Genomic DNA, 104,044 nt, shown 5'->3' on the forward strand with positions numbered 1-104,044 from the left:
AGGTTATATTTTTATATCAATTATTTTATGTATCCAGATTATCAATTATTGTGCTTTATATAATAATAATTAGGGATCATTTATTATTATTTTTTTAATTTGCCATGTTTCAGGTTCAGTGCTAAAATATTTTAGCGAAGTACATCAATATTGCCTCAAATGACTCTAATTCGATGGGCTTCGTTTGATGTATTTGATCTAGTCTTTTGTAGGAGTATATTTGATCTTAATATATATTGCTTTTTTACTGTTAATGTTAGTTAAATTATTTATCACTTAAATGACACAAGTATTTGAAATGTTAATTCTGGGATAATTAAATTGACGTAAGGGGTTACATACAGTTAGGAGTTGGTTACTTTTAACTATATTTTTGCGTATTCTATTTGTAAAAATAATAACTTTGAAAGTTGCTATAGTTTATCTCCTGAAGCTCTTCGTAAAAAAGGTTTATTGCGGTGACCACTATATTTGCGGACCGGATTATCTGAAATAAAAAAAAAACAAGGATTTTGTTAAATTATTACATTATCATTATTATTAATTAATCGAAGGAATAACCATTTTTTTTTAAAGAAAAGAAATCGATTTGTCACTAAAAAATTTTCCTTAATTTTTCTATCGTAAAAACCTTTGATCGATCTAAAAACATATTTAAAAGTGTTCATGTGTTATTATTTGAGACTGATCGGTTCAGCAGCTATCGAGCAAAGTTGGTCACCGACTTTGAAACCTGTTTTCCTGTTTTGAGAAAAACGCATTTAAAGTTATAAAAGCGTTTTAAATAGAGTAAATAAATTATATTTGCAACTTACATTGAGTCGTTTATTAAAGATCAATACTATACACCTTCCACACCTTCAGCAGATTCCATCTCGATTTGGTGTTGTCTATGGACCATTCTTCCCTTTCGCGTGCACACGTGCTCTATAGTCCGGAAATCTCGCGCTGTTCATCCTCTTTATTGTATTCATATTATATAATGATGCTATATAATGATTCTGTACCGTTTATATCAGCTAGTTAAAGCCCTCGCTATTGTTCTGGGTAAAATCAACCACGTCTCTATCTTGTAATTTCTTTTTACTGAGATCTGTATAAATCGAAAGGATAGCCTCAGTCACATGTTGTAGATGTGTCAATGATGGATAATCAGGTCTGAAGTTGGTCAATTCGTTTGCAGCTGCTGCCCACTGCCACTTTCACCGTGCTCTGGTCTGATCGTGCAATTTTCGTGTCGGGGTTTTTTAGTCCTTTGATTAATAATGTTGTATATGGATTAGATAATTTACACATAGAAAAATATATGTATATGTGTAAACGAGTTTTCAAGTTTATTCCTTTGCTTAACTGTCGGATATTAAAAAAAATGTATAGTAACATTGTGAGTTTGATCACATTTTAAGAGACCATTTACAACAGATAGGTAAAATAAACGGTTAAGCGTCTTAAGAAAATCAATAAAATATAAAATCGATTTTGAATTTTTTTTAACTGTATGTAACCTCTTAAATGTTTAGTTAACCAGCGTATGTTATCCTTGGCTTGCCTTATCCATTAAGATTTACAGGGCTATGACAGATCTTTTTCAGAGTTAAAAATCTAAAATATTTAAAAAAGAAACTTACGCCATATAAACTGTGTTAGATGACTAATAAGTAAAGATCGCATGGGTACCACTCTTGTAAAAAAATATAATCATTATGATGCATTGTTTGCTCCAAGTCCTCATGTAGTAAACAATTAATGCAATGTTGTCATAAAGGCTGCCATTTAAAATGAAAGCGTATAGGATAGATTCAAAATTAAGTATTAAATGGGAAAAATACGCATAGAAGTTTCTATATATGTGATAAATTATTAGCTATAAATAAATTCACGTATGTACAAATTTATGTAGCACTGATGTACTTGATGTTAAGGGTTCAGTATTTTTATGAAATTTCGTAGGATCTGCTTCACTTACATATTAGGTAATAAATCAGCCTCGTATTATTAGTTTTTTTTTTTGTTTTGTAATAATATTGCGTACCATTATAATAGTATAAATTAAAAAACTTTAAAATCTTAATTTTAAAATGTTTTCGTGATAGTTTACAAAGTCATTAAAACAGTCGTTTTAACTGCATTTATAAACTTTCAAAACGCCATTAACTTGACAACCACAGTGCACAAATTGTAAATTTTTTGAATCAGATCCTACGAAATTATTTTCAAATAAATGATTAACAATAATTATTACTTGCTTACCATTCCATTATTCTCCCCGATGATAATTCAATCATTGATACTACGATTCCGTCGAATGTTAAAAGTGTTAAAAAGTAGCTAAAATAGATAGTTACAATATAGTGCTACGCTTCTGCTCACCACAACGGAAATAACAGCTGTCGAGATATTTTATTGATAATAGTTTTTAATAGGTGTGTTTTGTGCAAACTGTCTTATTCTACAATTGGATGAAATATATTTTTGAAATAGTTAGGATAATAAATAATAGTTTGTATGTGATTGTATTTGTCACCTACGTGTGTGTGTTACGTCTAAATCAAGCACAATAAATGTCCGATTACATCGTAAGTGATTTGTGACATTTTTATTAATTTAAATTTTTGTATTTTATTATATTTATGTTTATATAAAATGTTTTTTTGACATTCCGTTATTGTATTGTACACAGTCTAATTTATTATATTCATTTAACAAAGAACTGCGTAATGTAATTGGTATTGCGTAAAATAATAATTTGGACATGTCGGTTTGATATTTAATGCAAAAGTCTGGCATTTTCTAGTGCTATGTTGCTGCTAAAACTGTTTATTCGGCCAATATGATAGCTCAATGAAAGCTATAAAGTGCGTTTAATTGCATTTTATAATGAAGAATTGAATTAAATTGAATTCATTGCATTTTTCCGCCTTTACTGATTGAAACATTATAAGATATGTATAATATCTTTCAATGAATATAATATATTAGACCGTAATATCGAATTTATCCAAAATATTGATGTTATTTTAGTGAGATTTTTAGCGATTTATTGTTAGTTTTCATATTGATCGATTTTGTTAACAATTTTTGTTTATATGTAGAGTTTTCTTAGATCTGCTTGCGGAAAACTCGCATGAGAACGCTAAGGCTGGTTCCTCGTAAGCTTCAGCAACGTATTGTAAACGTGTTTATTTATTAAATACATGGCAAATATAAGTTTGTTTTAATCAGCACATCAACCACTTTTTTAATTATAATAATAAACGTTAACAAAATTTAGCAATTTAGAACTGAAAAGAAACAATTCAAATCGCATCTAGTTTGTATTTAAAGATAATGGTATAAAAATTGAAAACAAGGTAATTTTTTAGATTTTGCTGATGATATATTGGACATTTTATAATAATAATAATATATAATTTTTGATGGAGAATTGTTTATTAAAAGCAATTCAGTTATTCTAGGTTTATCAGTAGCAAAAAGAATAAATTTGTATTAAATATATACATATAGTCTGTTGTAGTCTAGTTTGTATTATATATATATATACTGATCCGTGCCCACATCATTTTTTAAAACTCAAGAATATTGTTGCTTTTCTTCTGGTGAACCTACAAATAAACCCACACACTGTTTCTATACAACATAGAGTATTTAGGTGACCAAAATATTACTTACTCTATTATATAAAAATGAATCGCAAAATGTGTTGGTAAGCGCATAACTCAACAACGCCTGGATCAATTTTACCAATTTTTTTAAAATGTTTGTTGAAGTCCAAGGATGGTTTTTACGGCGAGAATAATTCGAATAATTTCCGGGAAAACTCTAAAAACACCCCTTTTCTTTTTTCCATACAAACGTTTTATAACTAAAATGTAGAGTCAATTTGAACTTTATTGCTATTCAATAAAGTTCATATTAAATTACAAGCACTCACTGTTGTCTACGCAGTCTGTCTATGTAGGTGTTCCTAACGTCAAACAGTCAATTTGCACTTTATTATCGCTGCACAAAGTTCAAATTCAATCATATCTATCAAAACAGTGTGCGTGTTCGCGTTGGAGGATCTAATGTCGCGTTCCGAAACTCAACAAAAGTGATAATATCGCGAACCCGACCAAATTGAATAGTCAAAAAATGTAAGAGCATTAGTACTGATTTTTATTTTGGTTGGCTTCGCGATATTATTATTATTTTTTTTTAGTTTCGGCACGCAACATAAAATGCATTAGTTTTCAAGTCATTACATCTGTCAAACAAATCGCGTTAAAAAAGGGTTTTATTATCTTTAATTATTAATTTAATATCACGTCACGATCGGGCCAAATTGGCGCGATCGGGCACGACGCGTCGCGCGTTCTGTGACGTAGACGCGCCACTTTTAAATACAATCACGTCGGTTAATAACCCGTCTATCTCGATGTTATGTCATTGAGGCACACAATTTTTAAATATTTGTCACCTTTAGGTTCCCACTATCTTTTTAGATTATTTTCCAATCAGGTTTGAACCCTAAGTTCGCCACTTAGTTTGAAGCTGATAACTAACGAGATAACTGAGGTAGGGCACAGCAGGAATTTCCTGCTCAAAATATGGAGCAGCCCGACTGGGGTAGTACCTCGACCTTACAGAAGATCACAGCAAAATAATACTGTTTTCAAGCAGTATTGTGTTCCTGTTGGTGAGTAAGGTGACCAGAGCTCCTGGGGAGATTGGGGATTTGGTCGGCAACGCGCTTGCGATGCTTTTGGTGTTGCAGGTGTCTATAAGCTACGGTAATCGCTTACCATCAGGTGAGCCGTACGCTTGTTTGCCGACCTAGTGACATAAAAAAAGCCCTCTAGCAGACATCCCAGTCGGGGGTTTTTAAGTGGGTCACAGAAGGGTGGCCAAAGTTCGTGGAAGCGAAGATACTTTGGTCACCCGAGCTGAACCTTACACACCACCCTATCATCAGGGTGACGGTTCTGTTCAGGAGAATTTTTTGCGCCGACTATAAAATAGGAACAAAAAACTGCTACATTCCAAATCATTTTGACAGAACGAAGTCTGTCGGGTCCGCTTGTATGGAATATATACATTCAACGCCTCATGCTGAATGGCCTTAATTAGAATTTTATACTCATGTGTCGGGGGCCTGAAAATACACATTATACACAACCACAAAATCCCAGACAACGGCAAATATCTGTATGGCCAATACAAATATATGTCATGTGGGGGAATTGAACTTGCAACCGTCAACCCAATAGTCATAAGGAAGTGTTATGACCGTTGCGCTAACGCGGCATCATAAATCTTAATTCAGGTTTATAGGTCTGTTTACATTACACAGCTTGTAGTATAAAAATAAAAAAAGATATTTCAAATTAAACAATGGATTATTGTAAAGTTCAGACGCTTTTAATATTTCGTAGGACTGAATTCGTTTCGTGTTTGCCAGCCAGTGTAATAGCTTATCGCTAACAAGAAGGAAGGACTTATCTCTCATCGGAATGACAACTGACCTTCGCTTTTCCAAAATCATTCGTCCATTGTGTACTTAGCCTTGTATTGTCCAAGCATTGTTTACGACTCGTATGTACAATTTTAACTTCGATGCTAACTTGATTATTATTAATAGGATGTGTTTAATATGCTTGAAATTTTGTATTGTTGTGTGCTAAAAGTACCGAAGCAACTGATACTTACTTGAGTTCGTACATTTGTATGATTTATTGTACTTTACTATGTAGAAAACTGGACCGTAGTTAATGTATATTATTTAATCTATTTAATTTACCTACTAGGTACAGTAATGTCATTCATTCATTTTCTCCGCCACCCGAATTTGACAACGCGACATATAGTTGGCCGTGTGAAAAGCAGTCTTGACGTAAATCGATTCCTACATATTTAAATGTTTGCCCCTGTGATTTATTAATTGTTACGGCAAAAGATAACTTAACGGGAAATCGGATTCTTTTAAAATTAAAAGGTAAATCATTTGGAATCATCGGGATGCGAGGTATAAACACTATTTGACCAACAGCTGGACCAGTGTAAACGATTGCTACGATCACGTTGCGCAAAAATTTGAATAGAAGTTGGGTCCCGTTACGGAATTTTGCAGTTTCAGATTTTAAAGTAAAATTGTTGGTTCACATATTTTTAGCTTGAGGGAATGTGTGGGAAGGCCACTCGGGCCACAAAGAATTAAGAAACTCCTGTGGCTAATGGACCGCATCTTCTTAATCCATTACATTATCAATAGATGTGTAGGTAATTATATCTCCTGCCTCCCCCTCGGCCGCCGACCAGCGCAGCGTCTCGTCTTGCGCATCATGCGCAAGTGTTAATTTTGTTGCGGAGTGATTTTAAAATTGTATTATTTTCTAAGATGTTAATTGAAATTAAGTAATGTCAGGGACAATTTTGTTTACAATTAAATACTCTTAGTCAACAATACATTTATCTTAATAATTGGCATTAATGCATTAATTTCGACCAAATTTGATTACCATAAAAAGGTTATAGTGAGTCAATCTTAAAAGATAGATATACTGTCGCGGACATATTTTTTAGATAATTTAAAGAGGAATAATGCTTTTATACATATTTTTTGGGTAACTTGAACCATTCATGCAGCGCACGGCAACGGAAGCCTTCAAATATGAATAATTTTCCCCTTTTTTGCAACATTTTCCACTGATTCTTCGCTCCTATTGATCGAAGCGTGATGTTATATAGTCTTTAGGCTATATAACATCACGCCATTATCATCTCTTTATCGAGGAAGGCTTTAGAATTTCTCGATAGACAGACTATCCAACACAAAATAATTTTTCAATTCGAACCAGTAGTTCCTGAGATTAGCGCGTTCAAACAAACAAACGAACAAACTCTTCAGCTTTATACTATTAGTTTAGATTAAATACTTGTGATGAATAACGTTTTTATTTAGATTAGGATTAATGTTATGTTTATAAAAACACATTTGCAAATAATGCAATGTTTTAGAACCAATTTAGTTAGTATAAAAAAAGGTTATAGTGAGCCAACCTTTAAAGATAGTCACGATGTCGCGGATTTTTTTTTAGAACTTTTAAAGGGGAACAATTCCGTCATACATAATTTTTGCGAAACTTTAACTGTTTCTGCAGCGCACGCAGCGGAAGCTCTCAAAAGGAAAAATGAAACCCAATTTTGAAACATTCTTCATTGGTGCTCCGCTCCTATAATCATATATCATCACGCTAAGCCTAATGGCTTAGCGTGATGATATATAGCCTATAACCTTCCTCAATAAATGAGCTATCTAACACTAAAATAATTTTTCAAATCAGACTAGTAGTTTCTGAGATTAGCGCGTTCAAACAAATAAACAAACAAAAATTATGTGGTGTCAGCCTCAGCAAATTGTGTGATGCCAGTTAGTGGGGAAATATTTCAACTGACGCGAAAAACTGATCAGTTTAACTGACGCCAAAAACTGATCAGTTAAATTGACGCGAAAAACTGATCGTCAATGGCCAGATTTAGATTATTGAAAATAGAGTATAAAATGCTGAAAGCAATTGTTTTTTAAATAATTGCTTTATATTTCTGCGAGTGAACGACCGCACGATTAGTGACACGCGTCAGGTGGTCAAGCCTAGCCTTTCCTGTGACGTTTTTAAATTCCATCACATTTAGTTCTACGTTGTCCGAGTGTAAAAGAGCATTTTCTTCAAAAACATGTAATAAATGAAAAGGTAATTTGAAGTCTATACTATATATATTAGTTACATTTCTTTAATAGCTTTCAAGTCATAGTTCTTTTAACTTAAACGGATATATAATTGAGATATTTTTGTTATTTGAAAGATAAATTTAGTAAGTACCTAGACTACGAATATTAAAAAAAGTATCAAAATATCTGATGAAAAATGTGTGAAACGCGTGAAAAAACGCGTGAAAAAATGAAAACGCGTGTGTAACCTTCTAACAAACGATCATTATTATCTATATTTTTCTAATTTTATTTATTAGAGGTAGAATTATTTGAAAAATAAATATTACATATACACAGTAGGCTTATAACAACCGCTCTGGTGTAGTGATGCGAGTAGTCGCCTAAAACACTGACGGTTTGCGGGTTTAATTCCCGCGCGGGATGGATATTTGTAACTGTACAAATGTTTCTTTTTTGTATTTTTTTTTTCATTAATTACAATAGCTTAGCACAGCCGCCATGATTGTTTTTTTTTAACATCACCTATCTAAGAAAACTTGGGCTGCTAAGACGAATCTAACGATACCTCAACTATGTATATAAATCCGTTCAGCGGTGCTAGAGATATGAGGTAATAAAGAATATTACATACATACGTACAAGATACGCGTGAAAAACATAACTCTTACTTTACAGTCGGGTAAATACTTTTGAGTCACCATAATTAACTATAAACTATAAAAATATAATAAATAATATAAACTATAAGTATATATGCATTTATATAATTATGTATGATGTGTAGTTGTATTTGTATGCTTAAATCTTTAAAACTACGCAACGGATTTTGATGCGGTTTTTTTAATAGGTAGAGTGATTGAAGAGGAAGGTTTATATGTATAATACATGCATAATATAATAGAGGAACACTGATAGTTTTTGCAAACGTGCGAAGCCGGTGCGGGTTGCTAGTTATACTATAAAAAAATAATGTTCCTAAAGACATAAGACTGATTGTTGTTTTTTTAGTAATTTTATTTTGTTATTTTGATGTTGATTAAGAGAGGTAAGGTATCATAAATGTGTATAATTTATTTTCCTAAATTAAAACTAAGACTGTTTTTTATAAAAATTAAAGCCATATGATTGATAAAAAAATAATAAGTATATATTTTTTTGCAGTAGTAGTTATAAAAAAAGTTGCTGTTTGCTATATAATTGTAGCTTTTATCTGTTTGTTTAATAAATACTGTTAACGATGATTATTTACTTTTATGAAAAATTTTACTAAACTCCCTTTAGGTATAAACAAAATAATAATAATAATACATAACAATGGATAATGATATAAAATTTGGGTATCTTTCGCCTGTAGCGAGCAAAAGTATTGCTTACAGGGTTGCGACGAACACCGAGTTAATATAATTAAGTATTTCAGCAATTCGTCTCTTATATTATAAGTAAAAACAAACATATTGATTATAAGATCGCCCGGAAGTCTATAAAAGCTTTGTCATTGAATAAAAAAAAGAGTTTAACGTTATCTAACACAATATAACGCGTGGTAAAATATAATAGAAGTAACATTACATTTTGTTTGTTATGGTCTGCTAACATGACCCAGTAGCATTTTGACCTATAGTTTGTGACCAAACTGCACGTACTTGCTAACTCTAGTATTGCACAACCGTGGGAAATAATTATTTGCATAAAACACATTTTAAATTAAAATTGTTTTGCGCTATCTAATTTCATAGAGAATTACATATTTTTATCTGTGTTCTTTTTGGATAAGAAGAAAAGTACGAATTAAAAAATAAGTTAATTTATCAACATAAAATTTAATAATGAAACTTTTTCTTGACTTGACAAATAATGGATTTAAAAATTTATCATCTTCTATCTTCTTCTATATATATAAAAACGAATGTTTCTATGTCCTTTATAGAACCATAAACTATGCGTTTGATTATGTCATGATCTTCAGCAAAGTGTTGTGCATGAGCCCACAAAGGTTTCTGAGTTGGGACGACTAAAAATAAAAAAAAGCGTAGCAACGCGCGCAGGGTGCAGCGAGTATAAAATATGAATAATATTAAAATTTTAAAAGTAAATTAAACATACGTAAATTTAATTAGTACACGTTAAAATTTATGCATAATTATGAAGTAAATTAGTTTGTTTTTAAATGATCACATTTTTTTTCAATATACTTTTTTAATAACACATTTAGGCCAAGTGACGACCTTCATACCACAAGGTTATGATTTTAATTACTATTATAAATGATATACTATTATTGTTTTTAAAAATATACTACGTATATTCAAGTGTTTCTTTCTTTAAACTTCACTAAATTTGAATTACAAGAATATTTCTTAGTGATTAAAGATAATTTGCTTGTCACGAAAAGAAGTAGCGTTATGTAAAAGGAAAAGAAATGTGGCTAATGTCATTAAACGAACCCATCAAATGCAACAATGAAGAGTGACGCTAATTCGAAGCAATTAATTCCTTGTGCATAATGGTCGCCGTCGTGCGTGTTTTCGTTTTATTCATATTTATGCTACAAACGGTTACCGCCTAGCGGTAAATCAAAACTTTTATACATTTCGGTATATTCGCTCGTTGTCACAACTCTGGTGTGTGGTGACCGTGAGAAATTTATGGTAAAGCTCTGGCAAAATTTTGTCAAGTATTTATGAGTAATCATGCGCTAGTTTTCCTTTACAGTTAATTTTATAGATATTTCTAGAAACACTCGAGAAAATTATTTCAAATAAATAAAAAAGGGTCGTTTTCTTATAATTTTAAAAGTTAATCAAGTCGACAAGCTGTTCCTAAATTCTAGAGGGTCGATTACCGTGTCAAACCTTTCAGTTGTAGCATACGGTCAAGTTATTTTTAACAAAGAATGTAATTACATGCCCTTTTTGATCGAAATAGTTGATTTGTTTGGTATTATCTGTGTCTGACAGATATTATTTTACAATGGTACGAAGAACTAAACCAAAAATCTATCAAATTGGTACGCAGAGTTAAAACAAAATCCTATTACATTTTTAATTAAACCTTTTTTTTTGTTAAATTATGATTTGTTTTTTTATCTGCTTTCCTAATTTTACTTATTGAAATATCAAATAACAAAAAAAAAAAATATTTGTCAAAAGTTGCGATTTAGGCGTGGAGAATGATCGTTATCGCATTTTCGAGTTATAAATTTCAAATTATTGTGTGATATAAATTTTATTAAATGGGTTAGCCCGAGTTTCAGCAGAGGAAGTATACGTAATTATTCTTAATAAAACGATCAGTTGAAAATATAACAAAATTGGAGGTAAGCTGCGGAGCTAATGCAAAACAATATTAATATTAAATTGTCATCTGTATCATTTTGTGTATGTTTTAAAACCATTGTGTGTATTAAGCGATTATAACTAAGAGGGTGGGTATTGAGTTGAGTTACTAGAGTAATTAAGATTGTGAAATAATTAGTTGAATGCAATGTAATAAATATCAAACCTCTTCGTAATATGTGCATTAGTAACTGCATATTTAATATTATAGTTAAAGTTTCATTAAGTTTCTCTAAATATGTATTAAATATCTTCTCGTATGTATAGAAATGGAGAGCGAGACATATCGTACGATTAGGCGGCACAAACAGGAAGAAGACAGCTGGCGGCGAAGATGCGGATGTCTCCGTACTAGCGAGAAATTGAAACAGATTCTTGATTCGTTCCCCTCCCCTCCTCCACCCACCCCAGATCATCAAGAACTTAAGCCTTTTACTCCTGTAATGTAGTATTATTTTTATTGTGTTCAACGTGTAAGATTTCTATGGGTCTGTTACACCAGGCTTACACACACACACACACATAAACACACACACACAAATAAGCTACGAATAGACTTAACAGCAGGAGGTAGAATAATCAATTAGAACCTATTTTACCTCAATTAATAAACTACAACTTTTAGATTTACATTTGCGAATAGAAATGTCTCGTAAATATAGTGGAATCCGATGGTAAAAAAGAATAATATACCATAAACTCTTAAACCGGTGTAACAGGCCCTATGTGTAATATGGATTGGCCTAAAAGCATTAAAGTAAGGAAGCTTAATTTGGCTCTCGCGCTTCAGCCTGTAATATCCCACTGCTGGACGTCCTCTTTCCCCATGTAGGAGAAGGATCAGAGCTTAATCCACCACTACCACACTGCTCCAATTCGGGTTGGCGGATATATTCCCTATTATGAGTAACGATCGCTATCAGGGGTAGATAATAACAACCGGGACCGACAGCTTAACGTGCTCTCTGAGGCACTGTGGGGCGACCCACAAGGACTAACAACCAGACCAGAAATAAATATTTGTATAAACACAAGTATTCATTCCGAGCGGGATTTTAACCCGCGACCGTCGGTGTTCAGGCACTGCCGACACGGCACACGCACCATTAAACCAGAGCAGTCGTCAATTTCGCCCTCATAAAAGGCTAATTAATGGTTCTACTATGTAGGATAATAAGCTACATTTTAATGTGGTTAAGATTGCAAAAATGAATACCTATGTTTATTAAACCGAAGCAATTTAAAAAATGTAATTGAGTATACAGACTCGAGTTTAGCTTTTAAGTACTAAAATGTTACGGATATTTTAGTTTCGTTTTGTAAAAGTTTAATAATGCCAATGAATAGATATAGTTAGTGATCAATGTTGCAACTATAGACACCTACCTATAATACAAGAGAAGTCCCGAGTGTTGTTAGACAGAAAATACCACTGTATTGTATTTGAATATATATTTCTAACCATACGAGTATGTCTGTCCTCATATAACTATACATATATACTTCACCTCAAATCTACTATCTACTCTACTACTACTACTACTAATCGACTATCGGGACGCCGGATGTAGTAATAATAGGACTCGATACAGTTTTTTTAGTAATTAAAAAAAAATGATTATGGTTTTTAGCTTGGGAATACGTGTATATCAGCGTATTGCACTCACGTCCGTCGATCAAACCCATCAAATAAAGTGACAAAAGTATGCAAGGAACCTACAGAATTATGCGACACAGAAAAATGTCAAAAAAAAGTAAGTCAAAGCTGTAAAACTTATATGATTTTTTTACTTATGGAGTTCGGTGGCGTACCTTTTACAATATTTTAATAATATTAGGTCAGGGAAAAAGTTTCTACGTATTCTATATAGAAATTCAGATTTTCCAAAATTTATTTAAATGAATTATAATATATATATGCACCATTTTGTTCGATATCTTGTTGCCATCTCGTAGGATTCCGTTGCAATAGAAATTTTGGCATTTTTTATTAAAAAACCGCGACAAGTGACAGTCATCTCTTGATGTTAACTTTACACTACCTAAAGAATTCTGAAAAGACCGAAACACATGGAAACCTGAAGGTGGGAAATTGGGGCTATAAGGTGGATGCATTAAGACTTCTCAGTCAAACTCTCTTAATTTTTGTTGAGTGGCTAAAGACGACGAAGACGGTCACAGCACAGCAGTTGCGGGTTCGATTCCCGCACATGAGAAACATTTATATTGGCCATACAGATGTTTGCGTGGTCTGGGTGTGTAGTCCTTGTGGGTCTCCCCACCGTGCCTCGGAGAGCAAGTTGAGCCGTCAAAACAAATGAATGTACCTACATTTATTTTAAATTTATAAAGTTCAACGTATTTCTGTATATTTTTAGGATCTTTGATTATTTTAAAAAACTTATCACAGTTGAGAGCTAGTAAGCTCGTATTAACATAATTTTGTACTTAGTTGTACTGTTCTGTCTCATGGTATATAACTAAGTACAAGAATTTGTAAGTGAAATAAGATAAAATCATATTTTTGTGGGCATCGTGACTTAGGTAGTTATCAGTTTGACTCCGCTGCGTATTCCAGGAAGTTATTAAAAATATCATCTAGGTAATGCTTTTGATAATCAAAATCACGTACATAATTTACAAAATTTGGCTAAGAGATTTTTTATTTTTTATCTATTATATAAAATTCTCGTTTCGCGGTGTTTGTACTCGTAGTTAAAACTCCTCCGAAACGGCTTGACCGATTCTCATGAATTTTTTTGTGCATATTGGGTAGGTCTGAGAATCGAACAACATCTATTTTTCATCCCCCTAAATGTTAAGGGTAGTCCACCCCTATTTTTTTAATTTTTAGATAAATTATTCATTTTTTATTTTATTATGATTTGGCGTTGAAAAATACATACAACCCTAAATTTTCACCCATCTACCACCAACCCCTATGTTTAAATAACGTTTAGCGGCAAGACAACGTTTGTCGAGTCCTCTAGTAAATTATAAGTACGCTATTCGGCAATAAATAATGCACATCGACCTTTTGAAAGAGACAATCGGCTAGTTTCGGCTGAATTATTTATGGCCGGGTACTGTATATATCTTATGTTTATTTACATATCACTACATATTTTCTAAATGTATATCTCATCATATGTATATCTTATGAAAATGGGTTTTTATCTTTAAATATTTTTAGTGCTACAAATTTTGAAATCATACTCATACAACGATTAGTGATTTTTGTTTAATTAAAACAAATTGAATATGCATTCAGTTTTACTTTACTGCAATTGAAATACATTTTAATTTAATTATCTTATTTCAAAACAATAGTGTTAAGAAAAAAATAATTCGGCTACCTTGTCCGGTGAACCCGACGAAGGCTGTCGTTTGTTTGTTTTACGTATAATTTACTCGCGATAGTAATCTCTCTAGGTTAAGACCAGCTAAGTGAGTTCCTTACTTACTGGATATTCTAAATTCTCTTAACAAGTGTAATCTTAATTGAAATCGAATATATTATTTTATAAGTTTTATGCCGATTTATACGTTTCTTTTCTTTGGTTGTTTTCTTATCATTAGTTGAGGTTAGAGATAGCGATGCTTTTGAACTGACATTCCTTTTCAAGCATGCGAGTAAGTTACATGATGTTAAGTTGTAATATAACATATATTTTACAAATGAAATTCTTTAAATAGATACACGATAAGTGAATATTTTAAAATGACGTTACGTGTAGCTCATCTGCTGGTCTTTATGAGAATTTATTTGTTACAATAGCAACATAAATTCCTGTAAACCCCCGAAGTTCCTTAAATGACTGACGCATTTATTAGTTTTATCTAAATTTTTCTTTAAAGTAAGTAACATCAATAATAAAAAAACGCCTCACAGTCATCGGGCCCTACTAGGATTTACTCGTGTCGGGGGTTCGGAAAAGCACATGATATACGAGCAGAAACGCCTAGACCACGAGAAAGATCTGTATTGCTAATACAAATGTATCCCATGTACGGGGATCCAAGTAAGCCAGGTAAAGGTAAGCCAGGGCTGTGACCGTTGCGCTAACGCGTCGTCGTCAAAATGTAACTGCGCAACTAATTAAAGAATATGACCCTAATTAAATTTGATGGTTTTACGTAAGATATGATGATAGTACAGCAATGGAACAGCATGTTAAATGAGATAATATGGCATTTAATAAGACCTACTAGTACTAAATCACTAGTACATATTTGTTTGAATATAGTATAGGTAACGGCACGGATATCGAGCCCTCGGTGACAGAGTCCCCCCAATTTGCGCTATCGCTTTGCACGACGTCCAGGGGTAGCAAACAAAATAGTTTTGTTAAGAACAAAAATAGAAATAATTAAAATGTAAAAGTATTTTGTACTCTTTAAATATCTATGTCTATCCTAAAAATGTCATAGTAAAATTGAACGTAAGTGCTCAATATCCGTGCCAATACCTATAACTTCATATACCTAAATTTTACTTGTGCAAGTAGCTACACAAAAAATGTGTCATCTATGAGTATTACAATTAGTTTAGTTAAAAGATCTCTTATAGGACGATGGTCGGTCGTGGCTAGTGGTGTCCGAGTTGGTGCAGCTTCTTCAAATGTCGGTGACGGCTACTGCGTTGGCGCTGTACTACCTCATATACTGCTATATGCAACTAATATATTACACGTTAAGGAGTGTTTTATATTTTCACAATGCCGATGGGTCAGTATATATTTAATAAGCATTAAATAAACATTAATTGTTGATATGTTAATTGAGGAGTGTTCACAAAAGGGGACATTTACATATTTGTATTTTTTTTAAACTGAGTATACTATCTTGTTTTTAATGCTAAATCACACAATTTCGTCACTTAAGTCTTAATAAAAACGCGATATACTCCAGGTAAAGTAACTTTAAAAACAAGTTTTAGTTTCTAGGTATTTCGACCCATAAAATATAGCTACGTTCAGACCGAATTGATTTCATAACAAAAAAGGATATTTACAAATTGCAATTATAATGGTTCCGATTAACATTGTTTTATGATTTATATTTTTTGTAAACGGAATGCAATATACGAATACGTATCGGTAGAACTAAAACAGCCATATCATACACATGCTGCAATACTACCTTTGACATGACTCCCCACTACACAGTAAAGACATAATGATATTTTTCTGGAGAAAGAAATAAAAAAGAAACGAGGTATCACTAACAAAAATAAACATTACAACATTTTTAAGCAATATGGTCATTTAAAAATACTGGACGAAGACTAGATTTTTAAAGATGGCATAGCAATATAAGAAGCTGAATAGTACAGTCAGTCTTTGAAAAAAATTTTCCTCTTTAAGAAAAGGTTTCGTGTTTCACTGTCGAAATGAAGATCTATGAAAATTATAGATTTTGAACTGTTAGAGAAGATTCTATGTTGTTATTAAATAATTGTGTTTGCTCGTAAACGAAAAAAAAAATCGACTTCAATTACATCGACAAATAGTACAAAAATAAATAAATAAGTAAATCCGCGTTATCAAAGATCACTCAAAAAGTACCCATTATATCTTGATCGAATTTGAACAGGACTACAAAACAAGCATCAGCTTTCGATTAAAACAAGAATCATAAATAAATAAATAAATAAACGGTTCACACTCACCGGCCCCAGTTGGATTTTCTCCTATATTGGGGGTCCGGAAACTCACACAATACACATGCACAAACGCCCAGACCATCACAAACATATATATGGCCAATACAAATATCTGTCGTGAGCGGTGATCGTACCCGCGACCGCCAGCGCAACAGTCAGTACTGTGACCGCTGCGCCAACGCGTCGTCAATCATCAAAATAATATACCCAGTGAAAAGTTACTTGGTAATACAATGTAGTTCGACGAAAAAATAGTCAAGCAAAATCGCATTATTAGATATAACTCAAAAAGCACTTCTTAGATCTCCATTAAATTGAAATGGGACTACATGATAAGCACCATCTTTCGATTAAAAAAAGAATCATCGAAATCGGTCAAACAATAAAAAAACAATACATAAAAAAATACAGTCGAATTGAGAACCTCCTTGTTTTCTAGAAGTCGGTTAAAAAGGGCAAGCGATCTCTTTTGTCGTTAGATAATTTGGATGTAGTATAACATCCGCTGAAAGATTGCAAGAAGAAAGATATCGCAAATTTGCTGTAAAAAACAGTTTGGTGAGGAATAGTACAATTTAGAGGAAATTAAGTGGCATAAGAACTAATAATTGAGAATACAAAATGCAGTCCTTAAGAAAAACGGAATAGTGAAATGTGTGATTGTCTAACAGATGATATCGGACAAGTCAGAATTACTCACGTCAAGTCAGACGACCGCTCTGGTGTAATGGTGCGTGTGCCGTATCGGCGGCGCCTACACCGACGGCCGCGGGTTCGATTCCCGCTTGGAGTGGATATTTGTGTTTATATTAATATTTAATTCCGGTCTGGTCGTAAGTACTTTTGGGTCTCTCCACCATGCCTCGGAAAGCACATAAAGCTGTCGGTCCCGATTGTTTTCATAAATACCTGATAGCGATCGTTACTCATAGTATGGAATATATCCGCCAACCCGCAGTGGAGCAGCGTGGTGGATTAAGCTCTGATCCTTCTCCTACATGGGGAAAGAGGCCTATACCCAGCAGTGGATGAGTTGGGTGGTATTACAGGATCAAGCGAAGTTAAAATTTAAGATGTTTATTTAAATTGTTTTAATGTACTACATTAGTACGTATATATAATATATATATATATATTTCGCCCATTGCACTATATGTGTCTAGAATTAAGGTTTGCTATGTATACTATCTTTAGTTGCAATAAAGTGGTTTATTATTATTATTATTATTATAATAATAAATTTATTTTGTTTTCATTGCAGGGCTATGAAAATAACTATAGGAGTTGTAACTATTACCTCTATGGTCGTCGCCTTTAATTTGATACTGAAAATCGAACGAGTTATTGGAATCAGCTTAAATTGAAATTAACATAACAGCAGCTTAGCGCTGAAAAATAAAATTGATAGTTTTTGTTAAAGAAATCGTTATAATTAGTTTTTTTTAAATAAAGCTTTTGTATTCCATTCTATTGTTCTTTATTTTAGGCTAATTGATTTACAAAAAAGACCTGCTAATATTGCGTTTTGACCTGTCATTTGTTCAAGCTCAGAATGTATGCCGGACTCTACAATTTTCATCGCACGGATTATAATTAAATCGAAATCGTAAAGTTAATTTTATACGGTGTAGTGAATTTATCTCACTACTTTTTTGATTTACTGCTTTATGATGGTAATGAGTTTGGTAGACTTGAAGTTAAATACATATTTTAGATACAAACAAGTGAATTTTAATATCCATAAATGTTAGTGTATGATTTATTCGCACAAAATTTTTACCTGCAATTTTTTTCCTTTAATTTCCATTAACGGGGGCAGTTTTAATAAGGTAATTTAGTTAATCACTTAATGTTACGATGAGAAAGAAAAAGATTTCATCAATCGCATGAATGAAACTTATGCATGACTTTATATATTCTTTATTGCACCTTAAAACATAAGTGTAAATCATTTTTACACAGAGATTTGGCAAGGGCGAAATTATCTCTATAAGAGATCTCTACCAATTTACGTGGGTAAATTGGTGGTGGTGAAAAACGATGTTAGCGCGCTTTACATACATATTCCTAAAATTATTTATAATGACATAGACTAATGTCTGCCTCACTATTAAAAGAAAAGTTAACAGAATGTTTATATTGTGTATAAATTCTACTAGTAGAATTTGTGTAGATTATAGGCAGTAGTCTTGTCTATTACGACATAGAGAGTAAAACTACTACAACTAACACTTAAAAACACTTATATACCTAAAATTAATATAAGTATATATAAATGTAGCAGAATATAAAAAGAGCTATTATGGTTCTGTCCCACTGAGGCGAAAACTCGTGAAACATTGCAGTAGTCTCTCGCTGAAGAGACCCGGAGGCTGCTCTGCCCACTTCACAGACAACCGCCGACCGAGACGCATGTAGTGTTTATACTAGCGACTTTTCACGCGGTCGTCATATAGTGCTCTATATTTTTCATTCACGGTATTCGTCTTTGTTTGAGTGGAGTGTAATTAAATGACACAAGGTAAAAAGTGTCGACCTCTAAGTGCATCGTTTGTGCGAAATGGTTCTAAATATGAGGTAAGTTGCGGAATTTATCGTTTATTTTAGTTACGAATTAATATTATTTTTAAATGATTCGTTATGAAAATTCATAATAATATTTTTATAGTCACACTTTTTTGAAAGATAATTTTCAATAACATACATCAATCAAATGGTAGGTATTTTGAATCATAAAAATAGATACATTAGATACAGATTTATTTTTCTTTAATTTAATTTATGTAATAATAAATATTTGATTAATATTTTCGATACATCAGAAAAGTTAGGAAACTTGTAAATGTTTTAAAATATATTTTAAAAATTTATGGTATTTAGTTTTATTTATTTCCACAAACTAAAAATCTTTTTGACTAATTAAGAAATATTATTTACTCAAGTTTAATTATAATACTTGAAAAGAACAGAAAGTTACAATATTTGAGTAGCAAATATTTCTTCAGGGATCGCTTACTACGCCACGCTAAAGTTTTAAAATATAAAATTGCATAAACTTTACGTACAGATTAATTATTGTTTTTTATTGCCTAAATAAACCCAGTGAGAAAACTTTAACTTTTGTTTAAGCTTAAAAATTGCCAATAAAAATCACAGGCTATTCGTCACAGTTTCTCGGATAAAGATAGACATATTTTATCTTTATATTCAGTGATAAAAAATTCTTGAGAGTACCGTCGGTTGGAATTTAAAAGGCATAAAGTTGCCGCGAAAAATTATGTTTGTACTAGTTCTGTGACCCCGCTACGCTTCAATGAAATAAACGACGCCGGTGATTTGCTTCCACAAATTCATAATATAATAATTTGAACGGCAAATAAAAGATGAACTTTATTCTCTCCGGTTTCGTTAAGAATATTTAACGTAATAGATATCTATCGTTTTGTCTTGTATTGTTTGATTGACTTGGTTTTATTCTTGTATACTATTTTAGGATTTTTCATGAGCAAGTTAATGATTTTTATTCTATTAATATTATTATTATTTAATTTTGTATAATTTTAGCAACAGTTGTACGTATTACAAAATTGCTTACAATTCGACTGTTGTGTTTTATACCGATTTTTATGACTCAATTACGTCACTTACATATAAAGTTAATCGACCTATTTAAATCATACAGTTAATACTGTATACGAATTTAGAATATGTGTCTGATCTCTGATCTACCATTTAAGAGCTTTTTACAAAATAATCACAAAAATTTACCTCATTACTCACTCTCTATTTTATTTAAGTCTGTCTTGTCTGCAAAAAAGCATTATTTTATCAAATATTTGAACGGACTAAGGTTGACTCCTTCGTCTTTTAAAAAGCTCGCTGGTGCAGTTTGCGGTAACTCTGTTTTCTGCTCCGGTAATTGTGGGTTTAAGTCCCGCCCTGACTATATATATATATATATATATATATATATATATATATATATATATACATATACATATATATTCAATTATATTATTCTTTCTTTATATTTATTACAAACAAACAAAAAATATAAGCCTGTATCATCCATCTGTTACTTACAAATATGCAACAATTTGTCAGTATAAAAAAAACATACGATCGTGTGCGTATGTTACTTATGTTTTCATTTAATATTTATCGCCATCACAAGATAATGATTTTTAAAGACAAATAATTGCACTTGAAAACTGACCGCTTTCCTTTTGTTTGATTTCGTATCATTTTTTAATTTTATAACATTCATAAAATAAATAAATCAGATCATGTATTCTATAAATTCGGCTATCTCTGGTAATTATAACTTTTTTACCAACTTAAAGTAGGTATACTGTTTCTTCAATATATTTTTAATAATAACAATTTAATTTTTACAAAATATTTATTAATGGATAGTTAAAATTATGAACGGTGAATAACAAAACAATGTAATGACTGGCGTGGAAACAAAGTGTGAAGCGTCAGATGTGACCCGACGCGTGCGTTAACGGTGCGTTCCGGCTTTGATCAAAATCATAGTCTTTACCTTTACGTAGATCATGCTTAACAGCTGTTGACGTTAACAATAATCCACGTAAAGTACTTTACAGACTCACTCACCGTGTACTCGTAATTTTCTTCGTTTAGTTTTCACGAAAATGACATCAAAATGCTCACAATTTCCGTCATTTATGGAACAGCCACACGATGCTGTCTTATAAGTAAGCTTTATTTGACTTTACGCATAAAAAATCCATAGTAAATATTGTTTTGTGTTTTAAGGAATGTAAATAATTTTATTGATTCAGCCTATAACATCCCACAGCTGGGCACGCCTCTTTCTCCATATAAAAAAGAGCCGGTGCTTAATCCACCATGCTCCTCCACCGCGGGTAGGTGGATATATTTCCTATGAGAAATTATTGCTATCAAGTGTCTATGGTAACAACAAGGACTGTCAGCTTAGCTTGCTCTTCGGGGCACGGTAGGGAGACCCACTGCTTAGCAAAAAATCAACGTATTCTGACAATTATGACGATTCAGTCTAGATCCTATTTTGTCTAACAGTTCTAATCATTAACCTTTAATTAGTAAGTTAAACGTAATTTGTCGAAATATCTACAAAAATAAAGATAAAATGATTGCATAAGCAACAATTAAAGCAATTAATAACCTTACATGTAATTTCAAGTCCGGAGAGGAAGCGGTAATGAGGCCGCGGAGATGTTGTAGGAAGCAGTGCGAGGTCGTTTCCTATCCTAACCGATTTCCACTAAATCATAATTTTTACATAATTTCCACTAAATTATATTTTTTAATATATGGACACCAAAATTTACTTGGTATGAAGCAATTTCAGTTTGGAATTAATTTGGAATATAATTTTAATTTCGCAATAGTTATGAAACATGTTTGTAAAACTACATAAAAAAAAATATATTTTAAAATATTTACAATTTAAATGAAACTCAAGTTTGCTCATGTATAAAAGGTCAACATTATTTAACAATAACATTAACTTGAAAGGAAAAGTTTTAATTTTTTTTTATTTATATTATTATATTTATTCATCAGGAGTTTTATTTAAATTAAAGTGGTTTCATGTGCTATTAAAAGTATATGTACGTTTTGAGCGCAGAAAATAAAATGAATGTAAACCACTTGTTTAAGTACTTACATGAATTATTTATACACCTTTTACTAAGTATTTGAGATACAAGATAGATAATGTATTATGATGAACTAAATAAGTGTTTTCTATCAGTAAATTGGTAACATCTAAATATTTATTTTATTTTATTCAGCAATAAAACTTTTATATAATTTATTATTATATGGAAATAATATTACTCTTGACTCATAATCTGTTATTAAAAATTTCATATACTCGAAATTGTAAATATTCATACGTTTAAAAAATACGTTTTTCAAAAAATAGTGTAAAAAGTTAATTCTAAATATGTCGACAAGTTCCGGTTAGAGCTTCATTGTCATCTTTGTGAGAGAAACTGAAAAAAATTGATGTACAACTTGAAGACAGAGTCAGTCAAAAGTGTTAAGCGTAAGCACGTAATAGTCGTTCGAACAAAAGACATAAACGGGCGCGTAACATCGCATGCACTAGCGCCGTTTTACAGAAAATCACCGTTATATTATGGCGTTTAAGTTAAACTATGCAAGGTTATGCTATTGAATTATTTTTAATGCTTCTTTTTTGTAATATTGCAATTATAAAATAAATTTACAGTCATATTTCATTATTTATTTATTAATTACTAGCTATGCCCGCGACTTCGTACGCGTGGAAATAAAAAAAATAGTGATTGTCCAGTTCACAGTTATAAAATAAAAAAATAATCTGAAATAAAAGTAGCCTAAGTTACACCTTATTACATCAGCTATCTGCCAGTGAAAGTCCCGTCAAAATCAGAGACAGACAGACAGACAAAAATTATAAAAATGCTATTTTGGTATGTGTACCATGTGGATGTATATCCATATCATCATCATCATCATCATTTCAGCCTATCACAGTCCGCTTGTGGACATAGGCCTCCATACGTTCATAACTCATGTCATCATCATCACATCACCACAGCAGCCTTTCACAGTCCACTACTGGACATAGGCCTCCACAAGTTCACGCCAAAAATGGCGTGAACTCATGTGTTTTGCCCATAGTCACCACGCTGGGTAGGCGGGTTGGTGACCGCAGGGCTGGCTTTGTCGCACCGAAGACGCTGCTGCTCGTCTTCGGCCTGTGTATTTTAAAGCCAGCAGCTGGATGGTTATCCCGCCATTGGTCGGCTTTTTAAGTTCAAAGGTAGTAGCCACACAAGGTACTAGTATGAATATAGCTACCGTGGGTGTCGTAAGAGGCGACTAAGGGATAACACAGTTCCACAACTCATGTGTATTTAATAAAAACCGGTTATTTTAATATTACAAACAGACACTCCAATTTTATTTATTTGTATAGAGTATGTTTAGATAAATGAACATGATTACTACATATTAATAACGTTTGCAATATTTTAAGGGAATCAAAGGATTTAACAGTTAGTTAAATTTTTATTATAATTTATGGTAATGTTATAATATATAGGTTATATTCAAATATTACGTTACTAAAATTCATGTAATAGCAGTCATCATCATATATATTAATACGCTAAGTTTATTAATGATGTTAGCCTTTCTTTTTAGAAAAAAACCTCACAATTATTTTACATAAATTATAGGTATATCATTTTATAGATAATTGCTTGCTCTACCAGCATCCATAACTGAAAAATTTAAACTATTTAAAAAGGTAGGTTAGGAATGCTATGTTGGCTAATCTTTTCCTGAAATCAAAGCGGGTGAAACCGCGGGGCCCAGCCAGTAAATTGTAATGTTATTAATTCTCTTTAGACACATCGCTTTATACTTTTTTGGGTTTAGTCATCGGTTTAACACAACGAAATTACGAAATTTTTATTTTTCACTCCTAACAAAATAGACTCTCCTAAAAATACCGTTCGTTAACGAAAACGAATACAATAGATCGAGCGTAAGCAAAACCATAAACAAATGGTTCTCGGATAGAAATTAAAAATTACACTACGCCGTTCCACCATCGATAACGGGTAAGAAAGATCGCGTTCACGAACAGCGCTATTATAACTGAGCCGTCCCGAAACTATAAAAGAACTTTTATTAATTGGCACGTCTGACATTTTGATGGACAGATGGATAATTTCTGCATGTAAAGTCCCACTGTTGAGCAAAGCCTTTTTATTCATGTATGAGAAGGGTGGAGCTATTACAGCAATGAAATTTTAAGTTAAGAAGTTGACCCAAACACATTTTTAGACGTCTCGCCAAAACTCGAATAGAAGTTTTGAAAGTCCCATAAACATCCCATAGACTAAATAGAGAGTAAATATGGGGTAAAATTATTTGCTAATATTTAAAGTATACAGTATAATAAATGCTATTTACATAAAGTACTATTTTATATAAATAAAGGTTTTATCTGATTTTTTTCTGTACCTATAAACAAAATTAGCCAGGTTTTTAGTATTGTCTGCGAAAGGGTTAAAGTATATAAAATATATTTTTATAAACTTGAAACAACGTAATTAAATGTAACCGTTACAAATCTGAGAGAAAAATTGTTTTTCACAGTTTAAGGGAAATTTTGTTCATTAACTTGACACAAAGTCATTTTTAAACTTAGTTAATGTGAACAAACTTTGTAATTGTTTTTTTTATTTAATTCATTAATTAAGACACAAAAACGTTTAAAGATATTACGAATTTACGATTAATATTTTATTTGCCTTCTTTAGATTATGTATTTTATTTACTACTTTGTATTATTTTTGTATTGTGTTTTTTAAAAATATATGTTCATATGTATTAAAATTTTAGTCGTAATAATGTGAATTCTGTTTGTATTTCAATGCTTGTTAATTATATTTTCTCAATGAGATAGGTACAGTTAAGGATACAAAGGTTATGCCTGAATAGTCATGATAGGTCACTGACTCCTCGTTAGGAAAATACTAAACAGTGGTGAGACTAACTAGTGCGACTAACCTAATGAGGTGTACGCAATCAAGTGGAAAATTGGTAAAAAAATATATTTTCAATTAAGTACTTAAACTAAATTTTAAGATGCAATTTATTAATTTATTATATAATCTACTTGCTTCATATCTATCTAATAGAATACAACACGTATCAATAAACGGAACGAAGTCTTCTTGATCTGTGCTAAAAATGGGCGTTCCACAGGGGTCGACTCTAGTTCCATTTCTTTTTTTAATATATATAAATGTTCTGCCATTTTGTTTTAAATGTATTTGTGATATAGTGCTATATGCAGATGACACTTCTGTAATATTAAAGTTGATAGGAAAAAAGTAAATTATGATGACGTGAACACGTCTTTGTTGCGAATTCAAGATTGGTTTAAAATAAACAACTTGGTTTTGAACGCCAAAAAAACCAAGTGCGTTGTGTTTTCGTTACCTAATGTTAAGCATCCAAATTATAATTTTATAATAAATAACGAAAGGCTTATTGTCAATAATACTACAGTTTTCTTAGGGATACATTTGGACTCAAAACTTCAGTGGAATTCCCATTTGTCATCCTTGAATGGTAGACTCAGCTCCGCAGTATTCGCAGTTAGAAAAGTACGACAACTAACCGACGTTGCAACTGCACGCTTAATATGTTTTAGCTATTTCCATAGTGTTATGTCTTACGGCCTGTTACTGTGGGGTAATGCTGCAGATATTGAGATATTTATCTTGCAAAAAAGGGCTATTCGCGGCATTTACGATCTTGGAGCCCGAGTCTCCCTACGGGATATTTTCCAGAAGGTAGACATATTAACAATTGCGTTGCAGTATATTTATAACAATATTATGAACATGTATTCATTGTTTTGAAATAAATAGTAATAATCAAATTTGTAACTCCAAGTTTCCGACTGCACAAAGTAAACGTTTCCTTTCCGGGTTATGGTATTCGCATGTATAATAAAATCTCACAAACAATTTTAGAATTGTCTCAACATAAATTTAAGGTTTTTATAAAAAAATAAATAATGGATAAAGTTTATTACTCGGTGCAGGATTACATAGTTGATAAAGATGTATGAACTTAGTGACGCTGTGTTTTATGCAACATGTTACTAATTGTACTAAAACACAGTTTATATATTATTTTTCAAAAGAGTAACCGCGGAGTTTCTTGCCGATTCTTCTCTGCAGAATCTACATTCCGAATCGGTGGTAGCTTTACTTCTACAAATATAATAATTTATTTTTAAAGTTTTAATTTGTAAAATGACGATTTAAAAGTGCTCTTGGAGCCTATTTGAATAAAGCTTTTTTTGATTTTGATTCTTAAAAGGCTCTGTTTACATTTAAACAACAACCAGAACTTATTTTTTACAACATCAATAGTTGCTTCTTTTAACCCGAACTTAAAATGAATATTTACCGTTTCAAATTACTTTTTCATTACATACTATACGTACTAAATGATATGCAAAGAAAAAAAAATCACTAAGTGGCTTATACGATTGAATTGCAAAAAAAGCTATTCTTATACGCTTAGGGTAATTCCCGATGCATAGACCTTTGCTATTCTAATAATGTGATTATATAAGGGCTTATTCTTTGTGTATTTTTGATTAGAGTAATGGAAATTCGATCAAAATTGAATCACAACGCTTACAGGAGCTACCGCACAGGCAAAACAATTTCATAGATCACAGTCCACGGTAATGACTGCGGTATTGATTCCTTCGGTTCAATCCGCAGCCCTGTCATTACCCTGCCGTGTCTTTTGACCCGTCATTACCGCTTGTATTATAGTCAAAATTATAATAATAGTATTATTACGATCATGGCACGAGTTTACTTATTTTTGTTAGTTATTTTGAAGTAAATGCTGCCGTTAAATTGAAATGATTTATATTTTGTATCTATTTTGAACTAGTTTTTGTATTTAATTACAAAATTATTTGTGATGTGATAATGTGGATTAAACGTTTTATTTGAACATTAAAATAAAATTTCTTTTTTTTGTTCTAGATTAATTATTATCTGCTGTTTATGTATGTTACAAGTAAGTAAAAAAATTACTAATTTATTAGTTTTTCTAAAATTATTCAAGTCTTAAATGTCCCAAAAACATTTGCCATCTTTATAACTGGATCTTGATTTATATTGAAGTAATAGCACAATACTCGATACATTCCTTTTTTGAGCTGTGTTTGAAGATTTTTTCTAAACTGGAATTTATTCTAATAATTCTTTATTTTAGCAAGCGCGTACAGTTGGGTCTCTCACACGGATAGACACTTCAGGCGAATCTGCAGAGCTATCGACGGAGACACTAAGTTCTCTGGAATCATCAGAAGTAGATGAGGGTTCTGGCGATGATGTACCTGTCCCCACTGCTATTAGTAAGGTAAGAGTTTTTATGTTCAATTGAAGAAAAGCGCTCAATAGTACGATACGTAGAGTATTGTAAAAGCCTATAAATGACTTACTACTGGACAAAGGTATTTTCACTATTAAAGGGGAAGTTTAGAACTTTATTCCTCTGTTTTTAGTGGTTTTATCATATGTTAAATTAGCTGTAGTCATATTTTAAAATTAAAAGCAAAGTCTCTCGATCTAAATGATTAAGATGTTATTTGTTTGATAGGGCCTGAACCATTGCCTTAAAAAGTGATGCAGGATATTATTCTACATTCACTATACATATATTGCATTCGTAATTTGTTTTAAGTGTGTGTGGTGACTTCAATGTGCTTTCTTATAGAATGATACGAGAGACGCGCTGAAATCCGATGGAAGCGAACAGGATCCAGTAAGTACTATTTTGCTTATTTTTTGTTGATTATAAAAATAAATCCCTATTTTACTCGGTCACGCCATTACGCGTGGACGGCTGGACCGATTTCGCTAATTCTTTTTTTTTGTGTTTGTTATTGTCAGGAGAAGGTTTTTATTAAAGAAAAAAATAAGAAAATTGCTTGGAAAATTAGAAAATTTAATAATACTTATACACCACATACAATTATTTCTAATATAACCTTAGCACTTTGGACAATATAATTTTTTTTTATTGTAACTTTATGTCGTTCGATATAGAATTGACAGAAGATTGGTCATAAAACTTTTTTTTAAATATTTTTTTTTAAAGTGAATTGTACCAATTCGAATGCAATATTGACAGTTAAGACAGGACAACATCTGACGGGTCAGCTAGTAGTATAATACAATAATAACTATAATTGTGTCTGAAATCATTAACTTGTCTTTTATGAGGCATTTTATGACGGAACTGAGGTAGGGCACAGCACGAGGCGAGGTGGCGAATGCTAGCGCGACCCCATCTCGCCCCACCCAGGCGGACGACTGCTCACACGTGGTGGTTTTTTAGTCAGTAGGAGCACCTCGACCTTACCAACCGACCGAGATCCGAGATCGCAACTAAATGATACTGCTGCAGTATTGTGTTCCTGTGGTGAGTAAGGTGACCAGAGGTCGGCAACGCGCGTGCGTTGCTTCTGTTGTTGCAGGCATCTATAAGCTACTGTAATCGCTTACTATCAGGTGAGCTGTACGCTTAACTGTCGACCTAATTGTATAAAAAAATGAAAATATATTACTGGGGAATTTTACAAAAAAAAAAAAAAAAAATGGGATAATATTATGACCAAACATAAAGTTAGTAAGTACAGAATTTTTTGTATTGTCACTTCTTCCATGAAAAGAGTTTGAATATAAGATCCCTACATACAATTGTGGATTATTGGTAATACATATTTTGAAATTTTTTCTGATAAGTATACTTTTGATTCATACTCACGATGTTTGTCTTCAAAGACGCAAACCAAATCAAAACATATAACAGTAAAAGGATTAAAGTATAATAATATAGCAAAGTTCGGTGATGTAAGCCTCCTTTTTATAAAAATCAAAATTTTATTTATTTAAATTAAAATTTTTCTTTTAAGTCAGTTAACTCTCGATTTTAATTGATACTTGCAATCGTAGAACTGTGGCATCTTCAAGCGATTCTCCACATTCACGAATGTCGTGATTAAGGTATTTAGTGTGATAAGTGCGAGGTGGAATGTGACAAATATCCATTCCGTAAATCCATAGCCAGCGCTTTTGACAGTCAAGATCACATTGCTTACATATATAATTTAAAAACCGACTTTAACAACAAATTATGAAAGAAAACTGAATACAACTTACGAGTAGATACTAGAGTAGTTATTGTTTTACTTGGCACCGACTTCAATATTATAAAATATTTATTTAATCATTTCTGACTAACTAAATCAAAATACGAATTACATTGTACTAAGTAAATTTATTTTTCACTTTTTAGTTTCCTGTTTGAAGTCGGTTTTTTTTTTGTTAAAAATTATTTTATTTTACAATTTTTAGTGATGGGTAGACCTAACAAGGATGCTTTTTCTCTTGTGTCGGGGGTCCGGAAACATACACAATACACAAGGACAAACACCCAGATCATGACAAACATCTATTTGGCCAATACAAATGTCTGTCGTGCGCGGAGACTGAACCCACTAACGCCAGCGCAACAGCCAGTGCTGTGACCGCTGCGCTAACGCGTCGACATACTATGAGTAAAGTTCGCTATCAGGTGTACGTAATAACAACCGGGACTGACAGCCTAGCGTGTTCTCTGAGGTTAGGTTTGGAGAACCACAAAGATTAACAACTAGACCGAAAATTAATATTTGTATAAACATAAATATCCACTCCGAGCGGGAATTGAACCTGCGACCGTCGGTGTTTAGGCGCCGCCGACACGGCACATGGACCATTATATCAAAGCGGTCGTCAAACAGCAAAAGGTAACTGCTGTAAATTGTTGAGAAATTCCTTCGAGTGTTTATGGGCTCCATCATCACACCTGGTCCTGTGACACAGATGACCACAGCAGGTAATTGCTATAAATCGTTGAAAAGTTCCCTCGACTATCTTTCGTCTCCATCATCAGACTGTAATGGCACTTGTAACTCATATAGGTGCAAAGTTCTCATCAATAGAAACGAATTAAATTCAAACAGCAGGTAATTGCTATAAATCGTTGAAGCCATTATCAGACTGAAATGGCACTTACAACAAATATATATGCAAAGTTCTCATCAGTAGAAACGAATTAAGTTCAAACAGCAGGTAATTGCTATAAATTGTTAAAGAGTTCCCTCGACTATCTTTTTTCTCCATCATCAGACTGTAATGGCACTTATAACTCATACAGGTGCAAAGTTCTCATCAATAGAAACGAATTAAGTTCAAAAAGCAGGTAATTGCTATAAATTGTTGAAGAGTTCCCTAGACTAAATAATGAATAATAATTAATGAAAACATGATTAAATTTACTAGCCACCTGTACGATTTTTGAAAGCTTCCCTCGATTTCTCTGGGATCCCATCATCAGATCCTGGTCTCCTTATCATGGTACCAAACTAGAGATATCTCCTTTCCAACAAAAAAAGAATTATCAAAATCGGTTCATAAACGAAGCAGTTATCTCCGAACATACATAAAAATATATATATATACGGTCGAATTGAATAACCTCCTCCTTTTTTTGAAGTCGGCTAAAAATACCTTTAAGATTAAGACTTTATCGTAACTCACCCAGTCGATTTAGGTAGTAATTTAGGCTGTAATGTATGTTGTGCGAACTATGTATATATAATACAAATCATCAATAACATAAAAATTGTCTCATAAATAATGACCTACATACGTATCCAAATGAATGATTTTTTGCGCGGTACTTTTTTACGAAGTTTTACGCTTAATATCTCCATACAATACAACCTTGAATGAATGTAAGAGATGTAATATATTTGTTAGAACAATGAGCTATCTCGCTAGATAAAGACATAGCAGCGCTCTTTTAATAACGTCTTACCAAATACTGGCTATTTGGCTCAATGTCAATGACTATCATTTTTATTGAAGAATGACTTTTACAGAGTACACTGACTCTCAAAGTTTTACCCTTTGTACTGTATAATATATACAAATAAGTTTTTTTTGATAAAGTGCGTATATTTTACTCTTGCTTTTTGACATTGTATCATTGTGCAAAATCTTTGGTACATAGTTAATGTAAAGATACACTAGATCATTTCATTACACGATTGAAATATTATAAAGTTAAATGGTTTTCTAAAAATTCAATCAGCGAAATATATTAAAACGTGAAATAGAAAGTAAATGTGGTAAAAGAATCAATCATCACACGACTTGACATAAATTTTAAGACAACACTTTTTTGATTCGTGTTTTATCGAGTAAAAATTATCTGCATTTTAAGGTTGAAAGAAAATTAAAAAAAAGTAAATGGTATGGAGTGCACTCTCACTTTTTAAATAAAAATATCACAGATTTAGCGGTTTGTTCTACAATGTCAGTGTAGCGCTTCTGCGGCGCGAATTGAGGGCTTCAATTTTGTTTTTCTGTTCTGCAAAGCACCACTGCTTCGACAAAACAAACAAAATATTACTATAGGGCATACCTGTGCGTATATTTAACGAAATTGATTATAGTTCAGCAGAAATTTTGCGCATTTGTGTGAAATCAACGGTGATTATTGTAATTGCATACTTATTCGGTATTTATTAAGTTATTTTATGTTATCGGGTACATTCAACTTATTACAAAATCCAACATTGAAATATTTATCAGATAACAATGGAATAAAATCAACAAAGGTTATAGTATATTTTATGCTTCAGAGACGGTGGTCCTCGAATCCATTGCCCAATCAAGGTATACATATAGCGAACAAGAGGCCACCGGTAGCTTGATGCAATGAGTACAATAACATTGCGAAGGGCCTATTTCATTTAGTTATGGTGTTATGTACCATATAGCTATTAAACGGGGCATTCATTGATTTTACTTTCAGTCCGTATGAAAATCTATAGGTATTACTTAGTTTTTTTTTTATAGAAATTGGTTTTAATATTCAAAGTATGATTAACTTATAAAAATATTAGGTACCTACATATTTTTTATTATTTATCCAAAGTTTTCTTTAAATTAAATATTCAGATTCTTTAAAAACCTTAAAAATATAAATTTGATTAAGGCAAAAGTATAATTAATATTTATTATATAAATTATACTTTAATTATGTAATTACTAGCTGTGCCCGCGGCTTCGCCCGCGTTGAAATCAGTCTGTCCCAATGTTTTTCCGGCAAACTTCTAGTGAAACTTTCATCAAGATCGGCTTAGCTATTCCGTAAACCTTCCTCTTGAAGCCCTCTCTCCATTGGTGAAACCGCATGAAAATCTGTTCAGTAGATTTTAAGGGAATCGATCACATACACTTTTGGGGACTTTGTTTTATAATACACTAATTGTTTAACGCAAATTATTTTTTTATTTAAGTGACTTGAAATGCTTATCATACTGATTAACTTTTTAAAAGGCACAATTTAGTATAATTTAATAAAAACTTTATAAAACCTCTCTATACACCACACTTTTAGTTTTATTTTTAGGCTGCACTATAAATAACCTATTAAGCGAACTTATAGGTGTTGTATATGTTTCGTACGAACTATAAGCCCCCATTACATCCTCTTAGCGGTGGAATATCGCAAAATCCATTCTTAGCGGACGTCTACTAACCATAATCTACCTCCCTACCAAATTTCATCTTTGTCCATCCATGTATAGATTACGATGCATTATTTGGACACCTCGTCACACATCCATATGTAGATTACGATGCCCCGTTTAACCCCAAAAAGGAGCTGATTTCTAAAGATACATTATTTGGACACCTTCTCACCATCTATAGAGTATACATTTTAAATTTCAACACTCTTACTTCAAAAACATAGGACTTTCTTACAAACTTCCAACCCCCGTTTACCCCCTTAGGGGTCGGGTTTCGTAAAATCAGTTCTTAGCGGATGTCTACGCCCTATAAGGAACCTACCTGTTAAATTTCAAGTTTGTAGCTGTTATAGTTCCAGAGATTTCGTGATGAGTGAATCAATCTACCATCCCCCGTTTTAACCCCAAAAGGGAGTTTCTTTCTAAAGATACATTATTCGGACACCTTCTCACCATCTAAAGAGCGAAAATTTTAAATTTCAAGTCTCTTACTTCAAAAACATAGGACATACAAACTTTTCATACAAACTTTCAACCCCCGTTTTACCCCTTTAGGGGCCGAATTTCGTAAAACCCGTTCTTAACGAATGCTTACGCCCTATAAGGAGCCTATCTACCAAATTTCAAGTTTGTAGGTGTTATAGTTTCGGAGATTTCGTGATGAGTGAGTCAACCTACCATCCCCCGTTTTAACTCCAAAAGGGAGTTTATTTCTAAAGATACATTATTTGGACACCTTTTCATCATCTATAGAGCATACATTTTAAATTTCAAGTCTCTTACTTCAAAAACATAGGACTTTCATACAAACTTGCAACCCCCGTTTTACCCCCTTAGGGGTCGAGTTTCGTAAAATCCGTTCTTAGCGGATGCCTACGTCTTATAAGGAGCCTACCTGTTAAATTTCAAGTTTGTAGGTGTTATAGTTTCGGAGATTTCGTGATGAGTGAGTGACCTTTCGCTTTTATATATATTATAGATTATAGATTATAGATTGTAAGGGAAATAACTTACATATTGTTAGTAATATCTGGTACGAGAATAGTTCGTAGATAATTTTAGATTTTGCGCGTCTGATTAGATTAACGCTATAGCATCGTGAGAAGAGTCTGTCATACTAAGTTGATCATTGCAAACATTGTTAAGATAGCCATCTTTGACCCGTCGGCGGTGTGTGATGACTTGTCAGTTACTCGGCTCACATTGCACGCCACCATAAACGTGGTCGCATTCGTTTGCCCTACATTGTTACCCTTCCCATGAAATTTTAATTACACAAATTGTTTATTCTTAATGTACTACCGAATAGTAATAAAATGGTAAATTAGTTTTAAATGCAACTCAACATATTTAATACAAATCATGGGAAAAGTACATTCAACGAAACATCAATCAATCTTAAAATATATCACTGTGAAATTCCTTACCATTATTCTTAACGATTAATGTATATGAATATTATAACTAGTCATTTTAAGATAAAGTACACAATGCACAAGAACAATAATAATGTACAACTAAACATCTGAAAAGATGAGAACAAAAAGATGAAAACTGTTCTTTAAATGTTAAAATACATATATTTTAAAATAATGCCAACTTATCCGACTATTTCCGATGAGAGAGCGTGCGTCGATCACCATTATTCAATTCCAATTAGTTTAATATGTACCTATGGATGAATAGATTTTTTTTACATTTAAATCAATTTGCTGGAGTAGTGCAGCAACAGATTGTAAGTACTGGCGCGTAGTCCATTGGCCCAATTGTCATAATGCGTGCAGTGGCTGCGGCGTGCGAACCGCCCTGGCACACTTTGTCTCACAATCTTCGATAATCATTTTTAGTGCAAACTTTCATGGGGTCGTGACTGTGAAATGGTGCATTACCGACGATAATTCAATACTTCGTTGCTATTTTTCGACGATAGAAAAAAACTAACTGATCTTAATAGTAAAATGTATATAACTTTTTTATGTTTAATGGTTTAACTTTCAAAAACATTTCAGGTCAATGTTATGCTACTAATTTATGTAACGATTCTCGTAGGAAGTATGTACACATGTATGATTATCAAAGGCAGGCGAAGTCGCGTTTGCCGGAAGGAGGTAGTTAGGCGCCAGTAGAATTATCTCAGGGCTATCAAACGTTCCGTAGCGTCAATAAAATTTGCTTTAGACCTGGTGAACATACGTTAGTGTACCTACGTGATAAAAATAATAAAAGGAAACACATTTTTTAAATATTAGAGAAAAACTAAACTAGATCAAAGATGAATATAAGGATTAAGTTGTTTGTAAGAAAATAGAATAAATTGGTTTTCTTCAATTGGAGGAAAATCATGACCTTTTTTATTTTTATTTTATGGTTACACTAAATGCTCAAAAATATATAAAAGAAATAACATGCATTAAGGCATGTTTCCATGTTTGTATGCTTGTACACATATTTTTACAAACCATTTTTTTAAATCTTTTTTCCTTTCTTTACGACGACATTATACATCACCACAAATTCCACGTATAAAAAGCGAGGCTCGATTTAAATAGTTATTTTTGTTTCTTAGGTAGTATTCCTGTCAGACAAGAACAGTTACATTCCGGTGAGCATCAAGCCTCGCTCTCCGGCTGTGGACGCGAGTTGGCGGGAACCTCCTGCTTGGGAAAGAGAGTACAGACGACATCGCACAAATGGAAGTAGAGTGCAGTGTATGTTTACTTATATTTTCATTACTTATTATACGCACATACTTCACTCTGTCCGTAAAGTCCTGTCATTATCTAAAATAAATCTAGCTTAAATTATGTCTTATAATGCCTTTATCTGCTAGTGAAAATCTCTTCAAAATCGGTTGTTACGGAAATTATTCGAAAGAAATAGACAGACAGGAATAATATTTTTCATTTTACTCTTGGTGCAAGTACCATGACACTATTCGAATACTTATTTTTAGGAATTAAATCCAACTAGACTTTTTAGGATAATTGTTATGTTTAAAAAATACATGTGATGTACTATAGTTAAACAAAACGACATATTAAAATTTAAGTGTTAATCCCATTAAAAATTAATACACAATTTACTAATTCTTTTGTTGTAAGTTGTCCTTGTATTCATTATTAAAGTGCAATAAAATAGTATTATGTGTGACCAATTTTAAAACAACGGATTTCCGATACACAAGAATATATATCGCCAGTTTTGCAAAACCGGACAAATTTTGATAATATCAATAGAAGTCCCAACTCGTAATCTTTTATGAAATAGGTTTAAGTCCGCGACTCTATCAATAAAAGTAATATTGTTTGGTCTAAAGTTATAAATAAAAATAGGTTATTTTTATGTTTAGACATTGAAGCAGAATGTCAAGACGATTTTATGAAGATAAGGGTTGGTTTCAACGGATCTTTTAACGGCTTGGTTTATTCAGCTGGTAAGTAAAATATAATAAATAAACAGTACCTTTGTAGATGACCGCATAGCTTTAAAATATTCGAGACCTGTTTTAGCAGTTGCTGTAAAATCAATCAGACTTATAACGGTATCCAATAGATAAGTATATGATAAATAAATATACCTATATTTCTTTTTCAAGATCAAATTCTTAGAGGTCTTTAGGACCTTATTTGCCATTGCTGATATATCCTATCAAAAAAAAATGAATCTAAATAACTTAATGACATCAAAATCATAGCACACTTTTCTTCATCGACAAAAGACACTTTTTAACTATATGCCCTTTAACACTTATAACACAGTACAGAAATACACATTTTAATGAACAAAATCAGCAGCAAATCAAATATTTTGATTATTTTTGCTTTTAGTATTTAAAAAAAAAGTTATGACTAAATTTGTAAAAAAAAGTTATTTAAAAAAAGTTATGATTATAAGCTTATTTAACCTGTATATGAACGGACTGCTTGGTGAGCTTAGAAATAGCAACTGGCTGTCATGTGGGGGGCGTCTGCGTAAATAACATCAGTTACGCTGACGATATGGTACTGTTAAGCCAATCTATAGGTACAGTGCGCAAATTAATGCGGATTTGTGAAAGGTATGCTGAGGCCCAGGGACTCAGATATACAACTCGAAAAAGAGTGAACTCCTAGTGTTTAAGGCCGGCAAGGAAGTCTATGCGAATGTGCCACCTTTATATCTTGGGAGGTGCTGCTTTAAATAGAGTAGAACGTTTTAAGTATCTGGGTCACTGGGTTTCGGACAACCTCAGCGATGACGAGTATTTGGAGCGAGAGCGCAGGGCGCTGGCCGTGCGCTGCAACATGCTGGTCCGAAGGTTTGGAAGTTTTATCAAGTGAAATAAGACAAGAAAAATTCCAAAAGATGTTGAAATCAATTTACTCATTTATACCCGTTATATTGACATTTTTATTACATACAAATTTTATAAGGTGTTAATACGCGTAAACAAAACAATTAAACAAATTGTTCACAGAATGGTACATTGCTTTGAAGAATTCGGCAACCTTGTTACCCACTAACTCAGTCTTAGTCTAGAAGAAGCGTAAAATTTTCACTTTTCATGGACTAGAAAAGTATATATAAAAGAATTTAAAATGTAAAAAAAAAAATATACATACACCTTTATTTCTTTATAGAATTATTATTGTTAACCTAATATTTTATAAATTCGTATAAGTACTCTTGAAGTCTACTAGTGTTTTATTCGTAGGAGAGATCTTGTATGATAATATCATCAATGTTTCTATTTACCTTAGAGATTTTTATTTATTCAAAAAAAAATTTTAATAAAGAAATATTTATTTCTTTTTTTTTAAACAAAGAAAAAAATAATACTTGCAGTAAAAATGTCGTATAGATGAGCAGCACTTTCTCATGTAAAAACTACTGCTATATTTTTTCAGACAGACTTAGAACATTAACATGGGTTGACTCTCAAGACTCAAAAATAAATATATATCTTTTACTTTTGGTTGTTAAGTGTCTTATCAATTATTTTGGCCACAGGCTATTCTTACGATCCAGATTGCATGTATATAAATGGATCTGGCCGTGACTACTACGAGTTCTATATACAACTGAACCGTTGCGGCACTCTCGGAAGAAATAGCCAGCACGATGACTCGAGGAAACATCCTACTGTGAGTTTATCATTAACACCCTTGACTCATTATCATCCTCAAGTCAAAATTTTAACGCGATATGCCGAATATTTTAAGCAAAACTAAGTTACGGTAATATAAAGTTTATAATATTTTAGTAATGTTAACAACATTTCTACAAGTAGTATGTCGCTAGCCCTATGTTTTTTTAACATTTTTCAAGTCAATCGTAATCTTGTTTGATAGAAACAAAAAAAGTGTGTGTGTACTTTTGTACGCACGCAGGAAATTAATTATACTTCATTGGCTAGCTAACTTCACGTTGCTAACTTCTTCGTTGTCTATCTAACTTCAGGGTGGCGGTTTTTTGTGACGAATTTCACGCTAATCGTAAAAATTTACTCTTATCATTTTTCCCTAACACGCCAAAAGAAGTATAACTTCGATTACTCTATTATTTTTTTATTCAAAGATAACGGTTTATTTTAAAAAAAATTCCTTTTTAGAAGAATTTGATGTGGAACACAATAACGGTCCAATACAATCCTTTGATTGAAGAAGAACTTGACGAACACTTCAAGGTGACCTGCGAGTATGGATATGATTTCTGGAAGACTGTTACATTTCCCTTTCTAGACGTCGAGTAAGTAACTTTGGCTACGTTATTAGTTAACATTTACCGGCTTATTAGGCTTAAACCCCACGAGCATGACGTATATATGATCAATAATCTTCCTTAATAAATATAACTAATTTAACGAATGGAAGTGAAAGTGTTTTTCATTTTGTTGATGCTTTAAATATGAACTTAACTCGAGAAGTCGTTGCTTAGTAATCAAACGTTTACTCGTACAGTCCAGATTCTTTTTTAACCCACTTCGAAAAAGGATTAGGTTCTAAATTCGATTGTATTTTTTTATGTATGTTATTTATGAACTTTTTACTGGGTGGGACCGATTTCCGAGATTTGCCAAGTACTTTTTGAGTTATCTTTAATATCATATGTATATGCCAATTTTTTTCTCTACCGAAATTTTAATATTACTGGTCGATGTAATTGAAGTCGGTTTTTTTTCGTTTACCAAATTTATAACCAAGTATCGACTTGGCTCTTACAATGTTATTGTTGGCTTGAATTTACATGTGACATAATCAATGCATACAACAGTTTAATCAATAACATATACTGACTGTCTCACGAATGTAGCCACATGAAAACTATTTTATTTTAGTGCCATAGTATTGTGTTTCTACCTGAACGCAGGTGAACTATGGGCATTAGGCAGTACAAACAACTGTAACAATTTTCATACTATGTCGGCCACCGTAAACGGTTTGTGATTGAAAACGACCATCGAAATTACTGTTTATATTAGTCAGTGACCGAAAAAGATTGCAGTCAAAAACGACGAAACCGATCTTAAGTAAACGTGCGCTGCTGAACTTTTATATTTTATTTGTTGAAGAGAAACTTCTTTACAATCGTTGTGATTTGAAACCCAATGAAACAAAAATGCGTCACGACGAAGAAACAAATACATAGATGAAAGAAAGAATGACACACAGAATACAATATATTACTGCTCAAAACACTTTTTGAATGGCGCTTACGACCTTTTTCACTACACCGTGATCATGACTTTTCAAAAGTTTCATTTCTGCCGTATGTGAATTACACAGACACATTTTTTTTTATTAATAGAAGGTTTTACTTACTTTAGCAATAAATTGTTAAAATATTTGCAAATTTTTGTTTGAAATTTCAGAAAAAAGAAACACGCGATTACAACAAATGCAGCCGTAAAAATTCGTTTCCGATAATTGTAAATATTATATACGTATCATTTTCGTAAAACGCAAAAATAGTTGGCTATAGAAAGTTGAAATTTTATGCTAAGAACTACGGTAACCTGATATAATATGATAGCGTTCACACTGAATTTTAAATATCTCTGTTGCCGTAGGCACGAACTAAAAATAAATAAAGCTTTTTAAACTTCCCTTTTTAAGTTTATCCTAATTTACAGGTAATCTGACAGTGTTAAATTGGAAAATGATGTCTGAATATCTCTTGTGATGGGACCTAGAGGCGGATTTATAGTCAATAGAGTCTTCGAAAAAAAAAACTCTACCAGATTCTGACTAGTTTTTCGCTGTTTTACTTCATCCTATAGTGCTTAGTAAACATATGATTATATTGTTCTTAAATAGTAGTATATTTAAAAAAAACATTCATCTATTATTAAAAACTAGAATGAAAAAATTGTTCATTTTATTTGGAAAACAATTTAATGGGCAGACTCCACTCCCTTGCTAACTAACCCAAGGCCTCCAGACCTCTAAATACGGCTCTGATGGGATCTCACTAGAAAGTCCAGTGAGTGTAAAATGTTTGTGGTTGTGTCCAGGGTGGCGACGGGCAACCCGGTGGTGTTCACGCTGCAGCCGCCGGAGTGCTACATGGAGATCCGCTCGGGGTACGGTGCGGGCGGTGCGCGTGTGTCCGGCCCCGTGCGCGTCGGCGACCCGCTCACCTTGCTTATATATATGAGAAGCGCGTATGGTAAGCTGTGTTTCCTATAATCTATACTAATATTCTAAAATAAAGCTAAAGAATTTGTGTTTGTTTGAACGCGCTAATCTCAGGAAGTACTGGTTTGAATTGAAAAAAAACTTTTAATAAAAGTAATATATTTTTAACTAGCTGACCCGCAAACGTTGTTTTGCCATATATTTTAACCTTCTCAACCCCCCCCCCCCATGCCTTATAACTTACGGAAGTGAAAAATAGATGTTGGCTGATTCTCAGACCTACCCGATATGCACACAAAATTTCATGAGGATCGGTAAGGCCGTTTCAGAGGATTTTCACTACGAACACCGCGACACGAGAATTTTATATATTAGAAGATTGTACAACAAAAATACAAATAAACAAGGTAACAAATGAAAAACAAAGATGTACAAAGGCGATCTTTGTCTTTTGTGTGACAGTCCGTTTAACGAGGAAGCCTATGTAATAATTTTAGTACGTTTCAAATTAACGCGGTTGAAACTGCGGGCACAGATAGTTTTTTTGATATTCCTGTTGAAAATAAAAAACTGCAAGGGTTTTGTAAGGTGTAGTCACAACTACTTAATTTATTTCTTAAAAAAATTAAATTATCTACTAATAATCATTTCAGTTATCACTACATAGTGTAAAACAAAGTCGCTTCTCGCTATCTGTATGCTTAGATCTTTAAAACTACGCAACGGATTTTGATGCGTTTTTTTTGAATAGATATAGTAATTCAAGAGGGAAGTTTATACATATGTATAATACGTGCATAATATGGTAGAGAAACATTGATAATTTTAGAGGTTTCTAACGTATCTTTTGTTGTAGATAGTGTTTAGTATGAGCATTGCACCCGTGTGAAGCCGGGGCGTGTCACTAGTTTCATAAAATTATATTTAAGAACCAGTGATCAGTACGAACGTGACATATTATGTGTGGCATATATTACGTGCATATATAACGTGGCATATATGATTTAAGATGAAATTTTTATGAACATGTAATAAAAAAATTGTTGTGTCGTAATTCAAATTCTAATATGTACGTACTACCATGCGAAATTGTATACCAAGAACCACTGGCAGACAAAAATCACATAACTTAATATTTTCTTATGAAACAACAGACACTTTAATTATTCAAAGTCATAACGAATTTTGATAAAATTTTAAGTTACGACTTTCTATACATTTAAATACCTACAATACACTAATACATTAAAACATATACGAAAGTAACTGTATAGCGTATGGCGCTATAACGACTCTATAACAAGCTTCAGTATTGTTAATTCATTTAACCGATCGATTCTGACATTTAGTGATTTAGCGTGACGAACAAGGGCAGAAAATTAACGGTGACCGCTCATCGCGTGCTTTATTCTAATTCACAAATATTCGCCTGAAGTTCAACGAACTTTTCATAGGAAGGAACTTTAAATTGTAGTGAATCTGTGTCAGTAATAACACGAACTTAAGTACTTATTTTCGAGAAGTTATATCACATGTGATAGAAGCAGCGGCAACTTTACGTGTATGTTATTTATTATGCTATAGTGTATCTATATATAAAGGTTTGTGGCTGACTTTTGGGGGAGGACGGCTCAGATACGCTTAGGCGCATCGACCGTCCATAACTCGCCGCAGCGCTCCGCATAGCGCCTCCTCCATCCCGACGACGTTCTAAGCCGAGGTGCGATCTCGCAAGGAGACACCCTTAGGACGAACGTCACCCCCGTGCCCGCCGAAAAGGGCCCACATCTTCCTTCGCGGCCGGTTGCCTAAGTGCCCGGCCCCTCTCACCGGTGACGCTGTAAAGGCCAGTAGGGCCAACAGCTACTGTCATTTCGAAAAAAAAAATGACTTTTGGGAGTCACGTTAATAATATTGTATCTTGGTGCTACATTGGCTAGAGCCGCCCCTCGATGTAAGTTCGAGAAAGTACATCTTAGACTACTCTATGTATTGTTTATGAAGTCTTGCGTAGTACTATTTAATAGCGGAATGAAAATATTGTTCATTTCTACGTTTTGAAATTGATTAGTTGATCCACTATATTTTTTTCGTGAATATATCGATTTTATTCTATTTTCTTTACCTTGTTCTTGAAGTTATGCCCGTACATACACTAAGGTATTCATTATTATTTATATAGATATGAAAAAAATGTAACAATTACATTATGTTTGATTTTATAGACGGCTTCGACATTGTAGTGAACGACTGCTTCGCACACAACGGAGCTGCAAAGAGAATTCAACTAATTGATGAATTTGGGTATGTAATGGACCTAAAAATTTTCTCGTAGTAAATTATCGTTCTATTAAAACACTAAAATAACATTTTTCTCTAAGTTACATATACAATTTTTTGCTTAAAAATTCATTCCTCAATACATGGCTATGCTTTTAACCGACTTCCAAAAAAGGAGGAGGTTCTCAATTCGACTGTATTTTTTTTTATGTATGTTACTTCAGAACTTTTGACTGGGTGGAGCGATTTCGACAAATTTTCTTTTGATTGAGATCGGGGTGTGTGTCATTTGGTCCCATATAAATTTATTTGAGATCTAACAACTAGTTTTCGAGTTATGTCTAATAATGCGTTTTTACTTGACGCTTTTTTCGTCGACCTACGTTGTATTATACGCATAACTTTCTACTGGATATACCGATTTGGATTATCCTTTTTCTGTTAGAAAGAGGATATCCCTAGTTTGGTAACATGATAAGGAAACCAGGATCTGATGATGGGATCTCAGAGGAATTGAGGGAAACTGTCGAAAATCCGCAATAAGTTTTTACTGGGTGTACCGATTTTAATAATTTTTAATTTAATCGAAAGCTGATGTTTATCATGTGGTCACATATAAATTTTATCGAGATCTGATAACTACTTTTTGAGTACTCTTTGATAACTCGTAGTTGATTGACTATTTTTTCTTCGATCTACGTTCTATTTATCGTCGATGTAATTGAAGTTGGTTTTTTTTCGTTTGCGAGCAAACATAATTATTTTACATAACTCTTTATGGTGGTGTCCAGTTAATACTAAGCAAATAATTGTATAAAGCAGCGTTGGGCACAGCATGTTCTATCCTGCTCAAAATCTGGAGCAGCATCTCAATCTTACAAAAGATTACAGTTGAATAATACTGCTCTCAAAAAGTATTTATGTTCCTGTGATGACCATCATGTGGGCTGCATGCCTTTTTGTCGATCTAGTCGTATGAACCCATTAAAGGTCCTAAGAAACTATACGTTTTTAAAAAAAAACTTTAAAAGATAGACGAATAACTAATATACTGAACTAAAACGGCCTGTAAATATCCTATTACTGGGCAAAGTCCTCGTCTTTTTAAGAGAAGGACAATAAGTAATAAAACTGTAAACGTCCTACTACTGACCAAACGCCTATTTTTTTATTGGACAATAAACTTTTCTTTTTAATTAGTTATTAAACTAATAATAGCATTTAATCCAGGTGTCCAGTGGACGATAAGCTGATCTCCCGATTCCGTGGGTCGTGGTCAGAATCCGGCGTTTTCGAGACTCAAGTGTATGCATATATGAAGACTTTCCGCTTCACCGGGTCTCCTGCGCTTTACATTGAATGCGATGTCAGGATGTGCCATGGAAGATGTCCGGTAAGTACTTTGTACTTTGAAAAACGCAATAGGTACTGTTGCATGTGTATTTTTTAAGGCTAAGAGTACAAGTACATCAACAAAAGTCTTAGTAGCTTATTGTTCCAACGTGTTATTCTTTGGATCAAGTGAAAATCTAAATTCGTTTTTAACCGACTTCCAAAAAAGAGGAGATTCTCAATTCGACTGTATTTTTTTTATGTATGTTACTTCAGAACTTTTGACAGGGTGGACCGATTTCGACAAAAAAAAATTTAATCGAAAGGTGAAGTGTGTCATTTGGTCCTATTTAAGTTTATTTGAGATCTAACAAATACTTTTTGAGTTATATCTAATAATGCATTTTACTTGACTATTTTTTCGTTGACCTACGTTGTATTATACCGAATAACTTTTTGGAATGTAAATTGTTCTTTTCGGTTTGCATTTGCATCATGTTTTGGAAAAATAAACCAAAACAATTTTTTCATTAAATTTAAGTTTGAAAAATAATGGTACGTAGTCTTTGTTCTACAAAAAATACCATGAATACATCTATACAAATAAATAAAATTGAAGTGTCTGTTTGTAATATTAAAATAACCACTTTTTACTAAATGCATATGGATTTTAGTCTGTCTGTCTGTTTGTTCCGGTTAATCTCTGAAACGGCTAGGCCGATTCTGACGGAACTTTCACTGGCAGATACCTGATGTAATAAGGAGTAACTTAGGCTACTTTTATTTTAGAAAATTATTTATTTTGTAACTCTGCGAACTGAACAATATATATTTTTTTAATTTCTCGCGGACGAAGTCGCGTGCACAGCTTTTTTTTATTTTATAACTCAGCGAACTGAAAATAACTTTTTTGTTAAATTCCACGCGAACGAAGTCGCGGGCATGGCTAGTTAATAAATAAATAGATTAGTTGATTATTATAATAATAGTGCTCTATTAGAATTAGAGTATCGTATTATACCTACATATATGAACCCCTAGTATGAATAGTTTTGAAAATGTAGAACGTTTCGTAGAAACATTTTGAATTATTAGTTTATTCAATTACTCTGTACTACAAATTCTGATTAAAATATTTCGTGGTAAGAGAAAGGTACTTGTATTAAATTGACCTCCAATTTAACGGTTGAAAGTAATATCATGCTCTATTGCACTGCTCGTAAACCTCTAAACGGTACACGAAAATTGTGAAGGTGATTAAGTGTATTTTCATAAACGTTGGAGTTGGATGTTTATATGACCTCTGGCTATGGGCCTCTTTCTCCACATAGAAGAAGGATTGGAGCTTAAACCACCACGCTGCTCCATTGCGGGTTGGCGGATATGTTCCTACTAGGAGTAACCATCGCTATCAGGTATTTATAATAACAACCGGGACCGACGGTTTAACGTCCTTTCCTGGGCACGGTGAAGATTTCCATGAGGACAGGCATCTAAACTGGAAAGAAATATTTGTACAAATACAAATATCTATCCCGAGCGGAAATCGAACTCGCAAACCGACGGTGTTTTAGACCACTACATGCACATGGTTATATTTTCTTAATGTAGATTGATATATGTAATTCCAGTCACAGCCATGTCACTGGCGGAATATGAAGAGCGTGCGTCGTCGGTCGGTGGAGGGGGAGACGGCGAGCGTGGCGCCGCGACTGTCCGAGAACATTTCGTTGTTCCAGTCGCTACGGGTGCTGCAGGAGGGGGAGGAGGACGACACCATCACTCGTGAGCGACTTTGTTTACTTACTATAACGATTAAAAAAATAATGTATGCCTGGTCAAAGCACTTTAAATGTTTTTTATTATTAATTTTTATGTTGTCACAATACACCTACAACAGTTTACGCCATTTAGTATTTGAGGGGTGTGAGGAACAGAGTGTGAAGGGGTGATTCGGATACCCCAAGGGGTGCCCTATCTCTGGAATTCCGCTTATCACTACTTTTTGGGACACCCTGTATATCCAATCGCTCGGATAACTTTAATATCGCGATGTAGGATACTTCAGTTTTAGTTCGTATGTTGCTTGATAGATGTCGCTACAAGTAAAGTGTATTACTTTCCGTTGGTGTTTCAAAATAAATAAATGTTCTTGATATGTTCATATTGGCCTATCGCGTATATTTTACCTTGAGCCAAAATAACGAAATTCGAGCTCATTCAATACCATGTAAGAACAAGTATTCTTAGCTTAACATAAGTACGCAATTGATATTATCTCTTTACAGTTCCATTGAATTTAAAATCATTCTATTATGATTTTTTTTTGTCTCAAACTAAATGTTTATCAATACTAAAGACACGAAATTGTAAAATCGAATTTTACTGAGTCATAAATTTATGTTTAATTTGAATATGTGTAATTTATATTTATCCTTTGTGGTATATAACAAAAGAAATATTCACATCAACCTACGATTGACGCGATTAGACCCGTAATATACCCAATATAAGACTACTTTTGCTTATTATTATAATGATACGATAAATGATAATGTCGGAAACACTGATGTCCGGTAAAACTTGACTGAGTTTAAGAAAATAAATAAATAATAACAACTATGTATTATATATTCTTTGATTAGTTTTATATTAAGAAACATTGTTTAATCTACCTCGCCATCTGTTGATAATTGGCATAGCAACGAGATTTTATTTATTTATATTTATTTATTTATTTATTTTTATTCGAAACGTGCACTTACAATATAATTAGTTCCTCTAATGCTGAATTTGAAGAATACTTGTATGTTATTGATCTTAGATCGAATTTTTACAAATCTTATTTGTAGACCACCTGGGTGGTATCCACTATATCGACACCAACAATTTATACTACGCCAATTCGACTTTTCGATAAGTTTGTTTTTCTAATGCGAACTTGATAAAATGTGTTTTTTATATGTAATAAAAAAAATATGAAATTGCAATGAATAAATTAACTATTAAAGATACCAAATTTCAGAAAGGTTTCTTATTTAATATAAAAGGTATCACGTTTTTCCCTTTTATACGCCTCTATTGTAAAGATCACTTTTAAGAGTTAGCTTAGTATAAATTGCTGGTGTCGATATGGGTCTAGATTAGATCCATCAAACTATTAATACTATAATATATTCTGTTACAGCTACTGAAGGCCAAACGTGTATGAAAACGTCCGCGCTGTCCGCGATGATAGTGTCGTGCGGCGTGCTCGTGGCGGCGCTGCTGGCGGCGCTGCTGGTGGCGGCGCGCGGCTGGCGGCGCAACCACGCCCGGACGCCCGCGCACGCCTACGTACCGCACAAGGGGCGGATTAAGTAGATTCGTTTCTCGTGAATAGATATTAGTTTAATTGGAGAGTGTATATTGCATTGGCGTAGCCTTTGTGTCTCGTATTTTATAAATTTTAATTCACATTCAAATGTATTGCAGTTATTTTGATCTCTATATCGACATATTATCGCATTTTAGTATTATTTTTTAATATAATATTATAATTACGTTAAAATATATTCTAGAACGATGGCTACGTCTCTGTATTTTGGTTAATTCCGATTCAATTTGTACGAAAAGAAAGTAGGAATTTTTTAGATAACTTTTATAAACTCAAGTAAAATTTAACAAATAGAGCGGAGAGTATTATAATGTTTGAATTATTTGCTTTGTACAATCAAGTTAGTTATTGTTTCAAATAAATAGTATATTGATAATTAAAATCTTAAGAACGTATTAAATGACAAATTGTGAGGACTTGTATTTTCATCGGAAAAAATGTATCTCCTCCTTTTTGCCAAATATTCTTGATATTGTGATAACTGATTGAACGTAACTATAAGTGTCCATCAAAATTTATTACTTATTTAATTTAATTTATTACATTTAAGATATTAGCACACTAGGTATATAAAGAACCATGAGAATTGTAAATAGTATATTAAGAATGAATAGAAATTAAGATTTTATAAGTAAAAACATTTTTTTTTTATTTCATTAAAAAATCTATTTTAGAAAACAATATATTATTTTTTATAATACACGCACACAGCAAAAGCAAAATCACGTTAAACAGATCAACAAACGTATGATTAAAAAATTCGTTGTAATTAAAATAAATAAATAATAAAGAAAAAGGTGTAAATATTTTAAAATATTGCAATACTGTCATGATTTGTTAGTAGTCAGTCGTAATCACAAAAAACTTGTACAAAATCAGCCTAATTTTGCTTAAAATAAGGTTCGTAATTGAAATACGACCAGAAATTTAACATTTCTCGGCGGTGGGAAGCTTTTCTAAAACATTCTTTAAGTACTCTATAGCTTTATCTAATATTTGTACTTCACATTCCTTCAAAAGTTTTATATTTTGCCTGTAAGAAATAAAAAAAAAAAAAAATTAGACATAACATATTACGGCAAGAAAAAAAAAGAATTACCTTAATATGTTATCTTATTAAATTGTAATGATTGAATATCGTTTGATAGAATAATTGAATTAGCACTTGTAATGAAAATTAATGTTTTTGATTGTATTCAACACAAGATACATCAATATTTCATCTAATAAATATTAAAAAAAAAATGTCAATAGTTGTAGAACTGGGATACTTTAGGATAAATTTCTGCATACTCTAAATTCTATTGGCATAAAAAAAATCTCAATACAACAAAAGACGAATACTTACCTATTTATGACCGTATAGTACAATTAAATGATAAAATAATTAGTAAAACTTACCTATGTAAGGACACGTCTTCACTTCCGCTATCCTTATAAGAAGCTCTAAGTAGTTCACATCGAGTGAGGAGATAGGAGTACGCCTTCCGGTCGATAGAATCTCCTACTGATTTCGAACAACTTTCGTCTGACGAAATTAGGTCACTTGGCATACTTTGGCTCGACCATTTCGATAATTCCTCTGTAAGCATATAATTAAACTTAAGAAGAATCTATTAATTAAATAAAATTTTGGAATAGTTATATAATGACACAGATAAAGGAAAATGTTTTATTAAACTTGACCATTTCTTTGGGTGATTTAAAATTTGAATTACTTTATTTTTATGTAGTTTTTAAATTGAATAATTCCTAAAGAGAAAATAAAGATAATTATTCTGTTGTAATTACATTCGTATTTAGATTTTCCCGTACTGACTCATTAAAAAAGTATGTAGAATAATGTACAAAAATCTGTTTTATCACTAATAGACCTTTTCGTAACTTTAAAGTAATCTATGAAAGTCAGTTTTGATTGCGACCATCGCGAACTTTACACAAACTTTGTTTGTAACAGTGTGGTGAAATGTTGTTTTAGTGTAATAAACCTTACCTCTTTACTTCATATTTCGGTATATTGTATCGAAATAAATACTAAATAATAATGTTTCAATTTATAAATGAAAGTTTTTTTTTTTTTTTATCAGAAAGTAGAGAAGTTCAAGAAATAAAGTTAGACATTTAATCACATAATATAAACATTTCCATTATTATAAGTATAATCTTGATTATTTGTATATCTGTATAGCTAAATATTTATGAACTGACCTTCATTCATATTAAATATTCTTATAAACGCTAGTAATTCAGCGCTGATCGGGTTTGAATTCTTATACAGGCTGTAGTGCGTGACTCCGGCTAGGCCGAGTTTTGCCAGGAGACCCAATTTAGCCTCTTTGAGCCGATCGCTAGAACTTACACCTAGAGTTAGAGATAGACTATCGTGTTGATTCTGCGGGTACACGAATCTGAAATGTTTAAAATATTTTTTCCATACTTAAAAATGACATCAAAACGTAGATAATAAAATAATAAAAATACAAAAAAAAAAACGATCGTCTGTTCCTATGGGTAACTAAATGTCTATCTTTTAGTAAGAGTAACAGTTGGCTGATATACATATTTTTTAATAAATTTCCATATAAACGTAATATATATATATATATATATATATATATATATATATATATATATATATATATATATATATATATAGACAGATATTATACCTAGATTCAGGGAGGAAATTCAACCCACAAGCCTAGAACAAAAGGCAGTGTCACTTCTAATTCTGCTGATTAGGAAGTAAAAATGATATTTTTTTCTAATGTTTACGCGAATTTTACTCATTTAATAAAACACTTTTTTCGGATTTTATCGCGGTTTATTGTTAACTTTTGATTCCCGACGTTTCGGATACTTTACAGCAACCATGGTCACGGGAGGACTGAGGTGTCAGACGTCCCAACGTTACAAAGTTATTCGAAACTACCCGACATACATCAATATCTTATATAGTCCTATCTACGCAGAATGTGCTAATTGAGTCTTTAATCTGTGGTGAATTATGCTTGGTTTTTGATTTAATTATATTAATAATGGGGTCCCAAGCAGGTGGTAATTGCCAGCCATCTTCTCTATTGAAATTTGGATGTTTTTTAATTTCAATAGCCTCACGGATCATCCTTGGTTGGAATCGGTGTTCTTTTGCGAGGATCTGTGGTTTATCGAATCTAATATAATGGCTAGCTGTGTCTAGACTGTGTTCACAGATTGCGGACTTAGTATAGCGACGATGTTTTAAGTCAGCTATATGTTCCTTAACGCGAGTTTTGATCGATCGTTAAGGAACATATAGCTGACTTAAAACATCGTCGCTATACTAAGTCCGCAATCTGTGAACACAGTCTAGACACAGCTAGCCATTATATTAGATTCGATAAACCACAGATCCTCGCAAAAGAACACCGATTCCAACCAAGGATGATCCGTGAGGCTATTGAAATTAAAAAACATCCAAATTTCAATAGAGAAGATGGCTGGCAATTACCACCTGCTTGGGACCCCATTATTAATATAATTAAATCAAAAACCAAGCATAATTCACCACAGATTAAAGACTCAATTAGCACATTCTGCGTAGATAGGACTATATAAGATATTGATGTATGTCGGGTAGTTTCGAATAACTTTGTAACGTTGGGACGTCTGACACCTCAGTCCTCCCGTGACCATGGTTGCTGTAAAGTATCCGAAACGTCGGGAATCAAAAGTTAACAATAAACCGCGATAAAATCCGAAAAAAGTGTTTTATTAAAAAAAATGATATTTTCTTAATAATATGTAATCACTGATGATTTATTTATATGTATTTATATGTATGTGGGTATGGTGTACACCATACGTTTTATTAAATAAGACTGATTAAAAGCAGTAGAAAAGTTCCATCTACACTTTATCCGAAAACTATAAAGCTAAATTGTTAAGTATTTAAAAAGTTAATAAATTTTTGAAGTGTCAAAATTTAAAATAAAGAAATTCACGCTATTAATTATAAAAACAATTATAATTCAAAATTTAAATTACAAAGTTTAAAAGCGCATTAAAACGCTAATAACACAAAAAAAATCTAGGTAATAACGACTCCATTATACACACTTCGTTAAGCCTAACTCATACACACAAATGGTCCTAATTTTTTTGCAGTCTATGTAACCGTACGTAACCGTTATATCACAAACATTATGTAAATAGCGTTGTTTACATTTGTTGATTGATGTACAATATTTACTCCTTTGTTTTATTCACTAAACAATTGAATGTTTTTGAAAACAAGTTCCTTTTATGACGGTCTAATATTTGAATTAAGAATATCAATCGAATTATATTTAGGTAAACGATAATAATGTGTGGGTTTAGTTATTTGGTTAATGTTAGAACACCTGACATTTAAATGCGTTAAGTTGATGCAATGCTTATTTTTAAAAGAGCAACGGTCAGATTTTTATGTTTTTAGTGTACGAATCTGTATGATCATTACGGTTTCAGTGTGTTCTCTTTTTTAGAATAATAGTATAATAGATTAAAAAATATATATGAATTGGTTGTTATGTTTCTAAATCAGTATGTAGACACAATGAGTACTTTATTAAATTATATTTCTTTAATTTCAATTGCTGTTAAAGAAAAAAAAAATTAAAAACAAAGATCTCCATTTTATTCATATTTCCAAATAGCCAAAATTTCGTTAGTCATTCATGATTTTCAAGCTATCCAATTCTTTCTTGGTCAACCTCCAAAAATCCGTTATCTAATATTAATGCAAGAAAAAATATTGTAGGATTATAGGTTTGTAGGGGATCCTATGTATCGGAAAACAAATGTGATGCTTTTGGTATTACAGGCATAGTCCAGGGTAACTCTTACCATCAGGTGGGCCGTAGATTTGTTTTCCACCCTAGCCATTCAAAAAAAAGTAACTTACAAACTACGTGTCTTGTCATACATGGCATGCTCCTCTCCTCGCAATAAGTTCAACTGTCCTTATCACAAATGCATACACACTGTTATTATTTCAAAACAGATTTACCCGTTATGTAGGAATAGGTCGGCGTTCGTTCTCGCTCCGTAGAATATGAATATCTGTTCGCCAGGCTGGAAGTCTCGCAATGCGTAACAATCGCCTCGGTTCAGTTCCTTGTTGTACTCAGTCGTTATCTGTAACGTTATACACCCTGCTGTTCATCAGTGCTACAATTATTGAACACGTCATAAGTAATTGACCGATTGATTGATTGATTGATACGAGTACAGTGTAACATCCCATTGCTGAGAAAAAGTCTCTTTATCGAAGGGTACCTATCGTAAGGGTAGGTACTTAATCGACAATGCTGCTACACTTCTAGTTGGCGTAAAATTCTCCTAACATGGTGTAACGATCGCTTCCAGGCTTTATTATAATAATCAGGACACTACAAGACATTTTCTCGGACGATTACTAAGTTTTACGTGCTTTCCGAGGCACGACGAGAAGACCCACAGGGCATGCATCTGGGTCAAAAACCAATATATGTACAAATTCTAATGTTTGCAACTACATGCAAAACTACACCATATTGTAATGTTATTTACTACTGAAATTTTATTTTTAAACTACTAATTTAATTATAATTCAAATAACATTATTAACTAGCTGTGCACGTGACTTCGTCCGCGTGGAATTAAAAAAAATATTGTTCAGTTCCCAGAGTTACAAAATAAATAATTTTCTAAAATAAAAGTAGCCTAAGATACTCCTTTTACATCAGCTATCTGCCAGTGAAAGACACGTCAAAATCGGTTCAGCCGTTTCATAAATTAGCCGGAACAAACAGACAGATAGACAGACAGACAGACAGAAAGACAAAAATTGTATAAAATGTTATTTTGTTATGTGATGTCGTCCATTATTACAATCAGACACTCCAATTTAATTTATTTGTATAGATAATTTTTAATAGATGATCTTTATAGTTGGAAGACGATAAAGAAGAGTTCGTGAATATTTTTTGCCAATATATCTCATTTTGTAAGTACACTGTCGAATCTAGAAATATATAAATGTTATTATGTTATTGACTAGCCCGTTGGCGCAGTTTGTAGTGCTTTCTGCTCCGGCGGTTGTGGGTTCAATTCCCACCCCAAGTCTGGGTGTAATATATATTTATTTATATATGTATTATTTATATGTATGTTTATTAAAAAAATGTAGCTATACCAGTTGGCTGTTACCTATAACACAAGCATTTAGTTGCTTACTTTAGGAACAGATGACCGTGTTGTATGTTGTAAATATTTGTTTATTTATTTATTATTTGTTTATTTACATTTATATTTATATTATTTTATATAATCGTAGAATATAATTACTACATATTATTTCATTTTCGTGATACTTTTTTTTAATTTTTGAAATTATCTTCTTCGATAGTATTGACAAAAATGGCGTCAAATTGTTAAAATAGGAGACAGACTTGACGTTATTAAGTATTTAAGTATACAATATAAATATATAAACGCATTTTATATTAATAAAATTATTTACCGCTCCAAGTTATACCTTGAAAATACTAATTATTTACAATTAACAACCGTTACATGTTTTGAGGCGTGAAAGCATGACAAAGAAAATTACTTTCTCATTTGCTATGTTAGTATAAATTAATAGCTATGCATTTTTGTACGCATTATCTCCGGTCACTTGACAATTTCGGGATACAAAAGCTTATGTGGGATTCAGGTGCTCAAGCTATAACAAGTTTTGCTTAAATCGACGATCTAGTTTTTTAGTTAAAAAATAATAAACGAAACAAATAACCCGCCAATCCACACAAAACACTTCGATAATTACGTATCATAACATTACTAGGAACTTGCTATGTATGAAAATTTTTGGGTAGTACAAAATAAAGGTTAATACTAAATTTCATTATTAACTTGAATAAATTCGAAAGATCGTAAATCGTCGGAACCTAATTTCTAATGGACTTTTTTTAATATAGCCTGTAAGAAACCAAGTATAACGAAATAATAAAATCTTTTGATTTTTTTTTCTTGCTTTTAGTCAATCAAACAGTTAGAAAATTTACGTACAAATAAGCAGGCACATAAGAATCGCTAGTAATACAATAAAAAAAGACAAATAATTCAATTTCAAAATTCATTCGACTTCATGATCTGAAAAATTAAAAAAAAACATATATCTACGGAGATGAATGGATATGGTTTAGTTAAAGAGTTATAACTTATATTAGTACCTATATATATAATATTTTAGTTACAGTTTCACTGATTGTTGATACAGACTATCATCAGCAGGAGGTAGAATAAGCACCTGTTTCTCCCCAATTAATAATCAACATTTTAGATTTGTACTTGCAAAAAGAAATCGCATAAATATAGGGAAAATTCAATAGGGAAAATTCAATGGGGAAAAAGATATATTTAAAACTTTTATTGGTTGGATATCGTCATCAGTCAAAGACCGTTATCCACAGCTGGTGAAATAAGCCCTTAGTTAATTAAGTTACAAACCAAACAAAGAGAGGCTTGAGATTATTTACATGTAAGCTGCTCATTAAAAATATTACGTACCTTCCCATGTTCATGATTGCACATATCCCATAGAGGTATAAAAGCGGTTGTAGTGGTGTCTTCAAGTTGAATATTATTTTGTCTAGTCATCACCGTGGACACAGCCCATCTGTCAAATAAATTTTAATGTAAACGATGGAGAGTATATGTGATCAATAAAGAAAAAAGTATATAATAATTAATTGTGCGTTTTTACCAGTGCTGATTTTAACGTTCAACGTTCAATTTGTAGGTGTCATAGCACAGACAGACAATTTTTTTTTAAATTGTAGATTATGGTCTTTAAGACAATATATATATTCAATAATATTTTTAAAAACGACTTCAAAAACGATATTACTACAATCGTTTAACTAGTACACTGATGTATTTGAGTTTATGTGACGACTCATATTTTTAGTAATCACTATATTACTATTAGTAATAATTGTAATCTATATTCTTTCATGTATCTTAATGAATGAAAATAAATAGTATGAATATTAAATCTATGCTTTATTTTAAACTGGACCTCTCCAACAATTCTGTGGTATCATGGGAAAAAAAGATAATAGAAAAAATTTGAAAAAAATCAGATTTTTGCACAAATTACTTCAAAATATTCAAAACTGAAAAGTTCAAAACTATGCACTTATCCTCTTTTTTCCTTAACACCACAGAATTGGTCCGCTTCTATGAGTCGTAACGAGCATTTGTTAACTTTACATAACATAGTTTCACAATAGTAATGGAATTCCTTTGTTATTGACATACAAATTGTTGTTTATAAATATATTTATAAACAACAATAAAATTTTTTCTTTAATATTTTTCTTATTTCTTTACACTCAGCGAATATTGTGTTATGCGAGCTTAAAGTTCATTTTTTTATTTTATTAGGAAACCCAAAAGCGTGAAGCGTCATACAATATTTAAGTATGAATAGGCCAAAATAGGATTACATTGATGTCAACAACTTGATTATTATGAACTACATAACAATAATTGTTGTTAGTGTGTGCATGTAACGGTGAATGTGTATTCGTGGGGTTCCCAAACTTATTTTCTACTGCCCACTTTGAGAATAAATTATTTTATAGTATTTTTTCACCAACTTAAAAACCACTATCACTTCAAAATAAATTAATTATTGCGAGCTATATTAGCGAAGATTAAACATTAATTTCAAACGAGTCTTTCACTATAACCCGCAAGAGTTAACTTGAGACCTGAGCATAGTAAGTAGTACACAGCGGCGCTCAGGTCTCAGGTTAAATCTTACGGGCTACACCTGCCAATGATAATGATTATTGAAACGCAACTTTATAGCATTTAGACAGAGTATCTTTTATTCAAAATAAAACAAACATAATCGATTCTAATACAAAAACTAATCTGAAGGATGATTTAAATCGCCCCCAAGCCTCTACACAACGCCACCATTTTTTCTGGGTCTCTAACCCTTTAGGCCTGCAGCGCCCACAAGGGGGCATTATCGCCAACTTTGGGAAAGGATGGTGTAGGCGTTTGCATAAAAGGTGAATACCTACTCCCGATTTTGAAACATTCTTCATTGCTGCTCCGCTCGTTTATGTCTTAGCGTGATGATATATAGCCTATAACCTTCCTCGATAAATGGGCTATCTAACACTAAAAGAATTTTTCAAATCAGACCAGTAGTTTCTGAGATTAGCGCGTTCAAACAAACAAACAAACAAAGAAACCCTTCAGCTTTATAATATTTGTATAGATTATTAGATTTATTAGATCACTGGTTAACGAGCTTAACAAACCGATTTATTGATAATATTTTAATTTGAAATAAAGAAAACTTGAACGACTGTATTAAACTTTTTACTAATTACTATTAGTGAGAACCTACGTTCTGCTATATGCTATTGCACTTGGACGGCACTCGATTTCATCTTGCTTTCTCTGTTTCTGACTTCAAGCGATCGATAAAAATATGGTGAATTTGCTGTCCACTTTCATGTGCCGCCCGGGGCCCTGCCCCCCTATGCTACGACACTGGACTAACATAAACTTTGACTCAATATTAACTGGCTAGGAGAATCTACATAAGAAATACTACGACGACGACGCAGGATGGTTTGTCTAATTTTTACGATTAATATATTTAAAGACAAGAGATAAACACAATAAAGATGACAGTTACGTACTATGACATCGTATAGTGAACATACACTATAATTAGATGTAAGGTCTTGACAAACATAACTTTCTATGGAGTTTAGAGATCTTTAAAGTTATAAACAAAAAGAAGAGCCTATTAGATAAACATGAAATGACTCAAAACAATGTACTATTGTGAATTTCATTGAACTTTTACTTTTCTCAGGGAAAATTTCTTACATATTGCTCTTTGTATTACATAAAACAGAGATAAAAGGGAGACGAAGTTACACTAAAAGAAACACACATCGACATATTAAATAGAACTTACATAATGTTTCATGTAATGTATTTCAAATGCTATGTATAGAATGTTGCTTCATATCTTATTTATATGTATTTTACATTCTTATTAACAATAATTATATAATACGCATTATGCAAGAGTAGGTACAGGTTACGTTTTTAAAGTGGACCGTTGAAAAATTGTTAAAAATGACTTAATTACATTACACCGTAGGAAATAACATCAAAAACGACTGCGTAACATGGTAATAGATTTATCTCGTAAAACATTAAATTGTGAAATTATAGTTACAAATAGCAGTTATTTTGCATGTTGATATATTTATTTTAATTTTAGTTAAGCTAAGTTTGATTATTAATATTATCTCAACTTTACACTTTATTAAATTATGAAATTTAAGTAAATAACAGAAATAGATAACTTATACATAGATAAACAAATAATAACTATATAAAAAATAATATATATATAAGGAAAAAAAAAAAAAAAAAAAAAAAAAAAAAAATCCTTACTAACAGTAACATAGGTTAAGTGTACATTGTAAGTAGAACATAAGTGTACATATATGGTAACTAGGAAATAAGTGTACATATATGATAACTAGGCAAATAAGTGTAAATATAGACATAGATAAGAAAAATAATAATGTTAGAAATTAGAAAGCAATTATGTGTATACTTCTGCATAAACAGCATTTAGTAAGGAAAAAAAAAAAAAAAAAAAAAAAAAAACCGTCAGCGTCGGACCACGTCCTAGTTTTACTAGGCAGTCACAGGACTGTCGATCTGTAGTATAATAAGTAGAAAAATCGCCTGTAGTATTATAATGCATGCATGATAAACAAAGGCACGGGCATTTTGAGCCCGTGGATCAATATAATAATAAAATCGTTAATAATAATAAAATCGAACCGATGAACCCAATCGCCATCTCTACGGAGGACGTCAGTGGTGCGGTCCGGCGGGCTCCGAACTGGAAAAGTCCGGGGGCCGACGGTCTGCATCACTACTGGCTGAAAGGGCTCTCGGTCTGCCATGCGACCTTGGCTCGACAATACCAAGAGGCAATAGATCGGAAGACACTCCCGAACCTTTTCACTACCGGGATCACTCACTTAGCTCCTAAGTCCACCAACACCGCAGATCCCACCAACTACCGCCCCATAACGTGTCTGACCTCCATCTACAAGACACTGACGTCCGTTCTGAGCTGTAAGATCTCACGACATATTGGTGAGTTTAATATCCTGTCTGCAGCTCAGAACGGATGTCGTGGAGGCGGTCGCGGTACAAAGGAGCTCCTTCTCATCGACTCTGTGGCGGGCCAGCTTGTCAGACGCAACCGTCGGAACTTTTCGGCCGCCTGGATCGACTACAAAAAGGCTTTCGACTCGGTGCCTCATTCATGGCTCCTGAGGGTCCTCGAGCTGTACAAGATTGACCAGGCAGTTCGAGACTTCCTCGGAGTATGTATGGGGCAATGGAGCACGATCCTATGTCTCCAGGGCGAGCGACTGACGGGTGCGGATGACCCAATCAGGATACGGAGGGGTATTTTCCAGGGTGATTGCCTGAGCCCACTATGGTTCTGCTTGTCCTTGAACCCTCTAAGCACCCTGCTGGAGCGTTCGGGGACAGGCTTTCAGTTTCGGAGAGGAGGTACTAAAGTCTCCCACCTTCTCTACATGGACGACCTTAAATTGCTGGCACCTAACGCTGCACGCCTGCAGGAACTGCTGAAAATCACTACGGAGTTCAGCAGTTCCATCAGGATGCAGCTTGGAGTGGATAAGTGTGCGGTCGTGCATGTGGACAGGGGTCGGGTGACTCAATCGTCGCAGCTTAGTCTCGAATTAACATCATTCAAGACCCTTTCCGAAGCTGAATCTTACCGGTATATGGGTATGTCACAATGCATAGGGGTGAAGGAAGTGGACATGAAACAGGCAGTTTGCGAAATCTTTTTTGGACGGCTAACAAAAGTTCTTCGGAGCTATTTGTCAGGAGCCAACAAGGTCCGAGCCTATAACGCCTGGGTCATGCCCACTCTCTTGTACACCTTTGGCATACTCAGATGGACTCAGACCGAACTTGACGCCCTGGACAGAAGAGTCCGCACAACTATGACGCACCATCGCATGCATCACCCTAAGTCGTCGGTCATGAGACTGTACATCCCGCGGAAGTGTGGTGGTCGAGGCATGTTAAGCGCTAAGACCATGCATAACCGCGAGGTGTGCAGCCTCAGGGCCTACTTTGAAACGAGACGGGACAGCCCTTTGCATGGTGACGTTTCAATGTGTGACAAAGGACTAACCCCCCTAGCCTTGGCCAAAGAGAACTGGCAGAAACCGGTCGTACTGAGCACCTCTGACCGGGAGACCGTATGGATGGAGAAGGAACTGCATGGACGGTTCTACAAAGCGCTTCACGCGCCTCACGTGGACAGTAAGGCCTCCGTGCAGTGGCTGCGATTCGGCGACCTCTTTGGGGAAACCGAAGGTTTTGTCTGTGCAATACAAGATCAGGTGGTCAAGACGAACAACTACCGAAAGCACGTCCTGAAGGATGGCACTCCCGACTTCTGTCGAGCCTGTCGTCATCCCGGTGAGTCACTCAGGCATGTGCTTTCGGGTTGTTCCGCGCTTACTAATACTGAGTACTTGCACAGACACAACCAAGTGGCCAAGATTCTCCACCAAGAGCTTGCTCTTATGTACGGTCTCCTGGAACAGAGGATGCCGTATTACCAATACTCACCGGTGCCAGTACTCGAACGCGACGGAGTCCGGCTCTACTGGGACCTGCCTATCGCCACAGACAGGACGATACTGGCGAACAAGCCTGATATCGTGGTGATGGACAGGGCACGGTCGAGGGTATTTTTAGTGGACATCACCGTCCCGCATGACGAGAACCTCGTGAAAGCCGAGACTGAGAAAAAACGTAAATATCTGGATCTGGCGCACGAGATTGTCGACATGTGGGGTGTGGGGTCCGCTGAAATAATCCCTATCGTAATATCTGCCAGCGGTTTGATCCCGGTTAGCCTCGCTCACCATCTGAGGCAACTGGGGATCCGGGACGGTTCGCTCGCAGCCAGGATGCAGAAGGCGGTGTTACTTGACTCGGCTAGGATTGTCCGCCGGTTTCTCAGCCTACAGCCCTAACCCCCGGCCGTTTGATCTCCCTGCCGGGGCGTATTCCTCCACCCGCTTATATTTATATATGTAAGTATAAGTAAATTTACTATATTATCTATATAAGTAGTTATTGTAATATATGTATCTATTATGTATTGGGCGGGCGGAGTGACATTCAGTATAATAATAATAATAATAAAGCCGTGTAATAATAAAGCCGTGTGGTTCCCGGCAGAGTACAATAGGACCACCCCTTCCTACGCCTAGGCTGTCGTAAAAGGCGACTAAGGGCAACAAAAGCTGCATAACACCTACGCAGCCTCCTCGGAGAGCGTGAGTGCCTCTCCAAGTGAGTATATTAGCACTCAAAAAACTAAAATGATGGAGAACAATTTGGAAAGGCGCATAGGGCCGCTGCCTGGGGGACGCCAGGGCGCGTCTGGAGCTGGCGCTGGACGTGGCAGCATGCGGGCCGCCAGCCAACCCCGCCGACCGGCACCACCACCTGACCGGTCGGGTTATCCACCATCCCCACCAGTTGGCTTGGCGACGACAGAGTCCCAAGGGACTCAGCATTCGTTGCCCGCCGCTGGTGGAGTACGTCGCATGAGATGGACACCGAAAATGAACGAGAGTGTCATGCGTGCGTACTATAGGGCTGTAGGACGTGAAACCGGGCGGACTGGCTACCGGGCAGTAATGCACCGCGAGTTCCTACTGCTTGAGCCTACGCTAACTGTTACGGAACAGAACCTGGCAGATCGAGCTCGGTACATCCAACGAAAGGGCATATTTGACGCCGCCGAGCTCGAACGATTTCGACGTGAGGCTGCTCCTGAAGTCGAACCCGTGTCCACGGTGCGCAACGAAGTGTCAACGCAACAAGAAGGCGTTCGTAGCGAAGCGCCTGTGGAGATGATCACTGAGGGAGCAGTCACCCAAAAAGTAGAACAGATGAGAGGGATCTTGCAAGAGGCGATTTCCGAGACTCGAGGCGCTCCTCTGGAAATGAGACCGCGACTCTCTCGCCTCCCCCTCAATGCCGCGACGCGGAATGCCATTGAGGCAGCCAACAGACTGTTGCCGCCCTATTTGGAAGGCAGCCTCAGCTTGGAGGATACGGGTTCTATTCTCTTCGGCGCCGCTCTAGCGGTGCACCGCCTTGTCGGAGCCAAGACCCAGGAGTCTGGACGCGCTACTCATAAGAATAGCGACGTACCAGCCTGGAAGAGGAGAATAGAACGCCGTATCAACCTGGCCAGGGCCCTCATTGGTAGGCTGCTAGCTTTCAGGTCGGGCAACACAAGGCCAAGGATTGTGCGCTCTGTTAGAATGGCCTTCAACGGGCTAGGCATCAGCCTCGATCAGCCTGACATAGCCGATAAACTAACGGAGCGCATCGACGGCCTGAAGCAGAGAATCGCGGCATGGGGAAAGCGCATTCGCAGGTACTCTGAGAGAGTTGAGCGCTTTCGACAAAATCGCCTCTTCGTGAGTGATCAGAAAAGGTTCTATAGAAAGCTGGAGAACCCGATATCGAGCTCTGCTTCCCTAAAACCGAGTACGGTTGACCTCGTCGCCTTCTGGCGCAACATATGGTCAGGGGAGGTGGAGCACGAGGAGGGCCCTTGGATTGCGGCGGTTCAGGACGCATGTGCTAAAATCGAACCGATGAACCCAATCGCCATCTCTACGGAGGACGTCAGTGGTGCGGTCCGGCGGGCTCTGAACTGGAAAAGTCCGGGGGCCGACGGTCTGCATCACTACTGGCTGAAAGGGCTCTCGGTCTGCCATGCGACCTTGGCTCGACAATACCAAGAGGCAATAGATCGGAAGACACTCCCGAACCTTTTCACTACCGGGATCACTCACTTAGCTCCTAAGTCCACCAACACCGCAGATCCCACCAACTACCGCCCCATAACGTGTCTGACCTCCATCTACAAGACACTGACGTCCGTTCTGAGCTGTAAGATCTCACGACATATTGGTGAGTTTAATATCTTGTCTGCAGCTCAGAACGGATGTCGTGGAGGCGGTCGCGGTACAAAGGAGCTCCTTCTCATCGACTCTGTGGCGGGCCAGCTTGTCAGACGCAACCGTCGGAACTTTTCGGCCGCCTGGATCGACTACAAAAAGGCTTTCGACTCGGTACCTCATTCATGGCTCCTGAGGGTTCTCGAGCTGTACAAGGTTGACCAGGCAGTTCGAGACTTCCTCGGAGTATGTATGGGGCAATGGAGCACGATCCTATGTCTCCAGGGCGAGCGACTGACGGGTGCGGATGACCCAATCAGGATACGGAGGGGTATTTTCCAGGGTGATTGCCTGAGTCCACTATGGTTCTGCTTGTCCTTGAACCCTCTAAGCACCCTGCTGGAGCGTTCGGGGACAGGCTTTCAGTTTCGGAGAGGAGGTACTAAAGTCTCCCACCTTCTCTACATGGACGACCTCAAATTGCTGGCACCTAACGCTGCACGCCTGCAGGAACTGCTGAAAATCACTACGGAGTTCAGCAGTTCCATCAGGATGCAGCTTGGAGTGGATAAGTGTGCGGTCGTGCATGTGGACAGGGGTCAGGTGACTCAATCGTCGCAGCTTAGTCTCGAATTAACATCATTCAAGACCCTTTCCGAAGCTGAATCTTACCGGTATCTGGGTATGTCACAATGCATAGGGGTGAAGGAAGTGGACATGAAACAGGCAGTTTGTGAAATTTTTTTTGGACGGCTGACAAAAGTTCTTCGGAGCTACTTGTCTGGAGCCAACAAGGTCCGAGCCTATAACGCTTGGGTCATGCCCACTCTCTTGTACACCTTTGGCATACTCAGATGGACTCAGACCGAACTTGACGCCCTGGACAGAAGAGTCCGCACAACTATGACGCACCATCGCATGCACCACCCTAAGTCGTCGGTCATGAGACTGTACATCCCGCGGAAGTGTGGTGGTCGAGGCATGTTAAGCGCTAAGACTATGCATAACCGCGAGGTGTGCAGCCTCAGGGCCTACTTTGAAACGAGACGGGACAGCGCTTTGCATGGTGACGTTTCAATGTGTGACAAAGGACTAACCCCCCTAGCCTTGGCCAAAGAGAACTGGCAGAAACCGGTCGTACTGAGCACCTCTGACCGGGAGACCGTATGGATGGAGAAGGAACTGCATGGACGGTTCTACAAGGCGCTTCACGCACCACACGTGGACAGTAAGGCCTCCGTGCAGTGGCTGCGATTCGGCGACCTCTTTGGGGAAACTGAAGGTTTTGTCTGTGCAATACAAGATCAGGTGGTCAGGACGAACAACTACCGAAAGCACGTCCTGAAGGATGGCACTCCCGACTTCTGTCGAGCCTGTCGTCATCCCGGTGAGTCACTCAGGCATGTGCTTTCGGGTTGTTCCGCGCTTGCTAATACTGAGTACTTGCACAGACACAACCAAGTGGCCAAGATTCTCCACCAAGAGCTTGCTCTTATGTACGGTCTCCTGGAACAGAGGATGCCGTATTACCAATACTCACCGGTGCCAGTCCTCGAACGCGACGGAGTCCGGCTCTACTGGGACCTGCCTATCGCCACAGACAGGACGATACTGGCGAACAAGCCTGATATCGTGGTGATGGCCAGGGCACGGTCGAGGGTATTTTTAGTGGACATCACCGTCCCGCATGACGAGAACCTCGTGAAAGCCGAGACTGAGAAAAAACGTAAATATCTGGATCTGGCGCACGAGATTGTCGACATGTGGGGTGTGGGGTCAGCTGAAATAATCCCTATCGTAATATCTGCCAACGGTTTGATCCCGGTTAGCCTCGCTCACCATCTGAGGCAACTGGGGATCCGGGACGGTTCGCTCGCAGCCAGGATGCAGAAGACGGTGTTACTTGACTCGGCTAGAATTGTCCGCCGGTTTCTCAGCCTACAGCCCTAACCCCCGGCCGTTTGATCTCCCTGCCGGGGCGTATTCCTCCACCCGCTTATATTTATATATGTAAGTATAAGTAAATTTACTATATTATTTATATAAGTAGTTATTATAATATATGTATCTATTATGTATTGGGCGGGCGGAGTGACATTCAGTACAATAATAATAATAATAATAATAATAATAATATTTATTTAGATGAAGATTACATTATGAGGAAAATAAGTTATAAGTAATTTTTACACAAAGTTTTTTACACAAAGTTTGACAACACGATTAGCGAAGGACTGGTGCTCAAAAAAGGTATAAAATACCTGTACTATAAGTCACCAGTTGGTTCGAACTACTTACTAACACATTACAATGAAATATATTAGCGCAAGTGCTATTGCAAGTTAGCATAGTAACATAAATAGGAAGAGTGGAGCATTACTTTCTCATTAAGTAAATTAGTTGCTAGAGAAAAAGTTAGTACATAGAATGATTATTCTTTTCTTTTTAGTAGAAAAAGCAGCTTTGCAAATTTACAATATTGATATAACAAGGAAAAGCTTTTGTTTAATACTCTAACTAGAGATTCTCTTTAGAAATTGTTAGTCTTATTGAAAAGATCTCGAAGATCAGAAAACGTGACGCCGTGCCTCTCTAATCAAAAATATCGATAACTTTAACAAGAAACCCAATATGCTAAAAGACACGCCGTGCATATAATTTTAATAAATTAGACGTAATATATGCGGCATAATAGCAGCTTTCCAACATTTCACATTTTTGAATCATTTTTTAAAATACCTGTAAGTGTACACGTTCTTTAAGCCAATATTATGTGATGTTGTGCTGTAGATTACTTAGAAAAGTAAGAGTGTGAGAAATTACGCAAACAATGACCCGTAACCGTTACACAGATGAGATCGAGTGTGGATTTCATTACGAGAGAGGTTAAGAGACGATAAAAACAGTAATTATTTATACTATTTTATAAAGAGTTGTCTATGGTAGTCAAACACTTTTGTCTTTCGAATCATACGGGTATTACCTATGTAAGAATAATTCTTAAACAAACAACCGTAAATGTTTTCTTACCAAATGTTAGGAATTTTAATATGAAAGTAAAATTTATGACCAAAAATAAGATTGTCTAAAATGGGTGAAAACACTTATGTAATATATATTAAAGATGTAAATACATTATAAATAATGCGAGTTTTTTAAGATTCAAGGCATAATAATAAATCATAAGTATAAATTAATTATATAAATATTGAGTTAAAATTATATTTCTGTCTGATATCATAATTGTAACTTTTACTTAACTAAACTAGTTTTAGTTGTTTTTATAATAACTAGGAATCAACAGACAAATCGTTTTATCTAAAAGATCATGGGTTCTAAAATATAAGTACTTTTATTGAGCCTATAAAATATTTATAATATATGGTTTCTATAAATAGAATGTATTTATTTTATTAGTGATTGGCATACATATATATTTTATGACACATACGTAACCACTGGTCGACAGCGTACAAAATGTAATCGATATCAACGATACTGACGGACTAGTATACATTGTAAAAATTTGACTTAACTTTAACTAAGTTGACGTCTAGCGATTACTTACTGTTTTCTTAACATGAATTAACTGTGCTTGACGCACTAATAGCTATAGGTACTAACAGTACCTGAGTGACCGAGCTTAGCTCGGTATTTTTTAGTAAATCGTGTGTTTTGGAAATCATATTTAAATACGAATTACATATTGATAAAATATGAATAATATTTTTTGATTTTACCGACATAATATTAAAAAATATGAACTGGCTATTTAAATTAAAAAAAAAAAAAAAAAAAAAAAAAAAAAAAAAAAAAAACGAGTGCAATTAGAAAAAAAAAAGAATAAATAATAATCGATCTAGAAACATGAGGATTTGAATCGTGGTCTTTTTGGTCGATCGCGATCGGCCGATTGATTACAACTTTATTGACAAGTGCGAAATTTACCTTCATATTCTAGCGATATTGTAGCCATTTTTTCATTGCCTAAAAACAGGGATAAAACGACATTTTCTAAAAATGAATCCTAGGTAGACTTATTTCTCTCCCCTGCATATTCATGTTCATGAAACTCGTTGGAGCCGTTTCCGAGATTCAGATTATATATATATATATATATACAAGACTTGCTCGTTTATTTGTATAAGATACACTTGTAGTAAAACATTGTTAACAATAGAAAGTAAATATAGATTACGTTTATTAAGAAATGACTAGAGAAAATAGTTTCAGAGAAACAGCGTGAAGCAAGCGGGCGTGAAAATTGTAATTCTCAGGTTGTTATTATCGAGACGGCAGATAGGAAGTGGTTAAGAACAAATGACAATAATAATAATAGCACAGTTTAAACTATAGACGGGTATAAAAAAAAAAACCTAGTAATAAAGTATCAGATGTCTTTAGCTATTTTGAACATATCCTTGTGCTGTATAAAATAAAACTACTATATAATATAAAAATAACTTTAAGACTTACATAAATATGTATGCTTATATTACAATATAATAACAATTCCTTCATTTTTCCAAATTGTTTCCCTTCCTTTTAACAATTTTTTCCTTTCAAATAAAATATAGTCAACATAATAAAAAGGTAAAAATTTAAGATACATTTACAACAACAAAAAAAAAATATTTATTTAAGATTATAATTATTAATTAAAAATTATTATTATTTCGTAATAGATTCGCAAATAATGATTATTCTAGAATTTAGATGAACATTCCGCATGGCAAGCGACGCGTGCGCGCATTCCGTTTCACGTACATAATAGTGTGATCAGTGATCAGCATCTTTGAGAATGGAAATTACATCGTAATCATTTATGATCTATACCATAACTCAGTTTCACAATCGGTGAGACTTGTTATGGTGTGTTCAAACATCACATGTGCATGTTACTTATAAGATTTAGGTTTGTATAATATATAGGATATAAATGAGGATAAATAGTTTTTATGCGTTTTTAATTACTAATGTTGTGAGTTAACCACACCTCTATTTAAAAAAGTAATTAGTAACTTTTTATAAATAATAATAATAATAATAATGCAAACATTAAAGAATATCGGGAGTTTCAAATTATTATTCGCGGTAAGTCCGGTCTAATACAAAGTGTTTTAAAGTATATTATTTAATTAACATTTTTACATTACCTGTATTATAAAATCATATTAATAAAATACACACTTCATATACTTTTATAATTACTATTAATTGTAGCAAACAAGCATAGCCAGAACGATCATTATGAATACTTTTTCTTTTTATTATAATAATTTAATTCATAATGGAAATAATTTTAATAATGAATATTATGTAAGGAGAACTGACAAGTCCACGAAATGTGATCAATTATTTTTTGTATCATATAAGTCGTAATTTTGCGTAGTCATGTTTTTAAATAAATTATTTGTAATATATGTATTATAGTCAGAAAATGGTTACGTAAAGATGTATTATAATAACATTGTAATCAAATTATTTCTGAACACTAAAAAAACGTCATTGCATTATTTTTGAGGTATTATAATTATATTTGTGCATTTAGTAACGTTTTAAAAGAGTAGCTGACAAGATCCTTGCTAGCGGAACCTACATTTCGAATCGGCGATAACTTCTCATTACCTATAATAGTTTAATTAGATACTTTGTAAAAAAACAGTTAAAAAGGAAGTGTTTTTTGCAAGCCTAATTGAATTAAGAAATTACAGAGCAAAGTTATGCTTAAAGCAATCAAATCTAATAAAATATATGATTATTTTAAGCACTGTTTTAAAACAGAATTTATTCACGATTTGCACAGACAAACAATTAAGGAACATTGAGTAAATCCTTATTATTTTTCATTAATTGTAAATGCGTGTATATCATCATCATTTTATATTGATCTTATTAGTTATTTGTTATAATTTAACGTCTTAATATTTCGTAATCTAGTCAAACAACTTACTAAAGAAACAATTACAAAGCACCAAAGCGAGCAAAAGTACAGCAAGTTCTAAGAAGATGCAGCTCAGTCGCCACTCCTACGCACCGTACTGCCGCGCGCGAACGTCTCGAGTCACTTTCACGTTCAAAATATTAAAAAAAGGGGGAAACTCGCATGAGAAATTTCGCATTTATCACTACTAATCAACCAGTAACATAAATACAGTAATTGCCTTCAGACGGTCGTGCCTTATCGGAGTGTTTACAAATACATTATGTCGAATTAAAAGTTCAACTAAATGCCTGCAAGTAAGACTATTGCGGTGCATGTGTGAAAATTACAGAGACATTAATCGTTGCCTTTTTTTCCTTTCTTTCTTAAATTTCTTCTATTTATTTATTTCCGTAATATATTATTTTACTAAAAAAAGGAGTTATACGAATTCTCTGTTACGAATTTTGTTGTGAAGTGTAATAATATAAGTGCATTGAGAGCGAACAAGGAGCGTTCTAATTAATATTTTTCGGGTGTTGTAATATGGGTGATATTTGGAAGGTTACGATGCCATTGTTAAGTACATTGGCCGCTTTGGTTATTATCGTGCATTCTGCCGAAGAAATATACGAACGAGATTCCAGACAGATAAGGTCTAGAGTTTTGGATATAGCGCCTCCTAACTATGAACAGGTATTTATTTATTTTTAAAGCTAGTGGTAGATGACACTTATTGTTAATAGTTTTTTTTTTTCACATATTAATTTATTAATCAAATTTGATTTATTTAGATATGGGATTTAAATTGGATTTATTGAGATATGGGAGAAATTTACCTGAGTGGGATTTGACTAGTTTTTCTTAATTATGTACTATGTATATGTTACTATAACTATAAATGTACTACAAATACACGCATGCGTGGTATGAGGTAATAAATCACAGTTAAGTTAACAATAATTTGCGAAACTACTCACTTTCATCACTTTTATTCACATTCAAAAAAAAAAAATAGTATAATGGATAAACAAACTACTTCACAGCAATGTCCAGGTAAAAACAATATTTTCCACTCATATCGAAAAAAGTGATATATTTGGTAACGTTTGACGAAATTAATTACATCGTATATTATATACTAGCTGTGCTCGCGACTTCGTCCGCGTGAAATTTAACAAAACAGTTATTGCTCAGTTCGCAGGGTTATAAAATAAATAAATTTCTAAAATAAAAGTAGCTTAAGTTACTCCTTACTACGTCAGCTATCTAGCAGTGAAAGACCCTTCAAAATCGGTCCAGCCGTTTCAGAGATTAACCGGAACAATCAGACAGACAGAAATTTTATAAAATGTCATTTTGTTATATATACGATACATCCATATGTATTTAGTAAAAAGCGGTTATTCTGATATTACAAACAGACACTCCAATTTTATTTATTTGTATAGATAATGTAGTGTTAGGAATATTTAGAATTCTGCAAGATTTGCAAAACCTGAATTCAAATAATTGTTTAAGAGAAACAAAGGAAGTTTTCATTTGAGTTTCGATGTCTTTTTACGCATCCGTATTTTCACGATTTAATGGATTTGTAAACAAGTCAAACTGCTGTAAAACTTTCTAAATTGTTTGTTTAAGCGAAATTATGTAAATCGATGATTTTAGGAAACCAATACCTAATTAAAAACTTATTTAAACAATAATTACAATTATATTAGTCTATTGGACATATCCCATCTTACTTATATTATAAATTCGACGACGGGGAGTGAATGTTGTTTATATTTTTGTTTTTCATCTCGAAAATGAGTGTCAAACATTATATGAACAAAAAAAAACCGTAGGAGTCTATCGTCATTGCCTCTCATTCCTATTACTCCAAACAAACTAAAATAAGACTATCCTGCTGTGTAGTTTGCAGTGCCCTTGCTTTCTGCCCCGCCCTGAGTTTGGTCGTAACATACATACATTTTTTTTTTAATTAAAAAATTAACATCCACTGGCTCAAAATGTCCATGCCTTTTGTTAAAAATGCATGCATTATTATAATACCACAGGCGATTTTTCATTAGAACTACAAATCGACAGTCTTGTAAAACTAGGACGTGGTCCGACGCTGACGGTTTTTTTTTCCTTACAACATTATGATTATTGATGAAAAGGAAACACATCATTCATTCATTCGTAGTTTCTGAACATATTATTATTTTTATTATCTATATTATTTACCATATATGTACACTTATGATCTACTTACAATACACACTTAACCTGTTACTGTTAGTAAGGGTTTTTTTTGTTATAAATTTATTTATATGTATATAGTTATTATTAATATTTATTTATTTCTGTTATTTACTTGCATTCCACTACATTGCATTCTTTCATAAATACATACAACTATTAAACATCAATCTAACAAAATATTTGTAAAATAATAATATAACACCGAACCGTTTGTAGCCTATTTGAGTAAATATTGTTTTTAATTGATAGACTCAATTTTAGCATAAATAATAAAATTTTAACATTTTTTAACATGTTGTCGCTCCCGGAACAACAACAAACTACGGAATTTAAAACCGCTATTTAAAAAGCAGTATATTATCAGTATTACGTTAATACTTTTGTTTTACATAATTTACTAAGCGATCGCTAGTTGACTGAAAACCGGTATATTCGCTTTCGACTTTCCTCGGTCATTATGACATCTGTTTTGTAACAGCTTTCTTTGGCGAGATAACGGTGAATTATGAACAGGTGAACTTACGGTCAAGTTGATAATAGTGATCAACGATTGATTATTAATTGTGCTTTAATTCTGTGATAGGCATTTTTCGACATAAATATCGATTTTTTTAAATATTCATTTAAACACAATATAATACTAATAACAAACGCCTCACATTCACGAGATAGCGGGTTCGATTCCTGCTCAGAGTAGTTATTTGTATTTATAGAAATATTTGATACTAGTCTAGTATACAGATCAATCCGGTTTTTTTTAACAGATAAAGTTTAAAGGTTTTTTCGAATACACGTACATATATATATAGCTGTATCGTGCGGTTTTATTCACGGCGTATATATTTCATATATGTATGTAAACTGTTCGTCTTTTTTTTAACTCTTTCGTCTTTTAGACGGTTGTTCCAGGTGAAATAAAATTTGGTGTTAAGATTACAATACCTGCGTCCAATTTCATCTAGCTGACTGCACGATAAGGAACAAATATAGAGACATATATGTATTTCCCTCATAAATACTATTATTTTTACCTAATTAGTTATTTCCTATTATTTAGATCTTTTCCTATTTTTCTTTATTATTTTTATCTATATTATTTATATCTTTTTATGCGTGTTAGTTGTTATTGCATAAAAATTACATATATAATAGTTTAGTGTGTAATGTGTTGTTTGTTCAGTGAAATAAAATATCGATGACGATAATTTGTTTGATTGACACCCAGCTGGGCACAGGCCTATTTCTCCATGTAGGGTCAGAAGATAAAATCTCTACTGCGAGTAATGAGCGCTATCAGGTTTTTATGATAACTGTGTGTGTGTGTCATTGATAGCTTTACACCAGAATTATTGTACATATTATTATCTTATTAATACGTGAAACAAAAACTTTGTATCCCTTTTTTCGAAAATTGCGCGGAGAAGTATGAAATTTCGCAAACTTATAGTTTATATAGAGATGGAGTGCTGAATGCGAATATTTTTTTAAAATTATGCATATAAATATACGACATGTAAATCACGATCACTTGTAGCTATGTCATTCATCCACGATCCAGTTAATTAGAAAATTAGTAAATAAAATATAGATTTTCGTAACCCTTATAGGTATAGTATAGTGGTGGTGTATATAATATTAGTGGCAAATTAAAAAACCTATACACAGACATTTCTAAATATAGCGAGTGAAACTAAACCATATGATCAACTTCTTTTTGTAGTGTGCCTGAGTCTGGGCGTAATATTTGTATTTGTATTTATATATGTACTAGCTGTGCCCGCGGCTTCGCCCGCGTTGATATCAGTGTGTCACAAAGTTTTCCCAGCAAACTTCCAGTGAAACTATTATCAAAATCGGCTTAGCCGTTCCGTAAACTCAAGAGGAAGCTCTTGAAGCCCTCTCTCCATTGGTGAAACCGCATGAAAATCCGTTCAATACATTTTGAGGGAATCGATCACATACACTTTTGGGGACTTTGTTATAAAGAACACTAAATGTTGCCCGCGACTACGCTCGCATGGTTATGAAGATATGCATTACTATTAAGATGTTTAACGCAATTATTTGTCGCAAATATATATTTTGTATGCTGTTATGAATATTATTTAATTAGCTTTTTATTTTTAAGAATCTGATTACTGCACTTTCTTAGCCTGCTATGTAACATTAGTTCTCACTATCACAGGTTGTATATGATTAACTGTACAAAAATTTTAAGTGCAATAAAGAATATAATAATAATAATAATAATATTTTTTTTTTATTTCAGTCACTTGAAATGCTTATCACACTGGGTAACTTTTTAAAAGCCACAATTTAGTAAAATTTAATAGTTATATTTATAAAACCTCTCTATACACCACATTTTTAGTTTTATTTTCAGGCTGCAGTATAAAAAATCTATCAGGCGAACTTATATCTCTTGTAAATGTTTCATACAAACTATCAACCCCAATTACACCCCCTTAGCGGTGGAATATCGCAAAATCCGTTCTTAGCGGACGTCTACTAACTATAATCTACCTCCCTGCCAAATTTCATCTTTGTCCATCCTGGATGGATGGGACCATCCAACGATTTTTGAGTTCTCGCGATGAGTGAGTCAGTGACCTTTCTTTTTTATATATATACATTGCTATGCATTATTTAGACAACTCCTCACCATCTATACAGCATACATTTTAAATTTCAAGCCTCTTACTTCAAAAATATAGGATTTTCATACAAACTTCCAACCCCCGTTTTATCCCCTTGGGGGTCGAGTTTCGTAAAATCCATTCTTAGCAGATGTTTACGCCCTATAAGGAACCTACCAGCCAAACTTCAAGTTTGTGGCTGTTATAGTTTCGGAGATTTCGTGATGAGTGAGTCAACCAACCATCCCCCGTTTTAACCCCAAAAGAGAGTTGATTTCTAAAGATACATTATTTGGACACCTCCTCACCATCAATAGAGCATAAATTTTAAATTTCAAGTCTCTTACTTTAAAAATAATCGGACATTCATACAAACTTCCAACCCCCGTTTTATCCCCTTAAGGGTCGAGTTACGTAAAATCCGTTCTTAACGGATGTCTACGCCCTATAAGGCACTTACCTTCCAAATTTCAAGTTTATAGCTGTTATAGTTTCGGAAATTTCGTGATGAGTGAGTCAACCTACCATCCCCCGTTTTAACCCCAAATGGGAGTTGATTTCTAAAGATACATTATTTGGATACCTTCTCGCCATTTATAGAGCATACATTTTAAATTTCAAGTTTCTTACTTCAAAAACATAGGACTTTCATACAAACTTGCAACCCCGTTTTACCCCCTTAGGGGTCGAGTTTCGTAAAATTCGTTCTTAGCGGATGTCTACGTCTTATAAGGAGCTTATCTGCCAAATTTCAAGTTTATAGCTGTTATAGTTTCGGAGATTTTGTGATGAGGAGGTCAACCTACCATCCCCCGTTTTAACCCCAAAAAGGAGTTGATTTCTAAAAATACATTATTTCGACACCTTCTCACCATCTAAAGAGCGTACATTTTAAATTTCAAGTCTCTTACTTCAAAAACATAGGACTTTCATACAAACTTCCAACCCCCGTTTTACCCCCTTAGGAGTCGAGTTTCGTAAAATCCGTTCTTAGCAGATGTCTACGTCCTATAAGGAGCCTACCTGCCAAATTTCAAGTTTGTAGGTATTATAGTTTCGGAGATTTCGTGATCACTGAGTCAACCTACCATCCCCCGTTTTAACCCCAAAAGGGGGTTGATTTCTAAAGATACAATTTTTGGACGCATTCTCATCATCTATACAGCATACATTTTAAATTTCAAGTTTCTTACTTCAAAAACATAGGACTTTCATACAAACTTGCAACCCCCGTTTTACCCCCTTAGGGGTCGAGTTTCGTAAAATCCGTTCTTAGCGGATGCCTACGTCTTATAAGGAGCCTACCTGCCAAATTTCAAGTTTGTACGTGTTATAGTTTCGGAGATTTCGTGATGAGTGAGTGACCTTTCGCTTTCATATATATTATAGATTATAGATTATAGATTATTTCCATGTATATTAAGAAAAAAATATTTAGCTATATCAGCCGGCTGTTACCAACAATACACGCATTAAATTGATTATCATAGGAACAAACGACCATATATGTATGTTATAAGATATTTATTATTTATTATTATTATTTTTTTTTTAATAAAATTTTCTCATCCAATTATGAGAATATTAAATATAATACACATGACGACGCAAATAAATTTAAAAAATACGACCTCCCATTTCTTTGAGTGCTTATTATATTATTTAGAAAGGCGTAACGTAATTTTAGGCAAATATAGTTCGATGTGTGACAAAATAAATCCTGAGTAGACGTGTTATGAGTTAAGCCTCGTCACATTCACCGTCTCATTCGGATATTTTTACAGACTTAACAACCAATGTAAGGAATATTTAGAGCATGTAGCGTTAGTAATAAGCTATGTCTTTTAATTTAAGACAGAGAAGAGTATAGATGAAATAGATATTTTCAATGCAAATATTAAAATATTTAAGACGATAAATATATCCTTTCAAAATAAATAAATAGATAATAAAGAAACGCTTCACACTCAACGGCCCCCAGTTCGATCATCTTGTGTCGGGGGTCCGGAAACAATAGAAACAATACACAAGCACAAACGCCCAAATTACAACAAATATATGTATGGCCAATACAAATGTTTGTCAAGTGCGGGGGTCGAGCTCGCGACCACTAGCGCAACAACCAGTTAAATGACCGTTACTAACACGTCGTCAATATTATTAAATATTTCATGTTTTGAATTTCAGTCATGGAGAGCAGTAGAAATAGAGCCAGAAACGACAATGCCTTCGCAAATTATAGAAGAAGAAGTTTGGGGTGATGACAGTTCCATTCAACCCAATAGACGTAGGAGACGAAAGCGAAAACGACGACCAAACCAACCGCAGGATGAAACTTCACCTCAAGAAGATTTCTTATATCGAGAAGCATCCCAAACTCATCAACAAGATACTGTAGAAATGCCAAGAAGACGCCGAAAGAAAGTGGAATATCAAGATTCTAGAGAACGTAATGGACCAAAACATTGGAGCGAAGAAGACTCGGAACGCCCTTTACGTAGAAGGGGTCAAAGAAGAAAAAGACCACCGGTACTAAGCGAATTTAACAGTTTCCAACAGTACGACAAACCAGACAGCAGAGAAGAAGTTATGCATGGCCAGGATACTGGAATCGATAGTTCTAGTGACCAAAATGATGCAAGAGAAGCGAATGAACATATAGGATCGGAAGTACCTGTTGATCAAAGCGAGCCACAATTCGTTGAAATTACAAGTCACGCAAAAAATGTTAACAATAAATTGCCAAATGAAAAAATACTAAAGAAAGACGATAGTTCTTTATCCGAGTTTTCATCTGAATTAATACAACCAGGAAAAACTGCAAATAAAAATATAATAACATCAAATCTAAGAGAGAAACCAAATATTAACGATAACAATGAGGAGTTACCAAAGGTAAAAAATAATTTTCTGTTTTTGATTTATCTATAATTCATTTGATTTGTTCATAATTAATTAGATTTAGATTTTACGGAACTAAAGTATAATTGAAATAAAAATTCTTGCTTAATATTATATTTTATGAAAAAGTAAACATATTGAAAAACGGTGTTTAAGACCAGAACTGAAGAGCAAGTTTTAAAGGATTCTAATTTGTATTACCAGGGTGTGAAGAAACTAGCGGTATTACATTTTTAATTACTTATTAAATCTGCTAATAAAATGTTTATAACGTCTAACAATTTAATATGACTAATGCCAGTATGTAAAATGTTCTGCTCAATTTTCAATACCTATATACAATTATAAAAAAGCGTTTTAAGCTAATATTCTTCTTGTCGAATATTTTGTTTTAATAATGCTCTATGCTTAATACTAACATTCATAACTTTAAATTATTTAAATTTAAAAACACACGTAGTTCTTTTATATTCTACTTTAGAAACAGTTTAATTGTTGAAATGTTGTAACAAAATAACAGTAATGTTTACAGTAAAAAGAAGTAAATTATGAATTTGTTTTTTAGGTAAAAGGAGCCATCGACCCCATAACTTTAAAAAATATACTTAAAAAATCAAATGGGAAGAGTTTGAGTGAAATACTACAACAAAACAATTTATCGTTGGCTGATCTACTTCATGGAGAAGAGAAAGCTATATCAATTCTGCAGAGAAAAGAGACTATGAATAATGATAACTCAAGTGATGATAATATTAAAAATAGTTTTGTTAAAAGTAATGTTACAACGACCGATTTAACAGATAATACTCATACAGAGAACATTAATTCAGAAAATCAAAAAAGGCCAATAAAAAAAATTTATAGAGACGAAAAACAAGATGTAGAGACAACAACAGATTGCTCTACAGACATTGAAGTTACTACTTTAAATGATAAAGAAAATTCTAAAGATACGGAATCCATCAGCACAGAACAATCAAATAATTTGCTATTAGTCGAAAGTACTACGAGAAACTACTTAAGACGTCGATTTCCCGCAGGTGCTCGAAGAAATTTGCGTTTGAGACCAGCATTAAACAATACTTATAAAGGGCAGTTGAGTAGAGATTTGATAACCTTAACATCATTAAAGTACAAAAACAGCAAAACTTTATCGAAGTCTAAGGAATGGAGGGAGGTATTACCTGAAATGACAAGGCGAGGTCAAAATTTGATAAAGAAAAATGTTGCGAGTAGCTCAGATGTTGCTGTAAAAATCATAACTACAAGTTCAATTCCTGAAGAAACAACTACAGAGAAAGTATTTGAAACTACAACAGATATATCTGACACATCTCTTAATACGGAAACAACTTTTTATGTGGACACTGGTAAAACAGAAAGTTTAAGTTCCAGTGACGTTGATGAACCAAATTTTAAGACTGAAAGGCAGCAGCCTACAACAACAATGACATATGAAGATTTGAAAGAAGATAAAGAAATCACCGTTGATAAGCCTAAAATTGTGCCTTTTCTAAAACACGTAGTAAATGCTTCGGATTTAAGGAGGCAAGCTTACAATAACAGATTAAAAAGAAAGCGTCTGAAGCAAAAGATTTCTACAACTGAGTTTCCTGAAGACCAAGGTATAAAAGATATCTATGGCACGTCTAATTTTGTTTCAGCTTCGGAATTTATTGCAAAGACACAGGTAAGAACAACAAAGTCAGATCCAGTTGACGATTATTCGACTTTGGAAGACTTCATTACTACAGAAGCTTCAAGAAGTACTAAGGTTGACAAAGCTAGTTCAACAAGACTTCCTCAAAGAACGAATAGGTTTACAGGATCCATGACAACTGTTTCTCCATTTACAACTGGAGAAACTGCTAAATATGAAATTGATGAAATTCTCCATGATAATCTTGGTAAGAATTATTGCCTTAAGTGTAAATCTTCTATAATATAAAAATGAGTCGCTGAATGTGTTGCTAAGCGCAAAACTCGAGAACGGTTGGACCGATTTCGCTAATTCTTTTTTTAAAATATTCCTTGAAGTACGAGGATGGTTCTTACGGAGAGAAAAATTCTAAAAAAAAATAATAATAAAATTAAAGAATCGACTGTTAGGCGATACGAAGTTCGCCGGGTCAGCTAGTAATTAATATTAATTAAAGGTCAAACATTATCGAACAGATATTGTAAAAGCACATTCCAGTTAATTCAGTAGATCTTAAAATAGTGTTATTTGTGACTCAATTAATTTAATTTGAAGCTATCATTCGTCTCTGACAAAACAAACAAACGTAGAATTAATAAAATTAAATGTATTAATCTAGATCTTCAATAAGCTCCAATATCCGTAGTTCATTATGTCAATACAGATTTATCAAGTATTTATAAAAAAATAGTAGTAAAAAGCTGGTTCCCACTCTTGATTTTGAAAAAAGGAATGATGATTGATATATTTTTTTTTAGCTAGCGCAAGACTTACAAAAATACTCAAAGAGAGGAATATGACATTAAGTGAGTTAGTGGAACACAGGGAAAGAGGATCCAGTCATGTTCATTTAGCAGATATATTTCATAATGCATCAAGAGAACCCAATCCACCAGAACCGTTTTTGTCTAAATCACTAATAGAACCGATATCTAAAGAAACATACCCTCTGAGAGCTCTACTAGAAGCGAATTCGTATGACTCTAAAACTACAACTATTGAACCTAATTTAAATGAAACGAATAATTTAAACATACCAGTAATAATGGATTTTGGCAACAATGTTAACGAAAACGGGGAAAATAATGGTATTATATCCCTATTTAATAATTTTAGTAGAGTAGACATTGCACGACAAAATGTAAATGATAAAGCTAAACAACTTGTAGAAGAAAAATCTAGTGAAAATATTTCAAAAACTGAAGCAGGAAGAGAGGGTCGTCTGTTTAAATCAGAAAAGGAATTAGTATCATGGAATGATTTAATAGCTTTAATGCAAAATAATAACCAAAGACAAAATATAGTAGATGAGAATGAATCAACAGAAGGTAAGTAAAAGTACGGATATCAATTATTGTCAATAAGAAGTTGATTTTCAATTTAAATGACTGTTTTATTGCAGATTTGACTATCTCTAATGCACTAAGAAGAAATCATATAGGAAAAGATATTGATAATGGTGGTGTAATGGTGTTAGAAGATCTACAAAGATTAAAAGACTTAGATAATAGGTTAAAATCAGATGAATTATTAGAGTTTAAATTGCACGAAAATATCGAACCAACAAAAATACCTAGTGTATTGGGGTCGACTTCAAATAGTAACACTAAATCAGTAACTGTAGCTACTGCAAGTATTATTGGTTTAGTACTGATTCTATTCTTACTTACTTACGCAATATTGAAATGGAAGCAACAGAATAAAATGTTCCAAAAGAAACACGCTAAGGAAGACGAATGTGTTCCAACACCAATTTTTGAAAATCGAAAAGGTCATAAAATTAACAGCAGTACTCGTAGTAAGAGTCCTATGATTGCTTCTTCAAATATATATGCAACTGATCCCATTGACACACGTGCGCGAAGTGAATCACCTGAATATATGTGGGATACTTTAAGAAAGCCATTTCAATAGATTATAGCAGCATTTTCCATATTAGTGACAAATAAACTTAAAACGAATTTAAAAATAATTCTTATTTATTACTAGTATTACTAATGACCTGATAACATGTATAGTAAAATTTTGACACAAATGTGAAGCAAAGTCTACTATCTATTTGTCTATTCGGATGTGAAAATTTGTTGTCAATTAGAATAATATATTTTTAGTATTGTATATAACTATTGCAATTTTAATTAGTCTTCAGTATTATGTGGCAAGTGCAATTGACTTTAATTTCTATGATAATTCTTGTAAGTTTTATGATTTAATTAATAAATAATAATTAAGACGAAATTTTGTTTAATTTAATAAGCAATGTCATGACTAACGTTTACCATTTTTTTGTTTTCTTTGTGAATTTATTGATTTATTTTATACAAACTGTAGCGACATCTATCGCGCAACATATGAACTAAGAACTGACGTATCCTACATTGCGATATTAAAGTTATCCGAAGATTGAAAATATATGCAAGAACCCGACAAAAACCGTCGGGGGGGGGGGGTACCCCACTAGACACAACACCTGTCTTGTCGGAGGATCCTCCCTTTTCTATGGTGGATGACGAACTTTACACCATGTTCCTCACTCCCCCAAAACTGGCGACCCCGACGTCATAAGTTGCCCAGACAATAACAATCACAAAAAAGAATAGTAAAAATTTGTTGCAATCATTCAGAAATTATGCATGTACACAGATTTCCGCAATTCATTTTCATTTACACAAAACAAGATATACTATACATACATACTACATGGCTACGGTACTAAAGAATATAGCCACCCCCTCTCTTCCCGTGGGTGTCGTATGAGGCGACTAAGGGATAACACAGTTCCGCTACCACCTTGGAACTTACAAAGCCGACCGGTTTCAGGAAACAAACCAACTGCTGGCTTTGAAATACACAGACCGAAGACGGGCAGCAGCGTCTCCGGTGTGACAAAGCCAGTACTATGATCACCAACCCGCCTGCCCAGCGTGGTGACTATGGGCAAAACACATGAGTTCACGTTATTTTTGGCGTAAACTTGTGGAGGCCTATGTCCAGCAGTGGACTATATAGGCTGTAATGATGATATACATATACAAAGCAGATAGATATGCATGTTTCTTCTATTTTATATTACAACCACATTTTGTAATTGTTGTTTTGTCAATGTGGATGAAGTGATTCATACAATATTCAAACAATTCCTAAATAAGATTAAAATGTTATCACATAAATTCTCTTACCGGTAATTTTCAAAGGTGAATATTTCCTGTAAATTCTTTAGAACAGGTATGTCTATAGTATGTATTTTATTGTAAAAGTAAGCATATTGTCTCGCAATACTCCTGTATAACTTTAATGATGATTCAAATGCAGGTGAAGGCTGAAATTAATAAATGAAATTTTAATAAATTATTATCAATGTAATAGTAAACCTATAAATATATAGTCTGTGTTGAATGAATACTTTACCCGTAGCTCAGCTAACTCGTCTGATGTAAAATATAATACTGTAGGATATTTCTCAGGTAAAAAGTCTATATATGGTTTCCAAAAGGAATCTGAAACATTAGAATAGGTTTTTGCAAGTATAAAATAATAATATAACTACAATTTATTTAATTAAAAAAAAAATTCAAATAAGACTTAAAATATTCAAATTTTCAAAAAATGAACTTAATTAAGAAATTATGTAAATAATATATGTACACTTATTAATTTGAATTATAAATTTATCATTTGTATTTTGTTACTGTAAAATTGTATAGTTTAGTAACTCACATTACCTGGATTACTTTTTTCAAGTAGTAAAAACAAAGCTAAAGTAATATTTGGCATATTTTGTAAAAGAGGATCAATATCAATAAATGCAGACAGATCTGACTCTTTTGCGTTTTTTTCACTCATCATTAGTTTACTGGGAATGGTCAGTATTAGTGATCCTTCTCCAAATTCTTTGGTTGCTTTCAAACCAAGCTCATAGCCATCAAAATCAGAAATAGCAACACCTGAAATGATAGAACTATGATGTGAATTAATTCTAATATTAAAATAAAATGTGAAAGTTTAGACAGTAATTATGAACACAAAGAATATATGCATGAATATAATCATTACCTTCAAACTGTGCTCCATTTTCTTCTAACCATTTAACATACTTTTCTAAATTTGATTTTCTCTGACTTTTTTCAATTTTTGTCATTGGCGTTTCAATGTTTACAATATCTTTAATTAGTCCTTCGATTTGTAAATGGTGCTCCCAACTCTTGGAAACAGTACCTGTAGCTTGAAATATGCTTGTTAATTTAAGTACTTTATCAACTAAATTTGAAAGTTCTTTTCTCTTTTGTTGAATAAATTTGTTTCCTTCCTTTGAATTTCGTTTCTTCGAAGTTTGTTTAGATTGAAGTTTTCGACCCATATTTCTTCAATTTTATTTACAATTTAAGTTCCAGAAGACACTCACAATTAGTTAAACCAAGTCTGAATAAATCTGAATTGGAAACGTGGGAAAATGAATTAAACTAAAAATAGTAAATTTCTATGAAAAATGACACTACGTCAACTTTGACAATTTAAAAACTAACATGAAATAGGTTGTGATAAAATAATCGATTTTATTTAAATCGATTATTTTTTTCTCATAATCGATTTAAATAAAATCGATTATTTTTTTCTCATAATCGATTTTAAATCGGTTATTTAAATTACGCGTTTAAATCGATTTTTAACCTACTTCCAAAAAAGGAGGAGGTTCTCAATTCGACTATATTTTTTTTATGTATGTTACATCAGAACTTTTGACCGTGTGGACCGATTTCGACAATTTTTTTTTTAATCGAAAGGTGTTGTGTGTCAATTGGTCCCATTTAAATTTATTTGAGATCTAACAACTACTTTTCGAGTTATATCTAATAATGCGTTTTTACTTAACGCTTTTTTCGTCGACCTACGTTGTATATAACCTACCGCATAAGTTTCTACTGGATGTACCGATTTTGATAATTCTTTTTTTGTTGGAAAGGAGGTATCCCAAGTTTAATACTATGATAAGAAAACCAGGATCTGATGATGGGATCCCAGAGAAATCGAGGGAACTTCTTGAAAATCCGCAATAACTTTTTACTGGGTGTACCGATATTAATAATTTTTAATTTAATCGAAAGCTGATGTTTGTCATGTGGTCACATATAAATTTTATTGAGATCTGATAACTACTTTTTGAGTAATCTTTGATAACGCGTAGTTACTTGACCATTTTTTTCGTCGATCTACGTTGTATTACTCGTCGATGTAATTAAAGTCGGTTTTTTTTCGTTTGCGAGCAAACACAATTATTTAAAGTAAAACTTCTTTACGCACGCTTGACTTGGGGAGTAAGCTGGTGAATGCGTGACGAGAGTGTTAGAAATAGGAAGAGTGTGATTGGGTGAGGAGAACGGAAGTTGAAAGGGAAATACCTATAAATTATTAAAGATAGAAAGAGAGAGAGAGAGAGAGAGAATTTACGTAATGATTTATGCACAATCATCAAATTATAATATCGATTGAAAATAAATAATTTAAAAATTTACTTTTTCATCTAAGTTTAAACTTTATTGGATAATTGGTACTACTTAGTAAACAAAATTCTTTGGTACTTCCTAAATTCCTAAGAAGCTGAAATTCATCATATAAGCTAATAACAAAGTTGTACTCTTGGTACACAAACAACAAAAAAAAATCTTATAACTTTGAACTTTAACCTCCAACCTCTTAAATAAGGGTCTAGAAATTGATCCGACTGCTTACTATCCCAGTCGGGCTACTCCACATTTTTTTCGAAATTTTCTGCTGTCGTTCGGTTTTCCCGCAAAAACTTACTCTCATGCTATAAATCTAAAAATTGTACAAGCACACAGACTTCTTATAACTAATTAAAAAAAATGTGTTAATATAGTGGATGAATTTTCACCTCACACTCATGTGAGAGTAGTTCTATAGATTCGTCAGTCTTAGGATGTTTTTTTTTTTTCAATTATGTAAATCGTATATTGTTTTAAATGTATATCGAAAATTTTCTTTAGCTCGTATATATGTTGAACAATGAAATAAAGATATAAGTGAAGATAAGATATATATCGATAAGATTACATTTTCTTCCTTTAGCAGACTAAAGTAAAAAGGAGTATCTTAGTATCTGTACTCACAAGAGAAATTATTTAATTTTGTGCACTGCCGATCTTGAAATGTTTTCAAAGGTCAATTATGTTGATAAATTTTACATATGTTCATACATATTTTCTCCAAAAATTGTTAGATCTTTTGCAAAAGCAATGAAAACAAGACCGAAAGTTTAAGCCGATTCTTTTTTCCAGGCTATCTGCAAAGTTTTATTAAATACCTAGATAGACCTATGATATTTGTAGCATGTTATAATTAAAACTAATTGAAAGAAAGTATAGGTGTCCCTGGAGCGACTGTATAACATAATTTTTATTTTATTTTATTTGGGAACCTTCACCTAACATTAACAATAGTGTTGTGTTGGACAAGAAAAAAATTAAATGATTAAATAATCTATACATCTATCTATAATCTATCTATAATATATATAAACGCGAAAGGTCATTCATCACGAAATCTCCGAAACTATAACACCTACAAACTTGAAATTTGGCAGGAAATTTGGCTCCTTATAGGAATTAGACATCCGCTAAGAACGGATTTTACGAAACTCAACCCCTAAGGGGGTAAAATGGGGGTTGGAAGTTTGTATGAGAGTCCCATGTTTTTGACGTAAGAGACTTGAAATTTAAAATGTATGCTCTATAGATGACGAAAAGGTGTTCAAATAATATATCTTTAGAAATTAACTCCCTTTTGGGGTTAAAACGGGGAATGGTAGGTTGACCCACTCATCTCGAAATCTCCGAAACTATAACAGCTATAAACTTGAAATTTGGTAGAGTGTAGACATCCGCTTAGAACGGATTTTACGATACTAGATCCCTAAGGGGATAAAATGGGGGTTGAAAATTTGTATGAAAGTCCTATGTTTTTGAAGTAAGAGACTTGAAATTTAAAATGTATGCTCTATAGATGGTGAGAAGGTGTCCAAATAATGCTTCTATATATATAAAAGAGAAAGGTCACTGACTCACTCATCACGAGAACTCAAAAACCGCTGGATGGTCCATCCATCCAGGATGGACAAAGATAAAATTTGGCAGGGAGGTAGATTATAGTTAGTAAATGTCCGCTAAGAACGGATTTTACGAAACTCGATCCCTAAGAGGATAAAATGGGGGTTGAAAATTTGTATGAAAGTCCCATGTTTTTGAAGTAAGAGACTTGAAATTTAAAATGTATGCTCTATAGATGGTGAGAAGGTGTCCAAATAATGCTTCTATATATATAAAAGAGAAAGGTCACTGACTCACTCATCACTAGAACTCAAAAACCGATGGATGGTCCATCCATCCAGGATGGACAAAGATAAAATTTGGCAGGGAGGTAGATTATAGTTAGTAAATGTCCGCTAAGAACGGATTTTGCAATATTTCACCACATAAGGGGGGTTTAATTTGGGGTTGATAGTTTATTTAAAACAAACAGCAGCTATAAGTTCGCCTGACAGGTTATTTATACTCCAGCCTGAAAATAAAACTAAAGGTGTTGTGTATAGAGAGGTTTTATAAAAAAAACTACTAATTTATACTAAATTGTGCCTTTTTAAGTTACTCAGTGTGATAAACATTTCAGGTGACTGAAATAAAAAAAAAATTTGCGTTAAACATCTTAATAGTAATGCATATCTTCATAACCACGCGGACGTAGTCGCGGGCGACAGTTAGTGTATTATAAAACAAAGTCCCCCAAAAGTGTTTGTGATCGATTCCCTCAAAATCTACTGAACGGATTTTCATGCGGTTTCGCCAATTGAGAGAGGGCAAGAGCAATTCAAGAGGAAGGTTTACGGAACGGCTAAGCCGATTTTGATGAGGGTTTCACTGGTAGTTTGCCGGAAAAAGTTTGTGACACACTGATTTCAACGCGGGCGAAGCCGCGGGCACAGCTAGTAATATATATAAAAGCGAAAGGTCATTCATCACGAAATCTCTGAAACTATAACACCTAGAAACTTGAAATTTGACAAATAGGTTCCTTATAGAGCGTAGACATCCGCCAAGAACGGATTTTACGAAACTCGACCCCTAAGAGGATTAAACAGGGGTTGAAAGTTTTTATGAAAGTTTGACTCATTCATCACGAAATCTCCGAAACTTTAACACTTACAAGCTTGAAATTTGGCAAATAGGCTCCTTATAGGGCGTAGACATCCGCTAAGAACGGATTTTATGAAACTCAATCCTTAAGGGGGTAAAACGGGGGTTGGAAGTTTGTATGAAAGTCCTATGTTTTTAAAGTAAGAGACTTGAAATATAAAATGTATGCTCTATAGATGGTGAGAAGGTGTCTAAATAATGTATATTTAGAAATCAAATCCCTTTTGGGGTTAAAACGGGGGATGGTAGTTTGACTCATTCATCACGAAATCTCCGAAACTTTAACACTTACAAGCTTGAAATTTGGCAGATAGGCTCCTTATAGGGCTAAAACAGCCGCTAAGAATGGATTTTACAAATCTCGACCCTTAAGGGGGTAAAACGGGGGTTGGTAGTTTGTATGAAAGTCCTATGGTTTTGAAGTAAGAGACTTGAAATTTAAAATGTATGCTCTATAGATGATGAAAATGTATCCAAGTAATGTATCTTTAGAAATCAACTCCCTTCTGGGGTTAAAACGGGGGATGGTAGGTTGACCCACTCATCACGAAATCTCCGAAACTATAACAGCAATAAACTTGAAATTTGGCAGATAGGTTTCTTATAAAGTGTAAACATCCGCTAAGAACGGATTTTACAATACTCGATCCCTAAGGGGATTAAACGGGGGTTGGAAGTTTTATGAAAGTCCTATGTTTTTGAAGTAAATGACTTGAAATATAAAATGTATATACGTATATATAGATGGTGAGGTGGTGTCCAAATAATGCATCGTATATAAAAAAGAAAGGTCACTGACTAACTCCTCATGAGAACTCAAAAAACCCTGGAGGGTCCATCCATCCAGAATGAACCCTCCAGCCATTATAGTTAGTAGACGTCCGCTAAGAACGGATTTTGCGATATTCCACCACTAAGGGGGGTTTAATTGGGGTTAACATATTTGTATGAAACATATACAGCAGCTATAAGTTCGCCTGATAGGTTATTTATACTACAGCCTGAAAATAAAGCTAAGAATGTGGTGTATAGAGAGGTTTTATAAAAACAACTATTAAATTATACTAAATTGTGCCTTTTAAAAAGTTACTCAGTGTGATAAGCATTTGACTGAAATAAAAAAATAATTTGCGTTAAACATCTTAATAGTAATGCATATCTTTTTAGCCACGCGGATGTAGTCGCGGACAACAGTTAGTGTATTATAAAACAAAGTCCCCAAAAGTGTATGTGATCGATTCCCTCAAAATCTACTAAACGGATTTTCATGCGGTTCAAGAGGAAGGTTTACGGAACGGCTAAGCCGATTTTGGTGAGATTTTCACTGGAAGTTTGACGGGGAAACTTTGTAACACACTGATTTCAACGCGGGCGAAGCCGCGGGCACAGCTAGTAATTATATAAAAGCGAAAGGTCACTCATCACGAAATCTCCGAAACTATAACACCTACAAACTTGAACTTTGGCAGGTAGACTCCTTATAGGACGTCGACATCCGCTAAGAACGAATTTTACGAAACTCGACCCTTAAGGGGGTAAAACGGGGGTTGGAAGTTTGTATGAAAGTCCTATGTTTTATATGTCCTATTTTTATTTAATTTCCATTTGTTTTCTAAAAATACATTATTTGGACACCTTTTCACCATCTATAGAGTATAAATTTCAAATTTCAAGTCTCTTACTTTAAAAACATAGGACTTTCATACAAACTTCCAACCCCCGTTTTACCCCCTTAGGGGTCGAGTATCGTAAAATTCCTTCTTAGCGGATGTCTACGTCCTATAAGAAACCTACCTGCCAATCATTACAGCTTATACAGTCCACTGCTGGACACAGGCCTCCACAAGTTCTGTTCTTATTCTGTTCTATTCTATTCTATTCTGTTCTGTTCTGTTCTGTTCTGTTATTATTTATATATTTATTTATATAATTATTTTTTTGTTGGAAAGGGGATATTCCTAGTTTGGTACCATGATAAGGAAACCAGGATCTGATGATGCAATCCCAGAGAAATCGAGGAAAACTCTTGAAAATCCGCAATAACTTTTTACTGGGTGTACCGATTTTGATAATTTTTAATTTAATCAAAAGCTGATTGATGTTTATCATGTGGTCATATTTAAATTTTATCGAGATCTGATAACTACTTTTTGAGTAATCCTTGATAACGCGTAGTTACTTGACTATTTTTTCGTCGATCTACGTTGTATTACTCTTCGATGTAATTGAAGTCGGTTTTTTTTTTCGTCTGCGAGCAAACACAATTATTTGTAAAATAAAACAACTTTGTACCTCGAAATTGTTATATTTAAGGTTACAAATGGAGAGTGGCATCTAAATTTTTATCTGGCAATGGCAGTGGTGCACCGACTTGGCAAACGTGTAGTCAGTTCCACGAAAAGTTATTTGAAATCGCCCCAATTCTCATCCGAAGTATTGCCCTCTACATTCATTACACGGTATTTATTGTGATCGATTGAATTTTAAAGGAGATTACATAGTTGATTCATTACGTTTATTTAAATTATGGATGATATAAATATATCTAGGTATTGGTTAATTTTGTTAATTTCTTTCTTTAATATTACAAACTTAAAAAATATTATTAATTTAATTATTTGAAACTGTTTACATCAGGAGTCCACAGAGTATGTGTTTTATTGTATAAATCATAATAAAGTTTATATCATATAAAAATCTAGCTACATATAGGGGCATTGCAGTACCTTAGCAGTCAAGTTGAAAAAAATGTGTAAAGTGAGAATTAGAATATTTTTAATTGTAGATATATAGTTAGAAAAAATCTACAATTTTAATTATACTTTACGAAAACGAAAATGATGAATAGCTACAATTTTTTTATCAATTTGATTGCATGAGTTGATGTTGTTTTTTATCGCTTAGATTACTACTTGTAAAAATATGAAGAAGAAAACGTTTTTTATTGTAAAAAACTGATTATCATTTTATTTTTTAACATTGTATAAAAGTAAAACTTCTATAGGAATATAAAATGCCGTTTTTATTTTACAGTTATACTAGCTGACCCCGCAAACTTTGTTTTGCCATATATGTTATTATCTCCCTTAATCCCCCCCCCCCCCTTATGACTTAGGGATATGAAAAATAGATGTTGGCCGATTCTCACACCTACCTGATATGCAAACCAAAATTTCATAAAAATCGGTTTAGCCGTTTCGGAGAAATATGTTTACTAACTTTGTGACGCGAGAATTTTATAAGACTAGCTGACCCCGCAAACGTTGTTTTGCCATATATGTTATTAACCCCCATCCTTCCCCTTATAAATTAGGGGTATGAACAATAGATGTTGGCCGATTCTCACACCTACCTGCAAACAAAATTTCATAAAAATCAGTCCAGCCGTTTCGGAAGACTATGTTAATTAACATTGTGACACGAGAATTTTATATATAAGATTTATAAGTCTAGGCGGTGGCCTAGTCGTTATGATTCAACTTAAAAAAAAAATAAAAAAAAAATTTGCAGCCGTTTTCGTCTTTGGCTCTTTGGTAATAGTATTTTTAAGTACATAGGTACTTGTAAAAAGTTTGTTAATAAAGTAAAATAGACAGAAGTTCCATTACTAGAAACATGTACTTTTTAAGTCTATAAGGTCAAACAGCAAGCTTTCATAAAAACATAGATTATAAATCTATCAGTCAAATTATTTCCAAAATGCTTATAATTATAAACTAATAGGCCTCATTATAAATTTTTATACGTGAATATTTAATTTCGATGACTTTTAAATCACACATATTTTTAAAATATGGTTTTAATACTTGATTGACTTAATAATTACAATTGTGTTTGCTCGCAAACGAAAAAACCCGACTTCAATTACAACGACAAGTAATACAACGTAAGTAGACGAAAAAAAATTATCAAACGCTCGCCTCGATATCTCTGGGATTCCATCATCAGATCCTGGTTTCCTTATCATGATATCACACCTAGGATATCTCCTTTCCAACAAAAAAAGAATTATCAAAATCGGTGAAGCGACAAAGTTATCCCCGAACATACATAAATATATATACCGTATATATCTATATATATACGGTCGAATTGAGTCACCTCCTCCTATTTGAAGTCGGTTGAGAAAACACTATTTACAACGGTCTATAACTTTATTCGAAAAGCGCTATGGTGCTATAGAGTGTTCGTGTGAAAATAGTCACTCAGCTCAGCCATTCCTATCTGAAGGACTTACTTTAACTAGTCAATATGCGTTGTAGCTTCGATTTATTTAGTCAAGTTGCCTGGTTACAATGAGTGCCAACGTTGAGTCACTATTTTTTTACTTGAACAGACTAGAAAAATGACGCGGTCTATTGATTATGCCCCATAAACATCAAAAGAGAGCAAAAATATAGAAACATTCGGCTTTCCGGAACATTGTTCAAATTAATGAAGAAGATGATTTTGCAGTGTAAACAACACATAACCTTGATATTATTAAACAACTTGTTTTGCTACCCGGTCCATGTTTAAAATGCTTAATACTTTAGTGTTTTTAAAGTATGTATTTTTATTTAAAAACATTTATTACGTTTTGTTTGTAGCCTGCTGCGCAGCTTATATTCAATAATATATTTTCCAAACAAAAATAAAAAGGTTTTGTTTATCATTTATATACTCCGTGTTTGTATAGCATACCTTTAAGTAGAAAATATTTTATATATTTTTGCATGTCACAATATTTTGTTAACAAAAATATGTTTAATTTGTATAATTTAATATGCTGTAATGGATATTACATTTATTTGTAGGACATTATCCTTAATGCTTAATGGAAGTTTTAAATTTAATTTAGTTTTTAAGATTCTTAATTAAAACTGTTACTACCAAGAATAGTAAAGAAAAAAATATATAGAGTGGATTAGTCCTGGAATATAATGAAATAAATAAGATTATTCATATTTGCCGTACATCAATAGCTTAATGATCATATTATTAATAAATTCAAGAATGTTCAAGGAAAATACTGTAGAGATTTTAGATACGTACCTATTTGGTAACAAGATCCTTATCGACTTTTTCAAAAAGTATTCGCTTAGTTATGAAAGTGAAGCGAAAATGTTAATTACGTAATTAATTTCTTATACAGGTAGCTTCGTGATTCAAGCGCCATTTTAGTAATCTATTGACTGTGTGAAGCTTGTGTTTTTAAAATAACAATAAAATTATTTAATAATTTTGATGAATCTGGAAGTTGTTGGTATATGTTATATATGTATATGGTATATAACATCTAAAGTGTACATTGCATTTATGCTTGACATTTATACTTGCATATTAGTTACAAGAGCGTATGATATTGCTCTAAATGCCATCTATACGCATAATCATAGGTTTTAACTAAAATTGAACAGCTGCGTAAGTATATAGTAGAAATTAGTTCCTATCTAATACAAATTCCTAAGCGACACGCCTTTCATTATGAAGTCAGCGCTAGGCCTAGGTAACTTAGACATAGAGTAACTAGGACTTGTAAATAATTACAAAAGATATATATTTAAGTAATCTCTAAGGTTCAAAGCTCTACATAACATATTAAATTTAATACTTAAATTTATAGTATTCTAGAGCACCCGGCAGACGCTGTCTTCTCGGTATAGCAGCTACGAAATTTGATAGCTCTCATAGCGACAGCAGAGCCACCTTCCGGGCCCAATTATGTTTTCAAAACATATTCTAAACAGCATTCTAATTTTGAATTGATATAATCTAAATTGATAAATTATACAAATAAAAATGAATCATTGTAATACTATATTATTATGTATATACCTATATAAATATACTTGTATACCTTTCGAGCGACTGCACCAAATGGGACAATCCTTGTAACCATTATCGTCAGGGCAGGGTTTGTATAGCAGCCCAACTGGATACCTCAATCTTATAAAAGATCACAGCTCAAGAGTACTGCTCTCAAGTATTGGTGTGTTCTTGTGGTGAGTAAGATAAGGTAGAGTACTTTGTGGGGGCCGGAGGATGGTCGGCAATGCGCCAGCAATGGTTCTGGTACTGCAGGTGTCTATAAACTACGGTATTTGCTTACTATCATGTGAAACTGTACACTTGTTTGCCAGCTTTGAAGTATAAAAAATTCTTTTTGATAACTTATAATCCATTTTTTGTGAATCAAACTTAGTCATGCATGGTAAAACAAAATAAAGTCATCAATAAATATAATGTTATTGCACACCTTCAAATTATTTAGATAGATTTATTAGATACATTCTATTGTATTTTGGACGGATATGTAATGTATCAGAAAATAACAAGACAATTTAAAAGCTCATTATGAATCTTAAGAAGATCAAAAATAATTTAAAAGACACGTGTATATAATTATTAAACATACTAACAGGAGAAAAATATCAAAATAATATTTAAGATAGTAACGAGGACGTGGTATGATAATGTATGTATTGATAATAATTTATTATTTATTGTGCTCGAAACATATAAAAAAAGAACAATATCACAGTGAGGTATCGGATTTTAAGAAAAATTGTAACCGAAAATAGCAATTCAAATTACATCTTATGACGCTAAATACTTTAAACGCCTGAAATAAATTAAGGACATATACATTTTTTTTTGTTTAAAAAATAACTTTAAAAGATTATTTTAAATTGTTGTTAATCTATGTGAAGGTTTCGCCGACACTCGTACACAGTACCGTTCAACATTTAAGCTGATTGAGAATTCTATTAAAGGCTATGAGCTCAGCCGTCGTGGAATACATTAGCGATGCGTGAACTTTATGCTAAGCTTCGAGTCTCGCCTTACGCCTGGCTGTTCGCAACTTAATTTTTTTAGAAATAATACTATACTTTGCTTACATTAAGAAAATAGTAACTGTCAACTGTAACTGTCAATAGTAACTGTTTCGCGGTCACAAAATTTATCCAACCCCTTTGACCAATTAAAACGTAGTAAATTAAAAAGCCTGTCTGAAGGGCTTAGTCCAACTCAATCAATCAATCAAGTCAATTTGAACACGGCGCTGTTACTTAGTAGGAATAGGTCAAGTGGCGTATTTATATCTATATTCTTTGTTAAATTGTCTCGAGTATAAAACAAAAATAATTTATCATCTAAGCTTGGTGATTAGCAATGTCAATATTTTCTTAACGCGATTGGACTATATAGTCTAGACTTTTTTTTAACGCGAATAGACTATATAAGTTAGGCTTGCTTCCTTGTGATGGTTGAAAACTTTTGATTTATAGAGGTCGTTAAAAATGAATTGTTATTAATATTTTAATGTTCTTCGAATATCATATACATATATATTTTAAAATGTAACTTCACATACAAAATACACGAAATCGAAGGAATATAAAGTTTATTTTACGTTATAATTACTTTTTTTTTTTTTTGATATCGCAGGGTAACCCATTTACGGGTGATATCCAGGATGCTCGGGTAGGCATTCCTAGACCGTATGTCGGCTTAGCACTTGGGGGTGCACTACCGACCAAAACCCCTGCAGGAGCCTTCAGCCGCTTTAATTGGAGGGTCCCGGATCTGCAGGCAACAGGATCCCTCCAGCGACAGGCTGGCCTCGGCGAAAAGACCAGACTTCTCCTCCATGGGACTGTCCGGCTCACCTCTGAACAATCCCGACGACGCCATGTCTAGCAGGACCGGGTTCCCATCCCGGCCCGACATGGGCACAGGGGCGTTACTGGAAACGCATTAAGTAGAGCCTCCTACGCACCCCCGTTCGTCGCCTGCGGACGGAGGCCTCGTCGGCGGCCCCCTCCCTCATCCGCTCGTCGTTCTCCTTCTGGGACATTACTGTCTCGCAGAAGGAGACCATCGCCTTCCAGGACTCGTCGTCGCCGAGCATCGCGGTGATAACGCTCGGCAGTGACAAGTCCCCTCCGAGGACTGTCGTCAGATCGCGACGTTATAATTACTTATTCATTTAGAACTAATAACATTACTTGAGCTTTATAGGATGCGAATTTTTATTTAACTTATTATTAGAAATAGGTTCTGAAGTTAATTTTTTTAAACTAACATTATTTCAAGAAAATAATATGATGAATTATATTAGTGGGCAAATAAATCTATGCGCCATTAAAGGCATAGGCTATTTATATAGCTAATATATTAATTAAGTTTACCTATTTCTTTATAGGTTTCTAGCGTGTGCTTAAACGTTTAGTTTTTTGGTTGTGTTTTAAAATCTGAAAGAGATTCACTTTGTTAATATCTTAAAATTCAGAGCTACTTTAATAAGTTTATTTACAAATTAATCTCAAGTTTTATTTTCATAAAAGGGTGTCAGTGTAATAATTTTGTTAGTATTTTAACTTATGTAAGCATTTATTTATAGATTAAACAAATATCTCACTTAGCTTAGGAGCTTTTAACGTCATGAGTGACGTGAAGCGACACAATACCTATTACGTTATGACTTGTTGTTGAATAAAAGGATGTGCTTTGAGTAATTTATCGATATCGGTGATTTTCTTTTAGCAGAATATTAATTTGTTATATTTAACTTAAAACATAAACTATTATGTGTGTCATTAAAATAAATATTAGGACGGGTAAAAGTTTCTACGTGTTTTATATAGGAATTCAAGGTAAGATTATATAAAACTCATTTTACATGAATTGGCCGAATAGTCCCGTAGGCGCAGTTTGTAGTGGCCTTACTTTCTGTTCCGCAGATTGCGGGTTCGATTCCCGCTTGAGTCTGGATGTAATATTTGTATTTATATAATATGTATTATTTCTATGTATATTTATCAAAAAAAAAATAATAGTTATGACAGTCGGCTGTTACCTATAACACAAGCATTAAGTTGCTTACCATAGAAACAGACGACTGTGTGTGTATGTTATAAGATCTTTATTTATTTATTTTGTTCAATAACTTGCCACTATCTCGTAGGTAGTGACAGGATTCCGTTGCTATAGAAATTTTGGGACTTCTCATTAAAAAATCGCAAGTAGTTTTGACAGTCATTTCTCTTTATGTTAACTTTACACTACTTAAAAATTCTAAAGGGAATAAATGGAAATCTGAGGATGAAAGATCGGGGCAATGTGGGAGGTACAGTAAAAATTCCCAGTCAAACTCTCTCCATTTTTGTTAAGTGACTAAAGACGTATGTGGCCGGGCGTTGTCGTGATGAAAGACCACACTTTTTCTGTTAATCAATTCTGGCGGCTTAATCTCTATTTCTTGCTTAAGTCTCAGCAGAAATCCGAATCGACGATTTTACCCAGCGGTAAAAGCTCATAATGATGTATGTCTCATCCCACAATACACTCAACATCACCTTATTGCGTGTTGTGGATTAAGAAATGTATGGATAAAATTTGAGGTTGGGTATATAATTTTTTAACAAAGTTTTTGACGATATTGTGTACTACTAAAAATATTTTGATTCATAATTACGTTTTTATAGACATACAATTGTTCACAGGCTTCAAAAGATGGAGTTTGAGAGAAGTTATTAAAATTAAGACACTATCTAGACAATACTATTAATTATAGATAAAAACAGCATATGATGGTATTATAAGATGGATATTAAAAGATGTCGCTCTGTAAAGTGATATCAATAAAAATCTTTCGTAATTCAATTGCTGTCATCCTAAATGAGCTAAATATTTGGCCTGTACATTGGCTAGCTCATCGATATAACCAAAAAACTTGCAATCACTAGATTCATATTAAAATCGAATCACCCATTCAAGTATGAGGTATTACATCATCGAATTATTGAGTCACGGTCACAACCTGTTACCTCTAAGTGTAGTCCTTTTTGTCCGTGGGCTGGATCCTTTTAGTCATCATAAATATGTGTAAGTCACACTGACCGCAATAACGTGAGAATTATTTTGCTATTTGTGACGTTAAGAGATTAATTGTGACTTATGTACCTACTGTTTTTACGTCGTATCACCCATTGAATTACATCACTATGCTTTAGAGAATACTCTTTACATTAAAATTACATTTTCTGGCTCATTTCGGGTAAACATGAATTATTTTTATAGGTACAATAAACATGTTAGTAACGTAGATAATTTATTGAAGTAAGCGTTGGCTAGATTCTGATTGTTCCGCATAGAGCTGGGGCGGGCAGATAAAATGTATCGTAAATCGTAAGACCTTCACTCTGCAGTGAGACATTCGAAGCAATAACTAAATATTGCAATTAACAACATGTTACAAAACTTGTTTGATGGTATATTAATATTGTATTTAATTATTAACAACAAATATGAAAATATAGTATTAAATAATGCCACATTAGCAGCACTATTGTGAACCTTTTTTTATAACCATCGATCATAACAAAATGTATTTTCTGTAAATGAAGGCTGAGAAGATTAGCAGTTTATATATTTTTAATTCTTATTGCTGATTATTTAATTCGAAAATAAAATATCGACATAAGTGGCTAGCACTACATACTCGTATTTGCGTCGTCTTTTGATTCGTTTTAAATGTCAAGGTACGATACATGCATTCCTCTGTATATATTGTGTTAACTGAAAATAAAACATCCATGATTACTTTATTTTTAAGAATTGTTTTCATTACGGAAAAACTTTTAATGATTGCAATAAAAATATTATGTAATAACGCTACGTTACAGTTTCAGTGATCTCTGAAGCGAACTGAATAAGATTGTTCGGGTCGTAAAACATGACAACCCAAATTTAAGTCCTTTTATTTGATATTCTATATGTATTATCCTAGGTATATAATGAGCTTATCTGATAATAATTTCATACATAAAATTGTCAATTTTTGCAATGTTTACATAGTTGCAAGACTTTATTGGTCTTCTATTTACGGAGATTTTTTTATACTTACTATTAACAATTATTTAATAAGAAGAAAAATAGTAGGCGGAAACGATAAAAATGTTTTTTATTCCTTAAAGTTTTCACATGAAGATATTACTAAATATTACAACTTCGTTTGATTAACTAGAGATAAAGCCAAAGTTATGGAATCATAAAATCATGGACATAACTAGTTGAAAATATTTAATTTAATTACAGACGTACATTAGAATTGCTCAATTTTGTTAACCAAACTCACAACAGACCTTGGCTAATGCTTAAAGAATTAGCACCTTTTAACTGCGAAGGTTATGGGTTTGAATGTAGGTATTTGTTTGTTACTGCGACGCCTGTCGTGTTTGATTACTGGTAATCAATACCTTACGAGCTTAAATTGGATTTATTCCTTGTTAATGCTATTTAAAGCTCGCGTACGTGATGAAATATTATCGTGCTGATTAATTGCTTCTAATTATTAAAGATCATACCATATCAAAATATTATCAAAATCAAATTTTTTATTACATCAATTTCAGTATTTTATACGAACGTCTTACAAATGAACTCAATGTAGTTTTTATTTTGCATTTGTATTCAAAAATCCTTTTCGTCCTGTCTGACCGGTTATCTGTTTTATCTGTCTAACTATAGCTTAAATTAGAGATTTTCAGACAGTAAGTTTCTAGTACTAGAAGTAATAGATAGAAATATACTTACTTATTTATAAGTAAGATTGTAAGGGTTGGTAATACAGCATTTTGAAATTTGTAAGACTTCAAAGAAATTTATATCTGCTAATCCGTAGTAGAGAAGCGTATTGAATTAATCTCCAACCTTTAACTAATCATTAACCTCCAAAAAAATAGTTAAACTTTAAAGTTATAAGTCGCATTGAAGTAGCCGTAGCCTTAGAGAGACCAAATCTTTTTGTATAAGATACTGAAATCTCACATTGATTCAGCGTTTTTTTCTCTTAGATGATAAATCTAATTTGTATTCTACTAATTAATTTAAAATTACATCTTTTCAAATTGTATGTTTGTTTATTATTATTAGAGGAAAATAAATATGCTAAGTATGGGATGTATGGATAATATGTATGTGATATATATATTGTTTGTTTACCAAATTAAAAAAAATATTATTCGATTTAAAATTTTGACATACTATGTTATATTTTACAAATAACCAAGTTATAACTTGTAGAAAAATTAACTTTTAGAAAATTGATTAAGCAACAACAACTTATAACTAACAATACTTTAAAACCGCACCGAACGCTTTCCCTGTTTGTTTTATTTTGTGACGGCTCCTCTCCATCTTTCAAATTGTTTCTCCGAAGTTATTACAAAGACCCATTTGTCCTGCCCGCGATGCCACTATCGTTAGTCAAAGATAGCGTCTGCTCATTTATATTTTCAAGCCCCAAATAATTTTAATGTGTTCCCATTATCATAGGCGCACGTGTTATTCTTTTCAGTGAAAAACTCTCGACATTTGGTTATTAACGATGGAAGCTGAACACCCTCTGTCTACGGTAGATTTACAACATAGAACAAAAGATATCAATTCTTAGACCGACATGTGATCTATGAATTACTGAACTGTCTGTGAAAATATGGGCGCGGGTTTGTGACTAGATTAATGTAGATATTACTTTACTTAACATTATTAGTGGCGGGATAGATAAACATTAGTCTTTTTAACCGACTTCCAAATAAGGAAGAGGTTTTCAATTCGATTGTATTTTTTTAATGTATGTCACTTCAGAACTTTTGACTAGGTAGACCGATTTCGACAATTTTTTTTAATCGAAAGGTGGTGCGTGTCACATGGTCCCATTTAAATTTATTTGAGATCTAACAACTACTTTTCGAGCCATATCTAATAATGCGTTTTTACTAGACTAATTTTTCGGTCATCAACGTTGTATTATACCGCATAACTTTTTACTGGGTGTACCGATTTTGATGATTTTTAATTTAATCAAAAGCTGGTGTTTATCAAGTGCTCACATTTAAATTTCATTGAGATCTGACTACAAATTTTTGAGTAATCTTTGATAACGCGTATTTGCTTGAATATTTTTTCATCTTTTGGTTTTTTTCGTTTGCTAGCAAATACAATTATAATCATTACTCGTCTTTCTGAACTAGAATTTTCAAAGAAAAAGTTATCTCTTTTATCAAACATAAAGTAAATTTTATTTTGTGTTGCTGGTTAATATTGTTGAATTGTTGCGTTACTATTCTAAAATTTTAATTTAAAAGTTAAAAATATAAAAAAAAAGGATAATATAGAATAAATAAAGAATAATATAGAATAAAATATAAAAGCTTAAAATATATTTTTGTAAATGCCACGATGTTGAAAATCCGGATTAGTCAATAGTACTTATAGTAAGATAAAAATTCAAACTCGAAATTACGTTTCTTTTTATTTATTTTACGTAATAGTAGTCTTATCAATACAAAAATAACGTCTGTAATGACTTAAAATTACAGAGCGGTAGATAAATTGTGAACGTATGCTATGCCTTTGTACCGTCAATATGTCAACTATGGAGCTCCTCACTTACGATACGATGACGTGATACAACACTTTTACTTCGATCTACCAATGTTACCACTGACGAAAATTAATGTTTGCTTATAGTTTCCTTTCATATATCATTTAGACAAGACATATTTTATGGCGACACTTCTTTTCAGTTTTTTCGTTTAAACTTTATTTGAATTTTGTTATAAAATAAATCAAATACTTATTAACATTTGTCTGCCTATAAATTGCAAACACATTTTTATTACATATATAGTATTGGATTTAAGGAAAACTAAAATTTGCATCTTATGTAGACATGTAGCACAAATAATCTTTCCGTTGAAACCCGTCCTAAATTAACAGTGTCTATACGCTAATCATCGTTATAAGGATTAACGAAGCCGCTATCTTGTTAACCGAGTGACACTTCCGACGTTTCTTGATATTTTTGCTGCTTGCCAAGATTAAGAAGTCACGACTCTTGTTCGCTACTTATGAAATAATAAAAAACTGATATTTTTTACGCAAGTATTTTTAAAGTGCAATGCGTTTAGAAAATAACCGTGACCAAGTGAGAACAACGTAAATTTGAAACTTACCTACAGTAATAACTGTTTTATGATACAAGTTGCTCACAGAATGTATTTTTTTAAACGAACATTAAAATACGCTTTGCTCTAATTTGTTTTATCAAAGCATAGGTATACTCAGAACGGAATAAGGATCCCAGTAATCTTGAACCTAATAGAAAGACATCACTTTGTCAATTAGTTGACTTTAATTTCGAAGAGTGCCACTTCTATCATTCTTGTATACTCATATACAAATTATATTTTGTCACTGATTCTTTAAACTGAACTACTAAATCCCACGTGTTATAGTATGTGTGAATAAATACCAAAGAACTAATAAGGATTCAGGCAAATACTCTGATAGATTTGTGATAAGTAAGGGAAATAGTGTCACCAATAAGTCAAGAGTATTTCCAGCGTAATTAATATACCTATATTCCAAAATTTTTTTGTTTAAAGTTTTGTAATCAATATTAACGCTTTTTTAGTTATATAAAATTCAATTACTTGTATCAAATAAATGTAGTTTGGTGCACCTAAAGGTGTAGTAGGGACTTAATGTTATATATAATGTGAGAGAATGTCTAAAGAATGTGACGAATTGATGAATTTCCTATATTGTTATGGTTCCAATATTTTTAAGAGTGGCAGCAGGTATAAACAACATAAAATGATAGTAATTTTAAAATATGGCTATCACATGTCCACGCATTCGTTATGACTGTAAAATCACTGTAACAGCGTTTGATGAATGTATGGGATTAATTTTTTCTGTGACAGGCCTGTAGCTTTAAACTCTGCGACTTATATGTATTTATTAATGTTACATCTTAATAAAACTTCTGCTTTTTAATAAGATATAACAAGTTTTCTGACACAATGAATTCATTTAAAAAGTCGTAACATAAATCTTTATTTGGTTTTATACTTCTTTTATAAAAAATAAAAACACCCTTTTACATACCTTTTGACATAGGTGTAATACACACAACTATTATATAATAATAATAAAAACTCTTTATTGTACACCAAGAATGAGCGACACTAAAAAAAGTGCGATCTCCTCCAGGTAACCTTTTAGCAAAGGAAATAGTACATTGATGGTATAAGTGTACAGTAAATATAAAAATTAAGTATAAGAGTTACAAAATTAAAAAAAATCATACCTTTTTATCCTTTTCACAATTCTAAATTTTATCATTACGATATATTGTTATTAGATATAGATGTATGTCTTAGATCTCGGTAAAATGGTTGTATGGCGTTCCTTGACGAAAATAATAGCCATCCAATTAAATGACTATTTTTAGTATGACTATTTTAAAAAAGGAAAAAATCAATGTTTATGTTAAGAGTTGTAACCACATATTTGATAAAATAATAATAAAAAGCTTCACATTCAACTTCCCCAGTAGGATTTTTTCCTATGTCCTGGGTCCAGAAATATACACAACAGTCAAACACAGACGCCAAGACTACAACAACATGGGTATGGAAAATAAAAATGTCTGTCGTGAGTGGAGATTGAACCTGCGACCGCTAGCGCAACAGCCATAAGCTAGTGCTATGACCGCGCGCCAACGCGTCGTCATAATAAAAAATATTCATCTTTTAAAATTCTCACTAATGATTGTACAAAAAAAACCTATTGTTAAGTATTATTAAAAGCTGACGTAAATTTTTATTGCGTTAAATTGTAAGACAATCCTAATGATTGCCTCACGGATGAAACTTATCGTTGAAACATGAATTCGTCTTAGTCATAAGTAATAAAGCAACTAGCTTTAAGATACGCTACGATATTATTATGTTTGCTTAATATACATAAGATCTAAAGCTTCTACTTTTTTTTAAATTCCATGTACTAATAAACGCAGAAGCTAAATCGAATAGAGCCCAAATTAAATGCTTAATACAAGAAATAGCACACTTCTGACTAAGAGACCTAGAATGTCGTAGTTCTTATGCCACCCCTAAAAAAAAGAGGAAGAAGGTGCTCTACAGAGAAACACACGTTTTCTTATGATACCGGAAAAAAGTTGCTATCAGAATCGTACTGCTGTGCTCTCCAAATTTGAAATAAAAAAATTTGAGTTCAAACTTTATATTTGTTTTACCATATAATTAAAATTTTACATAAGCAGTAAATTGCCACGGTAGTGTAATAGGTAGTGTTGGTAATTATATATAATAACCAACACAAGCTTATATTATATATGTGACATAGAATTTAAACGTATCCATTAAATGGTTAGTGGCGCAAATGTGTGTCAAATTTAAAGGTGTTTTCGGCAGATGGCATGAATTAAATTTGCAAATTGAGTTTCTGGCTCCATCTTCGGACCTCTTTCGCTTAGACTCTTTAGCTAGTCACATATTTGTGAAACTTTTCGTTTTGTAAGTGAACGAGTAGTAATTAAAATTAAGTGATCAATCTTCAAGTAAATAGGTATTTACTAATCAAATTTTTGAAATATAAAAAAAATATTAAGTCACAGGAACTTAGTTAACCAGATTTTAGTGAAGCCATTTTGTCTGAGCCCTATATTTTTAAACGGTTTTATTTAGCTCACCCCGTTTGTTTTATTTATTTATATGAAATATTAGTTATTTATTCAGCACACAAATTTGTTTTGGCCAATTTTATAGTTCTTCCGTCATTGGAAATGATTCACTTAATGTTGTTTGTGGTTGTGTATGGCGTAAGTTTAATGTTAATTAATTGGGACAAAATGGCGCTTTTTCATAAATTTAAAATAAATAAGATAATATTTTTTTATTCGGAACCTTCCAAATAATTGTTCTATATTAATTTCTATTTCAATTGGAATAAGACCGTAGCGAGTATATAAATATTGAGTTCTTGTACCAAGTTGTGTGATTTAGTTTATACATTATTTAGCGTCTGCAAAAGGCTTACAAATCACTGTAGCTTAAAAAAAATATTTTTTTATATAATATAACAATTTTCTATTTTCTATATCTTTTTCGACCAATTATTATGTCCATTCATTTACATATATTGGCTAGAAATAAGAATCGAATAAAATAACATAAAATGCTAATTATTTTATTATTTTCTTAATAAAAACAACGACAACAAAATTCTACAATAAAATATCAAACTGTAAACTTACCAAATTAATATGATTATATGATACGTATAAAAATATTAGATTTTTTTTAAATGGTTCATGTAAGTCCAATATTTTAAATAATGTAATATTTGGTACAAATCATATTTTGTCCAATATAAAAGCTTCTAAGCAATGGGTACCATTTGTATAGGCTTTAGAAAGTTAGTAATATAAGGGCCATGATTATCTAACATGTGAGCTATAATATATCAAAATTAGCTACCATTGAATAAAGGCTTGACTTGCTTTTGATGTAGAAGATAAGAATATACCGCTTTACTTCGTTTGATATCACACGTTTTCTGTTGAAACTCGAAGCATGTTATGTTCCTATAACATTTTCCTCTACCGCAGATCACGACCTTATTTACGTAATTATTTGAAAACTAATGGGTTTCTAATTATACCACTCCTACAAAATTAACCAATAAGTATTAGTAGGATATACTATGAAATATTATAAATGTACAAATATCTCTGTGTATAAGTTATGTCATTACCTTTTTTTTTTTTTTACGCTGGAAAATGCATTTACGCACCCCCGTCACCCGAAGGAGACGGAAGTCTGAGACTCCCGGCGGGAAGTGCAATGCCGGACTACTCAGTAAAAACCAGCGGTGCCCTCGTCGTCCTGGTGGGGCGCCACGGGACCACTTAAAAGTATTCGCCATGACGCCCCGGACGGTGGGCCT

General features: G+C 33.3%; 3 protein-coding genes across 3 annotated transcripts; 2 read left to right on the forward strand and 1 right to left on the reverse strand.

The window, feature by feature from the left end:
- Nucleotides 1–11,312: 11,312 nt before the first annotated feature.
- Nucleotides 11,313–18,094, forward strand: LOC123661242. Its single transcript, XM_045596229.1, has 4 exons — nucleotides 11,313–11,483; nucleotides 12,675–12,797; nucleotides 15,614–15,771; nucleotides 17,970–18,094. Exons 1-4 carry the CDS (start codon nucleotides 11,313–11,315, stop codon nucleotides 18,070–18,072), a joined length of 555 nt encoding a protein of 184 aa, XP_045452185.1. The 3' UTR covers nucleotides 18,073–18,094.
- A 1,125-nt stretch (nucleotides 18,095–19,219) lies between these two features.
- Nucleotides 19,220–47,569, forward strand: LOC123661243. Its single transcript, XM_045596230.1, has 13 exons — nucleotides 19,220–19,285; nucleotides 27,536–27,682; nucleotides 28,040–28,087; nucleotides 35,479–35,620; nucleotides 36,262–36,345; nucleotides 37,902–38,035; nucleotides 38,503–38,639; nucleotides 40,405–40,559; nucleotides 42,754–42,832; nucleotides 44,039–44,201; nucleotides 45,772–45,925; nucleotides 46,072–46,080; nucleotides 47,328–47,569. Exons 1-13 carry the CDS (start codon nucleotides 19,220–19,222, stop codon nucleotides 47,501–47,503), a joined length of 1,494 nt encoding a protein of 497 aa, XP_045452186.1. The 3' UTR covers nucleotides 47,504–47,569.
- Nucleotides 47,570–48,014: 445 nt separating this feature from the next.
- LOC123661111 (actin-histidine N-methyltransferase) lies at nucleotides 48,015–82,554 on the reverse strand. Its single transcript, XM_045596108.1, has 9 exons — nucleotides 82,089–82,554; nucleotides 81,758–81,979; nucleotides 81,444–81,532; nucleotides 81,215–81,354; nucleotides 55,089–55,197; nucleotides 52,546–52,673; nucleotides 49,725–49,924; nucleotides 48,918–49,098; nucleotides 48,015–48,549 (listed from the first exon to the last, which is right to left on the reverse strand). Exons 1-9 carry the CDS (start codon nucleotides 82,390–82,392, stop codon nucleotides 48,444–48,446), a joined length of 1,479 nt encoding a protein of 492 aa, XP_045452064.1. The 5' UTR covers nucleotides 82,393–82,554; the 3' UTR covers nucleotides 48,015–48,443.
- Nucleotides 82,555–104,044: the final 21,490 nt, after the last annotated feature.

Source organism: Melitaea cinxia, chromosome 16 (genome assembly GCF_905220565.1).
Source record: "Melitaea cinxia chromosome 16, ilMelCinx1.1, whole genome shotgun sequence".
Classification (NCBI taxonomy): Eukaryota; Metazoa; Arthropoda; class Insecta; order Lepidoptera; family Nymphalidae; genus Melitaea; species Melitaea cinxia.

What these genes read in the sequence shown, in the direction of transcription:
- LOC123661243 (XM_045596230.1), top strand. Translation starts at nt 19,220, where the DNA reads ATGACACAAGGTAAAAAGTGTCGACCTCTAAGTGCATCGTTTGTGCGA. An exon ending in TCCCCACTGCTATTAGTAAG is followed by an intron (nt 27,683 to 28,039) that starts GTAAGAGTTTTT and finishes GCTTTCTTATAG; the next exon opens with AATGATACGAGAGACGCGCT. An exon ending in ATATATGAGAAGCGCGTATG is followed by an intron (nt 40,560 to 42,753) that starts GTAAGCTGTGTT and finishes TTGATTTTATAG; the next exon opens with ACGGCTTCGACATTGTAGTG.
- LOC123661111 (XM_045596108.1), bottom strand. Translation starts at nt 82,392, where the DNA reads ATGGGTCGAAAACTTCAATCTAAACAAACTTCGAAGAAACGAAATTCA. An exon ending in ACGAGTTAGCTGAGCTACGG is followed by an intron (nt 81,355 to 81,443) that starts GTAAAGTATTCA and finishes TATTAATTTCAG; the next exon opens with CCTTCACCTGCATTTGAATC. An exon ending in GACCTATTCCTACATAACGG is followed by an intron (nt 49,925 to 52,545) that starts GTAAATCTGTTT and finishes TAAACATTTCAG; the next exon opens with ATTCGTGTACCCGCAGAATC.
- LOC123661242 (XM_045596229.1), top strand. Translation starts at nt 11,313, where the DNA reads ATGGAGAGCGAGACATATCGTACGATTAGGCGGCACAAACAGGAAGAA. An exon ending in CAGAAAAATGTCAAAAAAAA is followed by an intron (nt 12,798 to 15,613) that starts GTAAGTCAAAGC and finishes GATCTCTTATAG; the next exon opens with GACGATGGTCGGTCGTGGCT. An exon ending in TATTTTCACAATGCCGATGG is followed by an intron (nt 15,772 to 17,969) that starts GTCAGTATATAT and finishes TTTTCATTGCAG; the next exon opens with GGCTATGAAAATAACTATAG.